This window comes from Martes martes (genome assembly GCF_963455335.1).
Source record: "Martes martes genome assembly, chromosome: 9".
In the NCBI taxonomy this organism is placed as follows: Eukaryota; Metazoa; Chordata; class Mammalia; order Carnivora; family Mustelidae; genus Martes; species Martes martes.
Window position 1 is genome coordinate 34,064,546 of NC_137896.1, and position 144,179 is coordinate 34,208,724.

General features: G+C 42.7%; 1 protein-coding gene across 1 annotated transcript; it reads right to left on the bottom strand.

Moving 5' to 3' along the window:
• Positions 1–673: 673 nt before the first annotated feature.
• PAK5 (p21 (RAC1) activated kinase 5) lies at positions 674–99,683 on the bottom strand (the record flags this gene model as incomplete). The annotated part of the gene is made up of 8 exons (XM_080814377.1): positions 674–829; positions 2,685–2,819; positions 4,476–4,601; positions 16,528–16,654; positions 20,586–20,719; positions 22,847–23,338; positions 39,353–40,138; positions 99,480–99,683. The coding sequence occupies 8 exons, from the start codon at positions 99,681–99,683 to the stop codon at positions 674–676; spliced, it is 2,160 nt and encodes a 719-aa protein (XP_080670503.1).
• Positions 99,684–144,179: the final 44,496 nt, after the last annotated feature.

Here is a 144,179-nt window from a genome sequence, read left to right on the forward strand (position 1 = left end):
TCCATCACATAAGACACTTGTTAAGGTAAGAAAGATATTCTACTAAAGCTGACGGTGATTGAGAATCATTCAGTATTCAAAGTTCCTAAAGAATCGTTGGTTCTCTGAAAGGGATAAAAAAGTAGGAAAGGCTTTGTTCAAACTCTTGCTAGTAAACAGGTATTACTTCAACTGATACTATGGCTACGTGACATCAAAGTACTATAAATTATCAAAACTATCGTACAGAAAAATTACAAATTCATTGCAAAATACATTACACTGCTACCATTAAGAAAAAAGTGCTTTTTGTTTTCCTTTCTTTTTTTTTTTTTTGCCAGAAAATTATTCTTTCAATATAGAAAATCCTATGCGTTACCCTGCATGTGGCTAGGATATGTCGTAACGGAGTTTGTACTGAGTCCTTCTGATTTGCTGGATGAAGGGCTGAAAAATATAATAATGACTATTAAAGCCGTGTTCCAAATGACCATGCCAGCTGTCAGTGGAGAGATGCCTGTTTTAAGACACAAGAAGATGCCCTGGTCTGTTGAACCCTGCCTGTCATCACATTGTCCCACCGATCAGCTGGTTAGAGTACACAGGCCTTTTTCATGTTCCTCATGTTCTCCTGAATTATTGTCATGTCCTCATCTAGCTCTTCCACCTTGATTCCACCAGTAGAATCCTCTACTCAGTGATGTCTGTATTGTCTCATAAGGGGAACGATGCAAGATGGCGGACCTGCCAGTTTCAAGAATGGATGTCCAAGGAGTTCCTGGGCTGTGGCCCTTTGGGAGGGTTCCCTCACCAGCATCAGGTCTAGGAATCCCCGGAGCACTGAAGACACCTGTGAGAATACAAGATCCCATCCTGAGGACTAACACAGAAACCCAACCCAGTTCCCCAAAGTGGTTTTTCAGCCACTTCCCAGTTAAGTCATCCTATCAAACAACATCAAATTCTAGAAAGTCAGCTTGAGAAGAAAGAAGTTATGGAAACAGTAAGTATATCTTATAAACATTCAAATTAAATGTATGTCTTACAGTGGTGTGTGTGTGTGTGTGTGTGTGTGTGTACACACATATATACATATACCTACTTATTCTCCAGTCCCACCACAACACAGAACATTTCTACCACTCCAGGGGGCTACTTTGGGTCTCCTTCCTGTTAATACTCATCTCCCTCCAAAGGCTCACCACTGTCCTATGCTTCTCATAGCATAATTTTGCCTCTTTTGTCCTTTCTAGAGATGGAATTATATACTGTCAGCTCTTCTCTGTCTGGCTTCTTTTACTCAATGTTGTGTCTGTGGGATTCATCCCTGAGGTCTGCAGTAAAAGCTTTAACCTTCTCACTGCTGTATAGTATTCACTGTTAAATTACACCACATATTATTTATCCATTTGGAAAACAACCTTGGGTGGTGTTTAGTTTCTGACCATTAGGATTAAGGCTGCTCTTGTATGTGACTTGGAAGAACACCATGCCATTTCCATTGGGTGTGGGACTATTTTGATACCATGCTATTTTAGCCACTTTTGATTATTTAAACTTAGTCCAATGCAGTAAAACTCTTAATCTCCTGTTCAATTCAAGCAGTTTCCTGTTTTCCTGAAAGTTTACACAACTATAGGGGTGATTCTATAGGGGCTCTTCCCTAAGCTTTAGGGGTAAGGGGAGAGGGTAATTCTCCCCTAAAAGGCAGACTCAATTCCTCGCAGTGCCATGAGGCAGAGGGGAGGGGAGGAGTGGTGTGTGTGCGATCATTTTTTATAAGACCTTGTGGAAATGGCCACTCCCTCCCAGCAAGCTTTTCCCTCCACCCCTACCAGCAGTTCCCAGACTGCTATTTCTTTGACTCAGCATCATTATTTTCTGAGCTTGAACCTACTTGGCAATCCTTGGAAAACATGAAAGACCCTACTTGGTCCCTTAACCATGTTCTTCATTGCCCTGTATGATCTGGCCCCTGCTCCCCTCCCTGACATGCCTTACCCTTTCCCCTGGCTCACTTTGTTCAGCCACAGAAGATTTCCTTCTTGGCATAGGGCCTTTGCGCCTGTTGTTCCCTCTGCCTCAGACATTTTTCTCCTGGATCTTTCCATATCTTGCTCCTTCCTTCTTCTATTCATATTCCAGTTCAGATGATCTGTCCCCAGAAAGGGCTTCTTTTACCCTTCAACCTAAACAAGTTCCCAATCCCCTCTCCTGCATACTTCATTGCATTACAGTGTTTGCTTTGCTTCATAGCATATATCAGTCTCTGAAATTATTTTGTTCATCTGTTTGTGGTTTACCATAAGTCTCCCCAACTAGAACACAAGCTCTATAAGAGTCAGAAATATGAGGTCTTGTGCTGCAAAATTCCCAGTAATTAGAACAGTCCCCAGTATGTCACAGGCGCTCAGGAAGGGAATTCTCGTGGAGTGCCTGATTTATTCTTCTGGCCAACCCTACAACAGACAAGCCAGTTGTAACCCATTTTACAGACAAACTTCAGAGATGGAGAGGCTGACTCCCTTGACCATTGAGTGAACAGGAAGAGCAGAGATCTGAATCCAGGTGATTCTAATTCCAAAATCCAGATCCATCAACCAGGATCTACTCCTAGGTATGAAATGCCAGTCTTTGAAGCTACAGAGAGACTAAAAATGTCTAAGAATGATCTTTGAGCTTCAGCAACAGATGGTGCTTCTTACCTTGTGTAGGTCCTTCACTCTTGGAGGTAAACTGTCCCGAATCCTCCGCATGGCCTGGAGGGGAGGCTCATTGAAGTAGGGCGGTTCGCCATCAATCATTTCTATCACCATGATCCCGAGGGACCAGATATCTACCTGTTAGGCACAATCCAATGGTTAACTCAGGCAAGGAGAACCTTCTGAAATGTTGGATGTTTCCAGGGGACCCAACAGATTCATACCTATTTATAAATTAAGGTGGTATTTGTAAACTTCCAAAACTTAGAGCCCAGATTTACAGACTGAAGTGCCGAGTTACCCAGTTTTTGCTAATGGTCTTCATTCGCTTTATTTTTATTTTATTTAAATTCAGTTTAACTAACATACAGTGTATTCATTTGCTTTTAAAAGACAACTTCAGTGAAGATTCTGCCTTTTAGGTACACCTGAATATCTTAACATGCTCAAGTTCAGAACTTTTTTTTTTTTTTTAACTGCTAAATTGGGTGGTTACCTATCTGGGCAGATAAGAAAAACACTCAAATTTTATGTTATGAACACAGAGAAGACAGTTGCATTTAAATCATAAAAAAAGGCGTCTGACACATTCAGAAAAAACTGCAAAAAGCTACATTGCCCAACAACACGATATATGCTGATCCTTTCATTAATTTGATTTTTAAAAATAGCTCTTCCTTCCCTACGTCGGGGTTCTTTCCTTTACATTTTATCATTTTGAAGTAGTGTGCACAAAACCCTGCTTTACAAAACCATTTTCAGGGAACAGGGAAAAGAAAAGGAAGAGCCGACAAGCAATTCTTTCTGAGTGCGGAATGGGAAGTCAGGACAATGAGAAGCCGTAGCTGGGCTATTGGTTCCCAGTTACAGCCACCTCCCAGTCCCAGGCTCATTACACCTCTTATCAGTGAGCTGCATTCCTGTTATAACCCTTGCTGTGATCTTCACTGAGAATTTATGCTCTCGGGACCACAGTGAGACAAACAAGTCGAGTACTCATTCAAGGGCAAGCAAACAAGGGAAAGAGAGTGGAGTCTGCCTTCATTTATGCTGATATCCTTAGTTCACTGGTCCATGCCACCTCTTCATGCTCCCCTCTCTTAGATTTGCCTCCTGCACCAGAATGTGTGGAAACGCTGTGTGCCCGGCTGGAACGAGCTCTTTACTGCTGTGTGCGTGGAGACTTGCATGCCTCAGGGCTTTGCTCACAGTGCTCCCTCTCTAGAACACTTTTCCTCCACTCCTTCTGGCCCCTCATTTTCACATACCCAAACCTTATCCCTTAACAGATTATGAGCAATTGCTTCTTTTCCAAGGGAAGCAGAAATTGTGCCCTATTTTAAAATGCATTATAATATTTGTATATAATTTTTTTCTAGGGGAAAAACATTACTGCTCAGCCCGAAATATTACCTCTATTCTGCAGAGCTGTCTCTGACCCTTTATCCTTTGAGTCATGACACCTGCTCATGTGTACATTTCTGGCCACGTTTCAAGTTGTGTTGCCCTGTTTGGGGTATGCCTGCCACTGAGGGTGGGGTCAGAGTTTGCGTGATTCCCCCTACCCCAGTGTCTGCTTAGGACCTCGATAAATGCCTCTGGATCAACGTTGTGCCAATTTCCTCAATGGTGGCCAGTCCCCTTCCTGCCACAAGCTACTCTATGACAAGTCCAGTGAATGGGGGTCAAATATGGAGTCAAACATCATTGCTCTGATCTGTGGTCATTAACTCTCTCAGAACCACTGCATCCTTGAGCCTGTCCAGCCACCGCCAATGACTGCCACCCCCTTACCTCTGTCCCATAAGGTAGCCTAGAAATCACCTCGGGTGCCATCCAGTAGGGAGTGCCAACCAGTGATTTCCTCTTGGGCACCTCTTTAGAAACTTGAGCACAAAAACCAAAGTCCGATAACTTTATCTGAAAAGGAAAGGAATGCAACGAAGTTAACAATCTAAAAATACCAGCTTCCAGATGGAGAAATACGGTTTCAAATTTAAAACAAAAGTCTCATGAATAGGTCTTGGAAAAATTGGTGGTTGTCAGACCATTTTATTGGAAAGGCATGATCCATTTTTTAAAAAAGATTTTATTTATTTATTTGACACAGAGAGAGAGAGATCACAAGCAGGCAGAGAGGCAGGCAGAGAGAGAAGGGGAAGCAGGCTCCCTGCCAAACAGAGAGCCTGATGCAGGACTCGATCCCAGGACCCTGAGATCATAACCTGAGCTGAAGGCAGAGGCTTTAACCCACTGAGCCACCCAGGCACCCCAGGCATGATCCATTTTAGTGGAGAAATCTCCCATGCTCCACCAGGGTTCACTTGCAATTAGAAAACCAAAAAAAAAAAAAAAAAAAAAAAAAAAAAGTACAAATTACACTCCAAATGACAAATTTGTTAAAATTCAAACCCACAACTTTAATTTAATGTACAGATGATGGTTTAGTGTAAGTAAATTGCTAGGTTTTTTTTGTTTGTTTGTTTGTTTGTTTTTTAAGTAGGCTCCATGCCTAGCATGGAACCCAACACATGGCTTGAGCTCACGACCCTGAGATCTAAGAGGCAGAAGATCTGAGCTGAGATCAAGAGATGGGTGCTTAATGATTGAGGCCCCCAGACACCCCAGTAAATTGTTATTCTTAAGGTGAGTTTTATACATATTGCTGCTGTTTAGGTGGTTTTGCTTTGAACATATTCAGATTTCCAAGTACCATGAGAGGATTAAAATGATCAACCCCATCTGTATTTGAATTAATGCAAGGCCCTATTATGTGGAACGCTGAGATATCATTTTGAAGTATTGGCTCTTCTTTTTGTCTTCCTCCTTTGCTTACAACAAACTGAATTTGCCAATGTAAACGTCAGTGTGGGCAGAAATATGGGTGTAGAAACTAGGTGTTAGCACTTGGTCACTAGGGGTTTAAGTGGTCATCCTAATGACCCCATGTATATATATGTTATTTATCCTAGATGTCATCAGAGAGAAAAAAAAAAACAAGACAAAACTGAAAATCCTTGCACAGAATTTTTAAGATTATCCTTAAGAACCACTAGGCTCCCTGCAGGTTTATATACTCTGGAAAACCAGGATTCCGTTTATTTCTGGGGGCTGTGACTCCTGTTCATGATGGCTTGTCTGAACTTCAGATGGCCTCACTGAAGAGGACTGGGGCTCCAGGTTCCTGGTGATGATAGAAAACATGCAATGAAAACGATGCTTCAGAATGGGTGTTTGAAGGTTAATTTCCATGGATTAAACGTATGGTCTCTATGGCACAAGTTCTCCCTTAATTCTCTTCAGAACTCCCTGAACTTTTTCAACATTTTTCTCTGGCTCTTTCTCTGCTGCCTGTACCTTAAAGACTGGGCTTCTGAGGTTTTGTGTCTTAACCCTCACCTCTTGTCTTTATATGCTCTTGCTGGATAGTCTTTCTCCTCCCATGGTTAATGCAGACCTCTCTCCTCCCTTCTCAGCCAATATTTCCGTTGAGCCTGTGTTTCCACATAGAGTTAATTTTTATGAAAGGTATAAAGTCTGTGTCTGGATTATTTTTTTGGATGTGGATGTCCACTTGTTCCAGCACTATTTGTTGAAAAGACCATCTTTGCTCCATTGTATTGCCTTTGCTCCCTTGTCAGAAATCAGTTGACTATATTTATGTGGGTCTATTTCTGGGTTACTTGGTGCCACTGGCCCACTGTCTTTCTTTTTGCCAATACCACACTGTCTCAATGACTATAGCTTTCTAATAAGTCCTAAATTCAGGAAGTGGTAGTCTTGGATAACTTTGTTCTTCTTTACTATGTTTTGGCTATTGTGTTGGTCTTTTGCCTCTCCACATACACTTTAGAATCAGTTTGTCAATTTCTACAAAATAATTTGCCTGGTTGTTGACTGAGATTGCACTGAATCTATAGACTGAGTTTGGGAGAAACGACATTTTGGGAATACTGAGTCTTTCTAGCCAAAAATATTGAGTATCTCTCCATTTATTTAGTCCTTTGATTTCATTCATCACTTCTGTAGTTTCCCTCAAATAAATCTAGTATATGACTTATTAGATTTATGCCTAAATATTTTAGGGTATTCGTGTAAGTGGCACTGTGTTTATAATTTCAAATTCATTTTCATTGCTAGCATATAGCAAAATGGCGAACTTTGGTCTAAAACCATACATCCTTCAACCTTGCTATAATTGTCATTAGTTTTAGTTTTTCTTGTCAATTCTTCTGAATTTTCTACATGATGATCATATCATCTGTGAACAAAGACAGCTTTATTTCTTCCTTCCCAATAGTTTACCTTTTATTATTCCTTTTCTTGAATTACTGCATATGCTACTACTTGGAGGAACATCTCTGTCTACTTCCTAGTCCTAGAGGGAAAGTATATTCAACTCTTAATTTAAGAATATGAAATTCATATTTCAAGGCCCTTGTCACTTCTCACTTACTCCAGAATTTTTCTCAGGAACCCATATTGATCTCTCCTCTTCAAATGTGAGAGAATTTAATGTTCATTCAATCTGGAACTATTTTCTGATGCTGATTTTGTCCCTGCAGCTAGAAATGATAGTCCTCAGAGGCAGAAGCTCTGCCTCCTAATTGTGAAGCCTCACTGTATTCCTTAAAATCCGGGAAAACAGTAGATACCCAAAAAACACATATTACTAGATTGATTTTATTTTATAATGACACATACATATATGATAGCAAATTGTGTGGTAGAAGACACACTGGTACTCTTTCTGAAACCATTATTGACTTTCTGAAGACAGCTGCTTCTAGACTCAAAGTTGGAACACAGATGAAATGGGGGTAATGTCTTAGAAATTGTGTCTCTTTCTATTTCCTTGTTCATGATCTCCTTTCTAATCAGGTCAAGGTTAGTAGTGGTGTGGGCTGGGGTGGGAAGAGATTGGATTGTTCCAGATGAAATGCTAGAGAAAACTGGCTTAATGGAGAGATACTTTACTCAATTGTTTTGGTATATCAAGAATCAAACCCTAATGTGTCAGATCATAGATTTCCTATGTGGTACAAAGAAGAGAGCCCTGTGGCCTTGGTAGCTGGTCCATAATCCTTGTTGCTCTACTGTCAAAGGAGTCTATAATTCAGAAGAAAAAAGCCTATGGTCCATTCCTTTCAGCCTGCGATTGTTTGCAGGAGAAGACAAAGAGAAGTCATTTGATTTAGGTCCCAACACTTTATTATACTTCACTTCCAGTACCCCAAGCAGATGGCAGTGACCTTCAGAAATATCTGAGTAGCATACAACCCCAAACAAACAAGGGAGAAGAACAGCCACATGCATCTATGTTCAGAGGTAATATTCAAAATATTTAATAACTGGAATCATCTAGATCAATCAGAGTCTAGAAATGAAGTTGAGCTGTGTCCTGGAATTATCCTAGGGGCTTTACCATCTTTAATGAGGAAAGGGCATCCCAGTAAAGAGCTGTTGTAATGGGGGATACTCCAATGACTTGAAACAGTGGCTATTAACCAACAAGCATGAAAATATTGCAATATTTTCATAATGGGTATAGACATACTAATGAATGCTGGCTGAATATTAGCTGCAGCTATGCCCAATGTGGCCTCTGGGAGAGATGGCACAACAGAGTGGGTGGCAGTGAACTTGAGGCAGTGCTATTGGCTTCCATGGTCTCTGTCTGTTGTGCAGGGTTCCAGAAGATCCTCCAGATCTCAATGAAGGGATGGAAAAATGCCTGGCACAGGCCTGTGGTTGACATAAGGAGCCTCAGGATGGCTTTCAAGACTTGAAACAAGAGGCTGGAGTTGTGACATGCAGCAGAGGCACTCTTCTGAAAAGCCCAGAGCTGTGGGACCAGTGGTCACCAGTCCTGGTAGCAGAAGAGGCCAGTTATGCCAAGGCAGGGACCAAAGAGGAACAAGAAGATGGGTCTTACATCTATCACCTTGAGTTCTCAGAAGCCACATTTGTCCCTTATTCTCCCAGACTCCTTGAGAAAGAGAGGGGTGGGAAGTGAGAAGAGGAAGTGGATGGTGGCCAAATCTGAAAGTTTGAGGTCCTAAAGCTATCAGTCAAGGCTTACCATAATGTGGTTGAACTTTAATAGACAATGTTTATTTAAGTAGACTGAATTTAATAGATTAAATTAAGAGTTGCCTTTGTTTGTTTGTTTTAGTGAGTAGAGCTTTGTGAAGAAGTCTAGATCAGTTTTAAGAAACAGATAAACTATAATTGTGTATGCATGTGTGGGGTTATTTCCAAAGCTCTAATGTGAGTAAATTCGTAACCCTACAATGCAGACAGTGGGGGAGGAACAAATTTGCTAAAACATTTTTTTGGCCTGTAAATTTTAAAAAACCTGAACTAAGCAGGTAAATGTATCAGCATTTTGACGTTGGCAGTTTTTAATTACAATACCTCTAGTGTGGCTTTCTTTTTCCAGACAGAAAAAAAGACCCCAAATCTGCCAGACTAATAATTATCTCCCTGACAATATGTAAGCTGAGAAACTGAAACTCAACACAGGAAGCTAGGCCTGTTCCTCCGCTGTAGACGTGAAAGCACTTTTACATGAATTTTTTACTCATCCAAGTACATAAAAGAGACAATTCTCTAGAAGAACATAATTGCACACAATACTCATCCAAACCAATCTGCAAGTAGATAATGAGAACTCAAATAATGAGTACAATAAAGCACCATAGGCAGATCTTCAAAGCAAATCACAGAGACTCTAAGCTGAGCCTTATTTCACGTAGAATGGTACAACATGGCAGATTAAGAAATGCTTTGTCTCACTAATGCAGCTAAGCTAAGAGAATTGCAGCTAGCACACCGCTAGGCCCTTAAAAGGTGATGCAGCTTCTTCCTTAGGGGCCAGAGGAGAAACTAGAGCTTAGGGCTCAAAGCTGCTCTTTAAAGCTGAAATCCTAGTCATCTCAGCCGGTCCTGGCTAGGAATCAGGGGCTGCACAAAACCGTGGCTGGAGGAGGAGAAGGCGGGGAGAGTCTATCCACAAGATAGCTACAGGTTATAGAGAGAAGGTAAAACCCTCATTTTGTAAACTGCCTACCCTCTGAAGAATTCATGCATCTGCTCCAGGTTTTTGCTAAGGCAAAAAGATGGATCCTTTTGTGCCTGGTTTCTGGGTGTTTCTTATAAGGCAATGATACTCAAAGTGGGTCGCATTGGCATTCCCTGGGAACTTAAGAGGGATGCAGGCTTTTGGGTATCACCCAGGCTGCTGGAATCAGAATCTCTGGGGAGTGGACTCAGGAAAGACTCCATTGGTTTTCATGCTTGCTATAGTTCTTAAATTTGTTTTAAGAAGAGCAATGATCCAGGACAAAGGAGTGGAGAGAGGTACTAGAAGGGGCCAGACTGATGAAGGGGTCTCCAGTTTTGGACCCACTTCTTCAACTGCTAAACTGAAGAGGAGAGGGAGGGCATCAGAGCACCTAAACTGGATCAATATGGAGGCCTCAGGTAGTTCTCTGCCATTTGACAGAGTGGGACAGGGTGGGAACTTGCCCAAGACTGTACAACAGTAGGAAGACAGTAGAGAGGAAGACTCAGACCCAGTCTCTTGACTTCTCAGTCTGTGCTTCTTGCAGGGAAAGGAGGAGGCCTAGAGTCTGGGAATATCTCAGATGGTGTGGTAAAGGAATGAATTTACACATGCTGTGTAACGTGCTCATGTTTCTCTTCATTTATGAACAGCTTCTGGGAGATAATCTTCAGGTCTTCTAACTGTAGAACTCTATGTATTTGAGACACAAAAACACTCAAATGCCTAAAGGTTCCAAAAGACAAATTTAACAGGCCAGGTGGAGACAATGAAAAACTAGGGGTACATGTCTTTGGTGAAGAGACACTGTCCTGGCTGTCGGGGCCCAGTAAAGGGGGTGTGGAACAGTCTCAAGGCCCTAGTTGCCTTCTATGGCCCCATAGCGATCCTTTACCTTGGTTTGCAATCTTGTGAAAGAAGAGGGCGCACACACATTACACTGCGCCTGCGCAGTACGTTGGTTTCCTCCCCTCTCTCTCTGAGCACATCGCAAGACAAGGAATCAGCCCAAGTCATTTATTGGGGAGATACATGAAACACTGGTAGTGAAGTGGGCAGGGAAGGCAGCCAGTCTCCAGCAATGTGGAAACTAGAGCTTACTCCTGATGAGGAAGTCCGGGAGACTGGGTAGAACATGTCCATCCAAGGGCAAGGGAGCTGGGGTGTTTATACCCCAGCTTCCATCACATGATCCTGGGTTGCCCCAAGGGAGGGTGAACGTTAATTCCCTGGAATTTCTAGCCTGTTCTGGACTGGGAGATCAGACCACAGAGGCTGGAGAAAATCTCCAGGAAAAGAGATGCCGGGGGTGGCACTGGGAGGGGGAGCGAGTGAGCACTGGAGGAGGAAGCCTGCTGAAGATGTGGCAGCAGCAGCATCGGCTTAAACGCCAGTCACCCTAAGCACACCACCGCCAGGACTGCCATGTGTGAAGGCAGGCACAGCGTTGTCAGATACTTTGATTTTTTTTTTTTTTTTTTTTAAGGAAGATGGGAATCTGAAATTTTCTGTGACATCTCCTGATTCTTAAATCAATTTTTGGTTAAAAAAAGGTGGGGGGGGGGACTATAAAAATCACTGTGTATGTCCCTTTTCAAAATAGGCGCTGGGCTTAATAGATCAGGGGTTTGAATTCCATTCTAGCAGGTGAATTTGATAAAAGTTAAATCACTCCCTGTCTATTGGCTCCTAAGTATCATATCTCAAATGTAAGCCTCAGGCTGAAAAACAATTGTAAATGATTTTATTCCACCCTTAAGTTCCAGGGTGGGGGGAATCACCCTTTTTGAGCTTCTATGTTGGACCCGGTTTACTTCTGATGGTTTTACACAACTTATTTCATGTAATTCTTGCAACCACCTGTGATATGCTATTTATTTTCCCTTTCAAACTCAAAATACCATACCCCCCCCCCCCCCGCTTAACACAAATTAGTGACTCATTAGCTATCATTTATATCATAGACAAAAGTGAACAATTTACTCTGATCACAATTTCCCTTCTAGTCTTTTTTAGAGGCCACAAAGGATGTATCTTTTTTTTTTTTCTTTTTAAAGTAGGGTCCACCCCCAGCATGGAGTCCAATGTTGGGCTCAAACTAACTCATGGCCCTGAGATCGAGAGTCAGATGCTTAACCGCCTAAGCTACCCAGGCATCCCAGAGGTTTATCCTTTGGAAAAAACTTAAGCAATTCGCTGTCCCTTTTACTTTTTTATTTTAAAATAACTGTAGATTCATAGAAAGTTGCAAAGAAATGTGTACCCAGTCCTTCCTAATGTTGGCATCTTGTAAAACTATAGTACAATATCAACACCAAGAAACCGATGTTGGTACAGCCCATAGGCATTGTTCAGGTTTAATCATTTGTACATGAACTCATTTATGTATGTAGTGTTTAAGTGTGTATATATACTTTGCAATTGCAATTAGCCGTGAGTAACCACCAACACCATCAAGGTACCCAGTTGCCCCTGGGGCATATGGGTGTCTCAGTTGGTTAAGCATCCAACTCTCGATTTCAACTCAGGTCATGATCTTAGGGTTGTGAAATCGAGCTGTGTATCTGGCTTTGCACTCAGTGGGGAGTCTGCTTGAGATTCTCTCTCTCTCCTTCTGCCTCTCCCCTTGCTTTCACATGCTCTCTAAAATAAATAAATTAATTTAAAAAATGGTACCCAATTGTCCCATCACCATAAGGCTCCTTGGGCTACCCCTTTACAGTCACCCTGCAGTCCTTCACCCCTGCAACCACTAATCTTCCCTGCATTTCTATAATTATGTTATTTCACAAATATTATATAAATGGAAGAATGTGGCATGTATCTTTTTGAGACTGTCTTTTTCCCACTTGGCACAATTTCCTTGAGGTTCATCTAAGTGCTTACATGTATCACTGGTTTGTTCCTCTTTTTTTTTTTTTTTCCTGCCAAGTGGTGTTCCATGGTATAAACACATCACAGATGACAGTTTGTGTAACCACTTACCCTTGGAAGGACACTCAGGTAGTTTCTAGGTCCAGGCTATAATAAATGAAACTGCTATAAACATATGTGTGCAAGTTTGTGTGTGAAAATAAGTTTCCATGTTTCTGGAATATATGCCTAAGAATGCAATTACTGGTCACCTGCAATTTCTAGTTCTGAAAGGACTCATGTTTCAGAGGGGCTGTACTATTCTGCACTCCCACCAGCAGTGTATGGATAAGTGGTATTATTGCTGCTTTTCACTTTAGCCATTCAGATAGATGTGAAGTGATCTCTGCTAGTTTCAATTTGTATTTCTCTAAGAGTTAACGAGGCTGCACATCTCCCAACAACAAGAAAACTCATTATAGCTTGTGTGACAGATAATATTTTCCAGAAAAATCCAGCAATATTATGCCCCAGCCCATGAGCTCCTTTGACGACATGAGTCAATCCTCTTCCCACCGAGGAGGGTTTTACATTCCCTCCTCCTGAACTGGAAGAACTGAAAGTACAGTGGATGTGGCATTATGGGACTTCAAGGTTAGGTCATAAACCTTGTTTTCTTGGGACCCTTGCTCTTGGAATCCAGTGTCCATGCTGAGAAGAAGGCCATACGGAGAGGTCACATCATGGGTGTTCTGGTTGACAGCTCAGCTGAGTGCCCAGCCCCCAGCCAGCACGTGTAAGTGAGGAAGACTTCCAGATGCATCGTCTAACTACAAGTCAGAGTGGTCCTGGCTAGCTGAGCCCAGCCAGTCTTCAGAGCCATGTAAAAATCCTAAATGACTTTTGATTTAAAACCCCAAGTGTTGGAGTGATTTGTTACAATGACAATAAAAAAATGAGGGTGCTTTCTCTAATATAAAACTTCAGGCTCTAATAAGTTGGTACAAAATAAATTAGTACAAATCTTGAAGTGGTCACACTGTCTTCACTCGCATTCTCCAAAAAAAAAAAAAAAAAAGGTTCCTTTCTCTATAGAAACTGAAGAAGTCTAATGGAATCAACATGGCATGTTGTTCTGAAATGTGAAAGAGCATACTCCGGGCCACATATCTGAGAGCCATAGGATCTACTCAATATGCTGCTTGCTCCCTCTTCTGGAACATTCTCAACCCTGACAGCCACAGGACCCACTCACTCAGTCTCTGCTGTAGCATCACCATCTCCGAGGGGCCTTCTCTAATCCCATCCTCTATCATTTTCTACCATATTCTTATTCTGCCTAAATTAATTATGGAAAACTTAGTGCTTATCACCACCTGTCTAGAGTGATTTTGTGTATTTATCCCACCTCCATGCCCCAAATAAGCTTAATGAAAGTAGTGGTTTTGCTGTAATTATTCCTAGGACCTACAACTGTCCCTGGAAAGCAGTAGACATTCAGGGAATATTTATGGAAGGAGTGAGTGAACAAACCAGTAAGGCTAAGAGCACTCACCATGTGCCAGTCCTTGGGAGCTCTTTGCTGGGTACATGGAAATTCAGGAAATGTGTGGAGCATAGGTTCTGCCCTCGAGAATGACACTGAATGATTTAATAAGCTTCTGTACACTGTGGGAAGGGGAGATCTTTGAGCTGATTAAACAACGAATTATCTTAGTCTCATGTCTGATATTGCCATCTGACATGCGCTTGTAGCAAGAAAGCTTTTGTCATCAATCTCTAGGAAGGGGAAAAGCCTGCCTTGAAACTACTCTGCTTTTTTCTTTTTCTTTTTTTTCCTGTAAGCATCAGTCCCCAGGACTCTTTTGTGGACCAGTTCAGTGCTTTGTGACTTATGTTCCAAAGTCATGGAACCTTGCTTAAGTACTCTCTTGACTCAGGCCAGGGGAAGGTCCCAGACCTTTTCTCACAGCTCCCCCACCCTTTAGGAAATTGTGCAACATGGCCACATATCCTTCCCCTCCCTGTACCTACATCGCTTTGGAATGTGACTCTGCATCTTCTCTCATCAAGAGGTGGAATCTATTTTCCCATCCCTTGCATCAAGGCTTGGTTGTGTGACTCACTTTGGCCAAAAGGGACATTAGCAAACAAGATATAAGGATAGGGTTCAAAAGTGTGCCATGGAGCTTGCCTCTCTTGCTGATCTGAGGAACCTTGCCATAGGCACCATGGGAATAAGCCTGGGAGAATCTGCTGGGAGATGTGGGACCCATGACAAAGTGCTGGGCAAATGAATAAGGCCATCAACAGCAGGCTGACCACAAATGCAAAAGTGAGCTCAGCTGATGGCCATGGAGCAGAGACAAGCTGTTCCAGCAGAGGTCAGCCCAAATGCTGACTCATAGAACTGTGAGCAAATATGTGATTGTTCTTTTAAGCCACTGAGTGTAGAGTAGTTTGTTACGTAGCAAGAACTGACTAATGCACCCTCCCATCCCCTCTTTCTTTAAAAAAAAAAAAAATCAGCCTGAGTAATGCAAAAAGCAGGACTTAAACTACCCATTAAAAATAATCCAAAGTTTGCAGTAAACGTACAGGGAAATATGGGGAGAATGGGAAATGCATTAAGGGCGATCTTTATTTTGTCCTTTATACTTTTCTGAATTTCCCAAATTTTCCACAGTAGAATTGACAATCTCTTTAAAACACAAGAAAAGCTGAAGTGTTGGGAAGAATTTCTTTTAGCTGCCCTCGGATCATTCCTGGGCAATTCTGCTGTGATGTGAACATTTCCCAGATGGCTGAGGTTGCTGGGTTATAAAAGACAGGTGTACCAATGGGACAACTGGCTCCCTGCATGCCAGTGCCATTACCTGTGGTGGGAGTTTCTAGGAGATTAAAAGGGCCTAGATGATAAAAATCTATGCTTCAAAACTCTACCATCTAACTAAGACTGCTTTGAAATGCCAACTCATTCTTTCCGTGGCTACTGTAGTCTATATTCTTTGTAACCTGGTGTGGCTGATGAGTTTCTGCAGACTCTATTGAGCTGGCTGTGGGGATGGGAAATGCAGCAGTCTGGGCCTAGGGATAAGCTGTGGTGATGGATATCTTTTGTTTGCCTTCCCAGATCTATTCTCTTCCCCTTTGAGCCCTGGGACGCCAACCTGTGTTGACTGCACTGATGGCTTCTGATTGGGTTTGACCAATGGGAAGCACCAAGAGGAGACTGGAAGGAAAGAACGGAGGGAGGTTCAGATATTGATCCTCCCAGCTCCCATCATACAGCTCCACTGTGGCCTGTCTTCCACTGAAGATCAGAGTTCCAGCCAGGCATCCCTCTTCATAGAATAATCTCTGTTTTCAGATTCCAGTAGCCAGTTCCTGGCCTCCCCTCCTCAGGCATGAGGCAGTAAGAGTGGCACACTATTCTAGAATGCCACATGATTCATCATGTACTTCTCCTTATGACTTGTCTACATCTGCCCACACCTTTATTAAACTCTCCTCAAGCTGTCCACTGGAGTTTGCCTTCTCTTTCCTGCAGGAACTCTGAGAGATACTGCAGGCATGCACAACTCCACAGACAGGGTGGACAAAACCCCAGAAGAAAAGTCATCTCTTTTCCTCCAACAAAAATAAGAACATAGAAGAAAATGGAAAGAAATTTCCATAGTTTCTATCCCTTCCTACACTGGTTGTTAAAGTGGGAAGTCATCCATCAAATTCAGATCACAGATAATCCTGACTAATAGGATGACACAGAGGATGGTAATTTCCTTTTTGGTAAGCTTTCTGGGAAGGCCAGTGGGTGACTGTGACCAGGGAGACTTAGAATTATGAGAAAGGGTTCTTAGGAGGATAATGCCCATGACAGACAAAGTGGCAAGCTAAACTATGGAGAGGCCAAACAGGAAATCTTACCCGGCCATCACTTGTCAGGAGGATGGAGTCACTTTTTATGTCCCTGTGAATCACTCCTTGATTGTGAAGGTAGGAGAGAGCTCTTAGAACCGACAGACAGACGGTAGCTATCTGTTCTTCATTCATTCTGGAAAAGGAAATAACATTTAAGGAACAAAGACAGGTTTGAGAACATCTTTGAAATGATCAAGAGAGGCAGCTCCCTTGGGGTCTGGTGAACCAGTCCATGCTCTCCAGCCCATGTCTAGAAAATCTACAGGCAAGCACAAAGAAGTCTTGGGATCTGACTCCTAGAACCTAAGCTTTGGCAATGAGGATGACAGAGGCCAAATATAAGCCAAAGGAAATGGTTTATTTGCTGGCTTTTGGGTCATTAATGCAAATGTACTTCCTTAGACTCTCATGCGTAATTTCTTAGGTATTGATAAACCTCCAGGGTTCTACAGAGAGACTGCACTGCATAGAGCCAAGGTTCCAAGTATGCCTGGTAGGTGACCTTGAGCAAGGCTTTTTAACTTCCTCAGGTCTCTTTTTTCCTCATGAAATGAGGATACCTACAGTTCCCTTTAAAGCTGGACTTGGACAACATGGTCTTTGGATCTCCCTGCTGAAGATTCCTGTTGCCCTAGGTCCATTAAGAAGGAAACTGGACTTAGTTACTAATAACTAAGCGTGACTGGATGATTCTTGAAGAAATTGACCTTAGGAATGAGAAAGGCTAGCACAGTGTTGGATATGCACTTCCACATTTCACGGCTGCACCCTTCTGAAGAAGGGTTCTGGCTTCAGAAGAGACTGAGGTCAAGTGACCTGCCCAAGTTAACCCAGCTAAGCAAGTGACCAGATTATGAATGCAACCCCACCTCCTCTTGAGTTCAGACCCATGCTTTTCCAATGTCCCCACTGTATCACACTGCCATTGCAACTCATATGAATGGCTTTTCAACCATGAAGAACCTAGGTGGGAAGAATTACTTGGACATCAGTACCATCAAAATAACCCCCAGAGGCCTAACTCATCTGGGTATGAAACTTCCTTCTCACAGAGACAGTGTGAGGCTCAAGCCAGACAGTAAATGTGAAAGAGCTGCTTAAATAGTCATGCCAACAGAGGAGACTGTCAGGAGAGACAGAGGGTATAACTGACGAGAGCCCAAATTCAAGGACAACCTTGGAAAATCACCCTGGGGAACTCATAGCTCAGCAGGACAAGGAAATGGATGGCCCCGAATATGTGTCAGTCTTGTTGATACCAGCAAACCATGTCTGAGTAAAATTAGGAGTCCAAAGTGAAATCCAAGGAAGTGGCCAATTAGGAGAAGGTCAAAGGTATAAAGAGAATGGGATTTCTCTTCTCTCAAAGATGCTTCTTCCAGCAATACCTCACTCTCCTACTAAGGCAGGCAAGAAGAAAATGTTCTTGTCTGAGAGACTTCTGTGCTCTTGGTTTTGTGTGAATGGGTTGGTCATTGTGCTGGATTGTGAAAACAATGGCTAACAACTCCCACATCTGCCCACCGCAGAGCCCTCGGAGACATCAGCAGGGATAAGCTCAAATATACCTTAAAAATAATTCAGAAGCAGGAATCAACTTTTTTAATAAAATTCATTTTTCCAGGATTCCATGGGATTCCAGTTATTTGAAGCAAGCATTAAGATAGTTTACAGGTCAACGACAACAAAAGTTAATGGAATCTGAGCCCCTATCAGTAACTGGGAAAATCACTTTTAATTGGCATATGTGATAAATTGTACCGATTCTGAATTCAGTGGCTTTGAAATGTATAGGACCCACTGTAGAAAGACTGCGTTTTCCTACTTCTGCAGAGAGGAAGCCTGAATTGGGATTAAAGATGCCTCAGTTCTGGAATCAAATCCAAACTCAAATCCTGGCTCTGTTTCTTAGAGGTTACAGGAGTTAATGTTTGATGTGTTCGGCACTTTTCTTTGCCTTCTAGAACCCTCTGTTCCTGGAAATCAGTAGGAGGTAATTTAACAAGATGATAGGTAGGGCTAAAACTTTGGTATCCATAGGAAATACCCGAGTACCTGGCTACCTTGTGTATGGTCAGTCCGGGTAGAGCCTGAGATTCTGCATTGCTAACAAGCTTCTAGGTGATGCTGATACTGCTATTCTCCAGACCACACTTTGAGTAGTAAGGGGTCATTTTATTAATCAATCAATCATTCAGTAAAGCCTTTATTGAATATCTACTATAGGAAAATCTCTCCAAACAACTCAAGAATTAAATTCTAAACATAAGATTCAATATTTTAAAATATTTTAAAGTATTCAAGAGTTCCTTGACATACAACTTCTCTCCACTCCCTGGAGCTCTCTGCCTTCAACAGGAAATTATTGACAAAACTGGATGGAGAGGATTAGAGAACACAGTGGATTCCAGATAGGCTAATTCTTAAGTGGATCCCACTGACACACAATAAAAACCAAAAAAAACTGTGACAAAAGGGAGAGCTCTGGAGAGACATGTGTAGTTATCTGAAGTTTTTTGGGGCAGGAAAAAAAAAATCCTCTCCTCTGGACATATTTTTATTAATTGTTTTAGATACAAGTCACCTTTGTCTTAAGCTTAGGTTTCTTCAGTATATTTGTTCCTATAAGTTAAGATGATCTTATGTACTTTGGGGAGGGTTGGGTCCTATGGGTTTACCAACAGGGATCTGCCATCTGAAATGCTGGTGATAAACCTTCAGTGTCTTCCCTTATGTTGTTTTTAGGTGGTCTACTGAGACTGAGAGCTGTAGAAGATAATGAGAAACAGCATATTCTATCCCTCACAGTGTCCCTCAATACCTTCCTGCTACCTTGCTTCCCCCTGTTTTTCACCTAGATTCACTTACAATTTAGGCACCATTTCAGTGATATCAGCTAAAATCCAGTGCCTTTCCTTCTTGACAATCATCTCTTATCCCTTTGGAGCATTATTTACTACCAAGAGCAAATTTATAAAGTTTCCCAAATGTAACATTTGTTTGTTTGTTTGTTTGTTTTTTACTATGTCTGTTCCTTAGAACCTTGCTTCTCCAATGTGGTCAGTGAACATGGAGGATTGGCGTCATCTGGGAGCTTGTTAGAGTGGAATTTCACGCCCCCTTCTATTGAATCAGGATTTGCATTTTACTAAGACCCACAGGTAATTTGTATGCATATTAAAATCTGAAGAACACTGTCTTAGCACATATTTTGTCTGCCTTCAATGCCCGTTTCCTCCCACTTGCCTTCTTAGCAAACTCCTATGCAACTCTCAAAACTCATCTTGGTTATCCCCTTATATTGGAAATCTTTCTTTATTTTCCCTGTTAGAGATACTCGGGTATTCTTTGCTGCTTCAATATCTCTTTCTACTACTGCACAGGTATTATAATATATTTATTTCTAACCTGTGACATCCTTGAGGGAATATATTTGAGACTTTAATTGTTTGTATCTTTTATGTCCCCAGCACTCAGGAAAGAGCCTGGCACATAAAAGGTGATCAAGACACACTTAATCCAATGACCACAACTGACACATCAGGGAAGCAAGTAGCAGAGGTAATAATGATAATTAACCATCATTACTTGCAAGACTATTTAAAAACAGAATTGGAGAACTTAAATTATGTTGGTTTCTCATTAGAACATAAAACTTTGACTCATCTTCCATCTGCCTCTTCCTCAGTCAGGTACCCTTGGTGGTATTACTACAGAGCAATAGTATAGCAACTCAGAATAAAATTCAGTTTTAGAAAAATACCTAAGAATGGGAAATTCTATTGTTTGGCACCAAAAGTCCTTTGTCTTTTGCTTGCTGACTTAAAATGATTAGATATTAATGAACTTCTGGAGGACAAGGAGAATGTTAACTGAATGAATGAACTAAACATACAAATTACAATAGGCACTTAGGGAATTTAAAGAAAAAGGGTCGTCATACTCCCTGAGTTCAAAGGGGTTCCACTTAATAAAGAGTTTGTAAAAATAGTCATTGAGGGCTTACCCTGGATAAGAAATAATAAGCACTTGGAATTATTTGTCTGGAGAATGAAGAGACATACCTGGTATGAGTGACAATGTCTGTCAAGGCACCGCCTTCTAGAAATTCCATGACCACCCAGAGCTCATCACCGACAAGGTAGCTGTTGTACATGTCAACCACGTTGTCATGGTGGTAATCCCGCATTATCACAACCTGGGCAAATGGAAAGATGTTTTTTGACTTGTGATGGTGAGATTTGGCTTTCTGTTCTCTTGTGGCCACAACTGTGCTGTGAGTATAACTGATTAAGAAATACTGATGGGGGGATTTATTCAGGAGTCTACAATAGACAAAAAGACAGGATTGAGGGTAGCTAGCAACAATGAAAGAAATCCAGTTAGTCAATTCAGAGAAAATGATAGTGCAACCAGACACTAGGTTTGGGGATAATGAGAGTGAAAACAGGGAGAACCCTGGCAAAGTTTGTACTTACAAGAGGGAGTTTTGTTGACTGTTTGCGTTGGGTGGGGGGAGGGTATGAACAGATATCCCTAAGGGTCACCTTTAGAATGCACTGTTCATACTCTACTATTGTTTAACCTGGCAAAAGTCACCAACTCTAAATGGCAAATGAAGAGTAGGTCTCACAAGTGAATGAAATGAACAGTAGGAGTGGGGCCACACGAGGCTAACTTAACATCTTGGGAGGAGGTCTGGGTTGAGTGTGAGAGAGGTTTGGGCTGAATACAAAGGATAGGTCTTGAAGGTAAAATCAAACATGACTCAGGCGTATACAAGGTTAACTTGAACTTACCAGAGAGAGCTTTCAAGAATTGTTGCCCCGCGGCTGCTTCTGGTGACATTTTCAGATTTAACGTTAATTAATAAATTACAAAATTATCTACATTATGTTGTCCTGGCTGTTCTGGCACTGTGATTTGGAAATAAGTTCCAGAAATCAGTGTTGTGGAAGTGACAAGCTGAAGCCCACTCACCTGGGGCTCTCTCTGCGATGTGGAACACAGCAAGAAAATGAACACCCATGGGGGTTGAAGCCATATGTGGCTTCATGTGAGCCTCCATAGAAGAGGAATCCAAAGTCATTCTTGATTGCATTTTTATAATGTCTGTTAGGAGATGTGTGTGATCCATCCTTTGCTAGAGACTGACATATTATCTAACATTGGAATCCTGACTTGCTATCTTTAAGACCTAGATTTTCCATCCACGGAAGCTCATCTCTCTTCCCTAAATGCTCGTAAAATCAATAGAGGAATATTACTCCAAAATATTTTATGTCCCTAGACATAGGTATTCATGTTTTTCCTCCTATGTGCATTTTAGAACTTTCAAGTAATAAGTGTAAAAGGCAAATGAACTGGAAAAATATGTTCAACAAACACATAGAAAAGGGTTAATTCCTTAATACATCAAGAGCTCTCATTTATCAGTAAGACAAATGTTACCACCCTAATTGGAAAGCATGCAAAGGGCATATGGTCTAATAAAATAAAAATGGCCTAAAAACATATACAAGTAATTTTACCCTCACTAGTAATAATAGTGTTAATTAGAGCAGGAAGATTTACTCATGTCTATCAGATTAACAGAGATAATTTGACAAGTATCCAGTGCTAAGGAGAATGAGACAGGACCATCAGTGAGCATCCTCATTGTTAAAAACTTTCTGGAAGTCGGTATTGTATATTACTTTCTCTAAAGAGAAAAAAATACAGAAAGGAAATCCTGAAATATTAATGTAGGCTATTTCTTGGTTGTGAGATTATGGGACATTTTCTGTATTTTCGCTATTTTCCACAAGAAGAATTCATTATTGCACATATCTTAAAGTTCCGAAAGAGTGGTAATCCACTGGTAAACTGACCTCTGTTTACTGAGATTTAAAAAAAAAAATGGCTACAAAGGGCAAACATGGTATCACAACCATGTATATACACCCGTGTGGATAGTGTAACACGAGTCTTTGGAATCTGCTAGAATTCAAATCCCAGCTATGCCATTGATCTGCTGTGTGACCCTGGGCTAGTCACTTCACCTATCTGAGTCCAGATTTCATCGTGGCCATGGTGGTAGCATCTTTCTGTCTCACAGGTTGGTTGTGTGAATCAAGCCAAGGTCAGTGCTTAGCATGGTGGCTGATCCACACGAAGCACTTTAGAGAACCATACCCGCAGAGACAAAGACCAGAAGGAAGGATTATGGGAGCTGGATCTTTGTATTTCAGTGCTTTCTAAGGTCCTGAACCCTACAGGTAATATTTTTGAAATGGGAAGTAAACGTTACACAGGAGAGAAAGAGTGATCTGAACACACCATCTACCTCATTAAAAAGCAGTTCTCGCCTCTGTTGCTTTCGGAGGTCCATCTTCTTCACAGCGACTTGTTTCCCTGTATGTTTCTCGGTTGCGATGCACACGATGCCGGTTGACCCTTCTCCGATCTTGATAAAGTTGTCCAAATATTCCCTGGGGTCTCCTGGGCTGACCACCAGCTGTAGAGCAGCCCGAAACTGTTCGTGGGACACCCTGGAGGGCTGCTGGTCTGAAGAGGAGCCCCAGCTGGGTGGGGGGTAGGTGCTGGATGAGATACTCAGGGAGCTCAGGTAAGAAGCCGTGGAGATGTACTGGGAACTGGTCTGCAGGGAGGGGTGGTGGTACAGGGTGGCCTTGTGGTACCCAGATGGGTACTGGTGGCTGCTTGAGGAATAGCCTGCTTTGCTTTGACTTTGAGGTAGTTTGGCGGGGCCCCTGGGGTAGGTGTCAGACCCTGACAGCAGAGGGCTGAGGACCATCTGTGCTCGATCGTAATCCACCTGGGAAGACAGACACAGATGGAGAGGATTCACATGCTAGATCTGAATGCTGCATTGAGCCAAGCCACAGCTGGCCTGACTGAAGAGCACCGTACACGAGATGGTTGTGGGTGATGCTTGCCTTGTGAGGTCCGAGCTTGCTCTTGCTTCTAGACCCTTCACCTACCCTACAACCTCCCCATCCAGCTGCTCTTTTCCCCTTTCCCTACTAAAACCCCAGAAGCATGGATGCCTGGATAGCTCAGTCGGTTAAGTGATCAAGCATCCGGCCTTCGGCTCAGGTCATGATCCCAAGGTCCTAGAATTGAGTCCTGCTCAGCAGGGAGCTGGCTTCTCCCTCTACTGTTCCCTCTGCTTGTACTCTCTCTGTCAAATAAATAAAATAATAAATAAAATAAAATCTTTTAAAAAATAAGAAAAATCCCCAGAAGCAGACTATGAGGCCTGAATTTAAATGCAAGCAGTGGAAGGTGATTCCAGGAGTTATGAAGTGAAGACAAAGAAGGGGAAAACCGATGAAGGGTGAGTCATTGAGTACGATGGCTAATTTTTATGTGTTACCTTGGCTAGGCTATGGCATCTGGTTATTTGGTCAAAAACTAGTCTAGATACTACAGTGAAGTTATTTATTTACCTTTTAAAGATGTACTTAACATTTACATCAGTAGATCTTGAGCAAAGCAGATTGTCCTCCATAATGTGGGTAGGCTGCATCCCATCAGTTGAAGGCTTTAAGTGGAAGGATTGATGTCATCCCCAGAGGAGAGACTCTGTGTACCCATACACATCCCCTTACTGGTTATCTCTCTGGTGAACCCTAACACACACAGCACGTCACCAGTCAAGCAACTGGAACCTAATTCCACCAGGTAAGTGTCCACTCTGGGAGACAATGTTAAGCATGTACCTTGGAGCTATCCCATCTGAGGGGCCAAGAGCTGGGGTATTTATGCACTGCCTCCCTTCAAAACATTGTTTAACACCTACTTCCATGAATATTAATTTCCTGGCACTTCTGACTTCCCATGTCTTGGGCTGAGCAGGCTCCAGTGGGTAGAGACAGCTCTTAGACCAGAATTTCTCAATCTTGGTACCATTAATTCTGGGGTCCAGATAATTCTCTGATGTGGGTGACTGCCCTGTGTGTTCAGGATGTTCAGCATCATCCCTGGACTCTACCCACTAGATGCCAGAAGCAGCCACTTCTGCCAGTTAGGACCAAAAACATTGCTTGAGATGTTGCCAAATGTCCCCAGAATATGGGAAAAATTGCTCTTGGCAGAGAACTACCACCTTAGACAAAGAAAAGCAGTGTTGGCAGACAGAAACAATAGGTGGATGAAGGGAAGAGCTTGGGGCACCAACTGTACCCACTGCTCCTAGGAAAGGACCTTCTCCATTCAGGTGAAGCATAGGGAAAGTTTTAGTTAAAATGTGCCTTAACCAAGGTTATTTGGTGTTTAGACCATATTTTCTTTTTTAGGAATAAAATATCCCATCTGTCATTAAAGGATGTTAGTCTTCAGTGAGAAATCTCAGGGGTAGAAATGCTTTCTCCATGCCTTTGAACTCATATACTAGAGGGGAGTATGGGCCATACACATCACCTAGCAGGTATAGGTAAAAGGGAAAATATGACTCCCTGTGCTAAGCAGCTTTTCAGTATGGACCATATGGTAAACACACACAATGTCCTCATCAAATACGTGGAAATATAATTGAGACTAGCCAAAATTTGCAGGAGCATGTGTGTGAAAGCCAATTTGGTCATCCCTCGAAAGGATTCCGGCAGAAAACATTCTACTCTAGTTATGAAGACTGGATTGAGGGAACTCAGTGGAGAATAGGGAGGGCAGGCAAAGCAGGGATGGGAGGAGTCAGTGAGGGGTTTATAGGACACCAGGTGTACATTCCAGCAATCACTCCCTCGGAGGGATCAAGAAGGACCTCTGACTAGCTCTGAAAAAACTAAGGTCACATATGGTAAATATACCACATCATAACACATTCACCTCTTTGCCCAGGACAGAAGGCACTAATCAATCACTACACTCTTGTGTGATATCCTGATGACAACACAGTGCCGGGTACATAGAAGGTGCTCAAAAAGATTTTTGACTGGACTTCAGGCTCCTTATTAACACAGCACCCTAGGAAGTCTCTACTGCTCTACTGGGATGTACATGAAATGACATGGACATGTCTCCATGCCCCATCCACCCCAAGGATCTAGATCTACTCTAATATGGTAGCTACTGGCCACATGTAGCTACTTATATTAAATAAATAAAAAAATAAAACTAAAATAAAAATTTGGGTCCTCAGTCATATTAATCACATTTTATATCTAATAGGCATCACATTGGACAGCATAGATACACAACACTTCCACCATTGCAGAAAGTTCTATTGGGTGGTATCTTTCCAAATAAGCCCATTGTTCCCATGTAGTACATTCATTAATTCATTTAGTTCACAAATTAATCCTTGAGCTACTATTATGTGCTAGGCATCATTTCAGGTTCCACGGGAAGGTCCAGCAATAATAAAGATGGATGGTATTTGTGCCCTCGTGGGGTTTATATTCTTGAGAAGGAGACAGATAATAAACAAGAAAACCAGTAAGTGTATAGTATGCAGTCCAGTAGTAATAGAGACATGAAGAGAAATAGAGGAAAGGATTTAAGATGAATGAGTAGAAATCTGGCTGTCATGAGGGAATAGGCCCAATGTCTATGTAGAGAGGGGTCATATGGGCAGAGGGCACACACAGGATTCTAGGCAAATATAGGCTTCACAAACAGCACAGGGACTCTTCTGGTATGAATGATGTCCAGAAAAGAAGCCGGAAGGATGATCATGTAGGTCATAGCAAGGGCACTGGTAGTCACTCTGATTGATGTGGGAACCACTAGAGTTTGCTGAGGAGAGAGGAGAGATATGAGCTTGATATTGATCTCTGGGTGTTAGAAGAGAAGAGACCTTTGGAGCAAAGGTGGAAACAGGGATGCCAGTTGGCTTATTGTGGTCAATGTGAGTTGATATTAGAGAGGGTGCTATAGTTGGGATAAGAAATGCTGGGGCCTATGGTAGGATCTGAAGAAAGAGCTGGCATGATTTCTGATGGATTGGATTAAAATGTGAAAGGAAAGAATCAAAGATGACTCCCAGGATTTTGGCCTGAGCAACAGGCCATTTAATGGTCTGAGGAGTAGCAGGGCTGGGGTAGGCTCGTGAAGTATGGCCATCAGCCTCCAACCAAGATGGGGTCTGAGGATCCTTGTGTAGTCTCCTCCTACACCATATCAGGCTCCTCTGTGGGATCAAAAGAATATAGTGGAAGTGACAGCCAGTGCCTTCTGGGACCAAGAAAGATATCGTGGCTCCACTGCCTTCTCTCTTGGATCACTTGCTTTGACTCTCTCCTGCTGTCACGTCATGAGGACACTCAAGAATCCTATAGAGAGGCTGAAGGGCAAAACCTCCTGCCAAGAGTCAGAAACTGAGGCCTTCCTCCAACAGCCATGTGGACCATCCTAGAAGTGATCGTCTGGCCCCAGTCAAGCGTTCAGAGGACTAGCCCCAGCAGACATCTTGACTGCCACCTCTTGAGAGTCTCAAGGCCAGAATCATGCAGCTAGTTTAGTCACAGAAAACTGACCCAAAGAAACTATGTGAATGTTTATTATTGTTTTAAGTCATTAAGTTTTGTGATAATTTGTTTCAGAGCAAGAGGTAACTATTGCATGGTAAAGCCAAGAATTCTGGCATGGCCGTGTTCAGATTGGGAGAACTATCAAGCATTCATGCGGAGATGTTGCTGAGGGGACTTAGACATGCTTTGAGTCCAGGAAAGAGCTGAAACTAATGCCATGAACCTGGGAGTCATTGGTGAGAATCACACCATTAGTTGGTATTAAAAGCCAAGATGTTGCATGTGTGAAAGAAGGTCCAAGGACCCCAACATTCAGAAACCAGAAAAAGCAGAAGGATGTTGCATAAAGGAGCAGAGAACTGGCCAGTGATATAGGAAAGAAACGAAGGGTCTGGGGGTCCTGAAACCAAGGGAGGAATACATTTCAAGAAGGAAGGAGTAATGAAGCAATCTGGATGCCAGAGAGAAGTGAAGTAGGATGGGGTATATCGGTCATTGGACCTGGCAATATGGCGGCTGGCTAGAAGAAGGCAGGTGTCTCAAGCTCCTGCTCTAACAGACAGCATGAACAAATGTCTGTTCCATGATCTGGCAGCAAGAGCTGTACACAGTGGGCTCCTTAACATGGTTGCCATGGCACCGTTCTCACTTCTGTCCCATTCACTGGCTCCCAAGTGATAGTGCAGCCCTTCCCAGTCTGGAGAACACCATCATCTACTCAGGTGAGCTCACCAGTTAGACAGCCTTGCACCAACCAGCAGAAACCAGCAGGAATCAGGCTACTGCAAAGCCAGTGCCCTGTCCTGATTGTTTAACAGAGAACACATGCTTTTGAGGGACATACATAGGGTTTAGTTCTGACTCTGACAGCTTTGTCAAATTACCGAGCTGCTCTGACCCTCAGTTTCCTTATCTGTAAAATGGGAATCACAAATACCTCCCTCATAGGGCTTTAAGGAGGCTAAACTGTGGCAACCCAGAGCAACCTGGTGTCTAAGAAAACAAGCTCTTGGTTCAAAATCCCTGCTGGCGGTTTACCAGTTGCATGACATCAGGCAAGTTATTTCAACTCCCGTGCTTCAGTTTTCTCACCTGTAAAATGGGAGTCATCACAATAATAATGACTTCTTTAGTCACTTTGAGCTCTAAAGGACAGTACACACATCAAAAGATTTGCATAATGACTGACCAATACATTCAAGGCTCTGGTATCGTTATAGAAAGTCCTTAGCAGAGTGGGAACGTCAGAGAAAATAAAGAGTAAAATATTAAAAAAACAAACCCAACCAGCCAGCATTTATTGAAGATAATGTACCGGTAGCATATGTATTCTTAAACACTAGTCTTCAAAACAATCAGAAAAGGTGCTTTGAATTATAATATATTGAACACCGCATTATAATTAAGATGCTGTATTTGGAATGACGCTGATGTTTTGCTAAGCCCCTGGATCTGGGCTACACACAGGAAAAACGGCGGGGGGGGCGGTTTATGTGAGGTGGGGAGGGGGAAGAAGATGTCAGTGTAAATTAAACAACTGGGTTCTTCCCTTAAATTAAGTTTGAGATTAGCCAGGCCCAGGCTAATTACAAGGCCAGCATGTGAGACAAGTGGGGGCCATGACTTTTATTTCTGAAAGTATGTCCTGGGAGCTATCACACGCCAGCATCCCCCAGTGTCTTCCGTGGAGGATTGGCGCCTGTACGTTAAGTGAAATTGAATTCATTCCCCACAAGCATATATAACTGATCTCCGAAGATGTATTAAAAATAAGGAAGCTGTATCCAGGAGGAGTTGCAGACATCGCTCCACACTGCCTCAGGCCACTTTTCTTCTTTATCAACTGTCAGCAGCATTATCAGCGTCTGCTCTTGGCAGCCAGTGTGTGGCATAAAGAAAAGGAGGCTTGCCTGCATGAATGGGACCATTTCCAGTCAGAGAGGAAAGGCTGAGTTGTTCACTGGGAGCTAAAGGTCTTGGAAAGTAGGTCTTCGAGACAAAACCGTGCTATTGTTTTTCATGGCTGCCAGTAAGAGGCACAGACTCAAAGAAATAATGATGGATGAGGAGGAACCACTCTCATGAGGGATCATTTTTGGAACCAAGCTTGAGGTGTACCTACGGAAGGAGAATTGACTGCCTCCCCATTGAGAGAACATGTGGTCCCCTCTCCGGGCTTCCATCCACTCAAGGAGAAGATGGCAGAGAGATAGCTGACTTTGGGAAGGTGAAGGGGATGAGTGACCCTGTTCAGGCCCACCATGTTGCTGACTTACAGCCCTCAGTTGGGTCTTAGTGACCCAACTGTGGGTTCCATGATGGTATTGCTAGCCTGCATATTTGTGGCACCCTCATTCTTTTTCTGAGAGCTAAGAAGGGGGCAATTTGTCCCATTTAATTGTTGATAAAATGGAGGTTCAGGGAGGTGAAATTGCCACCTACCAGCAATCCAAGGCGAATGGCCCCATAACCCTAAGAAGATTGTGCAACCTAGGTCTTCCGCTCTGGTCTGTCCTTCACTCTCAGGGAGGGTGTTTATATGTCCCAGGTGCAAGGCACACTGGCATCGCAGGCCTGGTTTCCTGCCTGCTTTGGCATTTCTACCATTAGCTGTCACCTCCTCAGTCCGTATTATCAAGGCTGGGGCACTCACTCCCGGAGAAAATGCAGGAGCATGTCACTGGGAGCCCAAGGACGGCCCCTTCCATTCACCAACTGCTCTGTTAGGAGTCTATCCTTGTAGGAGTGATCCATAGGAGTGTTAATTCTATTTGACATTCGTTGAGTGCTTTCCACGTGTGTGGGAGACTGTTCTCAGCACTTTATATATGTGAATGCATTTAAACATCAAGTTAAATGAGACAAGCCTCATAATTGTCCCATTTTACAGATAAGGAGACGGAGGCAGAGAGAGTTTAAGCAGCTCATGCATAGGTCTCAAAGCTATTAAGAGGCACAGCTGGGATTAAATCCAGATAACGTCACTTCAGAACTTGGGCCTTTGATATGTTCTCAGACTTATCCTTCAGTGATAAGAAGGTAGACATGGTCAGGACAGAGGTGGGCATGGTGTGGAAAGACAACTACAGAGCAAAAGTCTGGTTAGGGTGTTTCCCTGGGGGCTCAACTGTCTTCTGGGGGCAGCTGGGAGCAAGATATAAGAAATGCAAGGGCCAGAAAATGATGAATGATAATGCCTGGCTGGGGGAGCAGGGTGGTAAAGGAAAATTAAGTTGTTTTGTTTGAACAGTCTTGCTTTAGAGGAATCAGCTCCAAATACACAACCAAGAACAGCAAAATGAGCTGATCGTCTATGTACAGAATTTATCGCTTTCATTTTCGTGTTGGCCAGACCAGAACTTTGTGTTCAGATATAATAATGCCCTTTCTTCTGCTAAGAAGCAAGCAAGCCCAAGCTTTCTTCCATAACAAGGCCTCCTGGCCCTCTTACATGGCTCTTAAACAATTCTAATTATTTCATTGTCTTACTCTAAATCATCATGATATCCTATATTTGGAAGTAGGTGAAAAAATCTGATGTATTCATATATGTTGTTTTGCACAGACATGCACCAGAGTTCATGCATGTAAACACAGGAGTAAAGCCTGACCTGTGTGATTGTTTTTACAACCTGACTTTCAAATATATTCTAAAAAAAAAAAAAGAAAGAGAGAGAGAACATTTGGAATATAGTTTCTTGAGACAGAGGTAGGGTTTAATCGTTGAGTGAAACCATAATAGAGTGGAGTTGGCGCCAGCGAGAAGTACAGATATTTAATGAGCAAATCTCCAATGTATCTCCCACCACCCACACCATTTCCAAAATATCGATGGACCGACACGGTTCACCTTTGAGGACTTTATCACAAGGGCATGGGATGGGGACCGGGAGCAGGGGTAGGAAAGTCACTAGGCAGGAGGGAAGACAATAAACACCAAAAAGGTGTTCTTCCCACTCTGCCCAAGAGAATGGCCCGGCGGGATTTTTTGAAAGAGTAACGTCATGGAAATGGGACCAGGGCCTTTCAGGAGATTTCCATATGGCAAGATGTAAGCAGAGAAGACTGGTCCTTCTGCAGTTTATCCCCCATCCTGCCCAACGACATAGTGGCAGTGCTCGAGGGCCACTCATAGTCACCGAAAATCAAATGCGGTCTGAAAAGGACTTCTCTCTGCAGGAATCTTTAAACATACGAAAAGGACATCTACGCAGTCTTGGTTTCTGTTCCTCCCTGAAACGGTTAATCACATACATTGGTAGTTTCGTTTCCATTTTCATTGCCTTTTAGCATACCATACCAAGGAGTTCTTTAAGAATGTGCTTTTTCAAGTCGAGTCAAGCCCCATCAAAAAATAATGGCACAAAACAAACAAAAGGCTCTATGATCTGGGAATAAATAATCTGGGGCTAACGAGTCAGCTGGACTACCCTTCCACAATGGGCACCAACTCCCCGAGGACAGGGTCAGACACAGGCTTGCGATGTATCAAAATTATAAATAATTATAGCAATGAATTCATTTAATCAATCAATTTCACCAGTGGTGCGCAGGGGTGGACGGGGCATAAAACTCCACATAGCTATCAATTGCTCCGATTACAGCTGGCTGTCAGCCAGAATTCCCCTGATCCATGTTCGTTAAATGCACATTAATCTGAATTTGGCAGTGTAATCAAGGACCTAACTGAACTGTGAAATTGAATTCTGCAGTAGAACATCATTTGACCATTTTATGCCAAGGCTGGGGGAAAAAAAAGGTTTGGTCGGGGGGAGGGCGAGAGAAAAAGAGAAAAAAAAAAGATCCTGCCGCAACGTCTATTTGTCACAGTGGCCTTCCGTACTGGTGACAGGGAGGCTGTGGCGAGATCACGCTGGGCTGGTGGGGGTGGGGTGGGGTGGGGTGGAGTGGAGTGGAGGGGCACGGTGAGCATGTGTCTGTGCCGGAAGGATGGGGGCCGCAGAATGCTCCGTGAAAGATGGCGAGTCTCTCTTTCCACTGCCCACAGAGCTACAAGGGATGGGAGGCGGCGGCTGGCAGCTGCTTGAGCGTGGTGCTCCAATCCACCTTTTCTGAGTACAATAAAGCAGAGACTGCTCAGCGCAAAGGGGAAAAAAGCCAGACCGCGTGTTGTTCGCTGTACATAAATCAAACGTGGGATAAACGTGAATCACAGACCCCTATTATCTGAACAGGGAAAGGACATCTTAAATTGTCCTTACTTGACTCAAAGGGAAATATATGAGGACCAGCCTCGGCTTTGGGAAAGGAAAAGGACGGCCCATAAGACTTCCATAGAGAATCGGTAACTAGCTTTCTCGGCAGGGACGTTTTAGAGGCCGGCCATTAGGGGAAAGGGAGTCATTCAGTCCTGTGTCTTGAATATGTATTTACTCTCCTGCATCCCTCTGGCTGTGTCTTGCTGGGCCAATTCTCCCTGCCGTGGGCAGGACTGCCACCGATGGGGGCTGTTCCCCGCCTGCCCTCAGGTGGGGGCACGCTGCCGCATCCTCGTGGAACAGTGGCTGCTACTCCTGCTGGAGGCAAGGCTTCAACGCGTGCCCGTCTGTCCACGGTCTCCTCCGAATTACTTATTTTCATTTACACAATGGAGTGGCCCTGTTTCACCGATGACAAAGGGACACAACGCACGCTATGAGCTGCCATTTGATTTTGGTTAAGAAAGGCAAGCAGCACACGCTGTCATTGCCAGGGAACAGTGGTCATGAGCCGGACCTCTGGGGACCTAAAGAATCAGGGGTCTGCTTAAGGTTCTAATGCAGGGGGCTTGAGCAGGACCTCTGGGGACCTAAAGAAGCAGGTGTCTGCTTAAGATTCCAATGCGGGGGACTTGAAAGTAGCTTAAGTTCTGGATAGTCAGACGCTGGCTGGATTTCCAAATTGCATGTAGCAGACAGCCATTCACCATGTTTAGTGTTCGGCAAGGAACTCTCCCAAACCGTGACACTGGATTCCTAGTTAGGCATGTAGGAACTTACACCCTGTGACGTGAAGTTGGAAGAGTTGTGCCTTTCTTTGCCTTACAGAATATATGGCAAAAGGATGCTGAGAGAGTCTGGACACGTGGCTTATGACCTGTACATGTAGGCAAAGCCCAGTTAAAGAAATGAATAGGTCTGTGCTCAGTCAGCAGGCTCAAGCGTACAGGTCTCTTCCTCCACCCCTGGACTGGTATGTCCAATTAACGCCCCCACACTTGCTGCTCCAAACTCAAAGAACACATCTTCTGTTCAAGAGCAGACGACTCAGACCTGAGATCTGTCCCAGCCTGCAGCAGCGGGGGTGGGGAGCGGCGGTGTCTGTACCTCTGGGGACCGGCTGCCTGCTGCAGAATATGGTTCAAGTACATCAGGGCCTCTAAGACAGCTGGGACAGATATTGCCAGGTCAGATTAATTTTATTTTAATTTGGTAATGGAAAACTCACTCACAGTGACTAAAACACAATTTACTTTGAGCCACGAGAATATTCGCGGGAAGATTTGTCCATTCATACGCAAAGGCCCCGTGAAGCCTGGTGGATGGACAAGTCTTCGAGATATTCTGAATCACCTCATTGGATGTTTTCAGGTTTTATGAACCTTAATGAATATCCTGTAAGAGCCTATATGTAAAGAAAAAAATCGAAATAATACCCATAGTTCTATTAAGTGATTAGCACTTCTCTCTCGCTCTCTCTCTCTTCCCCAGACCTCTGATTTTTGCTGCAGCCCGTAAGATTTCACAAGCATTGCCATCTTGTGACCCATCGAGCCCTAACAGGATCTCAGCAAGAGTTCAGCTGGGATAAGGAGCTGCAGTTTTGTCCCTGGACCTTGGCTGAATCTGGGTGCGCAAGTGCCACAGAGAACAGTGAGTCCTTCAATTACTGGTGCAGGAAGACTGAGCACACCGCCTCAGCTGCGTTTTCCTTCCAGGGAAAGCAGAGGGACAGCTAAGCAGTGGAAAGAACCATTGCACTGGTGACCCCAGAAGAAAGATCTGGGGAATCATGCCAGTTTTTCTTACACCCTCTATCTTTGCTCAGACCCCTTTAATATGTCATCTGTTTGGGCTGTGCTGGGATGCAGCACTGGTCACTTGGCTGCCTGGGACACAGGAGATGGTAGGGATAACACGGAGGCATTGGTTGGCAAGAACCTTCATCGTAATGACAGATGTAGAGCTATGGACGGCACTTCTTGCTTGAATGCTGCTGGATACTCTGCTCTCTCTTAACATCCGGGAAGTCTGAGAATTTCATGCTCATTCTAGAGGGTAGAGCAAGCAGTAGGGTGGTGGGATTGGGGTCCTCAGGCTAGCTCAGTCACTGAGGCATGGTGGGGCCTTGAGGAAGTCACACAGCTACACCGGCCTTCTGTGACCCGCATCTCTGAGGTGAGGACAGCAGAACTTATTAGTCTACACAGAATGGCTGTGAGGTCAAAGTCACATGGAACTTGTTCTCATATGTTGAGAATATGTAAAAGGTTCCACGGCTGGTGTTAGCAGATATGGGGACATGTTTTCCAACCAGAAATATGTCGGGGAATCGGGGCTAACACTGAGCGTCTGCTGTGTGAGGACTCCTTTACATTTACTCATCTTTTTTCATCTGTACAAGAAGGTCAAAGTAGTTATGGAAACACTCTACAGAGGAGGGAACTGAGGCACACACAAGATCCTACAGCCAGTAAGTGTGAGAATCCAGGGAACTGGATTCTAGAACTTGTGCTCTTAATATCTTCTGTAATGGGTGAGAACATCTGGTTGTCATTCAGAAAAAAGAGTAAGATTGGAGCACCTGGGTGGCTCAGTGGGTTAAAGCCTCTGCCTTTGGCTCGGGTCATGATCCCAGGGTCCTGGGATCGAGCCCTGCATTGGGCTCTCTGCTCAGTGGAGAGCCTGCTTCCTTCTCTCTCTCTCTGCCTGCCTTTCTGCCTACTTGTGATTTCTGCCTGTCCAATAAATAAATAAAATCTTTAAAAAAAAAAAAGAAAAAAAGAAAAAAGAGTAAGACTATCAGTTAAGGTAGAGTGAATGCGTATGAGTGTCTCAGGGATCTTCACTCTTAATGCCTCCTTTTGGCCTGTGGTCCTAGCTTTTCACACGGTCTGGGTGAGGCTAAGGAGCTTCTCAGAGGATTCCCCCTCACTGAGAACAGAGAGAATCAAGCACATTCCCTGTGTGCCCCAAATCTGTCTTTGACTCATTACCCATTCCTCACCAGCGAGATGAGGGCTGCCTGTGGTGTGCACATCTGGGCCCCGAGGCCTCAGACACATCTTTCTGGTCCTCAGTTTTCTTCTGGGGAAATAGGAATGTTCTGGAATATATAGACTGTGTAGTCAGATGGACCTAATTGTGGGTCCTGACTCAGCTGTCTGCCTGTAAAGAGCTAGCCTCTGAGTCTCAGCTTTCTCACTGTAAAAGGGAGATGCTCTTGAAGTCTTCCAGCATTGCCATGAGGGCTAAATCGTGTAGTGTTTACAAAATGCTTAGCTCGGTGCCTGGAGCACAGTAACCCTCAGCTTCATGTCACAGCTGTCCCCTGTCCACACGCTAGACCTACGGATCCATGTGTCGACTGTGTGTATTCATAATTAGACTACTGCTAATTATTAACTTATTTAACCCTCACACAACGTGATTATTCCCATTTTATAGACAGAGGAGTGGAGTTTAAGCCATTTACTCACCCAGGTTTAAGCCGGGGGTAGTTTATCTCTAGGACCTACACCCTTGAATGCCCAAAAGTACTTGCAAAATGGTTAGCTATGGAACAGTGATTCTCAGCTGGGGCCAGCTTTGCTCCCTGCTGCCCCATAGGTCATTTGACAGTGTCTGGAAATAGTCTGGATGTCACAGGAAGGGATGCTACTGGCACGCACTGACAGAAGTCAGGGGCGCTGCTTACCCTCCTCCAGTGCACAGGGCGGCCACCTACAAGACAGAACCATCAGGCCCAGCATGTCCACAGTATGGAGGCCGAGAAATCCTGCTATTGAGTGAGACAGGACCACACTCCCCAAGGGAGCTTCATGGCCGCAGGTATTTAAAGGAGTTTGCAAGGTGAGGTGAATGCAAAGGGTATTCCTTGGCCACTGGGGATGTGTCCAATGTCTGGCGAAGGGGTTGAGCCTGGAGAGCTGGATTCCAGCTCAGCAATGAGCTTGGATGACTGACTGGGCTGCTTCTGAGCCCCTCCGAGCCCCCAGATTCCTCAGAGGTGCAAAGCAGGCAAGATTTCCTGCCTTCCAGGACCGTGAGGCTCAACAAGGTAACACGTATGTCTGGCACGCAGGGAGTGCTTAGTGAGCTGGCAGAACTGTGATTACCCAGGGGTGGGGGTGGGGGGGGGCTTCTCAGGGCTGGAGCCAGAGCAAGGGATGGATTGCTGGGTCAGAACCAACACACGAGAGCTGGCGGCTGCCCGCTCCCTGGAGAACAGTGGAATGAGCAAAATCAGATGCCCAGTGACACTGTCTCTAGCCAGTTTCCCTCCCTGTGAAGCAGACTTGTCTGCAGGGGACGGTGGAAAGCATCCTCTCTCCACATCAGGCTGCTTTTAAAGTTGTGTGGTGTGGATAGATTTTGTTTGGCTTCATTTGTCGCCCCTAGCCCCAGACATTCAGAAGGAGGGAGATAGACGATACCTACAGGTTTATGACATCCTTGATTCCTGTCTTGTTAACGGAAAATCAGGTAGGTCGACAGCACTGGAGGAGTTTTTTCTATGGGTTAACGGTATTTTCTTCTCCATTAGGCCAAAATATAAAACTGGTGTCTGTCTGTCTGTCTGTCTCTTTCTCACTTACGCATACCCCTCCCTCCTCATTTTTGATCTGTCTGGAGACCCACACAAACTGCATGCTTTCATATATTATCTGAGATGTGAACATGAGCCACCAGCCTCTAGGACTTTCTATGAGGCACAGCCAAACTGAGTCGTGATCTCTATTTCTTCCCTCAACAGAAAATCCAAATGTGATTGGTAGATTTTTCAGAGTACAGCTCTAAAGTCACAGGCACCTAAGTCTTTTTAGAGAGATGTTATATTTTTAATCAAGTAAACATTCTAATTACCAACATGCCTCCCACCTCCTACCCTCCCACTAACTCTGCTTGTGATTTTCTCATGGGTCTCCTGTGAAATGGAACAGCAGCTTATATCTTTGGAGCCCTTGATTATGAGGGCTGAAAAACTCTTGGTAGAAGTTCCCAAGGGCTAGTATGTTATTTTTTTTTTCCTGAGCCACAACAGTCTGCATTGTTTCTGCTTTACGTATTTCTTTTCTGAGCCATGATAGTTTTCTGCATTGTTTCTGGGATTAACAAAACTAGATTTCAGAGCAGATCTGCTTTGCCTTATATTTGGAAGTCTGTAGGAAGAGGGATCTAGCAAGGAATGAATCAAATTATCCCCTCCCTCCATCCTCTTCCTTTACTTAGCCTAGAGTTCTGGTGGTCACTAGGGCCTCTCATGGGTTTTACTGGCAAATGCAATTGAGCCCCTTAAATAACACATGCTCACATAAAGGGAAGAATGCAGGACTAGGGGAAAGACCAGACCTGGATTTCATCCTTGTTTTGCAACCAACTAACTATGAAAACTTAAGCATGCTACATGACTTCCCTGTCTTTGTTTCTCCTTGTGTGAGATGTGTGGTCAGGGGTTGTGGGAGGGGTGGTGGTGGTGGTGGTCCTATTAAATCCCAAATGCCTTTAGGGATTAGGCTAATGGGGAAAATGAATGAAGTGGGCTGGACGGGGCCTGTCCCCTCTAATGGGGAGTCTTTTTCTCTAGCCAATTCCATTCCCAGTGCTAGGTGAAAGTGTGGGCCCAGGGGTATCAGATCATCTCCCCACCTTTTTTTAAAGAGAAGCCTAAAACCCAGAAGTTGAAGATTTTAAGCGAAATATCTTGATTTATCAGACATTGGGAATGACTATTTGGTGGATGAAATAGATCAATGGACCAAATATGGCCCCAGGGCTGAAACATTATTTCCTCTGAACAGAACTTCCTCTATGATCTTGACCTAAACAGCTTCCTACCATGAGTGCTCAAATAGGTCACACACACAAAAAAGTCATATTTGATCCTAACTAGCCATAGCAATCCTGATAAAGGAGAACAAAGCTTCCTGATTTCAAACTATATTACAGAGCTATAGAGATCAAAATAGGATGGTACTGGCAAAAAAGCAGACTCATAGATCAAGAGAACAAATTAGAGTCCAGAAATAAACCTATATATACATAGTCAATTTTTGACAAAGGAGCTGAGAACATACAAATGCAGAAAGGATAGTCTTTTCAGTATACGGTGCTGTGAAAATTGGACAGCTACAGGTAAAAGAAGGGAACTGGACCCCTGTCTTACACACATACAAAAATTAACTCAAAATGCATTGAAGAGCAGACTGTAAGACCTGAAACCATAAATTCTTAGAAGAAAAATAGGATGTAAATTCCTTGGCATTGGTCTTGGCAATGATTTTTCATCTTTGACACCAAAACGCAATAATAGCAAAAGAAAACAAGTGGGACTACATCAAAATAAAAAGCTTCTGCCCAGCAAAGGGCAAGATCAGCAAAATGAAAAGGCACCGATGGGATGGGAGACAGTATCTGCAAACCACATGTCTGATAAGGGGTTAAAAAATACATAAGGAACTCATACAACTCAATAGCAAAAACAAGAAACAAAAAACAAACCAAATAACCCAATCAAAAAATGGACAAAGAACCTAAAAACACATTTTTCTAGGGATGATATACAAATGGTCAACAGGTACATGGAAAGGTTCTAGACATGACTCACCATCAGAGAAAACTCAAAACCACAATGAGCTGTCACCCCATACCAGTTCGAACGGTTAGTATATTAAAATTTAACTTTAAAATGAACTTTATTAAAAACTTACCATGTAATCCTGACTTTTTTTTTTCCTTTTCAACAGATTCTTATAAACTTTGCCAGAATGCAGGAACCACTGTTTTCCTCCATCTAACGGCTTACAATCATATGCTCCTTAAGAAAGGACTTTGTATAATATGAGCACCCAATATTTAATAGTAGTGTATCAGGATAGCTTTCAAATAAAGATTTTTTTTTTTTTTTGCCTTTTAATCAGAACCTTGTAGGAGATCTCCAAAGACTTTGATTTTAATGAATAAACGTGCCTTGCCTTATATCCTCTGCCCTTGGGGCTTGCGGATGGAAATCAGGTAGGGTTCTAATATGGATTCTCACTTAAAAGGCAAACCATCACATTAGAATCTGACTATGTGAGAAGGTCATGGTAGCACCGCATATGTGGGGTGCCTGCACATGGGAGGGAAGAAGAACTTTACCTTTGGAATGCACATTGTGGGCTCGGACAAGCGAGGGTAGGTGTAGGAGTTGTATGAGTGTCCTTGGGGGTGGGTTTTAAATGCACTTCCTCCGAAGGGCATCATGGGTTCCTGGAGCCCTGAGCCTGACCTGGACCTCTGCCGCATGGTGGGCTGAGGGCTGGTCTGACGCAGGTAGGACGACTTTGGCCTCCTATCATAGTCATCCAGGCTGGGTCCCCACTCGCTTTCGCTGAACACCAGGCTCTCCTTGGAGCACCCACTGGTCCCCGCAGTTCTAGAAGGCGTGAACTGGAATGGGTAATCTAGAGGGGAACTGCTTGAGGCTCTCTGGTATTCCCACTTGAGGTCGCCGTATTCACTTGGTTTGCTCAGTGAGTCCAAGTGTGCGTGATAATCAAGTGGAAATCTGGCGAGATCAGATTTCCAAGGCTTCATCTCAGGATAGTGGGCCTCCCCATGTTTGGTCTTGGTCACATGCCCGTTTTGCTTGGCCACATGGCTGCTCTTGTAAAATGGATCCAGGTCGTCGCCATAAAGACTCTTTTCTCGATACTTCTCGGTCGTGTAGTCAGCGGTGGTATCAGATTCGCTGGAATATTGTGAGAAGGTGATGAAGCCATTTTCTTCCCGATGGCCTTGACCATGGCTGGAGGCTCCCTGGTCTGGGGTAGGTGGGCTTTCCTTCCTTAGGGAGTTGGAGCGAGTCACGGAGATGTTGTCAAAGTCCTCTAGCAGGCCGTTGATAGAGGTTTCTTTGCACGGTTTAGTTCCTCTAACGATTGTCTGGGAACAGTAAAGGGAATGCCATTTAAAGAAAACATTTCATGCTTTCAAATTGATGCTGGAATCCCGCCCCTACTCCATCTAATTTAAACCACAGAGGAAAAAAGACACCAGGGAATCCCCTAAAAAGTGATAATAAACAAAAATTGTTGACTAATTTCAGTGGTAAAATAAGTCACATATTCTTAAATTGCAAATAATCTTAAGCTGCAAGTTTTCTTTTACCTCACTTGATTGAGAGATTAAACATCAAAAAGCCATTTAGAATACTATATAAGACTATATAAGCAATTATTGTCTTATTTACCAGTTTAGGGGAAACCTCCTCCCCACCCCATCCCATCCTTAAATAATAAACCCTAACCACCTAACAATAAGCTGATTATAATTCTAAGTCTATAACTCGTAAGAAAAATCATATTTAATATTTTTTACATTCATTGTTCAGATTATTTGCAAAACCAGCAAACACTGTCATGTGAGTATTAATATACCCAGAAATGGGCACACTTTCTTTTTTTTAAGCTTTTTATGGAAGACATATGAAAATTGAAGTTACCAGATTTTAAGGAGGAGGAAGGCCCTTTCTGAACTGTAAGTAAGGAACAGCATGAAGATTTCTTGTGAGATTACATTTGTGATCACATGTGATAGTCTCATTAATCATCTAACTGTAATGCCTCCTAGAGCCACACTTTGGTATCATCATCACTGACGTCCAGACGGCTTAGTAATTGACACAGTCATACTTGAAATCTTAGTGACAAACTGCCAGGCCCAAATGTTCCCTTTAACGAACCTAAATAACACCGGAATACCAGGAACAGAAAGAAATCACAAACCATTTACAAAGCCAGTCAGCTGTGCCTTCACAATGACAAGGTTTGCTGCAAAAGATGACGGGGGTGGATCAAAGAACAAAGAACAAAGTGTTGTGACTTCAGTCTTCCAGGATTTTAAGAGAAAAATACCTTTGAGCATGTAGCAAAGGAGTTCAAAAATCATCTCAGTAGAAGAGAGGGTTTCAAACTAGAGGGAAAAGTCAAAGTTATAAAGCATACGCTTTATAAGATCAGTGCTTCTCAAAGTCTCCAGGATGAAAGCCAAGGTTTTGTTTTTTTCTAACCAATCACTCCGGGACTAAGACTTTTGATTTATACTCCTCTTTTAAATAAACTTTTATTTTTTTTTTAAATATTTTATTTATTTTTTTGACAGAGAGAGACACAGTGAGAGAGGGAATACAGCAGAGGGAGTGGGAGAGGGAGAAGCAGGCTTTCCACGGAGCAGGGATCCCGATGTGGGACTCGATCCCAGGACTCTGGGATCATGACCTGAGTCACCCAGGTGCCCCCTAAATAAACTTTTAATTCTGGAATGGTTTTAGATTAACAGAGAGGTTGCAAAGAGAATATACAGAATATACTCATATATCCCTTACTGTACTTTTAACATCTTACACTGTTATTAACTAAACATGAGCTCCTTTCCTAGTGTTCCAGGGTCCCATCCAGGATATGATGTGTCATGTCTCCTTAGTCTTCTCTGGCCTGTGATAGTTTCTCAGATTTTCCTTGTTTCTGATGACCTTGCCAGGTTCGAGGAAGAGTGGTCAGGGGCTCCACAGAATATCCCTCAACCAGGAATGTCTGATATTTTTCCCATGGTTAAACTGAGTTTATTGGTTGGGGGGTGTGCGGGGAGATCATGGAGTGAGGTACCAATTTTATCACATCATATCCAGCGTGCCTATGATCAACGTGGCTTATCACTGATGATGGTGGCCTTGGTCATCTGGCCCAGGTAGTGTTCACCAGGTTTCCACATGTAGAGTTACAGTCCCCTCCCTTCCCTGCTTTCCAAACCATACCATTGGAAGTAAACCACTCTCCCTCCTTGAGTTGGGTATCTACATAACATGTGGAATTCTTCTGCACAGGAGACTTGCAAATTCTACTTATTTATTCAATTATTCAGTTGTGTCAGTATGGATAGAAATCATGGATATTTGCTTTATTCTTTGGATTATAACCCTAAACTATGTTTTGTTCTGTTGCTCTAATTGTTCCAGCTTTATTTATTACGAGTTATTTCAGACTGGCTGCTCTGTCCCTTTCACAAACCCCATCTTCTTATTTTTTGAGCCCTACCTTACCTTTTGGCTCTACAAGATGCCCTGGGTTCATCTTGTCAGTTCCCTGCCCTTGCCCTCGAATCCACCATTTATCCAAGAGGCCTGGTTCCTTGAACTGGATAATGACACTAGAAACTAGGATCTGGCTGCTGGGTGTGCTCACTGCTACTGGGCTGACACTGGTTTCAGGCCGTCTCCGTGAACACAGCCAGGCAATCCATGGATATACACACTTCCCCCAGTAGGCACAGAAATTTCTAAATATATCTGTCCATCTGTAACTATATTAAGCTAAACATGAATTCTTTCTGTTGTCTCTGAATCTCATCTAGGACCACATGGTTCATTCCAGCTTTCTCTCTTATTTGTTGGTGAAAAACCTGGATCTTTATCTGCCATTCTTTTGGATATTCAATCCCAGTGTATAGATGTAGCCATTTCAGAAGTATGACCCCACACCACCATGGGAAACACTGTTGACCGCGAGAGTATAGTGTTTAGTATGGGCTTTGGGCTTAAAGCTTCCATTCAAAGAAAGCCTTGTTCTCCAAAGTTACTTAGGTAACACCCTCTTCAGTGACATTGTAACAGGTACATTCTTCTTCCACAGTTTGCATTCCATCCTGGGATCCTCTTGATCTCCTGGTTGGCTTAAAAAATTACTCTTTGTGCTGGAAAGTTCTGTGGGTATTGATCAATGGGAAGCATCATGTATCACCATTACAAGGTCATACGGATTAGTTCTACACCTGCCCCCTCAAATTCTCCTAAGCTTCCCCTGGTGAGACACGACTTCCTCCCCAAACCTTTGGTATACGGCTGATCTGTCTTCCACCGTTATAGTTCTGCCTTTCCTGAGTATCCTGTGAAGGGAATCAAACAGCCTGGAGCCTTTTGGTCTGGCTTCTTTCATTTACTATAATGCATTTAAGGTCAACCCATGTTGTTCTGTGAATTAATAGTCAATTTTTCCCTATTCATCTTTAAAATCACTGAATAGTATTCCATTATATGGAATGTTATGATTGCTTGTGGGGGTGGCATATAAATGGATTGTCCAAAGAGGTGATGTTTTGTGTGAGCATCCCCCGGAGAGAAAAAGAACCAGGTATCATATATCTATCAGGACCTCTTCTCAGAGCAACATCTATGCCCACCACAACAGATGAACTTGGGAGAAGCAATACCTTGCACAGGGAAGGGTGAGCATTGAGGAGAGGAAAGGAAGAAATGGACATCTTTTGATGCACTGAGTACGAATGCTAGAAACTCACCCTCAAAACTCTCAAGTTTATCTGAGCAGCTTCCAACTGCATCTCACGTGTATCTTACCTGCTTATCATTTCTCTTTCTATTTGCTCAAGGGGTTCTTCAAACTCTCCTAGACATAGGTACTGTTACTTTCTGTGGATTTAACAACTGGCCTCCTCTCTTCTTCAATAATGCTTTATACAAATTTTTAAAAAAGACTTATTTATTTATTTGAGAGAGGGTGAGTGAGCAGGTGCATGAGGGAGGTTAGGGGCAAAGGGAAAGGGACAGAGAGAACCCTAAGCAGAGTTCCTGCTGAGCAAGAAGTCCAACGCGGGGCTCGATCCCATGACCTCTACATCATGACCTCAGCCAAAATCAAGTCAGATGCTCACCTGACTGAGCTACCCAGGCACCCCATGTTTCTTACACATTTTTAAGAAAATGGTATTAATTGGTTTATATCACAGTGGACCAACTAAAAGTCTTTTTAGCCAACATTCTGGACAGAGATTGTACTCTTGCACATTCCTATTCTCTCTAACAACACCTGGCAGATTACTCAATGAAATGTTCTCAGGGATTCATGGTCTTCCCCGGTATTTCTAATCCCGGGCATTCATACTGACTGATACGCTATGTGAATAATGACTATAAGGTAGGCCAAGGCCTTTAAGTACCTTCTCAATTATTGGACCTGCTTGGATAATTCTTTAACCAAAATATTATCCAGACTTTCTCTGAACTTGATGAATAATCATTAACTATATTGCAATTTTTCATGTTCAATGTAATCTTTGGGTCTATATCCCAGAAAAAAAATCATTTCTCTAAATTCTATCCATTTTAAACAATATTAATCTTTCTTGTCTGTTTCCATCCTTCCTATCTCTGAATACATGAAATATTCAGCTCTTGGACGACAGAATCACTTCTAGCATCTTAGTGCTGGAAAAAATCTAGAGATCATTGAGGCCTCTTCCTTTCTTTCCTGAATAACACTAAAACTCAGAGCTGACTTTGCCCACTGACATATAACAGACCTGGGATTCAAACCCAAATCCTCTCTTTTCCAGTTTAGTGTCCTCTCTCTCTCTCAAAGTACAGCTGACACACGATGAATGTTGCATTACTTCGTTAGTCTAACTCTCATTCTGAGATACTCTTCTGACTCTTTTGAGCTAAACAAAATAGCACCTGTTGGCAATGTAAACACTTAGTGTGTGACATCATAATCCATCAAAAATGGGTCAATAAAATACATATTTTCTACTGTTCACTCCATTCCCTAACGATGAGTTATTGAATTTATACCATATGGGCAATTCTAGGTTCTGGTCTTAATTTCAGCCACATTTGCTTTGTGATTTAGTTTCATCCTTTTTTCATGACCTAGTCTCCAATTTATAAAAAGGACACTATCACTTGATAGCTAGTGATAGCCTTCCCAGCTACCTCCAGGAATTGTAGAGGTTGATGGAGGGAGGGATATATAACAGTTTTGAAACATGCCAATGTACATGTGTACTGCCTTCCAGAGGACACAGATTTGTAAATCTGAAATGAGTAAAGAACATTAAACACAACTCGTCAATGAAGGCTAGTTAAACTATGGAAATTAAGGAGTAAAGAAAAGATCAGAGATGAACGAACTAAAAATCCTAAAAAGTTTTTAGAAAGAAAGAGTTACGAGCTAGGTCCAAGAGGAAATAATGGATACAGAAGGCCAAAAAAAAAAAAAAAAAAAGGTGATTACCAGCTCATCACTTACTCCATGATGGAGGCACAGGGATGATCAGAGTCTGTTAAGATGCCACCATTTTTAGGGCTATGTGGATAATTATGGTAACAGAAGAAAATGTTCTCCACTCATACCAAATTAGCATTTCAGTCACTTGTCCTGAGGAATTTGTATCCAGAGAACCTGTTAGTTCTTCTTCAGCAAATTAACAAATGGCGATGATAGAACTGCACTATTAGTCTTAGAAATTCATTACCAGGATACAGATATTCAGAAGGAAAAAAACCCTCCCGGTGTGATTTCTTTGTGATCAGAACATTATTGAATACTTCCTTTGAAACTGCCGAGTCCTTTAAATTTTCCTGTTTTCCCACTAAAATACTCTTCTGATTTCATTAATAAGCTGAATGTGCAGGTTGGAACTCAGTCACTTTTTTCTGGGGAATACTGTGAGAAAGGAATTTAGATTTCTATCATCTATCAATATATCCATCCAACCACCTATCCATCCACCCACACATCCATATAGTAACTGCTAAAGCTGTAACAGGGATTTAGAATGTGCCTAGACCCATACTATCTGTAAGTATTTTTGAAATGACTAAGTGATAACATCATGAAGTTCTGTTTGGAAGAGTCCCTTTTTTCTCTCATTAATTGTGCTTTAAATATCTTACATTTAGAAAATGGAAAACCCAAGTAAGTTCATTTAGATTCTTCTGGGAGATGAGAGGGTCACTGTTTCAATACACGAATTAGTCTGTAACCTCAGAGTTGGGGGGGGGTCTGCTGTTTCCATGCACTTATCATTGCATACCTAGAGATGTATGTTCAGTTTACACACAAAATCATAGCAGTAAACTCAAGAAACAGAATTCTATATATTTGTAAATGTGGAGGGAGAAAAATTAATATTGCTATGAGCTAAATGCTGCTGAGAAGAAAAAAAGACTCTCACTGAATAAGAAACACTTTTAAAAAACAATGTAGTACTTTTTATTCTTGTTTCGAATCAGGCTCACAGCTCTTACCAGCTATGTGACAGTGGGCAAGTTACCTAAGCTTTTAAAACTATGGTTTCTAATCCATAAAATGGCAAGAATAAATCTTTTCCTCATCGGGTTAATGTGATTCAATAATATGGGTAAAACAGTTGGCATAATTTCTAGAATACAATAAGTACTAATAAATGGTAGATATTTCACTATTTTATAAGTTAAAATTTACTTTTAAATCAGATTGATAATAATTTAGGGGGAAAAGCTTCAAATAACAGAATAAATAAATAGCTTTATACAATGGAAGAATTGATCTTTTAGACTTTTAAAAACTATTATTTATAACTTGAGATACAAAATACAAACTTCCTCAGTTTAAAGATGTATCATTAACTACAATTGTTATATATATCAAATAGGTATTCCTTATAGATCTAAAAAAAATGGGATGGTTTCAAGTCATGGTTAGCACTCCATTGGTACATTTCTTACAAAGGTAGTGTGTGAGTTATAAAAATTAATAAAATTAGACTTTCAACCATTTAAACTGAAAGATATATATAGAATAATAAAATTAATAGAAATACAATAAAGTATTGACAGTGGTCATCTCTAGGTGGGGAGATTAAGGGTGTTATATATTTTAGACCCGTGCTCCTCAAGTCTTAATGTGCATACAAATCATGGGCAGATCCTATTAAAGGGAGATTCTCATGCATTAGGTCTGAGGAAGGGGCTGAGATACTGCATCTTGAATGAGCTCCCACGCAGAGATAACGCTGGTATTTTGCTCTTCACACTGTACTCAATGGGGTTTGTATATTTTCCAGATTTTCCACAACTAAGGTAACTTTTTTTTTTTAAAGATTTTATTCATTTTTTTGACAGACAGAGATCACAAGTAGGCAGAGAGGCAGGCAGAGGGGGGGTGGGAAGCAGGCTTCTCGCTAAGCAGAGAGCCTGATGCGGGGCTCGATCCCAGGACCTTCAGATCATGACCCGAGCCGAAGGCAGAGGCTTTAACCCACTGAGCCACCCAGGCGCTCCTCACAACTAGGGTACTTTTAAAATAAAATAAAAAAAAAAAAAAACAGGCTGGCATATACTTTTCAGTTTAATAGGATTCAGGATTATGTATATGTGTGTGTGTATTAAATATATCTATTTTATTAAGTATATAGTTAAATATATTTTATATCTAGATAACATTATATATGCACATACACCCATATGCAGTATTACATATATATATATATATAGTGTTAAAATTATTTGATGTTATAGTTGGCTGCTAGGAGCTACACTCTTCAACATTTTGCTGTTTCCCATAGGGGTGAAATATTTCTAATAGTTAACTAAAATGAATACTTTAATAGATTTCACTATTTTGGCACACCTGCCTCTATAACATCATGATCTTAGTATGAAGCTATAAATCTTGGTTATTGATGAAAAAAACCCGAGTGCCACGGAAGTAAAGGTGTGGTTGTGGATATTGGAAAATTTCAGAAAGAAATTTTATCTATAGCAAAAACAAACAAAACCAAAGACCAAAAAAACAAAGAAACACCCCCCAAACACTGTAACAAGCCATATAAGGCATGGTCTTTTCTTGGATCCCCTTTTTAGCATTTGGAGATGTTTACAGATGGTATAAGTGTATTACTCTTAAAGGAAGCACACGCTTTTTTCTCTTTCCATGAAAACTATTACATCAGTGTTAACAAGCAGGAGCTTGCAAAAAATATATATCTATTAAAAATAAATTGTTGACCTGCCTAAAAGGAAGACAAAAAAAGAAGTGTCAAATAAGCTTATTTAATCAGGAAGACCAGTGCAACTAGAAGGTTTCACTCTAAGGAATCCTAAACAGCCAAGCAATGATAATACAATCCAAACGTGCAGAATTTTACAACATGGTTTAACCAGGCTTCAAAATGTAAGAACCACTATTTACGGCTGCCGGTGTCTGATGTTTATGAAAGCAAGATTGTGCAGTTTTAGAGATCAATAATGTAATAACTACAAGAGTATCGGTGAATTTCATGCTGCGGAACAGCCAGGCATTAAAAATCAATGCAACCCAATCTATTTGAGCTTGACACCCCGGTTCTTATTGTCTTTCCATTGTGCCTGGACCAGCTCAGCGTCTGCTCTCTCGGTGACAGCGGCCATATTTCATGGCGCTCCTTCCCCAGGCTGCCAGCCAGTGATAAGCTATAATGGATCTGTCCGTAAGAACAGCTGTCTCCCCGTGTTGCGAGGAAGAGATGAAAAAGGGCCTCTGCTCTCACAGACTGTATTAACCTTGACAATAATGAAGTGTGTAATTAACAGCTTTGCCCTAATAAGACCTTGCATTTCTTTTTAAAAAAACAATGTCTTCCATCGTCTTCGAGAATGGGTTCCATTTTGTCGTTCTGGGTAAACGCTTTTCTGGAGGTCAATAAGCTAAATATTCCCATGACTCAAGAACAAACCAGGGGTCTCTCACAGAAAGTATCCACTTTTAACAATTTATCTGAATTCTCACCCTGTTTGCAGAGAACCAGTTCCCTTGTTTCATTAGGGAATGTGGCCGGAAAGAGCTGTGTACATAACAGACAGATTTGACATACTTGAATCCTTATGGCAAGAAATGCTAATTCTCAGCTGTGTTTTTCTAACACCAGGAGACTATTTCTATTCTATTCTATTTTCTTTCATCTTTCTACATACATCTTTTTTGGTAACCACGGGGGTGGGGCTAATTGGGTGAAAAGCCGGAATCGCATATTCCTGGAAAACAGAAGCATCAGGACAGCACATCTCAAAGTGGCAGCAGTGGTGAAGACTTCTAGTCATTAAGATCTCAGTAAATATGTAATGATCCTACAGTATCCAAATAAGCTAATTCCTTGATTAACTAAAATTACTGTTACGTTCTGCACAAACTATCAGGAGTTACAATGTATCTAAGAATGATTTTGGGAATTCAGTAAACAGCAAGACTCCTCATGAACTGGAAAATGATCTTTTGTTCCCGCCTGTCTCTTTAAAGACAGGGAATCCAACACATTTAGTGACCAGTTGCATATAAGGATAATCCCTAAAGGTGACTTTCTGTTTATTCTTAATCTGGCAAAGCAAAGGCAGTTTACAGCCCTGGTTCTTGCTTAGAATGTGAGGCAGTCGGGGGGGTTGAAATCAATGGAAGTCAGTTTGACTGGGGGTAATGGTCAGAAATGTTTCATGGATGTGTTTAAAGTTGGTTTTCGACTATGAGTATTCTAGTTGGGAACTTAACTAGTATTTGTTTGCTGTTTCCTGCTTCAGGGTCTAGGTAGCAATGAGGTCTAAGTATCTCTGTTCATGAACTTACACATTTGCTGCAACAAGAAATCATTTCTAAGGGCAAGGAGTACTTGGAGATGAGACAAGGGTCCACCCTCTACTTCTTAATGTGGGTAGTGTGTATGAGAATTTACTATTACTCTTTAACCTTCTCATGCTATATTCATACCCGAGCCTGTGTTCCTCAAAAGCAGAGCTGAGGCAAAGGCTTGTTTGCACGTGAGCAGTCTATTTTGGAAAATGAGGTTAGGAACAGTTAGGAGGTGACACAGAGACGGGGAACTCAATTCAAGGGTGTGTTATTATCAAGCTAGCTATCTGTGGACCATGGGACTCGGTTTTCCTGAGGAGCTGTGAAGCCCGTCTCAGAACTGATCAATCATAGGAATGAAGATGGAAGGATTCATCAACCTGCTCCCAACTTCTGTGTCAGAAAGGTTGAGGGGACTCCCACGTGTGCCCCACGAGGTGGCAGTGAGGAAACCGCCATGTCTGGTAGAAAAGTAAGTGGTATAATGGAGGGGAGCAGTAGGTTGCTTCAGCAATTTCCGGAGGGAAAAAGGCTGGCCTGAAAGACAAGAGATGGGACACAAGAGGCAACCAGCACACCATTTTTAGACATAGATATCACAGTTTAAAAAAATTAAAAATGAAGACAGGACGCCCTTCTCGAAAACCCATGGGCATGGATATCAGTATGCTTGACTGATGCAGCAGATAGGCTCGGTGGCTACCACAGAGATGTACTCCCCTTCCATTGTATAAAGGTATTGCTGCAAAGCTGTTCCCAGCCAGGACCACATTTTCCAGCACCCTTTGCACCTGGACAGACCGCGGGACCAATTCTCACTCACAGAATGAGAGCCGGGTATAATACATATCCCGTCCAGGCCAGAGCCACAGACAAATGCCTTTTCTTCTCTTTATTCTCCTGCCTGCCAGCTGAATGGAGAAGACCTGGCAGGCTCCCCTTGGTGGAGAAGGGGTGCCGGAGCCACGTGGTAGAAGGGGCGTTGCCAAATGACCACAGGGAATATCTACCACACTCTCGGTAGGGAAATCCACACTGGATATTAAGTGAGGCATAAACTTCTATTTTGTTGAGCTTATTTCCTAAAATGTAAGGGTTAATAAGTTACAGAAGCTAGAGTTAGCTTAACTAATATAATAATGATTAGAGCAAGCCCAGGATTAGAGAACAGATCAGGAATTAAAGAGCGTAGGTAGGAACAGACTTGACCTTAGTGTTCTGGTCACACGTGCCCACGCTGACTGTAACTGGCCACACCAGCTGCAGGGTTACCCAGGAAAGCACTGTGACTTATGACCCTTAAGCTCACTTTCAGAATAAATTCACCCACGAGCCTTTGTTTCAGCTCTACTTTTGAGGAGCCCAGTCTAAGATGTGACTAGAGCACATGGAAAGTTTAGGGAACATGATATAAGAAGTTAAAAGAGAGGACACTGAGCGCCTGAACCCGAGTAGAGCACTGAGAGCTGTGCACAGAAGTGCTTATCTCAGCTGGATTCGAGGGTTTCAGTAAGACGGGGACCACATCTGAACAAACGTTTTATTTTTCAGTATTTCAGGATGAGTTATAAACTCACTCAGGGGAGACGAAGAAGGCACCCTCCTTAGAGCCTATCACACTGGCCAACCCTAGAGTTTGATACCAGTCTCTGTGATGGATTGCTTCTACAATGGGCACAAGTATCCCCCCTTTCTACGTAATGTGGATTTATAGTCCTTCAGACCAGGAGGTGGTGAAGTCTATGTTCCCACCCTTGAATCTGAGCTGGCCATATGGCTGGCTTAGACAGAAGGGAGTGGACAGAAGTGGCATTATACCAATTCTTAGCTTGGGCTGCACGGAGTCTTGGCAGCTGCTGCCCTCCCTGTCCCCTGCCTCTCCTGGCCAAGCTTGGACCAGGCTTGGGCTGGCCTGTTGGAATATCAGAGATGAGTCACCCGAGATCAGCCAGCCCCAATTCAATTCATTCATATGCCCCATCCCTCCATGCTGTCCAGAGCAGGGCGACGCAGAAGGGGAGTCAGAAAAGCTGGGAGTGGGGCCCATTCTACTAGGGCAGGTGAACCAGACTGCCAGCGGAGGACAGGCTTGTGTGCCTATGGGTAGGGATGGTAATCCTTAACGTGGCCAGAGAACAAGTATGTATATGAGGAGAAATTCATTAGAGATGACTCCTGGGGTAGCGGCCTTCTCTTAAGCCTCACTGAGCCACTCAACACCTGCTTTTGCTCATAAAGGATGAGTCAGCATGGAGTTCCAACAAGGTCTGGCCAAGGCTTATCTCTGAGTTGCTTTTCGGTTTTTTATGGCTAAAATTACTTGTAATTGGCATAACTTCCTGGTTAGAATTTTGGTTCTGTTTATAGAGACCATAAAAAAAAATCAAGGGGGGCACCTGGGTGGCTCAGTGGGTTAAGCCTCTGCCTTCGGCTCAGGTCATGATCTCAGGGTCCTGGGATCGAGTCCCGCAACGGGCTTTCTGCTCAGCGGAGAGCCTGCTTCCTCCTCTCTCTCTCTCTGCCTGCCTCTCTGCCTACTTGTGATCTCTCTCTGTCAAATAAAATCTTAAAAAAAAAAAAAAATCAAGGGCACTTTGGTGGCTCAGTTGGTTAAGCAACTGCCTTTGGCTTAAGTTATGATCCTGGAGTCCCGGGATCGAGTTTCGCATCAGGTTCCTGGCTCAGCAGGGAATCTGCTTCACTGCCTCTGACCCTCTCCTCTCATGCTCTCTCTCTCTCTCAAATAAATAAATAAAATTAAAAAAAAAAATCAGCCCCAAATGGGCATTTTGGCAATTGTGCAGTTTCCTATTACCACTTAAAAACTCTTAAGCCATTAGACGGCAGGCTACTTGGGCAATTTTTAGTTATCTGTCCCTTACTATTCCAAGATTTGTTTTATTCTATCTTTTCAGAGTCTAAAACTTCATATATTAACACATATATATATAACACATACATTACGAACTTTAAAAATGTGGCTACCAGATAGAACACACGAAATTAAATATGGCTTCACATTATATTTCTAGGGGACAGCATTGATCTAAAGGGGGAGATGTCAGGCTACTGTCTGTAGGCCCAATCCAGCCTGTTTTCGTAAAGACGTCTTTATTGGAACACAGCTACGTGCATTTATGCATCATCTGTGGCTGCTTCTGGACCACAACAGGCAGAGTGGAGCAGCCACGACAGAAACCACGTGGCCCGTGGCCCTCCACAGAAAAAGTCTGTTGACTCTTGAACTAGATTGTTAGCAGTTGTCCCTGTCTTTTTTTTTTTTTGGTGGGGGGTGGGGGGATGGGGTGGGGGCACTGTTCTAGTCATTGATTTGTGGGCTGCACCAAAAACAAAAACAAAAAAAAGCCTCCTGGTGAGTTGGGTGTGCCGAGTGTCAGTGGGATAGTGTCCCTCGGCACCAAAAAAGGGCTTGGCTCATTTATACTCTGCACTTCTATGGCAAAAGGGGACATGAAACACAGGTCATCCACTTCTGAAGCAGTTATGTTTGTGGGCCAAGTTAATCGACTAGAATAAGAGATCCTATCCCTTGTCAAAAGAATTTTCAAGCCACAGCGATCAGAGACGCAAGCTGGCTGGGTTCTTGTTCAGTGTTGGGCATCACAGATACAATGACAGAGACAAGTGTTGAGCACACTCCATGCAGGATCTGAGCTTTAAATAATTTGTGAGATCAATGAAATGACTGCCAATATTCCATGAACCGGCTTCAAAGATCTTCTAGTTGCTCACATTGACCTAAGTACTGTGTGCCGAGACAATTAGAAGTGGTTTCCCATATTCAACCTTCACAAGACCCTGAGATAGATGGCATTATTACCCCTGGGTACACAGGAGGGAAATGAGGCTTAGAGAGACCAAGCAATTTGCCCAGTGTCACTCAGTTGGTAGAGTACTGTCTCTCAATATATATGAAAATCATAGTGGAGACCATCAGCATCCTCAACTTTAACCTCTCAGGGTGTGGGAGAGGAAGCAAAGCATACAGGGACAAGCTTGACCCCCTCTGGGAGATAAGGAGAGGAAAGTAAGCGCACCCAAGGCAAGGTAATAGAAAATATTTCCAGAAACAAACGTCCTTGGGACACCTGGGTTCCTCAATCGGTTAAGGGTCTGACTCTTGATTTCAAATCCGGTTGTGATCTCAGGGTTATGAGATCAAGCCCTGTGTCGGACTCCGTGTGGGGTGTGGAGCCTGCTTAAGATGCTCTCTCTCCCTTCTCTTCTGCCCCTTCTATAAAAAGAAAAAATATTTTTTAAAGAAGATTTTATTTATTTATTTGACAGAGATCACAAGTAGACAGAGAGGCAGGCAGAGAGAGTGAGAGGAGGAAGCAGGCTCCCCGCCAAGCAGAGAGCCAGATGCAGAGAGCCCGATGTAGGGCTCGATCCCAGGACCCTGAGATCATGACTTGAGCTGAAGGCAGAGGCTTAACCCACTAAGCCACCCAGGCACCCCCCGAAAAACCTTTTTAAAATTAAAAATAAAGAAATAAAATTTCTTATGGAAAGAAGTTTAAATCTCAGAATTATGGGAACTGGGGGAAAAACAAGGTGATTGCTCTTTGAAATAATTAGCCTTTACAGCAACTTCAAAATTCTGTCACCACAACAAAGGAAACATCTTGTTACATCGCATTTGCTCAAGATTCTGACATTTGAAAATTTAATAGCGAACAAAATGTGTAGTCTACACATCAGTTGCTATCCTCCCCCTGTAAAAACAAACCAACTAATTACACAATTCTTGAAATACGGCTACTCTGCAAAGCCAAATGTCAAAAGTTTTTCTTTCTTATAGACTATATAAAGATGCACAAGGCATATTTATTTTTAATTTGGTAAACAAAATTTTACCTTTGAGTGTCCAAAGCTTCCATTTTTTTCCACCTGACATTTTAAGCAATTTTAACAAACATGAAAAGGATCTCTTCGAGGCATAATAAATGTTAAGAAACCTGTTAATCTGGAAGTAAAACTGCTAGGCACTTAAATAACATTTTAGGGTATAAAGTTGGTACTGTCATTATGCACTTAATATTTCAGAGATGGACTGGGTCTTCGATGGCAAGAAAAAATTGTTTCCCCATGGAAAAAAAAAAAAGTAGAGAAAACCTGGGCTCTAAGTAGTCCAAAAGTTTCAGAAACATTAAACTTCAAGTCCACTAAATATTAAGGTCAGCTTTACCAAACATTCCTAGCTGTTAGTCACTCATTTCTCTTTAGTGATGGAAGTCAGACAGATGATGGTTACCTCCAGGGGAAGGATGGTCACTGGAAAGAGGCCCAAGTGAATTTTCTGGGTGATGAAATGTTCTCTATCTTGATCTGGGTCATGGTCATCCCATGAATGCATACATATGTAAAAATATAGCAAGCTGCACATTGATGATCTGTCTTTTATGTAAGTTATTCTTTTGTTAAAATACATTGGGGTGACACCCAACCAAGTGGTTGCTTGTCTTTTTCAGCATATATGTGGTACCCTGAGGGTGGCCTCTGCAAAGGGGGATGGGGACACTGGATATATCCCAGAATCAGTGTTTGCCAGGTGTTGGCAGGTAGGGTCAGTATATGGTACGGTGTGGATGAACTGTGGAGTTTAATCTGGAAGGCAATTCATAAAGAAGGGGCTGAGAGGTAAGCGTAAGGCAACAGCACTGGAAGACTGGACGGCCAAGAACAAACCTTATGGGGTATGGTTTCGAGTGAGTGCCCAAGTCAGAGAGAAGGCAAATCTGATCAAAGATACAAGACTGCACATTGAATATTCTAGTAACTTAGCAAGTGCCAAGGAAAGAATGCTCTTACAAGTGGTGAGGCCATTTTCATCCTTAATTCCTTCACCTTTCCCATTGGTGGAGCCTACTGCGTCTCTCCCTGCTAACTTGGCTTCGCCCAGAGAAACCTGGAAGTCTGTGAGTTCTGTCCAGGGGAGGTACTAATTCCTCACTTCTTTGGTTTCTACAAGCCATTTACGGAATAGGATCAAGTGGTTTCTCGTTCCTTTTGCAACATGAGATCTCTTTTCCCTCAAAGATCTCTCTCTATCTCCATCCGGCCATCTTTCCATCTATTCAAGATATAAGACTATCCACATTTCAAAGCTTTTATCTCTTTGAAACTCAACGAAAGGTTTAAGAATGCACCGTGGGGTTTTCTAACAGCCCAGGCAGTAGGAGGCTCTGTTCTACCCAGTGGCTTCAAAGGCAGTGGCTCTCAGCCATGGCCACATGCCGGAGTCACCTGGGGGAGTTTAGGAACATTCGTGAAGTCAAGGTCTCTCCCCACACCAATTACATCTCTGGAGGTGACTCCAGGTGACATTAATTTCTCAAGCTCCCCAGGTGAGTCCCACATGCAGCCAAGTCTGGGAATCACACTCTAGGAGAGCTTCTCCCCTTGCTTCTCAAAGTGTGTTTGCAGAGCAGCCCCCTGGGACTCCCCAGGAAGCTTGTTAGGGCTGCAGATTCTCAGCCCCTTCCTCCAGAGCTACTAAGTCAGGATTTGCATTTCAACGAAACTTCCAGTGAAGCCTAAGCTGCACTGGTAGACCATTTGCCCGAGGTCCCCTTTTCACAACTGAAATGATTTCACTTCAATAGAGAGTTTGAACAGTCAGTCAATTCTCCATGAGACCTACACTCATAGATGCACACAGACACAGAGCTATATCGTTTGCACATTTAGATGTGTTATATATATCTATAGATCTGTATTATCAAAGACAAAAATATTCCTTAACCCTTGATTTCCAGATTAATAGGGTCATTTCTTTGTTCTATATATTTAAAAAAAAAAAAAAAAAAAAAAAAGGAACTGTTCCCAAACAGAAAGGGAAAGACGACTGGGGTAAACATAAAGGGGAGCTCTGGGCACATTTAAGGCTAGAATGCCGCAGTGTGAGAAGAGTTTACTGGATAATTTTGTTCCCTCACTCAAGGATATTAACAGAACAGCAAGAGTCCTTACACCAGCACAGAGAGATAATAATCCACTTCTCTCCTCTAAGTGGGATGCCAGCTCCCTGGACAGATGTAGAGGGATTTTACAACTCCCCTTCCCTGAATTATAGCTTAGATGAAGCTGGACACACACACACACACACACACACACACACACACACACACGCACACATCCCAGAAGAGGCTCAGACAACATCCTTCCTTTTCCTATCCATTCTGTCACATTATGAACAGATTTAACAAAAAGACACTACAAGAAGCATAAAATCCACTCCTGCTTTTGCCCTGGGAACCTTCTTGAAGACACAGTTCACTCATGTCATTCCCTGTCCCTACAGAAAGACCTTGTGGAACTTTTCTTTACAAATTAGAGTTAGAAAAGCTTTGCTTTCTTGCAGGAAGGACTTTCTCCCACTCCCCTTTCCTATAGATAAGAACTTTGTAACTATTGCATTCCTAGGAGGGGAGACTTGAAAAAAAAATCAAATTCATTGCTTAACTATTATGTTCATGTGGGAAGTTAGCACATTTGTGTTTTTTATGGTCTTTTCTCTCTTCCATGATTTATATTTTTCTGGTCCTTCATCTTTGATTGTATTTATAATTTGCCACATTTCTTTTTAATCATTTGGGATTTCCCTGTATATTACTGCCAAACCTTTTTTGGGAACAAAGTTGTTTTTTTTTTTTAAATGCCTCACAATTACCAGTTCCCGTGTTTAACCACCCTTCCTTATAAAAACACCTTTAAATAATTGTCAGCAATTTGCAAATCCCTTAATCCTACAGGAGCAAGGTCATCAGTCAGGGTCTTCTGGTGGTGGTTTTCACTCATTCGGAAAATACTAGCCTATTGCACAGAAGGAAAATGTAATAAAAAGCAGTCAATATGGGCGCCTGATGGTTCAGTCAGTGAAGCATCTGCCCAGGCTCAGGTCCTGGGATCAAGCCCCACACTGGGCTCTCTTGCTCAGCAGGGAGCCTGCTTCTTCCTCTCCCTCTACATGCCGCTCCTCCTATTTGTGCTTGCTTTCTCTGTGTCAAATAAAGAAAATCTTTAAAAAGAAAAAAAGCCGCCAGTATCTTCAGCATATTAGAGGTGGGCTATGGAGAAGTAGTGGCTCAAGGAGCTGTCAGAAATATGCCAAGACTGTACCCACGAACACATAAATAAGAATCTTTGAGATGGAGCCCAGGCAGGAGTATGTTTAAACCTCTCCCAGCTAATTCCAATGAATAGCCAACGTTGAAAACCAGTGTCCCGGGACAGTGCATCTTCCTGGCTTCCATGAATGCAAATGCCCTGGGCATCTTATCAATTTGCAGACTCTCATTCAGCAGGTCTGGCTCGGGGCACAAGATTCTGAATTTCTTTCTTTCTTTTTTTTTTTTTTTTTTTTAAAGGTTTTATTTATTTATTTGACAGAGAGATAGAGAGGCACAAGTAAGCAGAGTGGCAGGCAGAAGGAGAGAGAGAGAAGCAGGCTCTCTGCTGAGCAGGGAGCCTGATGCTGGACTCGATCCCAGGACCCCGGAATCATGACCTGAGCTGAAGGCAGCTGCTTAACCCACTGAGCCACCCAGGCGCCCCAGATTCTGAATTTCTAACAAGCTCTCAGGCGAGGCCGATGCTGCTGGTCTGCAGAGCACACTCCAAGTTGCAAGGTCCCCAAGAAGAGAATCAAGTTCCTCTTCCGCGGGCTGAGCTGGGACTTACATACCGCAAGGAAAAGACCACCATCGTGTCGTAGAGAGAACACTGGACTGTGAGCTCAGCAATCTGGGGTCTAGTCCAAGTTCCACAGTTGGCGGCTCGGAAGCCATCGTCAAGTGCCTTTACCTTGCTAGGTCTATGGTTCCCTTCTCTGCTGAGATGATCTGCTTGGCTCCCTTCAGGCTCCCAGATTCTGCTGTAATGAAGACTCTCTCCATGTCTCAGCTTCTCCAAAAAATTACACCTCCTACAAAGCACTAAATCTGCAAAGGAGCTGGCTTGATTGCAAACAATAATCGGAGAGATACTTAATGTCTGGGAGAGAATGGTATGGGCACTAAGTGCTGTCTGTGTATACTTTCCTACACTTTGAAATTCTGAGAATAAGCACTGCTCCTGTACTCTAAACAACTCTTAGATTCATGAGCCTATCCTGTCACAAACCATTTGGTGTCGTGACACCAAATTCTCTACTAACACTGTCAAAGTGCAGGACATCGCTGCAAAAAAGTTGCCAGCTCTCCTCTCCTGTCTGTATCTGGGTCCTTTGCATGCAGTCCCTACAGCTCCTCCCATTAGGAGGTGGGGTCTGTTTCCCTTCCCTCTGAGGCTGGCCTTGACCACGTGACTTGCTCTGGCCAACAGAGCACAGACAAAGCGATGCTGTGCTTCTTCGAGCCTCCATTTCTGGAGACTGGGCAGTTGTGGGCCCTGCCCAGCTGCCTGTGCTAGCCTAGGGAAATGATGAGACTTGAGAAGCAGAGAGAGGGGATCCCAGCTGAAGACACCGGAGCCCAGGCAGCCCCCAGCTCCCTCAGCAGCTGACTACAGACCCATGAGTGAGCCCAGATGAGACCAGGAGAGCTGCCAGGTGAGCGACGCCAAACTGACACCTTGCAGAACTGTGAAGGACAAGTGCTTATTGTTGAAAGCTCTTTAAAAAACTATGGCGATAAAACAGGTTTTAAATTTACCTTTGTAACTCTGTTTAAATGTGTATAATCCAGTGGCATTAGGTACATACTGTTGTTCGACCACCACCACTATGCATTTCCAGAACTTTTTTCATCATCCTGAACAGAAACTGTACCTGTTCAAAAATAACTCCCCCTCCCCCTCTAATCTATTTTCTGTCTCTATGAATTTGCCTATTCTTGGTCCCCCATATAAGTGGAATTATACGATATGTGGCCTTTGTGTCTGGCTTTTTTCACTTAGCATGGTTTCGGAGTTCATCCATGTTGTAGCAGGTGTCAGAATTTCCTTCCTTTTTAAGGCTGAATAATAGTCTAACATACGTATGGACCACATTTTGTTTATCTATTCATCTGTTGAAGGATCGCCTTTTGGCCATTGTGAATAATGCTGTTAACACTGGTGTACAAGCATCTATTTGAGCCCCTGCTTTCAGTTCTCCTGGTATAGAGTGATAAGCAGAATTGTTAGGAGTGTGTGGTCAGTCTCATGTGTAACTTTTGAGAAACCACCAAATTGTTTTCCACAGTAGTTGTACCATTTTATATTCCCAAGAGCAATGCATGAAGGTTCCAATTTCTCCATATCCTTGAAACACTTATTTTCCATTAAAACATATTTATCTAGCTATCTATGGCTCTCTTTATTTAAGAGCTATCCTAATAGTTATGAAGTGGTATCTCATTATGATTTTGATTTGTATTTCCCCAGTGACTAGTGATGTTGAACTGTTTTTTCAAGTGCTTATTGGCCATTTGTTTACCTTCTTTGGAGAAATGTCCACTCTAGTCTTTTGCCCACTATTCAACTGAGTTGTTTGTTGTTGAGCTGTGGAAGTTCTTTATATATTCTGGATGTTAATGCTATATCAGATATTTGATTTGCAAATATTTTCCCCCATTCTGTGGCTTGTATTTTCATTTTCTTGATAGTGTCTTTTGATATACAAAGTTTTAAATTGTGACAAAGTCCATTTTTTTTTTCTTTTGATGCCTGTGCTTTCGGTGTCCTATCCAAGAAATCATGACTAAACCCATGTCATGAAACTTTTCTCCTATCTTTTCTTCTGAGAGTTTTATAGTTATTTGTTTGCGCTTCTGTTTCAGTATTTGATTCATTTGGAGTTAACTTCTATATGTAGGGTAAGGTAAAGATCCAACTTCAGTCTTTTGTATGCAGATATCCAGTTTTCCCAACCATTTGTTTAAAAATATTGTCCTTTCTCTGATACATGGTCTCGGCACACTATCAAAAATCATTTGACTCGGGGCGCCTGGGTGGCTCAGTGGGTTAAAGCCACTGCCTTCAGCTCGGGTCATGATCCCAGGGTCCTGGGATCGACTCCCGCATCGGGCTCTCTGCTCAGCAGGGAACCTGCTTCCTCCTCTGCCTGCTTCTCTGCCTACTTGTGATCTCTGTCAAATAAATAAATAAAATCTTTAAGAAAAAAAAATCATTTGACTAGGGGCGCCTGGGTGGCTCAGTGGGTTAAAGCCTCTGCCTTCCGCTCAGGTCATGATCCCGGGGTCTTGGGACTGGGCTCCCTGGGAGCCTGCTTCCTCCTCTCTCTCTGCCTGCCTCTCTGCCTGCTTGTGATCTCTGTCAAATAAATAAATAAAATCTTAAAAAATCATTTGACTGTAATACATGTAAGGGCATGTTTCTGGGCTCCATATTCTGTTCCATTGGTCTAGATGCTTATCATTATGCCAGCACTATACTGCTTTGGATTTTATTGTTCTTTTATAGTAAGTTTTGAGATCAGAACATATGAGTCCTCCAACTTTGTTCTTTGGAAGAATATTTTGGCTATTTAGGGTCCTTGAGACTCCATAGGAATATATGGCTGCATTTCCTTTTTGTTTGTTTGTTCGTTTTAGAGAGAGAGAGAGAGTGTATATGATGGCGGGAGGGGCAGAGGGAGACAGAGAATCTTAAGCAGGCTCCACAGCCCAGCAAGGAGCTCAGTCTCACCACCCTGAGATCATGACCTGAGCTGAAGTCAAGAGTCTGATGCTTAACCAACTGAGCCACCCAGGGGCCCCTAGGATGTGTTCTTTTTTTTTTTTTTTTTTTTTCCCTACTTCTACAAAAAAGTGCTGTAGAGATTTTAATGGGGAGTGCACGGGTTCTGAGGATGGCTTGGAGAAGCACTGCCATCTTAATAGTCTTCCAATCCATCAACACAGGATGTCTTTCCACTTATTTATGTCTTTCATTTCTTTCAGCAATTGCTTTGTAGTTTTGAGTGTGTTGGAAGCTCTTTAGCTTCAGGGGGCCTTGTTAGCCATCCTTATTTATGATAAGAGCTGACTGATCCTTTGTTTATATTAGACCATGACAGTGACTCTAACCCCACAGATTTCTCCACTGGCTAGAAAGCTCCCAGCAAGGAAGTAGCTGTCCTCATTTGCAAAACGGGTTGGAGGGGGTTGCTCCTGGGTGGCTCAGTTGGTTGAGGGTCTGACTCCTGATTTTGGCCCAGGTCCTAATCCCAGGGTCATGAGATTGAGCCCTGTCTGGGGTTCCACGATGGGTGTGGAGCCTTCTTGAGATTTTCTCTCTCTCTCTGCTCACACACTCTCTTGCACACATGTGCTCTTTCTCTTAAAAACAACCAGGTTCTGAGGGCAACAGCTTCTTCCATGTCCTCATGTTTCAGGTTTCCATGGAGGGTCTTCCACTGATGTGATGCTTTTGTTCTCTCTTACCTTCCCCACTCGCTTGTCTGGATATGACTTATCTGATGGGGTGATGGAGAAGGGCTAGGGCACATGCATGGCTCCAGGGCCTATCTTCTCCTTTCTCTGGACAGTCTTCCCATCTGCATGGCTTGTGTATTCTGCTACTTTCATGGGGCAAGGACACAGAAACTTCTCTCCTAGAATTTGGCAGTTTCACTGACCCAGCGCTGACCAATGAGGACTGTGCCAGAGTGATTCCCCCTGCGGCAGGCTGGGTCAGTATCAGCTCTGCAGAGCTCTCTCTCATATGTAAGCTGCAAGGTAAGGTGGTGGTGTGTACTCTCAGAGGCCTCATTAGTAAAGGGGATTTCATAATCACAAAGCTAATATCTGCATCATAATCTATCTTTCCTGCAGGCTAAATACAAGGGAGAGTCTGCAAAGATATGCACACTCCCTTAACCTCATGTGCAAGTATAGTAATTTGAATCAGTCCTGGAAGTGAGAAAAGCATTTAGGAACTGGGGGAAGGAGGAGCTGCTGGTGGGATGGCAAAGGGAGGACATCAGGAGGGAAAAAGTGTCCAGGGGTGCCTGGGTGGCTCAGAGGGTTAAAGCCTCTGCCTTCAGCTCAGGTCATGGTCTCAGGGTCCTGGGACTGAGCCCCGCATTGGGCTCTCTGCTCAGTGGGGAGCCTGCTTCCCCCTCTCTCTCTCTCTGCCTGTCTCTCTGCCTACTTGTGATCTCTGTCAAATAAATAAATAAATCTTTAAAAAAATAAAAAAAAGTGTCCAAATTGGAATGTGTGGATTAGTGACTTTGTCACCCTTTATGGCTCTCTATGTGCTACCTCTCTCTTGCTTTTAAATTTCCCAGCCGCCCTAGGGGGCAAGTATTATTAAACATCATGTTACAAATGGAAAAGAAAAGTTACAAGATTATCCAAGATTCTATAGCTTGCTAAGGGTTGTCAAAGACTGAAATATTATGCAATTCTTCACTCCCTCCCTATAACGATTAGATACTCCACTCTTTGCATGTGCCTTTTTAGTTCCTCCCAGTAGAGCATGTGCAATATATATCTCTGCTCCATTGACTCTGAGCTGGGCCACATGTCTTGCTTTGGCCATTGGAAGGTTGGTGAATGACACAAGCAGAGGCGTCTAGTGCTTGTCTGGTTTGGCTTGGTTCTTTGAGTTCTTGCCATCTTCCATGAAAAGAATGTGATCTGGGCAGTTGCTTACCCAAGAATCATGCCAAGAAGCATCCAGAGCAAACTTGAACCCTAAACTAAACCCTGTAGTCGGTTTCAGCTGTCCTGAAGCTTGAGGTAGAGTGGCCCCACCAACCTGCAGACCTGTGAGCAAGAAGACTATTTGTTGTTCTAAATCATTACCTGCTGGGGGCTGTTATACAGCATTTTTACCACCAGAGTTGACTAGTAAAGTAGTGAAGTCAGGATTAAAATCCAGGAATGTCTGAATTCATAGCCCTTGCCTGGAACTTCTCCAATATCCAATGGCTGCACGGCTACCCCTGGCTAGCTCACTTGTACTCAGGGGAAACTGAGCCTTCTGGTGTCTGGGATGTGACTAGCACAGATGCTCACCTGCCATGCATTCGTCCCCTTTATGGACAGCTTCAGGCTGATTTAGCACTCAGGTCCCAAGAATCTGAAGGTTTCTTTTGTGGTTCATCCTATTCTCACTGTTATGTATTGCAGGACTTTCCATGCTAGATTGGTAGCTGGTAAAAACCTTGGTTTACATGCAACATTTGACAGAGCTGCTCCAAATCAGTCAAACGTGACCACAGCATCTGAGCAAAATGCAGGAAGGACCCTCTATCAAGCGAAGTCGGGTTTCCTTTTAAGGAATAATTTGAACTTAATCCAAGACTCCAACTCTTCATCTTGCCTGAATGTCTATGTCATAAGGTGTTTGCAGGCAAAAATACCCACTTGCTTACTCTGGTTTCTAATCAGAGAGCAACACAAAACAGAAAACAAAGCAAGCAACAAACAAAACAAAAATAACACACATTATTGTATTGGTCTGGCGTTTTGGTTCCTATTCCTCTGAGTCACAGATGGTTGAGACAGAGGTGGCTTTCATGGGAAAGACAACTTGATTTATTTGGCCCCATTTTTGTCTTGGCACAAAACCCAGGAAGCTGGGTGGGACCCCTTTTGACACAGAAGCATCGCAGACCATAGCAAGCTGGTAGGTACCGTGGCCTGGAGAGCAAAGGTCATAGATGCCTCTAGACAGAGAAGCAGCCAAATTGCCTACAAGCTACCTGCCCAAGGACACAATGGCTTTCTGGGTAAATGGAGCTCTCGGGGAAACATGCAACCTTTGGCCTCTCCTAGGAAGTGCCTCGTGCTGGGGAGGGAGGACACGTAAGCAGCAGGCAGCTTTACATGGTGGGGAAGAGGTAGTGGTCCATCTTCCAAATCTCTGTCAACTCCACCTCCTCCATCTTCTTCCCCTATTTCTAAGAATCGCTTCTTGGGCCACCTCGTTCTCCGAAGGCTTCAAGCTCTGCTCTCCTTTCATTGGAGAATCAGCACATCCTGGCACCGCCGGGTTTCAGCCTTTCCCTGGCCAGTGTCCAGCTCACACAGGGCTTCTGCCCCCAGGGACAATTCAGGACTGTTTTTCGACATTGTTCTTCTTGACCAGCTAACGTGTCTCCTGCAGACTGGTCAGCCCAAACCAGCTGGAATCCAACTTTCTGTTTCCAAACAGCTTTTGGATGCAGGTTGTTTTTCTAGAGCGATGGATAACGTTAGAGTGCTTTTGATGTGCTGTGCACTGTTTGAAGTTTTATCTCTCGGTTTTTCTATTTAATCTTCCAAACAAGTCCACGAGTTCTGTCCTAGCATTAATCCCCACTTTACAGATGTGGAAACTGAGACGTGGGCCAGTAAATAGAAAAGCTGGGTAGCTGAACATAGTCCATCTGGCTACAGAGTCCACATGTTAGCCCACACAGTCCCACTGCTAATATTAAACAAAAACAAAAACAAAAACAAAACCACAAAATTGTATCTCCTAGGAGCTGTGTTAAGGGCTCTACATACACCATCAAATCGAATCCACTCCCTAACCCTATAAGATATCCACATCGGACATAAGGAAACGGAAGTATGGAGAAGGTTAAGAGACCCAGTCCAACCCACACGACCAGTTTCAGTGGTGGGATCGAGCGAGGCGTGAAGCTCATAGGACAGCTGGGCGGTCCCAGAACACGAGGTGGAAAGGCTCCTTCCTGGCATGGGTCTGAACCAATCATTGAGCCTCAAGGTTTTCTTTCTGTTTGATTTTCAATATCCTTTTCAAAATCAGAAGAAAAATACTTTAAATATCAAATCTCTTCTCTACAAAACCTGACAAGGTATTTTTGAAAGAGAAATGTGTACGTAATGTGTGCATATTCTCAAGTTAAAACAAGATGAATAGGGTGAGGTCTGAAATGAATTAATTTATAGGAAACTGCTGAAACACTATTTGAATCATTTAGATTAAATCTGCTTTGCTGGACGAGTCCACTTCCACCATGTTCTATTATCGGTGGTAGATTGGTCCTGACAACTCTAATAAATTAAACTGTCCAGCTTCTGCTCCTTCATCTGATGCCACTGGTAACAGACACAAGAATGAAGGAGGAGGAAGGAAAGCTCTGGTAACGGAAGATATTCAGGACGGTGACGGAAAAAGCAAAACACTTGCAAATCCAGCGAATGACGGATACCTCGTCACCAAGTTATGTCCATTATCTGAAAGTATGAACTCAACGCCCCTACCCAGGATGGGAGAAAGGGTTCTTTCTGCAGCCAGACACCAGGCTCCTGTGACAGGGTACTGGGGACCTCATGACGATGGGGGTGGGGGTGAGGGGCGGGTGGGGGAGTGGTGCATGGAAGGTGGTGAATTACACTCTGTCGTCTCTCCAGGAATGAAAAGTTACCTGCCTCTGCTTCCCCTGGCCCAGACCTGTGGCTCTCATTTGCCAGCTGACTTGTTGGTCTTTGGGCTGAGCCACAAGAATGAGTCTAATGAAAAGGTGACTAGCAGGTGAAGTCCTTTTGCACCACCTTAAACAACTGAGCTAGGATGTCACCTAACAGATTGACAAGAATCAGAGATGCGGGGCACTGGGTGGCTCAGTTGGTTAAGCAGCTGCCTTCAGCTCAGGTCATGATCTCAAGAATCTTGGGATCAAGCCCTGCATCGGGCTCCCTGCTCAGAGGGGAATCGGCTTCTCCTTCTCCCTCTGCCTCTCCCCCTCTCCTTCTCTCTCTCTCTCTCTCTCAAATAAATTAAAAAAAAAAAAACACAAAAGAATCAGAGACACCACAGTTTAATCCTGCACAGGTGCCCACATATCCGAGCTGTGAGCAAAGCACAGGCGTAAAAACACTGATGTTTTCCAGACAAGACACCAACAGGGACGGAGAAGGCAAACCATTCCTTTCCCCCTGTGAGGCAGGTGTTTACGGTGAGGGACTGCACTGGTCAACTGAACCCATCAAGCTTGAGCTCTGGGACCAACCACCAGCCACCAGCAGTGAAAGCCATTAGGGGTAAGGACATCAGGGCTCTTCATGTGGCCACTGTGCATGCATTACGGAAAGGTTTTATACTGGCAAAACAAGAACACATTAAAAATGACCAGTTTGGGCAGATTTTCTATTCTAGGAATTTGGGAACCATGGCCCATATTAACTGGTTGGTCTTTAACACAGGTAGTTATATCTTCATGTTCAAAATTCAAACGAATCCTCAAAAACTGTCCCAAATAAAGTAGAAAGAAACCCAGACAGGACAGATGGACAGTAACACTTTTAAAGCCAAGCCAGCCCGGAAAAGGTTTGTAATCAGCAAGTGACGGTAGAAGAAGTAAAATGCAGAATGGTAATTTTCTTGAGGTAGCTAAGTGTAGCAGGTTTGTTTTGGTTTGGTTTGGTTTGGTTTTTTAAATTAGACCCAGTTATCGTCTTTTAAGAACCACAGAGGACGGATTTCAAAGACTCAAGTCTGCTCCCTGGTGTTGAAAGTGGATAAAAGCAACTGGAGTTGTTTAAGATGTTTTTTAAAAGGCATCTTATTAAAGTCTCTTGCTAATAAAGCTGAAATTACTTTACCCAAAACTCATTGTGTATAGTGGGCCAATAAAGCCCACCACTGTTTTTGGGCTCAATGTATTCAGAACCAGACTACCCACTCTGGAGGTTTAACAGAGGACTGGAAGAATTAGCCTGTGCCTTCCAGATAATCAAACTCTTATTAAATCCCACCCTTATATGCTGTCCCAGGTAGACTCTGAACTCGGCTTAGCACACAGGGCCTGCACTATCGGCTATCTCTGCTGTATTTTTTTTTTTTTTTTGTCTTTCTCAAACAAAATCACTGGCCCACTCCCTGACCAGAGAGTCAGCTCCATAGTCCAGTGTGTTTGCAGCATGCAGAATATTATGTTTCATATCTTTAACTGAATATAATCCAGGAGATGTACCTGACATTTCAATTACAAATAGGCACATATAAGGTGCTGACATATTTACAGGACTCTAAGGTATTTCCTCTTTCATTTTGTAAATTCCCCATTTGGTCTTTGTAGCAGACGCTGTGGGTAATCTGCTGGGATCCACGAGGATCTCTTTTACCGTTCCCGTGGGTCCCCTCCCCAGCTCCTATGTGCTTTGCTTGCTGCTAACAGCCGGTTTCTGCAAGTGATCTTTGAAGGGCTGCCCAGGACTGTTGGGGCCGCTCTGCCTGCACAGACGGACAGCAGCGGTTCTTGCTGGAGTTCCTATCCCACCCTGTTCATTCCTGGCACCGTCCTCAGCCCACCTGCTCTGCTCCCTGGTGGGAGTGTGGAGCCCAGCCCTTGCCCCAAGTGGGAATCAACGCTGAGGAATGATCTATGCTCCAGAGCCCCCCGTGGGACTGGGATGAGGCTGGAAATCTGCCACAAGCTGCCTGTTGCTTAGCTCCTTTCTTCCTTCTCTCTACCTGTTTCTTACACCCTCTTGCCAGTCTTTCCTGGGAGCACTTCCTTGGAAAATCCGTTGCTTAAGAAAGAAATCTTCACCTTAAGGTCTCCTTCCAGGCAATGCCATTGGAGACAGCCCGGTTCTTTTCAAATTCTTTAAACGAGTATGAACAATGTCATTCTGCCACCACGACCCCCCACCCCCACCCCTACTAACCCCTCAGGCAAAAGCTGTCTGGTCCTTTAAGGAAAATGCCTCATTGGAATGCCTAATTTAAACTCTGAAGCACAGTGGACAGCGGTCATCCAAATCCAAAGTTCCCAGCGAGGCCTGCCCTCAGCTCCTACCTGGGGCTCCTGGCTCTCACTTCACAGGCCAGCTGCCTCTCTGAGCACACCCCAACTTAACAGCTGTCATCCCTGTCTGGAAGCACATTGCCCCACTCCGCCTGACTTGGGCCCTCAACCCGTTCCCGTCTCTGCAGAAATGTCACCTTATCTTCCCCTACCACCCTGCCGATTACTCTCCTGGTCCCTTGTCCCATTCTTTATTCTTTCTCCTGGCACTTACCATCTCTCCCTCACTAAAATATAAACTCCACAAAACCAGGACCTTTATTTTACATATTATCTGATCCCTGTCATCTAGAAGAGGGGTCAGCAAGGTCTTTCTATAAAGGTCTGCACAGTCAGTACCTGGGCCACTATGGGCCAGACGGTCTTTGTGGTGTGTACTGAAGGAGCCATAGAAAGTATGGAACTGAAAGGGTGTGGTTCCACTCCAGTAAAACCGTATCTATAAAAACTAGACTTCTGGTTTCTGGTCCAGTGTCCAAGAAGTTTAGAAGCTGCCCCTCAGTCCGAACAACAGGTGAACAAGATGCACATACTGAAAAATCGACAAGTCTCCCGAGCTCTGTCAGAGAAGCGAGGTCACAGGGTGGACTGCTGCCCCAAAGTTGGAGACACAGGCAGATCCAGAGAACTGCAACCGACCAGAGCAGAAACTCTTTCTGAAACAAGTACCAGGATGGGAAAACCTGACCTGCAATTGACCAGTTCTTGAAGGCTCAGTCTAGATACGTCTCAGAGTTAAAAACTTTGTAAGGTCGGGGGGGGGGTCCCCACTTTTGTGTGTTTTACCTCCAGGTGGTTCTCACTGTGAGTATGGGAAGTATGGCCCCATGCTTCCAGCAGGGGGAGGAGGAAAAGGAGCCACTTCAGAATATGCTGAGCACTCTTCTTAACAAGTCTTGCCTTCAAGAGAAAGGATTTTAGCAGAGACCAAATGATTTCTTTTTCCCTTCCAGAGACTAATATTTAAGGAAGGAATTATATCAATCCTTTTTTTTTTTTAAAGATTTTATTTATTTGACACACATACACCGAGATCACAACTAGGCAGAGAGGCAGGCAGAGAGGAGGAAGCAGGCTCGCAGAGAGCCAATGTGGGGCTTGATCCCAGGACCCTGAGATCATGACCTGAGCCGAAGACAGAGGCTTAACCCACTGAGCCACCCAGGTGCCCCTATATCAATTCTCTACAATCTTTTCTAGATGATAGAAGCAAAAGGACTACTTCCTGATCCATTCTATGAGGCTGGCATTGTTCTAATACCAAGATCAGACAATGACGGGATCTGGAAAGAAAAACATAGACCGGTATCTCCCATGAACATAGATGCAAAAATCCTTAAGAAAATATTAGCAAATTGAATCCAACAATGTATGAAGGGAATTAAATACCATGGCTACAAGTTTATCCCAGGCATGGAAGGCTGGTTCAACATTCAACAACTACTGTAATCCACCGCATCAACAGGCTAAAGAAGAAAAATCCCACGATCACATCAACAGATGCAGAAAAAGTATTTGGTAAGATCCAACTCCCATCCATAATAAAAACTCAGCAAACTACGAATAGGAAGAACTTCCTCAAGTTGGTAAAGAATGTCTACAGAAAATCTAAAGCTAACTTCCTACTTAATGGTGAGAAGATAAAAGCTTTCCTGCTGGGATCAGAAACAAGGCAAGGATTTCCTGGATATCTTACTGGAAGTCCTAGTTAATGCAATAAGCTAAGAAAAGGAAATAAAAGATAAACTGTTTGGGAAGAAAGAGATAAAACCGTCTTCGTTCGCAGATGACATGATTGTCTATGCAGAAGATCCCAAAGAATCAACAACAATAAAAAAAATTCCTGGAATAAAGGATTACAGTAAGGTTTCAGGGTGCAACATTATTAAACAAATTTGATCACTTTCCTATATACCTGCAATAAATAAATGGAATTTACGATTAAAAATACAATACCGCTTACACTGCCATCTCCTAAAATGAAAGTTTGTATAAAGGTCAGCAGGCATAGGTTAGGTATAAATCTAACAAAATATTTACTAAACCTATTTGAGGAAATGTCTGATGAAAAAAACCCAGAAGGATAAATAGAGAAATATTCCATGTTCATGGATGGGAAAACTCAATATTGTTAAGATGTCTGTTCTTCTCAACTTAATCTATAGATTCAGTGCCACCACAATCAAAATTATCCCAGAAAGTTGTTTTGTGGATATTGCCAAACTGCTTCTGAAGTTTACATGGAGAGTCAAAAAAGCAAAAAATAGAACAGTCAACTGCAGGAGGAGAACAGAGTTGGAGATTTAGCACTGCCTGAGTTCAAGGCTTACCATAATGCTATAGCAATCAAGACACAAGACAGTGTGGTATTGCCAATAAATAAATAAATAAATAAATAAATCAGTGGAATAGAAGAGAAAGCACAGAAATAGACACCCCTCTCCCCCAAATATAGTCAACTGATCTTTGACAAAAGGCAATAAAAGGAAGCAAAGGTAGTCACTTCAACAAATGGTGCTCAGACAATTGGATATCTGTATGCCAAAAAAAAAAAAAAAAAAAAGAGAGAGAGAGAGAGAGAAGAATCTAGATACAGACTTATACTCTTCATAAAAATTAATTCAGAAGGTACATAGACCTAAACATAAAAATGCAAATCTATGAGATTCCTAGAAGATAACAAAGGAAACCCTACACCACCTTGAGTATGATGATGGCTTTTTAGACACACCACCAATGGCACTTTTATGAAAGAAATAATTGATAAGCTGGACGTCCCTATAATGAAAAACTTCTGCTCTGTGAAAGACACTGTCAAGAGAATGGGAAGGCAAGCCACAGAATGGGAGAAAAAGCGGCAAAAGACACATCTGATTAAGAACTTTTGGCTAGAACATAAAACATAAAACAAAAAACAAAAACAAAAACCACTTAAAATTCAACAAGAAAACAACCCAATTAAAAAATGGGCCACAGATCTTAACACACACCTCAGCACAGAAGATACTTATACACAGATGGGAAAGAAGAATATAAAAAAATGCTCAGCATGGGGCACCTGAGTGGCTCAGTGGGTTAAAGCCTCTGCCTTCAGCTCAGGTCATGATCTCAGGGTCCTGGGGTCAAGCCCCACATCGGGCTCACTGTTCAGCAGGGAGCCTGCTGCCCTCCCCCACCCCCCGTCGCCCTGCCTTTCTGCCTATTGTGATCTCTGTCAAATAAATAAATAAATGCTTAAAAAACAAATGCTCGGCATCATGTGCCATTAGGGAATTGAGAATTAAAGCAACGAGATACCACTCTATACCTATTAGAAGGAGAAAAATCCAAAATACCGACACCACCAATTGCCGACAGGGATGTGGAGTGACAGGAACCCTCTCATTCATTGCTGGTGGGAATGCTACACAGTATAACCACGTTGGAAGACAATTTGGTAGTTTCCTATAAAACTAAACTTACTTTTACATGATCCAGGAATTGTGCTCTTTCATATTTACCCAAATGAGTTGAAAACATATGTCTACATAAAAACCTGCACAGGAATATTCATGGAAGCTTTGATTTTAATAATTACCAAAACTTGTGGCAAGTGGATAAACTGGTACAGTCCAGCAACAGAGTATTATTTAGTACTAAAAAGAAGTGAGCTATCAAACCATGAGAAACATGGAGGAACCTTAAATGCACGTTACTAATGAAAGAAGGCAGCCTGAAAAGGCTACACAGGATTCCAACTATATGACATTCTGGCAAAGGCCAGACTATGGGGATGATAGAAGGATCAGTGGTTGCCAGAGGTTGGGGAAGTAGAGGGAATTAGAGGGAATGAATGGATGGAATGGAGAGGAGTTTGGGGCAGTGAAATTATTCTATATGATACAATAATGATGGATACACGTCAGTGGACGTTTGTCAAGATCCATAGAATCTGCAACACTGAGCGTGAACCCTAATGTAAACTATGGATTTGCGGTGGCAGGAGCCTGCCAGTGCTGGTTCGTGGACTGGACCAAAACTACCCCTCTGGTGGGGGGATGCTGATCGTTGGGGGAGGCTGTGTGTACGTGCGGGGAATGGGATGTAAGAGAATTCTCTGTTCCTTCAGCTCAGTTTTGCTGTCAACCTAAACATGCTAGAATAATAAGGTCTGTTAAACAATAACAACAACAACCAGTCCTGCCCCGCACCCCCCCCCCCAAAAAAACAGATGGCAGGCTAGATTTGGCCAGTAAGTCATACTTTTTGGACTCCTAGCAGGAGTCCTTTGTTCAAGGAATGAAGAAATTCTAAAGTGTGTTCTAATTACTGTTGCTACATCAAAACAACTGTTTTATTTTGCTTGCAATTGTGTGAGTGAGGAATTTAGGGAGGACGTGGGCTGGAGAGTAGTCTGGAATCTGGGACCTGGTTGCAAGGCTGGGGGAGACATCCACAATGCTCACTCATGTGGCTGGCTCACTCGCCACACAAAGCAGTGCTGAGACTAGCCTCAAGGACACGTTCAACTGAAGCCAGGCTGGGTAAGTAGAGAAAGAAAGCAATATTTATCAAGGACAGACAATGAGACAAGCATTAGATCAGCACTTCCCACAGGTCAGTCCTTCCCACCTCTTGCAGTATGTATCAGAGCTCCCACGTTTCCATGAGGGAACGAGAGGCAGAGAGAGATCAAGGGGCTTCCCCACGTCATATGGACAGGAAGCGGTGGATTCTGATGCCAAATCCAGATCAGCTGGGTGCTCATCCTTCCAGACTAGTTTATGTTCCTCGAACACGGCAAGGGAAGCAGCTCATTGGAAAGGGAATCCGTGAGCTCTCTCTGGCTAAAACCTTTATGTCCGCCAAGATGGTGCTTAAGGTTTATCCTACCCACGCCTCCCCTGGAAGTCTTGTTCAAATGCAGATTCTGATTCAGTAGGTCTAGGGTGGGCCTGAGGTCTGCATCTAACAAGTTGCCAGGGATGGGGAAGCTGCTGGCCCATGACCAGCACTGTGGGAAGCAAGGTTCTGGGGCACAATAGGTCGAGAGGCAGGGGCGTGTGAAAGCTTGTCTCCTTCCCTAGGAACCGGATAGCGTGCATTTTCTGGGGGCAGTCAGGACCCAAGGATAGAAAATATAGGGTGGGTGGTGGGTGGAGCAAAACACTATGAAATTCCGTAGTGGTCTCAGTAAGAATGGGTAGTTAGAAACTGTCATTTTCCTCTGCACAAGTCCTGCCTTTTCAGTCCTTCACGCTGGTCTTCCCAGAGTTGTGTGCAAAGATAGGTAAGAGCAGAAAGCTAGACTCGGGCTGCTGTGTATGATTTCAGGCACACTTTCAGAAAAAGGCCAACTCGTAGATCAAAAGAGAGATCACACCAATTATTCCAAGTGAATTGATGGGACAGTGTTTGCTTACCTCATTATAGCATTGACTTTCCTAATTAAATGCAAAATCGGTTTGTCTTTATAAATGGAGATGCTGACAAGTGAAAGTTTCAATATGTCCATGTTGGAGGTAGCAACATAAAAAGCACAAAGTGTCAGCCACTGCTGTATCCAGTTCATTCTGGGAGTAAGACTGTATTGACTCCTCGCGGACACTAGGTGGCACCCTTTGCTTTTTTTCTTTTTTTAAATTCCCCCACGTTGACCAAGTCCCCTTTTTAAAGCTAGAATCCAGGGAAAGAAACCTGTTAGTTCCGTGATTCTTTAAGAAATCCTGGGACTGGGCCCAGGGAATTTGTATTTTAAGTATTTCTTCCCAGATGAGTTTTCTATACAGCTCGTTGATGGGCTGCCCTGGGCTGCCTTAAGAAACGACAGACACAGTTAAACCCTTTAGTGAAAAAAATGAAGAAACAGAGGGTGGGATTTACTCAGTTTGTAGGGATGAGACTAGGACCCAAGAATTCCGACTCTTGTTGCAGTGGCTTTTCCACCAGATCAGGGAAAACAGGAAGCAAAAAATTTAAACGAGTTTTGCTGTCGAGCCTCCAAAATCATTAAGCCCTAAATTGTTGTCCTGAAATTGAAGACACACCATGGAATAAAATGCTGAAGCTATCAGAGGAGTTATACAACCGTTTCAACCTACAATTAGACTAATATTAATGTAACAAACAAAACCCCACCAAAACCCCTTCCGTTAAGTACATGAAAGATGGGAAGCCTTAGAAAGTGGCCCTGAGTCCAGTAGGTGGCAGCCTACTCTAAGGAAAATACTATATGAGGCGACACACAGAGAGGAGTTAAGTGCCTAATGCATAAAGTCTAATGTTACTTTATGTATATATACAAAACACATCAGGAACCTCCCAAATTTTATCGGCCAACTACATTGTAATCTGACTGAAGAGACGCGGTTCTATGCCATGTGGCTTCAGTGTTTCCTCTGTTGAGATCCCCTGCCCAGTGTTACTGCTCAGACATATGTTAATACATATGACAAACTATTATGGGCTGGAACGTACCAATTCAATCATCAAATATTTATTGAGCACCTGCTTGGTGACAGGCATGTTTCTAAAAGAAGAATGTACAAGCAAATTAAACAAAGCTTAGACAAATGAATGTATTTGTAACATAGCGTGTGCTTCAGCACTGAAGGTTTTGAGTAGAGATAAGGAAGGGAAAGCTCTCTTTTTTATTGTTGCTTTACTGTTGGCAGACCAGAGAGGAAATCAGAAGAAAGAGAAATTTGGAAGGAAAAAAAAATCATGGCTGTATTCAATCTTAGGAAACCAGAGATGTCATCTAGGACTTGAGAGAGAAGTGAACAAAGAACTCCATTCTTTGCTGACTTCTCCTAGAAGGAGACACAGCTGCCAAACCATGGCCTCACTTCTTACATCTCCCACCTGTTTTTCCCTCCTCCCAATGCTCCTTCCTCTCAGACACTAAATTCCCAGGTGGAATTCTCCACCCCAGTCCCACCTGGCTTTATCCCTACCCCATCTGCTGTTTGAGGTGCCTCTTGTCTGCACAGGTGGGTCAGTACTGGAACCTTTCTAATGATGAGGGTCTCTCTACTTTCCCAGATGGCCCCTTCCATTGCTAGAGCACACACACCATTCCTGAGTCCTGTTCTGCTGAGGGTCTGTGCAGTACTGACCCCTCTCTGTGCTTTCTTCATTTAGCTCTTCTGGTTTTTCCTCTCAGGGGATTCCTAGAGGATCCTGAATTCCCCTCCCATAGGCAGCCACTTGGTGACTGAGGAAAGCCATCTTGTACCTCCCTCCCTGGAGTCTGCAACTGGGAGTTACCAGTGATCTCAATGGCCTCCCTCTAGATTCTCCATCATCCTGGCCACCTTTCTTCAGATCCACTTGTTATGCACTGTCCAAGGATGAAATAGAAGGACACGGACACCTTTATGGTACAACTAACATAGCAGGTTCTGTTGTGACAACTATGTGGGTATCAAGGGCAGACATGTGGGCTAGGATTCACCACCATTCCACTGTACCCTTTATATACCCCTTCACAACACTCTACAGTTATGTCTCTGGGTCACGTCAATAAATCATTTCCCCTTTGGAGTACATGTTTCTGGAAGGATAGATTCATGCCTGAGTTATTCACTGTTGTGTCCTCAACTTGCAGCACTGGGTCTCATCCTTGGCAGCATTTTGTGAAACAAAGTGACTTGAAAAAGAAGAATGTTAATTTGAGTACAGGTCTCTTCAGAAGGATCGCAGACGGTATAAGGAGTATTCTGGAACCAAGATGATCCAAACATCATTCCCTTCCTCTCCAAGTTCAATTTCAGTATGTCTGCTTCTCTCCATGGGACTATAGGCAAGTGAACATTAGCCAGGCTTAGGTGATGAGGACATCTGAACAGAGAAAACTGATGGGCTTGTTTCCCCCAGGCTGGGAGAGAGCCAGAGGTCTGGCTGTGTGCAAGTGGAGAGCAGGGGCAGACCTCGAGAAGAGCATGGCCCACAGAAATGTGTGGACCTAGAGGGAGGTGGACTTTGTCAGGATAGTCCTCCCTGCTCTAAGGAGCTGATATAAAACTGAGATATTCAGTCTCTGCCTCGTGGCGGGGGGGGGGGGGGTGTTGCAAAGAGACTGTGGGAGAAGCGAGGGCTTTCCCTGGGGGTCTCAGTGGAGCTCTGTCAGCAGCCCTGCATCTGACCATTAGTCCCAAAGGACAGTCCACTTTGCTCGCCTCTAAGAGTGGGACTACTGCCACTTGGAAAGAAAATAGCCAGACCTGGGCATCACCAAACTGGCATATGATTATGAATGTGTGTGTATAAAATATATATATTCCTCACAGTCAGAGAGAGAATATGTTCACTCACAGAAAATTAAACTCATACCCAGCAAAAGAGAGCAACTGTGAGAGACAGAGGATGACGTCCTGAGCACCCCTGAAGTGAGCCTGAGCACCCCTGAAGACCCAAGCATGGCATCAAGAGTGCACCTGGAAGCAGGCAGTCCAATGTGCAGACTGAAGGAGAGGATGCTCGGCTACTGTCACAAAAAACAGAGACTGACACGTGGAAGAAAGTGCACAGAAACACAAAGAGATGAAAATCGTGATGAGAAAAAAAGAGTCAACATGCAAAATAATAGCAGCGCGGATGGAGTAAAAGGGAACTGATGGAGGATGGAACTGACAAATAATAGATGGACATTTCCCTAAGCTGAAGAAAGACCTAAGTAAACAGGTTAAAAGGGTTCACTGAGTTCCAGGTAGTACTGATTTAAAAAAAAAAAAAAAAAAGAGCCACCTCAGCATATGTTTGAAGTTTCTTAACTCTAGGAATAACTTATATACTTCTAGGAAAGGAAAAATAATGAGAATGTCAATGGGATTATTTGTTTAAGTTTAAAGCGCATGGAGTAGGTACTGGGTACCTGACCATATCCATCCCCTTTACCGGGGGCTGAGTAATGGTGGCTAATAGCTCATCACTGCCCACTTTTTCTGGGAACTGCTCTCGAAAGGTGCTCTCGAAAGGGGCTCATAGCCTGACCCAGCAGGGCCCAGGAAGTTGTTCCCTTCTTTGGGGTGACCTATAGCCAACTACTGATTAACAAGTGGGAATAAAGGTCACAGATGTTACGTTGCTGTGAGATGAGCCCTGTGGCCCTGAGCTCTCTGTGGGACTGAGGCCCGACCCCTGCAGATGGCATCTCTTCCCAGCTCTTTCTTCTGTCCTGCCCACCTTCCTTTATTGTCACAGGTTTCTCCTGAGAGCTGTTAATTCACTTGCACATGAATCCTGTCTCAGGTTTTAGAGAACTCAACCTGACAGAGAAGGCCTGAGAGGCCTATACCTCAGGAAAACCAAAACCAAATTTACACATGACCCTATGTTAGAATTAAGAAAGAGAGAAACAGGGGCGTGTGGCTGGCTTGGTTGGAAGAACATGTGACTCTTAATCACAGGATCATGAGTTTGAGCCCAAGGATGGGTGTAGAGATTACTTAAATAAATGAACAAGGTAAAAACAAAAAACAACCATTCACATACTCATCTTAGAGATAACACAAAAGTCAAGATTCTAACCAAACAATAAATTATCTAGGTCTGTCTTACCTGATTTGGTAGCCACTAGCCATATATGGCTATTTAATTATAAATTTAAACTAAATAAACTTGAATTTAAATTAAAATTTTAATTCCTGAGTTATACTTGCCACATTTTCACAGCTCATTATCTCCAGGTTGCTGGTGCTTAGCCTACTGGAAAGTACATATATAGAGCATTTCCATCATCACAGAAATTTCTCTTGGATAGCATTAACCCAGAGCACTGACCTCAACATGAGATAAACAGAAGGAGAGGAAGAGCTTGAGCAACATACCCAGTGTATTGTCTGTCTCTATCTCTGTCTCTGTATGTCTCTTTAGGTATTAATTCTGGCAGATAATAAAGGCAACTGTCTAGGCATGGTGTATAGCAAAATTACTAAATAAGGAATCTTGAAATAATGTAAGTGAAATCCTAATTTATGCTAGAAATATCAAATAATTCTGTCAAAATTTAAGAGTTTGGGAGGTATCAGAGAAATAAAGGTATCCATAAAGAGTAGATAAGGGGAACAAAAGGAATGGAAGTTTTTACTGGATTGTGAGACAAGGAGGAAATACAGCACCTTCTGGAGGGGAACACAGTGCATCTCATTGGGGGAATTAATCAGTGTTTTGTTTAGAAAATATATATAGTGAGGAAGGAGGTATGTGATCCCATGAGCAGAGAAATGGGGAAAATCCATGAATGAAATTGAAAAATAGGGAGGGGCGTGTGGGATGTTCAATTAGTTAAGCAGAGGACTCTTGGTTTCTGCTCAGGTCATGATCTCAGGGTCCTGGGACTGAGCTTCACATGGGGTTCCACGTTCAGCACACAGTCTGCTTGTCCTTCTCCCTCCCTCTCTGCTTCTCTATGTACACCAAATAAAACACTAATATGGAAGAAAAAAAATCAAATCTATGACTGTAATACTAAACATAAATGTACCCAATTCTTCTGATAAATGACAGATTTCATGAAGACAAAATGACATACAACCAAATAACATCATGCGGTTTGCAAGAAAATGCTTACACACACACACACAAAGGAAAATATAGTATTAGAAAAGATACATCATACAGAAATGGGGGAGGGTATGTGCTATGGTGAGTGCTCTGAAGTGTGTAAACCTGGCAATTCACAGACCTGTACCCCTGGGGCTAATAATACATTATATGTTTATAAAAAATTAAAAAATAAAAAAAAGATGTATCAGGTAAACATAAACAAAAAGTAATCTGTTTTGGAAAGACAGGCAAGAGGTCACTTCAAGTTAAATGCACCAAGTGAACTTACTAATGCAGAAAGAAGTCTTGCTAACAGACACCACAGGAACGATAGGCAACCAATAGAAAAGTTGGCCAAGGATTTGGACAGACAGACTGAGTGGCCCAAAGGTCAACAGTGACATGAAGAGATGATCAAACATATTAGCAATCAGCAAAGAGAACTAAAAACCACAATGATACTCTCCTCAGAGCAGCAAATACTAGAATGGCTTATAATGCCAAAGCTTGGTCAGACTTTAGGGAGATGTCTGGGTGCCTGGGTGGCTCAGTTGGTTAAGAGACTAACTCTTGTGGGTCATGGGATGAAGTTCCAGGTGGGGCTCCCTGCTCAGTGGGGGGGTCTGCTTGAGATCCTCTTCCTCTCCCTCTGCTCCTACCCCAACCCCGTGCACATGCACTCTCCGTCCTTCCCTCTCTCTCTCTCAAATAAAATAAATATATATTAAAAAAAAAAAACTGTAGAGAGTTGTGTAGTCCTGTCTTTACCAGTGGTGTGTCCATCCTGGAAAGCTTATTAGGCAGTACTCATTCAATTTAAGGGTATAAATACCTATAACCCAGCAGTCCCACTCTAGGATGGTAATATGCCCTACAGACAAGGAAACTGTTACTTATTTTTTATAGTTTCATGTTTTTATTTGAATTCTGGTTAATGTATTGTGTAGAATTTAGTGATTCATCATGTGCTAATAACATACACGTGCTCATCACAAATGCCCTCCTTAGTGCCCATCACCCATTTAACCCATCCCCGCCTCCCACCTCCCCTCCGAGTCAAGGAAAATTTTAATTCAAAGCTGCATCTGGAGTCCAACATTAGAGAATGAAAGATTACAAGGAAAACTTACTAAAAATCACAATCTTGGAGAGGGACTTACATCTCTTTCAGAATTTGGCAGAGATAGGGAGTTTTTGCTATAAAAATAAATAAAGCCTAGGAGAATCGTATCAGGAAATTCAAATTTGGTCCAATCCTGTAAACATTTTAGCTCTGCTGGTTATCAATATCTCAGTTACGGACATATACATCTCACCTCTCAGCAAGGGCCAGCACAGAGCCAAGCTTGCAGAACAAAGAAATGCTGAAGGCCTGGAAAAGGTATTGCTGTGGCGAATAAATTGGAACACAATGGAATCTGAACGCTTAGAAGGTGTTTACAGGGAGGTTTTCCCTGCAGTGCTCAGGGTGGGATGGATATATCAGAGAGGTAAAGCAAATAGAGTTTCTTCCAAGTTATCTGTTTTCCTGAAATTAAGGTTGATTTTCTCTGCACATCCCCTGTAATATGCTGTTAAGTCTGCTCTACCCTCAGCAAGTAGCATCCTTCTTAAACACAGACTGGCTGCCTGGAAAGGCCGTGGCATCTCGGGAACTGGGTGGGACGTGTTTCAGCTCTGCCATTTGATGGCTGTGTCACCTTCGGCAAGTCTCCTGTGTGCTCTGAGCCCCAGATAACAGGTCTATGGTACAAGGATAACAATAACATACCTAACTCTCCATAGTAAGGCCCAGATAAGGTCATGTCCATTCAAATAATGAGTACTATTAGCCCCAGCCCTGCACCCTAGAATTCATATCCTACAGAGAAAACTGAACTCTGAACCTATTATCTGCAAATTCGGGAGGAGAACCCACATTGGTTTGTGGACAACAGAACTTTCTAACTGGGCATAAAATAATTGTGGGCCTTTCACATCTACCAGTAGCCTTTCTTGAAGGTTAAAAAAAAGGATTATTTCTATTGCCTTCTCCCACCCCTACTACCACCAGTCACCTCTATTATCACCTTCAGTTTACAGAGAACTCTTATTCTTATTCTTTCTTGTTTGACTCGATCTACATAACAACCTTCCAAGGCAGGAAGATGCCGTTTAGAGCCAAGGGTACGTTAACCCAGCACAGGGAAGGGATGTCTTCTTAAGAGCTAATTCCCAACCTGAATCCTTGTCTAAAAACACTACTCCAAGGCAAAAGGCTGAGAAGTACCCTGATGTATCTCCTTGCTGAGCCAAACTCACCAAGGGGGTAGGAGACCATTCTAAGCTCAGGTTTTGGGTGTGAAATTATCAAAAGTCAGAGTTTGGGGTTTTATAATCATTTTTACTTGTCTACATTTTTCTCCCCTGGGTTCTAGGCTACGTTCTCTCTAGTTGTTGCTTATTTATAAAGTCTTATCAAATCCTGGCTTTATTTTTACTCATTAACTTGAAAATTGAAAGCATAGCTGATGGGTTTAAAAAAAAAAAAAAAAGCTTCCTGTTATAAGCTCATTGTTCCTGAAGCTGAACCACTGACAAAACCAAGAAGATCATAGGAGTTGGTGGAAAATCAAAGCATTCAAGATGGCAGGTGCCATCAGGTAATTGGGCTAATTGGGCTCTGATTCCGCAAGGTGAGAATATAACAGAATATAGCTATGGGTATATTCACCCATAGCTCAGAAATTCCACCTCTACATGAAAGAATGGAACTTCTTTGCCTTTTGAGGGCAATGAACATATCGATAGCAGACAAACTAGCAGTCAACATAAATTCCTAACAACAGAAAATCATAGTATGCCCATCCTAATGTCGCCGCTAAAAATAATGTTGCAGACAATATAACACTATGATTCATGGTTCCCAAAATGTATGCTGATCTCCCTCCAGAAGATTGTCATGAACTCACAGGGAGTGACAGGATATTTTAAACTTTTGAAGGAAACAGCAATATCTAACCTGTCAGAAGCCTTGTAAATCACCAGCTCCAGGTCATTCGTTTCTGCACTGGATTCCCCTCTATGCTTTTTGATGACATCATTGAATGCTAAGTTGTGTATTTGGCAGCTGCCATGAGGAAAAAAAGCAAGTTCTGGGTGAAAATCAATGTGGAACAGGAAATGAGGCTGCCGTATCCAACCTGGCCCCAAGGTCCCCAAGAAGTCACATGTGCCCAACAGATGTGCACATTTCATTAGTGTTTTAAGAATTACATCCATTTATTTTCATTTGTAGATGTATTTGAGAGAGAGTCCATCTGCGAGCAGGAGTGGGGGAGGGGCAGAGGGAAAAGCAGACTCCGTCCTGAGCCTGATGCAGGGTTTGCTCCCAGGACCCTGAGATCATGAGCCGAAGGCAGATGCTCAACCGACTGAGCCATCCAGCTGCCCCAAGAATTACAGGAATTTTTAAAAATCTCAATTTAAATGTGTTATTTTTACTTACTAAGCTGTTGGTTGAAGTTACTTAATAAATGGAATGGATACTTCTTTTTACCTAGGGGGTGCTGTAACAAAACTGATGACCCCTGAGGGGTGCTGTGAACAAAGTTTGGGAACTGCTGCAGTAGGTGAAAAAGTGAAATAAAATCTGAAAAATCACTGTAATCAGTCCTGTTCTCCCTAGAAAGAAGGTGTGTGTGTGTGGGGGGGGGGGTGTGCGGGTGTGAAAATGGAACAAAATACATCAAGATTAAATAGTGGGCAGTGGAGATATACTAGGTCTTCCTTCTCCATGGTTTTCTATATTTACTAATGTAAACAGCTATTACTCTCATATGCTGAAAAAACCTAAAGGTTATTAAAAATGACCCCCCCACCCCAAGCAGCACATTTGCTTCTAGGAATAAAAATATCTGTTAAATATACCAGAGAATTTCATTTTGGGAGAAGGTTTGATTGCACTCCGCTCAACTTCTCCAGCTTCCTGCTCTACATGTTTGGGATCTGGCTTTAGGGCACTGAGATTTTGAAGAAACCTGTTTCTGAATGCATCTCTCCCTGGCGCTTTTAGAAAATGCCCGTTTCCCACCCCTGCAGCCTTCAAGAAGTGAGCTTGGCTTGGGGTTTCAGCCGATCTGGCCTCTCAGCCTGAGGGGAGGCAGGTCTAACCAAGATGGCATGAGAGAGAGACGGGGTGTTTTGCTGTTAAAACTGACCAACAGCGTTTCAGCTCAGGTTATGATCTCATGGATCGTGGGATGGAGCCCCACATCAGGCTCTGCCCTCCGTGGGAAGTCTGCTTGAGAATTCTCTTCCTCCCTCTGCCTCTTCTTCCCACCCCAAATTAATGAATATATCTTGAAAAAAAAAAACAACTGACCAACACCTGAGAACTTTTATATACCTTAGAGAGTTATCTATAAAACTGAGACATATATATGTCTTTATGAACTGTGAGGGAAAACAAACTTAAACTGGTGTTGTCCTCAGGAAAAAAAGGGCAATTTTCATTCTACTCTATACTTGTGATAACTGGGTTTGTTTCACTTTATTGACTACTAATATTTTAAATCTATTTAACTGTTAAATCCACACACTAGACCTATGAGGTAGTGCTGTTTTATCTACTAGGAACAGATGAGGAAATGGAAGTTCACAGAGCTGGGGAACTTGCACAGGGTCAACTAGGTGAAATTGGTAGAACCAAGCTTTTGGAATTATTTTGGATAGTCTGGCTCCAGAGGGCTCTTAACAAGACACTGTCATTTCTTCTTTGTAACAATTTCCTTACTTAGGGGTATCCTTCCATTAGGCACCAATATATGACTATACACTTTCAAAATCCAAGCTCATACCTTTCTGGGAAGTACAGCCATTTCGTTCTCAAAGCTTTCATAAAAGCTTTTATATGTTCTATTGTGTTATATATTAAGTGTCCTATATCCTTTTGTGACATTATATTTTGTCTTTACTAATGTGATTCCCCACTAGATTAGGTAGTCTGTAGAGAGGGGGACCAAATATTGTTTTCTTCTAGAGCTTCAGTTTTTGGAACAAAGTCAGTACACAATAAATATCTGACTAGAAATGAAAGCTGATGTTTGACAGCAGTTACAATTGGTGACATGCCTTTATGCCCTTTGCCCACCTCAAAAGTCACCTGCAGACATTTCCCATCCATGCTGAATGTTTCCTAAGTCGTTTCTACCTAAAGGCATTCTCTGGCTACTGAGAAATGCCTAACCAAATGTGGGAAAGGCTGGAGTTTGCCTGGGAATTAACTCCCAGGAGGAACCCACAATCACTGAGGGGTTAAAGTTAGAAGACAGTTGCTTCAGCTTCCTCACAGGGGCAACTCTGAGCTGTGTTCTAACAAAGTCTCTCAGGCCATTCCTGGAGGACTGAGTCCCTGGTGCCCACAGCAGTTACCTGTTCCTTAACACCCCCGCCACACCCTTTTTTTTTTTTTTTTTTTTTACTTTTCTTCCTTAGTGGTCTGAGTACTTCATTCCCCCAGAGCCACAAGGAAATGAATTCTGCCAACAACCTACACGAGCTTTGAAGCAGACCCAACCCCAGTTGGGCCCCTGGATGAGATGGCTGCCCAGCTGACACCTTGATCTCAGTCCTATGAGATCCTGAGCAGAGGATCCAGCTAAGCTGTGCCCAGCTCCTAACCTATGAAAACTGGGAGGGTATTAATAAATCTGTGTTATTTTAAGCTGTTGAGTTTATGGTCATTTGTTAAGCAGCAATACAAAACTAATGCAGATTTGGGTCCCTGGAAGTGGGGTGCCACTGTAACAAATTTTTAAGAACATGTGTGTTGGTTTCCTTGGGGTGCCATGACCAGTACCACAGATGAGGTGGCTTAACTAGCAGAAATTTATTTCTCACAGTTCTGGAGACTGGAAATCAGAAATCAGGGTATTGGCAGGGTTATTTCTTGCTGAAGCCTCTGACTTGCAGATGGCCTCCTTCTGTGTCCTCACCTGGTCTTCCTTCTGTGTCTGCTTGCCCCTGGGGTCTCTTCCTCTCCTTACAAGGATACCAGTCCTACTAGATTAGGGCCCACCCTTATGGCCTCATTTATCCTTAAAGGTCCCATCTCCAAATGCAGTCACAGTGGCAGTTAAGGCTACAATATATGGATTTTGGAAGGACACAATTCAGTCCATAGCAACACATGGGTTTTATAACCAGAAAATGAGTAGAGGTTGGAGGAACTTTGAGGAACATGGTAGGGAAAGTCTCGGCTGCCGTTTCTTAGTAGAAATCTGGACTTTGAGGATGCTGACTATGAGGGCTCAGAGGCAAGTTAAACATATTCCTGGAAACCAGAGAAAGGGGGATCCTTGCTCTGCATTGGCAGAAAGTTTGGGAAAATCATCTTCTGGAGTTATGTGGAAAGCTGAAGCTCGAAGTGATAAACTTGGTGACAGATCAAAGATTTCCAAGGAAAGTGTAAAAGGTGCTGCCTGATGTCTTCTTTCTGCTTACAGTAAAATGCAAGAAGAAAGAACTTTAAAAAAAGGAACCAGAATCTCAGGACTTAACAATTCTGAGCCTCTCTAAATGGCCAGAGTTGGGCTCTTGGAAGAGCACGCTCCAGAGAAAAGGCTGAGATGCGACCGTACAACTCTGTTAAAAACTCAGAAAAACCACAGGTCAGAATATGTAATTATACAAAGGGCTTTTTAGAGAAATTAAGGGTATGGCCCACAGATCTTCTCAATCAAACCAGAGAACTTCTAGGAAGCTTAAGGGCACTGTCCCTCAGCCATCTTAGCAAGAGGCCAAACAAAGTACAGAAGGGTTTATCTTAGAAAAATATCTATGGAGATACTTTGGAGATAAATGGAGTGAACCACAGTGAAATCTATATAAGGTCTATAAGTTCTTGAGAAACTGTTTCTATAGAAATACTGCTAGAGGGGCGCCTGGTGACTCAGTCATTAAGCATCTGTCTTCAGCTCAGGTCATGATCCCAGAATCCTGGGATCAAGTCCTGCATCGGGCTTCCTGCTCAGTGGGGAGCCTGCTTCACCCTCTCCCACTCCCCCTAATGTGTTCCCTCTTTCACTGTCTCTCTCTCTGTCAAATAAATAAAGTCTTTAAAAAGAAAAGAAATACTGCTTGCTTGGACCAAGGGACAGAGAGATGACAGAAAAGAAAGGGAGGCTTTCAGACTCCCCAAGTTCTACTGGCAGGAGAACGCAGGTTGATAAAAACTGTTCTGAAACACAGGGTTTCATGCTGAGTAAGGGCAGAGCCAGTGAGTGGAGTCCAAGCCACATAGGATTATTCCAAAGCCTTAAAACCTAATCAAGGAAATCCCAACGCTTGCCAGGCTGGATTTCAGAACAGCTTTGGACCAGGGATTCGGTCTTATCTTCCATTTCCCCTGTTTTGAACTGGAATGTCTACATCTATTACCCTATACCACCATCATAAGCTGGGAGGAGGGGTGGAGGGAGAATGTGGATAGATATCTGTTTAGTTTCACAAGTCTACATCTGGAGAGGACTCCAGCCCCAGCAGCTGCACTTAATAGATTACACCCCAGTGCTTTATCCACACCTGATCCCATGCTAACTTGAAGATGACACTTTAATGGGAAGGTACTTTGAGAAAGAGCTGGGGTGAATGCATGTGGGAGGGATATCAGGGACCAAAGAGGGTGACCCCTACCACCACCAGTGATTCCAGGCCCTTCGTGTTCATGCCTTTGTGTAATTCCTTTTCCCTGAGTGTGGGCAGGACCTGTGGTTTGCTTCAAACCAAAGGAACATGGCAAAGGTGGTGGGATGTCACTTCCACAGCTGTGCTATATTATATGGCAAAGAGTGCCTCCAATGGTGATGGTATATGATATGGCAATAGTGACGGGATATAGCCTATGATTATGTTATGATGTATACATAAGACTGCAAGTGGAGTAGATCTGCCCTCCTGCTGGCCTTGAAGAAACAAACTGCCATGAGTTACATAAACACAAGGAGATGACTTTTGCCAACAGCCTCAATGAGCTTGGAGGTAGATTCTTCCCTAGCTAGGGATGGCAACGAAGTCCTGCTGACCTCCTTATGGCGGCCTTGTTAAAGCTTGAGCAGGGAACCCAGTTCAGAAATGACCTGGACTCCAGACATTGAAATGGAGGAAAAAAATGTCTGTTCTTTTAAGCCATTATATTTGTGGTAATTTGTTACACAGCAATACAAGCTAGCTGATACAAAGATTCCCCACAGGTGATGGATTGTGCCATCACAGAAAATACTTAGACTAGTGCCATCTTGGCAGAGCTGTCTTCATTGAAATCTTAACCTTCTAGCTAACAGAAGAGTCAGTCAGTGGGATAGTGGCGTGCTGCTTAGACATGATCAAAGCATTGGTAAACTGCTTTATTGTTGGCTTAAATAGAGTCAGCAATGTAACTGTTCTATTTAAAATGACTCAGCAGACTGATAACAACGATAGGATTTGCCAGTGTCCCCAAAGAAGCCTGTGGCTGTCATTTTAGTGCCCCAATTTCTATAAGATGCTAAATGAGAGATAAAATTAAATCTTTCAAGTTCCAAGCATGTGTGGGAGTCACAGAGAGCCACATGCTTTTTTTTCTTTTGATTTAGAAGGAATATTTTCAGTTAGGTCACCTCTGCCAGGAGAGAAGAGCTGAGGCAAAGAAGGCATTCCCGAGAACATCATCTCCCTTTATATAGAATCTGCCAGTTATCAAAGCACAACCATCCGCATTTGATGAGTTCAGCTGTCAGGAGTGGAGAGCAGGTCACTCAGTGGGAAAGGAACCCAAGTCTGGAGAGAAGCTTGTGATCAGTGGGTTCATGGTTTGACCTTAGGCATGATCAGCCCATGGAGCAGCCAGGCCACCCTGGAGAGAGTGAGCCACACGTGTCCGGATGCGTATTCTTTGCTTTTTGGTGCACACTTGCACAGACATTTCCTGTTTAAATATTCTGCCTTATTCATAGGAGAAGACTTGCAGATTATACGCAAAGTAGAAGATGCTGCAAAGGACGTGGAGCACTCTGCAAGTAGAAAGTAAAATCATGGGGCAGTAATGAGAAATCACAAGGAGGCAGGCATTTAAGGGACAGTCTTTCAGATTCTCAAGAGAGTGCCAGTTTGTGGGCCACATCTGAGCTTTCTAAATGCTTGAATCAGAAGAATTTTATTTAAAGATTTTATTTATTTGACAGAGAGAGTGAGAGAGCACAATCAAGAGGAGCAGCAGAGGGAGAGGAAGCAGGCTCCCCACTGAGCAGGGACCCCCCAATGTAAGTCTTGATCCCAGGACCCTGGGATCATGACCTGAGCTGAAGGCAGATGCTTAACCATCTGAGCCCCCCAGGCACCCCAGAAGCACCCCTTTTACTCAGAGACAATATCTGACATCTAGCACTAACCTGCCCGATGACTTTGGGAAAAATCACTCTACCTACATGGGTCTCAGTGGCCTCATCTGTTCGATGAGAAGGCCAGACTGGGTAAGAAGGAAGTAATTTTTTGACTTAGCATCATTTATACATGCAAGACCTGTTCACGCCCAGATGTACCCTTATCATCAGGAGACAGGGTGATGTGGTGGTCACAGCCTGAGTTTTGAGTCAGACAGGTTTAGGGTTTGAAGCTGGGACTCTTTCATTTGCTAGCTCATGGGACCCTCAGCAAGTTCTTTAGCCTGGATGAGCCTTGCTTTCCTCCCCTGACAGAGTCAATACCGCCCACTTGAAAATTTGAGATGAAGGCTAAGGGAGACAGTGTTATCAGTCAGTCATCCAATAATGCTGTGTAACAAACTGCACCATGCTTGGGCTCACACAGTGTGGCTGGCGCTGGAGCAGCTGCTTCAAGCTGTAGAGGTGCAAGTGGGCCAGGGTGATATTGCTGTGTGTGTTGCTAACTCTTCTAGATTCCCCCAGGTACCCAAGTCATGTTCTTCTTACAGTGATGGCAAAAGCCCAAAGGTAAAGCTCAGCTGTATTTTTGAGCCTTTGTTCATGTTCCTGGATTGGCCAAAGCAAGTCACATGGGCAAATCCAAAATCAAGGCACGGGGAAGTCCTTAGTCCTCCATGAGGCTGTGGCAAGAGGAATGAAGAACTGAGTTTAATAACTCAGTCTGCCACAGATGGTCTATGTGAAGCACCCCTGCAACACAGGCTGTGCTTGGCCACAGACATCTCTGATGATGCTCGTTTTGTTTTGTTTTGTGCCCACCTACCCTAGGCCAGTCGATCTTTCATGTGCTACTTGAAGCAAACTAGAAAATTTCTCTGGCTCACTACTCTACTCACCCGATACAACAATATAAGGTCCTCTCCTTGGAATGATTGTCTTTTTTCCTATGGTCCTCTTATGAAAAGCAAATACTTTGGAGGTGAGGGGTATACAAAGTCATCTTTAGCCCGTTGGGAAAGAAGGGCAGAGAAGGAGGAGAGAAAGGGTATGGGAGTGCGGGGCAACCAAATGCAATTGCCTCTCTGACATTAGATCTACATTCAACTTAGAAATTGGGTGGATTTCAACAAATGATCAACCATGGCTCTCCATGGAAGAGGTAATTTCCCCCCACCTCTTGGGGAGTATACAACTTTGGCCTAAATTCTAGAGCATTGGTTTTAGGAATGAACTCAGCATCTCCACATTAACACCCCCACTCTGGCTTCCCAAGTGAAGGAGAAGGAAATGCTCACCTCTCACACTGCATGTGTGTGGGACTCTCTAACACTTCAGAAGGGGCCTGAAGGGTTTGGAGCACCCCCATCCCTCAGGTCTCCCTGATGTCACCCCTGGCCCTTCCTGTCTTCCCATGACCTCTAGCTCTGTCCGCTCTGCCCCTGAATCCAGACTCTCCCCAGTTCCTCTCATCCAGGAGAAGTAATGGCCCACCCATCCCATGCCTACAGTCTTGGCCCTCTCTTTGTCTTTCTCCCTAAACCTTTTTCAACCTGGACTCCCGAGCTGGGAGGCTTCACCCACCAACCACCCACAAATCTTCTTGTTAACAAGGACAGGGATTGGGACCCACTTAGAGTAGAGCATGAGTTTCTTCATCTATACAACTGTTTACTTCATCGACACAACTGGATTCAAACTAGTCAATGGTTCTTATGAGAACACCACAAGATAATATTAAAGATGTACTCTGTACAAACATCTCCAGTGTTTAGTAACAGGTCAGGCCTGTTTCCTAGGGTATTCCTACAAAATCCACAGATTATTAGAAGTTTGATGCCTGCCTTGCCTCCCACCAGCATCTGCTCTGGCATCAGTCCTGGGATCAATCACAATGAGGTGGACGCAGAGCCCCTGCACGCATCCTGTCACTGTGTGGGAGCTGCCCCTCCTCCTCTCCGGAGTCAGAGGAGACCACAGTCACAGCAGGGATGCTGGCAAAGGCAGAAACCATAGACCTAACAGTCAATTAGTCCTACATTACTTTCCAGTACAATCCACTACTGACAATTACTTGATACGTGGTGCATTCTATTTATGTCTACCTTGGTCTTGAGGGTGACTGCCGATACTCAGCTCTTGAGAGGGTGTGACTATGACCATTCATTTATGAGGTCTTGGTGGTCCAATCCTTTTTTTTTTTTTTTAAGATTTTATTTATTTGACAGACAGAGATCACAAGTAGGCAGAGAGGCAAGCAGAGAGAGAGAGGAGGAAGCAGGCTCCCCGCTGAGCAGACAGCCCGATGTGGGGCTCAATCCCAGGATCCTAGGATCGTGACCTGAGCGGAAGGCAGAGGCTGCGTCACCCAGGCGCCCCGGTCTTGGTGGTCCAATCTTAACTGGAAGCCTAGAATCCACCTCTTAAGTTCCAGGATCATGGACTAGGAACATCCAATTATTTGGGGCTTGTTTCAGTGAGGCGAAGGTGTGGGCTCCTCTCGGTATGGTTACAGAGCTGCCTGAGTGTTAAGATGAACAACCTGGAGGCCCAGAAGAGGAGTGAGGCTTACATCCTTCCTCCTGGAAAGGGAAGAAGGGGTGAGGATCCACAGTGATCACTTTCCTGCGATGGATCCCTCTCCCCTGAAGCCATTAGCTGCTTCTGGAGGAACAACATCTGAGTTTAAAGCTGCTCCACCTTGGAAAGGAAATGCTAAGGTAGAAGTAGCTTAAGTAAAACCCTGCAGTAAAAAAAGAAAGATGGTACTTACAAGAGGTTGATGATGATTTTATATTTTTAACTTTCAGAGGGGTCTGTGGGCATGCATGTGCATGTGGTGGGGGGTGGGCATGGGGCACCTCAAATCCTAATCTCACTGATACAAGGCAAAACTGCTCTCAGAAGCTTTCAGATATGACTGGATCATAGAAATGAAGGTATACAATACATCTGGCTTTGGTCTTGGCCTTGTCTACTCCTTTGGAAAAAGAGTACATCATGTCCAAATCTCCTGACTTTAGGCAAGTGAGAGAATTTAAAGCCACTATGATGGGTTTCTTCCACATTCTCTCTGGCTGTGGGAAGGTTCAGAAGGCATACTGAAAATGGAAGGAGAGATTCTAGGACATAATGGGCACTGAAAGAATTATTATCCCCAGCGGTTTTGCAAGTGTGGATGGAAATATTAGCAATAACCTCAGCAAAGGATTAACAACCCATTCTCCTATGGAATGTCTTGCTTTCAGTCAACAGACCCTGCTGTAGGTTTTTGCAGTTGGTTGGTTTGGATGAGAGGCTTTAAAATACGGGTAATGTGCCCAACAGATTTCATGATTACATTTTCCTTTCCAAAAAAATTAAGTCTTTAAAACAAACACACTATTTTTTTTTGTAAGAAGATTTATCAAAATCATATAGTCAGAAGGATTCCTTGAATCTCAACTCTTATACCCATTTAATTAATAATGTCCCTAAAAGCTGCTGGATGGCATATCAAATCAATATAGTTGGGACACTTTAAATTGGATCGTGTTTTTATTCTTTTTAAAGATTTTATTTATCCATATGAGAGAGAGAGTGCACACAAGCAGGGGGAGCGGTAGGCAGAAGGCAGAAGAAGGCTCCACCCTGAGAGGCTCAATCTCAGGACTTCAGGATCATGACCGGAGCTGAAGGCAGACACTTAACCACCTGAGCCTCCCAGGTGCCCTGGATCTGACTTTTAAATGAATCAATTCATTTCATAATAGAACAATTTCTTGATCTGAGACTGGAGTCCCTCATGCACTGGGGTTTAACCAATGGCAAACTCCTGACTGTGACTTCTGAAAGCCCCAACACCAGCCAGACTCTCTTACCTACCTGACCATTATCTCCCACTCCTCTTCCCCATCCACTGTGCTCCAGCCCCATGAGGATCTGTTTGTCCTTTAAAGTCTCCATATTTGTTCCCACCACAGGGCCTTTGCACTGGTTTTTCCTCCCATCTGTGAATTTCTATCCTCCTGGGCTTCTACTGGTTCCCTTATCACCTTCCCAGGAGGACTCTACTCAAGGACTCCAAATAACTTCCCCACGCCCTCAGTTCCTTTATATTTTATGTTTGATATTCTTCATCTCATTTAATGCTACTGAAGCTGTGTTGTTTACTTATTTACATGATCATTATCTGTTTCCTATGAGGATTCAGGCTCCCCAGAATAGGCACCTGGCACTTCTTATTCAAATAGGAAGTTCCTCACCCAGAACTACCCCTGGGACAGAGTGAGCACTCAATAAATGAATGAATGAAATTAATGTAAAATTTTCTGCATCCTGTGGGTTTTAAAGATACAGATCTCAGAACTGGCTCTGAGTTAATAAACAAGGATTGGCAACCCTTGGTACACGCTTAACAATGACATTATCAATATTTTTATAGGAGGCTAGGTGTTGGTGTAACAATACATTTCATGGCCTTATGATAATTTATGTCTTTTCTCTCTTTTGAAATTCTATTTAAATTCAAGTTAGTTAACATACAGTGTAATATTAGTTGCAAGAGTAGGATTTAGTGATTCATCCCTTGCATATAACACTCAGTGTTCAACAAAACAAGTGCCCTCGTGAATGCCCTTCACCTATTTACCCCATCCCCCTACCCACCTCCCTTCCAGCAACCCTCAGTTTTTTTACCTATAGCTAAGAGTCTCTTATGGTTTATCTCCCTCTATGTTTTTATCTTATTTTGTTTACTGTTTTTGTTGGTTTATGGGCACTTACTCTTTTTCTAAAAATGTTTATGGTTGAAGCCACCAAGAAAACTTGATTTTCTTGAAATGCTTGGGAGGCTCTGATGAATTAATATCTAAATATATAATTTGATCAACAGAATTAATTGACTCATAAGGGATATTTTTCTTAAGAACTGCTTACCAGATCTGTAATTTTATCACATTATTAAACTGAAGTACAAACTGCAGAATGCATTCTTCTCCACACACTAAAGCTCCTAGACAGTTCGGATCCTGGCCACATAAGCGGATCCTCACTTTATGGATAAGGAGACATCTGTTCAAAGAAGTCGGTAGGCTACTTACCTAAAGAGACACAGAACTGGCAGATCTTAGACCTCTGCTACAGTGTTGGACTCCCTGAACCCTCCCTCCTTTTTCCAATCCTATGTGCCTAGCAGGGTGAGCATCTGGGCACTGGATTTCAGCTTGTAAGGAAGGTGCTTCTATGTTCAGTAGGATATTTTAGTGGGAACAGACCTGAAAGGAGGAAGATGTACAGCCACACGGACTTAAAAAGAAAATCATGGGGGGATCCATCAGCTGTAAGAGGGTACCCGGTGGAAAACATTGGGATGAAAATAAGAGACTAGGAACCACTCAGTGCAGCTAATGGTGTAGGAGGCTTTCAGATTATAAGACATGAAACAGGCACAGGGGTCCCCAAAGTCATGAAAGGGCAGCCTTCAACTCTCACAGTTGCCGTGAGTGTCATTCGGCTACGAGCACGACAACCATCTGATGCCCAATTTGAACCCCCTGGTGACAGCTCTCGGAAGGTGAAGGTAGCACTAGAAGAAATGATCCCTCCACACTTAAGTCTGAGCAGCAAGGAAGAGCCCCTCCTGACACGGAAATGAGAAGGATCCTTGGGAGACCCTGTTCCCTTGGGTCAAAAGCAAATCAATGCCAGAAATGTCAGATAGTTGCTTTGTAGTTCAAAAAAGTGGATGGCAAAACTTTCCAAGCAAATGGTGAGTCCCTTAGAAACAGAACTAAATTAAGGATGACGTGGCTCTGAAGACATAAATCCTGAATGTGAAATTGTGAATCATGAAAAGAGACAGAGGGTGGAGAATTAGAGAGTAATTATGATGGGAGCGTTCTGTGATGAGCTTTCTACATAGGCTCTGCTAGGGGAGAATACGAAACAGCGGCACAAACCCTCAAGAAGGATGGCATGGCCAGAACTGAGCGTTTCCCACTCTTGATTTTCCCTGTTTCTGAGAGTAGGATGCTTTTTGACGTGATGGCCAAGGGTGGGGGGTAAAGGAGGAAGGAGAACCTCACTTTAAAGGACGATAAAACACCAAAGATGACAAAGACGAAACAAACCCAGGCAGAGCTGGTTTTGCTCTGGCATTCTTTGGGCATCTTCAACCTTGAAAAGATAAAGAGAAGACTGTCAGTAAGGATTTGAAAGATAAATTAGAGAAGGGATGGTGAGCAAGGATGTAGCGATTTTCAATGATGTCAAAACTCTTGGTTTAGGCAAATTATATTCCGTGACACTGAAAAGGATGGAATATTACATTCAAGAATCTCAGAGAGTTGGAGAGACTTGAAGATTACCAGCCAACTAGAGAAGACAAACATCTCTATTAAAAAAGAAAAACCACCCAAAACCATCAGTAGAGTGTGAGGAGCAAATTGTTGAAGCCACATATAATAAAATTTGATGTCAGCCTAAACACAGTGGCTCTCAAATTTTTGATCTCCAGAACTTCTTATAATTATTGAGGACAGACTCCGAAATAATTTGGTTTATGTTTTATCTATCAACATTTACTGTATTTGAAATCAAAACTGAGAAACATTTAGAACATAAGAATACCAAGCACTGCTCCATTGGGTATCAGACCAATGATGTCAAGACACGTCATGTAGCTCCTAGGAAACTCCACTATACACTTAGGAGAGAGTGAGAGTGTAAAATGCAGATGCAAATGACCCCATGGTATTATTAAAATGAGTTTGATCATGCAGACTCCTCAAAGAGTTCAGACCACACTTTGAGAACTGCTATAAGAAAACTTCTCACCATGTGCCCAAGGAGACACAAACATGGACGTTCATGACAATATTACTCACAAATAGCAAATACTTGTCAATATCCTTTAGTAGAGAAATGGATAAACTGTAAAAATAAAAACCTCTAATTCCTAAATAAACTCATTTTCTACACATATATATGATTTATCTCAAAACAATGTTAAGCAAAAAAGCAAGTAGGAGAATATTAGATATAGGATGACATCATTTAATAAAATTTCAGTATACCAAATAATACTGTTATTTCTATAGCTCTATACTCGAAACTGAAAACCGAATATGAAGCAAATATTAAAATATGCTATCTGTTCACGTTAGGTAGAAGCTACAAAGGCTTTTTAATATCATCCTTTATATTTATTTTTAGCATCTTTTTAAGTGATTTCTAGGCTGTTCCAGAGAGTGATCATCAAGTTCTAACTTCAGTCAGCTAAAACAGTGGTTCTTAAAATGTGCCCCTCCCCTCAACCATCAGCAGCATGAGCAGCAAATGAGGGCTTGTTAAACATGCAAATCACCAAGAGCCCCCAGATCTACTGAATCTGAATCTCTAGGTTGGGGCAGGGGAATCTGGGTTGTAATAAACTCCTCAGGAGATTCTGATAAAAGTCCAAGTTTAAGAAGCAAGGGACAAGAACAATGTGACCACTCAACCTGCCATTTATATAAATGCATCTCATTCGAAAGTAATTTTGGTAATATTGTTTACGATGTTCCGTGGACAAAATGATGTTGGACAAGAAAAGGAGTTTCCCAAAGGTACTTGCCAAATGTCTTAAAGGGATCTCCCCCAAACCCCTCCACCACCTCTGAGGGCTCAGATTTTCTGTTTGCCTACATGCCTTTGGCTGAGTACATGCATTTTAACTTCTGATGCAAGTCTGAGCTAACCTGTGCTTTTGGTTACATTTCTGAGCATTTGGAAATCCTGACCAGCATAAACTTGTATTGATTATACCTTATGAGGATAAATTCCTTTATAATTACCTAAATCAAAGATCTTTAAGTGTGGTTTCCAGACCAGCAGCATCAGCATCACCTGAAAACTTATTAGGAATGCAAATTTCTGACCCCAACAGAGTCCTGCTGAATCAGAAACTCTGGGGATGAGCCCAGCAATCTGTGTTTTATCAAGCCCTCCAGGGGACTCGGACGGACTATAGTTTGAGAAACACTGACCAAAATCAATCTACATGTCCTGGCAAGGGACACAAGCAATTTAAAGAAGATTCTGAATTGGAACAGCTGAAACTTTAATCAGAGAAGAGTTCATTGTAATGGTGAATTTCCCTTCAGAACCAGCCTGCCCAGAGCTTACTGACACATACCCAGGAACCGGCAATTTGCCACAGTGCAAGGCGCTATGCATTTCTTCCATTTACCGCTTTCACGTCGCGATCTCTCATTGTTCTTTGCCCCCATTACAGGACAACCTGAGCAAATTAGAATTGTTGCTTCTACTTAAAGAACTTTGCCAAAAAAGCTTTAAATCTGCACAACTCTTCTCACTCCTTTCTGTCAATTCCTTCATAGCTGTTTCAAGGATTGTTCGGACTTCTGAAATAGATTCTGCATGATTTATTATGTTTAAAATAGGGACGATTTCTCCAGAGAAGGCATTTCCAAAGAGTGGGATCATCCGAACCACATGACATACTTTGGCCCCCTGAGCCTTTGATTTTCTTTATTCTAGAGGGGCTGGTGGAGTCTGCAGGACTCTCTCAGACCACCAGTACTGCCCAACAGCATTAACTGCACGCAGGACCAGGAGGAGAGTATCAAGTACGGATTTATTGGGCATCCTTCAGTTGAAAGCATTTGATTAACTTTACTCCTTCTGGGGAAAATTCAGCCTAGCTGAGTACTGTTTTTTCACTCCCCATCTGTATTTACTTTCTTTCTCACAGGCAAAATTGTGCCTGAAGTCCCATTTGCAAAATTCAGGCCTGGGTCTACGCTGGAGATGTATTTTCCAGTCATCCTGTGGTTTGCGTCTAAGTGTCTCTAACAAATATTTTCATTTCATACAGACTGGAGGCTCAGTCTTGGGGCATCAGGGCAAGAAGGCCCCTACCATGAGTAAGAGAATCCTGCGGCTCAAGAGCTCGGCAGGTAGGAAACTTGCTCTGACTCTCTGTGGGGCTGGCAAATTCTGTCAGAGAGGGTATGGGCCAGCCCACCTGAGAGATGGAAGAAATGAACTAGAAGAATGAACTAGAAGTCCTGTTAAGTCCACCATTCACCAAGCACAGTGGATTATCACTGAGACAGGAGTGTCCTCCTCTACCACCAGCCAGGACCTGCTAGGACTCAGATGAGTAAAAAAACCACAGTGAATAAATTATGCTCTCTAATAAGACAGCGCACATCCTGGGCCTTTAGCTAGGATGTTACACTAGGACTGCCTCCTTCTAGAATGTTCCTCATCATCTGATAACCACACTCAATAACTGTATTTCACTTGGGCATTTTACCTTCTCTGTGACGATCAATGGCAGAGAATTTTCTGGGCACAATGCATATTCCAATGCCTGAGTTTTAGAAAAACTTGGGATATGAGAAAAAATAAAAATAAATAAAAAGCAAATTCTTTCTAATCCCAATTTCGTATCAGATATGCCCCCACCCCACATTATTTAGTCATTCTGAAGCATTAGCCTTCCCTTAGGGAGAAAATCCTATTCAATAAAAGGATACTGCCTAATATCAACCAGTAGAGTTGGTTAATTGGTCAGTTTCTATTAAATATCATTACCCTTTTTGTCCCTAAAGATGTATCTTCTCAAATATCCATCTTTTGAGTATTTTACATTTTAGCTGCCTGAAAAATTTCAAAATCTTATCAGAAAATCAAACTCACAAAATGCACGATTAGAAGACTCTGTATTTATCTTTGGGTTGAACAGACCCACCCATTTCAATAACAGAATAGAAAACAAAACAAAACAATACCAAAGAGAATGACAAAGACTATGCTTGAATGATGGAATCACAGTGCTAATTTACTCAGCCCCGGTGATCTAAGAATTTCCAGTAACTCACCAGGTAGGCTTCTTTCTTTGCATCCTCTAAAAATACAAACATTCCTGTTTTGCCTAAACACTTAAACACAATGTATTCAATATTCAAGTTTACTCAGAAGATGGTATTCATAGCTCAGATGTCTGCTAATGTCATGAGCAAGAGACTCAGAATAGAACCTAATCTTTTAAATAACAGGACAATAAACTTCAACGACATTTAACCCCCATAGATAGCTTTTGGGCAATTGCTTGTTGGTCTACAGAATTCATACCATTCTGAGACGCATAAAGAAACAGCAATGAGGGGCGCCTGGGTGGCTCAGTGGGTTAAAGCCTCTGTCTTCGGCTCAGGTCATGATCCCAGGGATCATGGGATCAAGCCCCGCATCAGGCTCTCTGCTCAGTGGGGAGCCTGCTTCCTCCTCTCTCTCTGCCTGCCTTTCTGCCTACTTGTGACCTCTGTCTGCCAAATAAATAAAAAAAAATCTTAAAAAAAAAAAAAAGAAACAGCAATGACTGGATTTTCTCTGTAGTCACTTGACATACCTGAAATTCCCAGTGATGGGTGTTATATGTAAACAATGAATCATGGAACACTACATCAAAAACTAATGACATACTGTATGGTGACTAACATAACATAATAACTAATAATAATACTAATAAATTTATTGGAACTAATTTCTGCTTTAATGCAGTTACTCTCACAAACATCCCTTGCCAAAAATCTACTAGCCCTTTCTTTAAGGTAAATTATATCCTAAGACTCAAGTGACTCATTTTTATTTGAAATAGCTAGACCATGAAGACAAATATGAATATATATGTATTTAAACATGATTACATATAAAACACGCACACTATTTTGGGTATGTAGGTATATGTGCATGTATATACATACATATGAATTATTATTCTTAAAAATGTGTTAGTATTAAGTTTTATATACAAGTTTAAACATTCTGAGGGCAAATGCAAAACACCTAAAGGTTGCCTATTTAATCAGAAGTCACTGCCAACACCTACCAGAGAAGGTCAATAATATTCTTCCGTGTGAAGACTAGCAAACACCATTTTAAAGTAGAAATAGGGCTTCTCTATTTTGTGATTGCATTTTATGTGTTTTATGTGTTTGATTTAAAAAAAATCTCACATCTGAAAGCTGAGGTTCCTTTTCATGTGCTGCAATTGACAATAAGTGGGGAACATTATACTCATTGGAGAATAAGTATGGATCATCAGCAGAGATTTGAAAACAAGTGCATGATTTAGGCACTTTTCTAGCTTGCCTGTAAAGATGGTGCCCTACTTCAAATGAGAACATGCCTCTTGAGCCGACTAAAATACAGAATCCCTGCCATACCTTCATGGGCGCCAGCTGGATGGGTGTGATGCAGGAAGGGTCCACCATGGGCTTCGGCCTGTTGGCCGTGTCCGCTAAGAGGCTGTGCCACTGCTGGGGGAGGCCCGTGAACTTCTGTTCTTGTGGATCAAACCCGGTGTGCACCCTGTGTTCAAAGTTGGAGGGACCAGATATTTCAATCTTTTTCTTTTTCTTTCCGAACATGATGCAAACCTGGGAAATGCAAACAGAACAAGAGATCGCTGGTTAGATCTTGCTGGCATAAGACGACAGGAAAAATGATTCCGTTGCAGTTCTAGCTTTTCAATGATTCCTCTTTGTCTCAGCTGCAAAAGATGAAAGTTGGATTTTCAGGGTGCATACAGGAGGTATTTCGTTCCTAATCTGTTTTCTCCTTGCCTCTGCCATGTGGAAAATAGTTCCCTGTCCCACTGATCTTGGATTTGGCCATGGGACTGCTGTGCAGTCCAGGGTGGAGGGTTTTGAAGGCATTGTGTGTCTCCACTTTCCTCCTTGTGCTTTTGCCATCTGGCAAGAAAACCTGTCTTGTGCATGATACTCCCTCAGCCTGGATCCTGGAAGGAGAGATGCGTGAAACCGACCCAAATCCAACCTCCAGTCTGGATCCAGGCGCAGATGAGTCACAGGTGACTCGGGGGTAAGAAAGCAATGTTTATATTTATGCTACTAATATTCTGGCCTTGTTATGTGGTATTAGCAAAGCAAAAGCTGACCGGTACACAGGGAGAAGCATCTCAAAGTTTGGTGGGCACTTAACATCTGAACACCTTTGGACAAATAGGGGTATAGATGAAAAATGGGGTTAATAATCATAATCACCAATAAGTCAATCAGAGAAAGACAATTATATGATCTCTCTGATATGAGGGATTTCAGAGTCAGGGCGGGGGGTCATGGGGAGTAGGGAGGGAAAAAATGAAACGATATGGGATTGGGAGGGAGACAAACCATAAGAGACTCTTAATCTCACAAAACAAACCGAGGGTTGCTGGGGGGTGGGATGGGATGGTTGGGTGATAGACACTGGGGAGGGTATGTGCTGTGGTGAGTGCTATGAATTGTGTAAGACTGATGATTCACAGACCTGTACCCCTGAAACAAGTAATATGTTATATGTTAAAAAAAATAACATTCACCAGACACAATTATTATGAAGCTGAAACAATTAAACATTTGTAAAACACTCTGAAAAGCACCCAGCACAAAGTAAGTGCTGCAAATATTAAATAGACCTCTGAACAAATATGCAAGAAACCTAAGTGGCATTGCCTGCAGAGAAGGACAGAAGCGAGCCTTGGGGACAAGGCAGGGAGGAAGACCCCTTTTCAGTGGCTTTATATTTAGAATGTTGCAGTGTATTTTGTCTATTTGAAACAATGTAGTTTACCTAATTGAAACATTCTGTGACCAGGATACCTTCAGGATACCTGTTAAACAGTCACTATGTGCTTTATGGTACTGAAAACATCCAAGACATCCTGGGTTTGAATGCCAGGCTGGTTCACCTACCCACTATGATCTTGGGTATAACTGCTTTTCCATCGCTCAGTTTATTGTGAATAGGACAATCATGATCATTTGGGGGAATCCTGAAAACCCTGCTACAGGCTCTTTATATAAACGGAGACGGTTTGGTTTCCCTGTAGCTTTGCTGGGGAAGCCTTATCTCAGCACTTAGGCTTAAATAGGCGTCTTGTACACTCATACAGCTCCATGTACCTATTCTTCAAAGCCTACATCCACTTGCTGTCAATTAATTAGGGATAATGGTGTGCCTGGTGTCTGTATTCCCTACTAGAATAGAAGATCCACCAGAGAAGGGATACTGTTAGCTTGTTCATTGCAATGTGCCAGTGCCTGGCATACAGAAGGACTCAACAAGTATTTGCTGATGGACTAAAATCACAAGCATGGTACATTTATTCAGTGACTAGCACCTAGGGTAAGAGCTCCACAGATGTTAGCATCTTCCCCTGCTCTCCCTCTCTTCCCGAGCCTCTCTCTCCCTTGCCTTCATCTTCCATTCCAATTTGTTTCTTCTTGTAACCAGTTACCCTGCTGGGCAAACAGGGTCTTCCTGCTGCCTTCAAGCTTTCTCACGGTCCCATTCCATCCTCTACCAATATCTACTAGGTCTGTTGAGCTGCAATAGCAAAATACCCCAAACTGGGTGGTTTATAAACAATAGCTCGTTCTTTCTCATGGGTCTGGAGTCTGGAATCCAAGATCAAGGCTCTGGCAGATTCGGTGTCTAGCGAGAACCTACTTCTCAGATGGCTGTCTTTTCCCTAAAACCATGTTGGAAGGGAAGAGGGCGCTCTCGCTGGCCTCTTCTAATAATGGCACTAATTCCATTCACGAGATTCTACCCTCACGAGCTGGTCATCTCTCAAAGGCCCTACTTCCTAACGCTATCTCTTTGAAGATTAGGAGTTCAACATATGGGTTTTGGAGGGAGACATTTAGCCCACAACACTGGATGGATATGTATTCTCTTGACCAGATTCCTCACAGCTTTAACTCCCCCAGACTCTATCATAACCCATTTACCCATCCGTCCTGGTTGTTACTTTGGACTAATTTGGAAAACACATAAAGTGATTAAGAAAAATCAATGGAAGATAAGGGCTCAAAACATCTTGATGTGTTGTCTCTTTTGGAGAGCATAACATAATTTTTAAAAACTCTTTAAGTACCTTACAAAAGTGGATTAATAAGTATAAGTCAGCTGATTTTAAACTTTTGAGGACACCCCAAGCTAAAAATGTAAAGAACTAAAGGAATCCAGCTGTGGCTGACGACCCCTGGAATGGCCTCCCAATGTTTCATGCCTCCCAGTGCCCATGCCCCTGGGTGGGTCTCTCCCACATCACTCTGGAACTGGATATGTAATTTGCTGTGGCCAACGGGACAAAAGAAGCCATGACACAAGCATGAAATGATCTTGCACGTTGGGGCTTGCCCACCTGCTGCTCTTGGAACCAGCAGCCAGCTTGGGAACAAGGCCAGTCCATCCTGCTGAGGATGACACACTTTGATCCAGCCACCCATCAGCCCAACCAGCAATTGGTCCAGGTAGCAGAGCCACATTGCTGACCAGCAGCTATTTACTAGGTGAGCCCAGTCAAAATCAACAGAAGAACCATGCAGGTGAGCTAGGTCCAAAGTGCTGGCCTGCAGAATCAGGACACACTAAATGTCTGTTGCTTTAAGTCATTACATAGTGGAGTACATTTTGGCACAGAAATGCTAAGAGCAAAGACTTGCTTATCATCCCATATCCTGTACCTTCAGATGCCCATCATTTTTCTTCTACTTTAGCTGCTTCAAAGTCACAAGTAATAATGTTCAATCTGGGTCACTACATTAGGTGCTATATAATTCTATTAACTCAGAGGAATCTTAATTGTGATACTACTCTCTGGTTGGATATGGGCCTGTAATATGGCCAGGATATTATGCCAAGTAAGTAAGTGAGTCTACATACCATCTTTTGGTGTTATTTAGTGAAAACAAAAATAATTTGAAAATATAATTTGGTCATATGTTGGCTGAGTCCACCTGATGTTTTAATAAACTTTATGACCACTTTTTAAAAACAAGATAGCAATTATCTTAGAAAAAGCACATGAGATGAAGTGGAGTTTTTTGGTTTTGTTTTGTTACATGAATTCACACATGAACAAGCACTGAAAATGCTAGGTCAAATATTTTTAGAACCAGAATAGAAATGTTTTACTATTCCCTTCCTGACGGTGAATGTCCCAGTGGTTGCCATGCCATTCAAATGAGAATGTAAAAAAGAAAATATCAATGAACGAATACTGTTCTTGTTCTAAAATAAGGCAGTTGTGGAGAGGAAATCTGTGGCTGAATTAATTTTCCTACACTGTACCCTGCGATACAACTGTAATATAAATGGTTATAAATACAGCGATATATATCTAGTAAGTTTGAGTTGAAGAGTTCCAGAGGAAGAAACCAGAAAGGAAAATTAAGAAGTCCTACATTTTCAAGCAATGTTCCTGTGAAGCTCACAATTGACTAAATAGAGAGAGGACTCTCCATGGTGGATGGAGATATTTCATTAGTGATGGCCATTACTGTGATAGCAATGAGGAATCTCACAGTCAGGTGAAAGAATCCTGATGCTTTTTACACCATGAAGCAGAGAGATACAAGGTAAGAGGCCTTCTTAAAACCCAAGATCTGCTTGATAAATGGTCTCTTCTCTCTGAGAGGTCCATGCTTAGTCTGTCCTTGGTATAGTGTTCAAGGTTCATTGTGTCCGCTCGCACTTAAAACTCACAATAACCCTACGCGGGCAGTGGGACCGGGAGGGGAATGTTTCAAGACCACTGTCAGGTTCGATCTGCTAGGAGAACTCACAGCAACTTAGCATACAGTCCCACTCCAGCTGTGATTCATTACGGTGTACGTAGGCAAAGCATAATCGGCAAAGGGAAAAGGCACATGGACAAAGTCTGGGGGAAACCAGGCGTAAGCTTCCAGGGGTCCTCTCCCAGCAGACTCACACAGGACCTGATTAATTCCTCTAGCAATGAATTGTGACTATACATGAAAAAAATGCTGTCTACCAAGGAAGTTTTTTATAGACTCAGTGCCTGAGGATTTTATTCAGTATTAGTCACATAGGCACCCTTTGCCTGGCCCATGACAAAATTTTAGCCTCCAGAAGAAAAGCAGGGGTTCAGCATAAACAGTATTGTTTGCATAAACAGTTCAGTCACAGTGAACCATTTTTATCAGGGAAAGGTGGGAACCCTCCTGGAATCCAAGCTCCCAGATGCCACCCAAGGGCCAACCTTGCAAATCGGCTTTTCTAAGACACACTCAGGCCTGCTATGTTAACTCTTCTCTGCACAGGAGGTGTGTTAGCATCATATCTCCATGGAGGAAATAAAATCTGAGAAGTTAAGAAATGACAAAGCTGGAGGCTCAGAACCTCCAAACACATGCTTTTAATTACTACACAATTCAATGTTGTCCTGCACTAGCCTTCTTTACCACATATCCCCACCCCTACCCTTCTTAGGAAACTTGGTCCCCTAGAGATATGCCTGGGTGGGGTTGGTGAGCTCGAATAAGGGAACTATGAGATTCTGGAAATCTGGGGATCCTCTTATGTCTCTCCAGAAAGACTCTTTTTCCTGACCGAGCAGGACTCTGTCACTGAGAAGGGGCCAAAGTGCTGCTGGGAGCCAGGACAACCCCTCACACAGGAATAAAGACCCTTGCTGCTCAGCCTCCACATAAAGTAAGGGCACAGAACTCCTCATACCGCTCCTGAGTTCCAACAGACCCACTTCCAGAACGTTCTGGTAGCCATCAGTCAGCACAGAAAATTTTGCTAACGGTGTTTATCTTTTAAAAAGATTTATTTATGTGAAAGGATGGGGGGCAGAAGAAGAGAGAGAATCTCAAGTAGATTCCCCTCTGAGCATGGAGCCTGATGCAGGGCTCAATCTCACGACCCTGAGATCATGAACTGGGCCCAAATCAGGAGTCAGAATCTTTTTTTTTTTTTTTAAAGATTTTTATTTATTTATTTGACAGGCAGAGATCACAAGCAGACAGAGAGGCAGGCAGAGAGAGAGGAGGAAGCAGGCTCCCTGCTGAGCAGAGAGCCCGATGTGGGGCTCGATCCCAGGATCCTAGGATCATGACCTGAGCTGAAAGCAGAGGCTTTAACCCACTGAGCCACCCAGGCGCCCCAGGAGTCAGAATCTTAACCAACTGAGCCACCCAGGCACCCCTGCTACGGGTTTTTAAATTAGGCATTTCAAGACTTTATATCTGCTATTTCCTAATTGCTTTGTTTCACTGTTAAACACACATGTGAACGCTTATCTGCTAGTTTGACTACGCATTAACCAAAGTGTGTTCCTGAGCACACCAGCTCTCTGAAAAGTGAAAACTGTGCAGGATGAAGGGTAGTTCCTTAGTGAAGTATATTTGGGAAACGATGGGTTATATATATTTTCTTTGTGGGACTTCTCTGCTACCATGTAGTTTCATTCTTAGAGGAAGACTAACCAGATCCCAGAATCCGTGTTTCCTAAAGTTTCTTGCAAAATTCAGAGCAAACCACACTGCTATGATGGACGGTTTTGGCCAGCATGTGTTCTTGCCTGGAAGCTGAGTCGTGGAAGAAACTGAAGGAAATCCAAACTCCCAGACTCCAACGCAACGCTCTGGCAGTTTCACTGTCATCTCAGCCCGTGAGCTGCTTTCAGCAACATCACAGCTCTCAGCCCCGCTCAGTGCTGCCTGAAGCACATGCCGGGGCTCAAAGCCCTTGTTACGTGGCATCTTGTACCTTACATTTGGGTTCATTAGCTGGGATCATGAGCAGAGATTCAAGGGACTGGTGAGCAAGAGAAGGGCACCTGGGATCCTTGGTGTCAGGCTGCCTGGTGTGGTAACACATCACCTCCCTGGGGACCAGAAAATGCTAAAATAGACTTAATATAGGACTAACTATTCCAGATGCTGTCCTGTCTATATAAACTCAGGTATCCTCTTCATGGTAATTTATGTCGTAAGGGCTATGGTTATTCTCACCATACAGATAAAGAAATGGAGTCTCAGTGGGGTTAAGAAGTGCCCAAGTTCACCCAGGTAGGAAGATGCTGAAATGGCATACAAGCCCAAGCAGTCCACGTGCTCAGACAGGCTCATCCACGCTGCTCTACACTTGCTGCCTTGAATACCAGACCGGCCCTCACTTCCACCACATGGCCTGTCCCGTGGCCCTGGCCGCCTGAGATGGAGCCCTCCTCTCTAAATGCACACTCCAGATTTGCTGAGCTTCTGGAATAAGTAGAATTACTAATTAAGGAGGCACTGGAAGAAGCCCTTTGAAAAATCAGTAGTCATAGTAGGTAACATGAAATGAGTATTTCCTGGAATCAGACATTGTCTAAGCTAAGTAGAATAGTCATTCTCTTATATTCTGACAACTCTGTGAGGTATTACTTTTATTTTATGAGGGCAGGGATCAAAACTTTGGGAGGTTAAATCACGGGGTTTCCCATGGTACCAAGATTAGCAGTGGCAGAAATGGAGAGAAATCCAAGTCTACCTAATTTCAAGACTTGGCCCTTAAGGGCCATGTCTGATTGTCTGATTGCAAGGTCCTTTTCCATTATCAATATGCAATTTACTGTCATTTAAAGTGAATTTTAGGCAAAACCAATAACTGAGTGTCTGGAACTAGCCTGGGGTGCATAGACAGGCTGGGAGACTCTCCCCAAACCCAGAGTGACATCACAAAGTAGCAGGGAATTTGGAGATAAACAATAAAAACGCATGCCACCTTACATTACAAGATGTAATAAGCAAAAATAAATGATTATTTACAAAGAAGCCATTATAAAAAGAAGAGAAAGACAACAGGAAATTTTGGGGAAACCCAAAACTGGAATGGAAACAAAAGATAAGCATAATGTAAGTCTTGGCTCATCAGTAAGCAAAGACAAAAATCACAAAATGTAAGGACCACTTAATATACAGCCAAAAATAGCTGAAAAAATTATACTGGGAAAGGGAGGGAGGCAGATTATGTAATAAAGCTAAATTCTATCTACACGGCAGAAAATATAAGGATGGAGATACCTAAAATTGTTACAGCTACATACATATATCTTTGGCTCCGTATAAAAAACTGAGGGGCACCTGGCTGGCTCAGTCTGTAGAGCACACAACTGGATCACGGGGCTGTGAGTTCAAATCCCACGTTGGGGATAAAGATTACTTAAAAATAAAATCTTAAAAAAGAAAAAAAAAAAGCCCAAACTGAAGAAATGTCATGGAGGCTTCTGGTAAGCAGAACTTGGAGTTATCATGGGGGGAGGGGCAGGCAATCATTAGATTTCTGGAGCTTTTCTGTAAACCATATGTGGTATATTTCTTTCCTAAAATATCTTTGAACCAACAGAAAACACACACTTGTCAAAATCAACATGTATCCAAATATACTCAAGTAAAATGTTAAAAATCCATCCTTTGGGTTAATGTTCAGAAAAAGAGATTGATCTACATGGGTAGCAGAGTACACAAGGTGCTCCTAACCATCATTTTGAAATATGGAGAGTAGCTACTCATGAATGACTGAAGAAGTTGCTGGCTCTTGACAAGTATCACAGATGACACCTTGGGTTTCCAAATGGCTCCAGTGTACTCAGATTCCCGTCTTGCCTGAGAAGTGGCAGGTCATACAGAAGGAGTGGTTTATTTATTTATTTATTTATTTATTTGACAGACAGTTCATAAGTAGGCAGAGAAGCAGGCAGAGAGAGAGGAGGAAGCAGGCTCCCTGCTGAGCAGAGAGCCCGATGTGGGACTCGATCCCAGGACCCTGGGATCATGACCTGAGCCGAAGGCAGAAGCTTTAACCCACTGAGCCACCCAGGTGCCCCAGAAGGAGTGTTTGTTAAGGTGTTTGAATTCCAGTTGATCTCTAATCCTGGGTCCTTTTGCCCTTGTTTCTATTGTTCTACATTACTTGCTAAGGCTTTTGAGTGCCAGAAAAGCCTATTTAATTTTGTGGTGGTCATGTTCACTGAAAGTGGTGTGTAGCTTGGGAAAGAAGTTTGTCTTCTGATTTTTGAACTGCACACTTAGATGACGAGCAGATGGAGACATAGAAAGAAGCCACATCTGACATAAACTGGTATTCCCCATTTCTTGCCTCTCTAGGAAGTCTCTTAGCTCATACTGCCTGTGGCTCATTGCATATGCCTTGTATTGGTCAGGGTTCTTCCAAGAAACAGAACCAACAGGATTGACATAGATGTACAGAAGAGGAAATATATTATAGGAATTGGCTAATGTGGTTAAGTTGGCCAAAATGTCCCATGATCTGCTGTCTACAAGCTGGAGAAAGCTAGTAGTGTCATTCTATCTCGGTCCATAGGTTTCAGAACCAGGGGCTTTTGTGATGGAAGTCCCAGTCTGAATCTGAAAACATAAGAACCAGTAGCACCAAGGCCCAAGGGCAGAAGATTGGATGTCTCAGCTCAAGTGGAGGCGGTGGGGGGGCGGGATTCACACTCTTCCTTTTGCTTTTCGTTCTGTTTGGGTTCTCAAGGAATTGGATGGTGCCCACCTACCTTGGGGAGGGTCATCTGATATATTTGGTTTGCCAATTCAAATGCTAATCTCTTCCAGAAACAGCCTCACACACACACACCCAGAAAGAGTTTACCAGCGATCTGGGCATCCCTTCCTCCAGTTAGGTTATCACGTAATATTAAATATCACCAGCATGAGGCAAGAATTTATAAGAACATTCTTGTTTAGGTGGGAAATGAAGTGACCTTACAGGTAGGTTTGAAAACTCTAGCTGACTCAAACACGCTTACTGGCCCTGAAAATTGCCACTAACACTTGATTCTCCTGAATCTTTTTAGAGCAAGAAGACAGTTTTGGGACCATGAATTCAATTTTCAACTTTCTTGCTCAAAGTTTAACTAGTTACATATATATTTGTACAGCTTGAAAATATATATATTTTTGAAATATATTTAAAAAATATATATATATTCAAGCTCTACAATTTAATAAAGAATGGTAGAAGCTATTAAAATTACCATGGCAATTTTATATTTTTTTAAAGCTTCTGCCATTCTTTATTAATTTGTAGAGCTTGAATATTCGGTAAGAATAGTGGTATACTGATGGAAAGCATCTGTAATTTCCAAAATGCTGGCATGCTTGTAAGGGTTTTGAATGGACTTTGGGCCAGAGGATATGAGTTCACAAGTTATTGCTTTTCTAGCTTATTCAAAATTATTGAAGATACTTGAGACACATTATACAACATGGACGAATCTTGAAGACATGCTAATAAAATAAGCCAGACACATAGGGACAAATACTGTAGGATTCCACTTACCTCAAGTACCTAAAGTAGTTAAATTGATGGGGACAGAAAGTAGAATGGTGGTTGCCAGGCACTGGGAGGACTTACAGTAAAGTGGCATACAGTTTCAGTTCAGGCAGATGGGAAGGTTCTGTAGATGGAGGGAGGTGATGGTTGACCAAGAATGTGCATAGGCTTAATGCTACTGAGCTGGATACTTAAAATGGCTAAAAGGGTGAATTTTTTTGTTACATATTTTATAACAAAGATAAAAATATACAAAAAATAATAGATAACAGTATGAATATGTTCCAGGAGCTTTGACTTGGGAAAGTAGTTAGCAGAGAAGGGTCACGGTGGAGAGGGGATAAGGTAGGGACAAGATGAGCAGAGTGGGAGCCAATCTATTGGATAATCTTCCATTCACATCTCCTCTCACCAACAAAATGGTATTGGTCTAACCTCTGGCATTGCCAGCTACTTGGAGGTATGCCTTCAAGCCCTACAGCTGAAGTGAGGAGTCAGTGGAATGACTGAACTCTTAAGGTTTTGAGCTAGACAGACAGCTGGCTCCTTAAAGACCACAGAATTAAGTATGGTGCCTTTAATGCACATCTCAAAAGTGTTCTTTCCTCGCTGTTTCCCTCATGAAGAGGATTTTCTTTTCTTAGCCTCAACGCTGTATTGAAGAGCTTGGTAAATGTAATAATGGGTACTTAAGGACTTCAGAAATACCTAGCTGGGTTCTGATAATTTTGGTTTAATGACTAGCCTGTCACTGGCAGAAGAAAGATGGCTGTTTGAGAAGCTGTACTGCAGAGGGGTTGGCACCAATCTTACTATCTCCCTGTTGAGATGCCATTGCTCAGACGCACCTCTGTCAGAGCCTCAGGATCAGGCTTTTGGTCATGTTGCTTTTAGGCAAAATATAACATGGATCTCAAATTTGTGATTCAGGGGAAAATAAAAACAAACTTGGGATGGGGTCAGTCTAAAAATAAAGTTATTCTCTCAGATGAATTATTATGGCATCTAAAAAGACATAAATGACGTGCTTTCCCTTCCTCAGATTCTTTTCTTACAGCATCTCCTGGACATCACCCATGGGACAGTCACTGTGTTCTGGCAGGGGCTTCCCCCTCCAGAAAATCTTCAGGACATGTTGGGTCGGTACAAAGATGATTCTTGTATCTGGTCCCCATTTTTATTGCACAGACACTTGTGATCCAGAGGCTCCACACTTCAAGCCTGCATTTCTGACCTCAGCCCTAAGCCAATGCATCTGCCTTCTCAACAGCTGGAGCCCCTTTCTTCTCTTGGGGATTGGACCCTGGATTCCAGTTTCTATCCTTTGCATTTGAACTCAGCCCCCATACTGGACTCCTTGCTTCTTATCTGTCCTTCTCCACTGTAGGACTCTCTTAGGCACATCCTACTGATTTGAGTTGTTTGAATTTCACCTATTTGCTGGCTCCTTCTCATTTAATCTTCCTAATTCCATCCTGATTCTGGATTTAGTTAGATTTATCACATCCATGCACCCAACTCCACACTGTCCAGACCATCAAAATCGTGAGACCACTCTGGTCCAACCCAGCTCCCCATCCTGGCTTCAATTCATCCGTCTCACATTTCTGCCACCCAACACACAGGACTGACAAAAGGAGTCCTTTGAGGAAAACATTAAATTCTAATCATTTTTACAGTGTCCAGAGTGATAACGTAATGTTAAAACAGTAGCAAGAAGACTACAATAGTTTATAGAATAGCATCAACAGAGTAGCCACTCAAAAATTGCAGAAAAATATGTAAATGTTATGGCCAGAAGCTACTTTTTCACCATGGTCTTATCTCATACCACAAGTTTACTTGTTCTTTATGCTGATGATCCCAAACATCAAGACATAGCCCCAGCTCCTCTCCTAAGTTCCTGACTTATGCATCCAAATGCCCTCTTGGATTCTTCCCACTTTTGACATCTCCAAAACTCAAGTCACAAACTTCCTATTTGTTGAACTGGTTCCTTCTCTAAATAACTCAATCCTAGTATACAGTACCACATGTATCAAATTGTTGAAGCTAATTCTGGGAATCTACTTTGACTTCCCCTACATCCTCTACAACCAGTCATCACCAATTCCTGCTCATTCTGCTCCCCAAATGTCCACTACATCTGTACATCTCTCTAAATGCTCATTGCATTAGTTTTCTACTGCAGCTGTTACAAAATACAAGAGCTTAGCAGCTTAGATAACACAAATTCATTATCTTACAATTCTTGATGTCAAAAAGTCTAAAATGAGTCCCAGTGGGTGAAAGTCAAAGCATCAGCAGAGCTGTATCCTCTTCTAGAGGCTCTAAGGGAGAATCCATTTCCTTGCCTTTTCCAGCTTCCAGACACCACCTGCAGCCCTTGGCTTTTAACTCTTTCCTCCATATTCAAAGCCAGCAATATTGCATCTCTCTGAGCGTTCTTTCCTCCACCTAACTCTCTTCTTCTGCTCTGTTCTGCCACTTTTAAGGACCCTTTTGAGTAACTGGGCCCATCTGGATAATCTCCCTATCTTAAGGTCATTTTTTTTTTTTTTAGCTTCCATAATTCCACCTATAGCCCTAATTCCTCTTTGCAATGTAACCTAACATATTCACAGGTTTCAGGAATTAGCCCTTGGACATTACTTTGAAATATTACATTCCCAGGAAATTGCAAAGCTGTACCCTTCACTCCATTTCTACCCATAGTCATATAATTATTGTATGATATCCAAACCAGGAATTTGTCATTGGTGCAATGTACACATAATAGAACATTGTATCACACATATAGATTCATGAAACCACTAGTACAATCAAGATACAGACCTGTTCCATCACTACAAAGATCTCCTTCTTGCTATCCCTTTTATAGTCACCTCTATCCCTTCACCTTTGTCAACCACTAATGTTTTCTTTGTCCATTAATTTGTAATGTTGAGGCTGTTCTATAAATGACATTCTAGAGTGTGTGGCCATTTGAGATGGGCTTTTTTGCTATCAGCCTAATGAGATCCATCCAAATTATTTTGAGAATCAATAGTTTCTCTTTATTTCTGAGTAGTATTCCATGATATGGCACACCCCAGTGTGTTCAGCCATTTACTATTAAGGGATAACTTGGTTGTTTCCAGTTTGGGGCTATCGTAAATAAGGCTGGTATAAACAATAATGCCCAGGTTTTTTGTGGTCTGAAGACTAATTTTTTGTATTAATCATTTGTTGAAATGACAATACTTTGGATTAATTAAAATATATCAAGATCACTTTTGTTTTATGTTTTAAAATAAGGCTACTAGAATATTTAAAATTAAATGTGGACCTTGCATCATATTTTCCTTTTCCTTTTTTTTTTTTTTTAAGTAGCTTCTGTGCCCAGGATAAGAGTCTAAATTGGGATTTGAACTCACAACTCTGAGATCAAGACCTGGGCTGAGATCAAGAGTCAGATGCTTAACTGACTGAGCCACCAGGTGCCCCTTGCATCATATTTCTACTGAATGGCACTGTGATAGAATAACTTTGAGGAGAGTAACTATGTGACTACTTGTGATATAGATACTGATGAAGAATGTTTAAGTAAGATAAAAATATGAATGAAGAAGAAAGTATAGGTCTTGCAAAGTTGAGACACAGCATTCCAGCAGAAGGAACACCAAGAATAATGGCCCCAAGAGAGAAAAGGACTTGCCTTTTCAAGAAATGGAAGCAGTCCATAGGGCCTAAGCTGTGCAGATCTAAGGGAGAATGGAACAGCTCACCATTTTTAGACAGAAAACTGAGGGCAACAGGTAAAAAGTATTACAAAGTGACTCTTTAGGCAGAGTTTCCCAAATAGATACTGGCCCATACATTAATCCTAGCAATACCACTGATGTCTGTTTGCTTAAAAATTACTGGGAATTATGAGTAGATTAGTTTACCAATTAGCTTTTATTGTAGTAACAAACCACCTAAAGGTTAGTGACTTAACCATTTATTTAGTTCCCGATATGGGGTTGGTAATTGGGGCTGAGCTCAGGTAGGTGGTTCTCTGGATCTTGGCTGTGCTGACTCAAGTGTTCTGTAGTCAGCTGTGGGTTGGCTAGAGATCAACTCACCTAGGATGGCCAAATGGACCCTAATTTGTCAGCAGGACAGCATGGGTATGCTGTGGTGATGTCAGAGTTAGAAGGGACAGAAGTGAAGCCTTTTGAGACCGAGGCAAGAAACAGGCACATGGCTCGTTCCACTATATTCTATAACCAATACAAGACCTGAGTCCAGCCCAGACTCAAGGCACTGGGAAACAGAGACCACCTCTTCAAGAAAGGAGTTGCAAAGTCACATCACAAAGGGTGTGTGGTCACAGGGAGAGGCAGTGAAAGAGGACCAGGTCTATAATCTATCACAATTAGTAACTGGGTGCTGGAAAATGTTTAACAGTTGGCTCTGGGAAGGGGGCAAACAATCCGTGATTGCAATGTTTTGTCAATTTTGGTGGTGCGAATATTCCCAACCGTGGTTGATTTCAATCTACCAACGTGACACCGCTGAATAAGGAATTTTTAAAAGAGGCACACGATTGGCATCTTTTATGAAAATAAGCCCATGTAAGCAAGCTCCAGCATAAATCTGGGAGTTGGCAGTGGAATGCTCCAATTTCTGGCACTGGCCTATTCAGGAGAGCACACCAAGATGCCTACCCTCTCTTACAGAGGCTGCTGCCGCAAGACACGTGTCCTGACAACAGATACAAAGGCCTCTACATTCCCATGTTGGGTATAAAGATTTTAGAAGTCTCTGCCACAAAAATGAGGAGATACACGGTAGCTGGTTCACCATCTAATTCTCAAACTTCCCAGGTGACCTAAAATAGGATTGTGTTTGCACATATACATGTGCTGGCTATCAAAATCAGATCTTCTATAAATCACACTTGGAAACACTGTCAAGTTTAACAACATTAAAGACTGCTTTCTTTCCTTCAGTCTCCAAGTTGATAAAATTTGATGCATTGGAATTTCACATTAAGCCAAAGAAACTTAATAACCTTAAGTAACCTTAATTATGCTTTATTTAGATTGGTCATATGGGTCACATCAACACTTCCCTAATTTTGCTTTTTCTCATCTGATGGTCATATGTTGACACCATCTCCTGGTGAGAATATGGGCTTCATCTAGGTGAAGCAACGGGTCTGGTCTTATTTCCAAAAGTTAGTTATTATTATTATTTTTTAAAGGTTTTATTTATTTATTTGACAGACAGGGATTACAAGTAGGCAAGAGAGGCAGGCAGGGAGAGAGAGGAGGAAGCAGGCTCTCCGCGGAGCAGAGAGCCTGATGTGGGGCTTGATCCCAGGACCCTGGGACCATGACCTGAGCCGAAAGCAGAGGCTTTAACCCACTGAGCCACCCAGGTGCCCCTAAAAGTTAGTTATTATTATTCTAATAATAATATTCAAGTATTTGTCGAGCTCCCTGCTCAGTGGGAGCCTGCTTCTCCCTCTTCCACTCCCCCTGCCTATGTTCCCTCTCTCGTTGTTTTCTCTCTGTCAGATAAATAAATAAAATCTTAAAAAAAATAATATTCAAATATTTGAAAACCTCACAGAGTACTTCCTTGAGGCTATGGGAAGCACAACTCGGCAAGTTGCCCGCTTCTAAAGCCTGGGATCATATAGATTTACAAATAGGGTACTGGATGTAAGAAACTCTTTCCTGTTGGAAAATATGGGTCAAAACATCAAGAGGGGTTTTTGCTGGTATGAGTAAAGAATAGAGCCTCCTTCGTAAACACTACAAACCTGTAGAATTTCAGACAGGCTTTTAAAAATTTAAGCAGTTGGGTGTTATTGGGAACAAATGAATCGAACAGTACATCAAAAACTAATGATGTACTATATGTTGGCTAACTGAACATACTAAAAAAATTTAAAAATTAAGCAACTGGAATTATTGACTATTGTTCTGTCTTCAAACCATCCAAAACTCGGAACATGAATTATATCTCTGATGCTGTGTCAGCTTTAAACTAAAGTTTCCATCCATAGAAACCCCTGCCCTGAGGTGTAACCTGTTAATTTCTGGCTCTCCTCCCCACATTTGCTTCTCCATGACAGCAAGCATGCCAAAGGGGAAGGGCCAGAATGGGCTTGGTGCGGGCAGCCCAAGTCAGACCAGCTGAGAGGTCCAATAATAGCAGCAAAAATAAGAACTAGCTTGTGAGAGCTTAACTCCCTTCCAAACCTAAAGATGCTCATTCCTACTATCAGACCATTCCAGAGTATCTCACGTAATGCCTGTCACCTGTGGCTCTCATACCCCAAAGAGGCCGAGGACAATGTTGGTAATGGGGATAAAGGTAACCAGTGTTCTAAAGACTTCCAGAATTATACAACGATGAGGCAAAAATGATGCAAGCAAACTGTACAGCAAACTGACTGTGTGTACATGAGATGTGATCGGCATTCCAAGCTGACTAAATTGGTTACAGAGCAAGATTTTCTTGCCTTTCCCCTTTCTTGCCACAGTCCTCACTCCCTCTTTTGACAACCACCTTACTGAGCACCTGCCAAAGATGAGGCACTGTTCTGGGTGCTGAAGACTCAACAGGGAGATGAAGATCTCTGCGACCCTAAGGGGCTCATCTCTCTCCCATCAGGAGAGAAAAACAAGGAACACATAGGTAACTTTCTTAGTGTCGCAGAGGGTGATAAGACCAGGAGAGGAGACAGAAAGGCAGGGAAGGGGAGAGAGTGAGTGGTGGAACAGGGGAGTAGAAATTTTCAATTGTGTGGTCAAGGAAGAGAAGGGCTCCCTAGGAAGGTGCTATTTGGGCAAATATCTGAAGGCAGTAGAGGATGTAAACCAGAGGAATATCTAGTATGAAGCAAAGCAAATAAATGCACAGGCCTGGGTAGATGGACGTGCCTGGTGTGATCCTGAAATAGCAAGGAGGCTAGTGAGTTGGAGAACAGTGACAAGGGGACAGAGAGACATGAGGACAGAGACGAAGGAGAAGTCAGAGAGCAGACGGCAGGTCTTCAGATGTGGTCCCCAGACCTGCAGCCTCAGCAACAATGGCTAGTTTGTCAAAAATGCAAATTTTGGCACCCCATGCCAGTCCCACCGGGCCAGCAACTCTGGAGGGGTGGGGTCCACAGGTCCGTGTTTGATCAAGCCCTCCAGACGATTTCTGAGGCACACTCAAGTTTGAGAAGCAGTGACATAAGGCATCAGCTTCCCCTGTAGGACTTTGGTTTGTGGTTGTGTGTGTGTGCATATGTTTTCTGCTGAGTGGGCTAGGAGGTGATCTGAATGTGGGGTGACTTGACTTGAAGAAGTATCTGATTTGGGTTATGATGTGATTATCTCATTGTAAGTTTTCCAGGCATATTCGTTTTCCTAGACCACGAATGACAGCGTGCTGGGGAGAGGGTCATGTAGGACCTGCCTCTGTAGCATGGCCTCCTTGGGCCTCCCTTTTGCCTCTGCGCACAGTGGCTGGTCCTGGAAAAGAGGATGCCCATCCTATACCAATACACTGCAACGAAAGCCTGGGTTTATCTGCAGATGTCCTTCCCTGTGACGGTTGAATCACTATAGCAGAGAAGTTTTACTTTCCACGGTAGTTTGAGATTTAGCATAGTTTGATTTCTGCCTGATGAGGAACAATTTGTTGATTTATAGCAAAATATTGGCAGTGGAGTTACCATGCTCTGGGTATTAACAGCAACTGTATTTCTTACTGTAATCACTCCTTGGTCATTCCTTTCTAAGATAACAAGGCGGTGATAGTCCATATGATTTTGGGGATGCTGGTATGGAATGACAGTACTATAGAGAAGAGCACCTAAAATGTTAAGAACCACCACCAAATGCCTTATAATGTGCATGGATGTCGCATGGTCCCCCTTCTGAAGCGTGGAGCTCACTCTAGAAAGTGCGCGCCCAGCTTGGGACTGCAGGCCCTCAACTCCCTTTGTAGTCAGGTACTGTCACGTGATTTGGCCCAGCCAACGGAATATGTGCAGAAGTCAAGTCAGTCAGTTCCGTTTCAGGGCTTTCAAGTTGGCTGGAAGCAGGGAGAGATGAAGTGCAAGGAGGTGGTAAATCTGAAGACGCATGGAGACCTGGGTCCCTGGACTGTTGCGTGGAAGAGACCCACCTGCTGACCAGAAGCACCTGCACTGCCCTTCAAGCCAGAAACAAAATTCTCACAGATGAGCTAAGCTTAACTGTTCTAACAGCAAGCATGACGCTAACATATGTGTCATTTTTTTTTCCCCTGATATCAACACTATGCTGTCAGGGAATAGCATTAGCCTCCTATCAAACAGGGAAGAGCTGAGAATTAGAACAAATTCACTGCCTCAGGTCACGGGGCTAGCTGGTGGCACGTATAGGGCCCATGTTAAACTCTTCTGGCTTTTAATGTATGGTTTTTACATTAAATTTAGTGAGTCAAAGAGGGACACACAAATACAAAGTAGTAGGGCCCCAGGATGGTTCAGTCCATTGAGCATCCAACTCTTAATTTCAGCTTGGGTCATGATCTCAGGGCTGTGGGATGGAGCCCTGCATCAGGCTCCATATTCAGTGTGGAGTCTGCTTGTCCCTCTGCCTGTGCTCCTCCTCTCTCTCCTAAATCAATGAATAAATAAAATTTTTCTAAAAAAATACAAAATAGCAGCAATGGTGATGATGGGCTACAGTGCCAAGTTTCAGTAGGAACAGCCCAAAGGAGATGACCATTGCCATTATTAATAAAATCATCATCTGTTTTAGAAGATGGACTCTTTTGTGATGTTTGACAGTGGATGGAAGTTTTGCTCCTTTAAACATATAAATTAATAAAGGCAAAACCACTGCACTGGTAAAATCCGTGGTGGTCTGGAGCAATGTTCTGTTTTCACCAAACCTTGACTTTAATCTAGACATTTTGTGTTCCTATGAAGCAATTCCACGAGGCAGTGGCTAGTAGCCCTGTAAAATAACCTCGAGGAAGGAAATACTGCCAGAATAGTAACTCCTAATTTCTGCATCTTGAAACTGTGTCTAAATGTACTTAATGTGAAGTTTCTAGAGAGGGTTATTTAAATGGCATTGTCACTTCCCTCTCTGTTATGCATAATAATAACCTTTTGAAATTCAGATCTTTGAAAAAATGCCAAAATGCATTTTCCTCTCAAACTGAATGCTACTGTTTAATTTGGGGAGGTTTGTTGCAGAGAATGGTGGGATTTCTGTCTCTTTTAAAATGGAAAACGGGTTTATCCGTTCCCACTTTCTATACTGTCAGAATCATGAAATACATAAACTCAGCCAAGATTGCCCTTCCCTTTGAAAAGATAAGGCAAAAGTGAAGGGAACTAAGAGGCATAAACTTCCAGTTATAAAACAAATAAGTCACAGGGACAAAAAGTACAGCAACGAGAACAGAGTAATATTGTAATAACGTCATGTGGTGACAGACTGACCATAGCAAGCTCTGAGTAATGTATAGACTTGTCAAATCACTATGTTGTGCACCTGGAACTAATAGAGCACTGTAGGTCAACTACACTTTAATAATAAATTTTTTAAAAAGATCCTATATCGGGGAGCCTGGGTGGCTCAGGTCACCAACTCCAGGTCCTGGGATCGAGCCCCACATCTGGCTCCCAGCTCAGTGGGGAGTCTGCTTCTCCCTCTCCCTCTGTCTCTCCCCCTGCATGTGCTCTCTCTGTCTCTGTCTCTCTCTCTCCCAAATGAATAAATAAAATCTTACCAAAAAAATGTTTCTTAAAAAAAAAAAAGATGCTATATAAACCCAAGTTCAACAACAACAACAAAAAGGGAAAGAAACAAAGAAAAGAAAACGTAAGGCAGGGTTTCACTTTGGAGCCCATGTCCAGGATTTTTATGAGCTCTGGAGTAGAGATAGGGAACTCAGATTACAACTGAGAGGAGAGGTTTTTTTTAAGATTTTATTTTTTTGAGAGGGAGGGAGGGAACATATGCGAGTGTGTACAAGCAGAGGATTGGAGCAAGTCACAGGGAGAAGCAGACTCCCCACTGAGCAGGGCATCCCAAGGATGCTGGGGCTCCATCCCAGGACCCTGGCATCATGACCTGAGCTGAAGACAGAAGCTTAACCAACTAAACCAGCCAGGTGCCCAACAGGGACAGTTTTAAATTAAGTTCCCTCCATATAAGAGGGGAGCTCTTTGAATGAAAAGAGCATGTAATGTTAGTGCTTTACACATCTACTTTTCCACACATAACTGGCTGTCATGACCTACTTGCTCAGGAGTCCCAAACTGGAAAGCACTCATGTAGCCATCAGCAGTAGCATGCATAAACTTTGCTGAACTCCTACAGAGGAATGCTATAGGCCAAGAGAAGGAACTATAGAGTCGTACTTAATGAATGTCACCAACATAATGCTTACTGAAAAAAGCCAGATACAAACGAATGCATACTTAATCCTATAATAGGAGGCTTTACAAGCAATAGGTGAGACACAGGCAGATAAGTCCCTGCCATCAATGGAAAGAGCCCCAGAAAACACGTCAGAACTCTGAGACTCAATGATCTCACATGAGCAAGGCTTGAAAACAAGAGCCTGTAGATCCTAACCAGGGCACAATGCTTTAATCCAAACAGAAAGCAACTAAGCATTTCCCCTTACCTCTCCAAAGGGTTCAGTGCACTGACACGCTCTTTTCTATGTGAACAAAGTGATCACAAGAGATTCCTCAACCTCCAATAGTTTCCCACAGTAGATCATACCTCCAATGATCTCATCCAGCTTTAAAATTCTACGATTCTTTGATGCTTTGGGAATTTGGACTTCAAAATTAACAAGGTGTATATAAAAACATGGTTATAAAATGGCAATATTACAGTATATGTCTATCCAGAAACCACCATTTTGGCCAGATAACGGAACTTTGCCGGGTATCCTTTAAATATCATGGACAATCATTTCATTTTTTCAAAAGAACCAAGGGAGTATTTGTTGTTGTTGTTGTTTTAAATTATTTTCCCACACTCTCCCATAGTTACCCTACTGTATCCTTGGCAGATGAAAGGCAATAGTCATGCATGGGTGATAGTTTATTATTTTCAAAAAATGGTTCATAGCCTACAGCTTCAAGTATGTGTCATAGCCTCATAAATACAAGGCCAAAGGATATTTAAAATCAGAAAAATATTCACTGAGACAAAGCCCTAACCCATAAATGTCAAATTATTTTCCTAAAAAGCAGTCTCAAAAAAATGGGCACAGGGAGGCATAGCTTGGCAGTTAACTTGTGGGGCGTAGAGGAACAATTGGGTAATCATCTTTGGGTTTCTGCTACTCAAAAGCCAAATTATTTTATAAGACAGCAAATGTGGCCCACAGTTAGCTGTGAGCACAACCACCTACCCAAGTAACCTCAATTTCTGCCTGAATGTAAATCCCCCATGGCTGGAAGAATAATACAATGTTGCATGAACAGACATGCCTTCAGCAAGATGGCATAGCTTGGGGGTTGAGGCATTTACTCTTTCTCCCTTGCCCTTGATTATGACCAGGAAAAATGGCCAGGATTAGGTGGGGAGTGAAAGGATAGATCAGCAAAAAGGCAACTGGCCCCTTGGAAGTGAACCCATGAACTTTACTACAGCATAACACTGAGAGTTAGAACATTTCGTACATTGTCATTAGTGTCTCCCTCCAACCAATAACCAAAACTACCTTTTAGAAGCTGCATTAGCTGTTTCTGGACATGAGGGCACCATTTCCCTGATGAAGTAATTATCTCCATCCTATTGGGAAAATTGATTAAGCTACTTTCAATTTGGTTAGTTCCATCTGGGGTTGCAGCATCCAAGGCACAGTTCCCTAAATGCAGAAATGAAAAGGAATGTGCATTTACATAATGGACACTGTACTAGAGGAGGACCTGGGTGGGGGGGGCTTCCTGCAGCCAGCAAAGACTCCTCCAGTGGTGTGTTTGTGCCCAACAGCCATAGCATACTCAAGAGAGTTCCTTTCTTTGGACTGCAGCATCATAAGAGAAAACTTTTAAAATTTCATTTATTTATTTTTCATGTAATCTCTACACCCAGCATGCAGCTCAAATTCATTACCCCGAGATCAAGAGCTGCACGCTCTTCTAACTGAGCCAGCCAGGTGCTCAAGAGATATTGTTAATGTATGACAGAATACAAAATCCAACTTGGTGCTCATGGTGGAAGTCAGTGGAAATTTCTATAAGAAAAGCCATTTGATATAAATATAGTTATAAATGTAATTATACATGTTGTAATACACGTAGAAAATACCTTTTAAGACATACACAGAAAATATTCAAATACAAGGTCATATCCATGTTTTTGAGGTAAAAAGTGATTTGGTTATTATATTTATTTAAGTATATTTAGGATGGTTTCTCCTGAACCCAGATTACTATTATATTTATACCCTATTTTAATTTTTTTATATATTTATCTCTATACATGGCATTGTTAAATATATAATTACTGTCCTTTTAGAAATATCTCAGAGAAACTGAGTTTTCTTTCTTTACTTCCATTTTTAGGTGGTTGTTTTACTTTTAAGAGGTTCACATATGCCTTTTCCTCTATATTTAGGTGTAATCATATTAAATGCCCTCCTTTCTCTAGTCTCCTCTTGGTTATAAACTGAATAAATCCCATATTGTGGGTTTGTAAGAAGATATGTCAAGGAAAGGATTTCATTTTTCTCAGAGAAAGGAAGACCTTCATGTATCACCCAAGCAACAACCAAGCTGCAGCATCTCTACCATGGTCTGAGAGGAGAATCAGCCATTTTGATTTGGTGCCAGAAGAGGACATACAGCTATTTTCAAGTTTTAAAATTTACCCTAAGATGGGTGCCTGGGTGGCTCAGTGGGTTAAGCCTCTGCCTTTGGCTTAGGTTATGATCTCAGGGTCCTGGAATCGAGCCCCACATCGGGCTCTCTGCTCAGCGGGGAGACTGCCTCTCTGCCTACTTGTGATCTCTGTCAAATAAATAAATAAAATCTTAAAAAAAAAATAAAAAGCTTTATTAAAAAAAAATTTACCCTAAGAGAGAAAAAACCCACACAAGAGTAAGTTCTTCTAAAGGTAGCTCTGAGTTTAAAATGGAGCCTGCTTTTACACCCTGTAGAAAGTTAGACTGGCGAGAGCTTTGTTCTTAGTCTTTGAATATAGAATTTGTTGAAGGAAGGAAAAACAAACAAAAGAAAAAAGGAAAAAGAATCAGAGAGTGAAGAAGAAAGAACCCTATGTTCTTATAGAATTAATGCCAGGAATGGTCATACATTATAGGTTATTCCATTTTTGAAGGCAGCCTTGAAACCAATGATTCAATTTTCAAAATGTGGACATGGACATTTTTTTACTCCAAAGCTTCCTTACCTAATGTCACTGGAAATGCAACCGATTTATACACTTAACATTTATTGAATGCCTCATATAGGTCAGAGCTTATGGCTATTTTATCTAAGATATGCAAAATCTGGACACATAATAGACACTCAGTAAATTCTAAAAGGCAAAAGTTAAAAATTTGTATCTTCTCTATTCCAAAGTTATAATAGTGAGTTTTGTTTCCTTTTTTTTTTTTTTCAACTCTGTGCACATAAATAGTAGGAGCATAAATACAAACAGAAGGCTCTTGAACCATGGTCTACCTTTCATAACTCTTGAGCAAAAACCTCACTCTAGAGGGTGCAGAAAGCACAGTTGCTGCATTAGACAGGGATGGTTATAAAAACACCCATGAGGTCCTTTCCACTAAGGAACAGAGACTCAAAGAGTAACGTCCACCTCGTCTTCTATCCATCCATCTCTGTGCAAAACTATTCCCCACACAAAAGAAAGAAGTACATGGGCAAGAAAGAAATCTTAGCATGGAGGGACACAGAATGTTTTTTAGTGTGTTTGACATACTATTGCATTTAAAATAACTACAAAATGCCAGTTGTCCTTCCTTTTATAACAGATGGAAGGAAACTGACACCTTGTCTTTAATGTTTCCACAAAAGGGACTCAAAATGTGTTTATTATCATATTTATTTGAAAAGAGAAAAAGAACTCAAAAGAAATGAACCTCTCAAATTTCTTCCCTTAAATAAAGGAAATAACTTTTTAAAAGGGCTGTTCAAGACCTTCTACAATGATGCATATGCCACTTGCAACTTTTGAGCACTGAAATAAGTTTGTGCAACCAAGGAAATGAGATTTTAATTATATTTGTTTTTTTTAAAGACTTATTTGGCTGGGGTGGGGGAGAAGGGTAGAGAGATAGAGAAAGAGAGAGAATCTTCAAGTATACTCCCTGCTGAGTGCAGGGCCCAAAGTGGGGCTTGATCCCAGGACTTGATAATGCCGTGATCGGAAACCCAGAGTCAGACACTTAACTGACTGAGCCATCCAGGCACACCTTAATTATATTTGATTCTAATTAATTCTATCACATTTCAAAAGTTACATGTGGCTGGTAATTACTATACTGGACACTGTATTTCTAAAGACGAGGACTTTATAGGTTATTTTAGGAGAAGTTAATAGTAGAAATAATTCCCTTATAATTTACCTGATTTAATTAGAGTTTATCTGCCTCCTAACTTCTCCAAGTATCTGCTTGTTAGAATAATCAAGTTGAAAATTCTTTCCTAGGGATGCTTGGGTTGCTCAGTCAGTTAAGTGTCTGCCTTCAGCTCAGGTCATGATCCCGGGGTCCAGGGATTGAGCCCCACATTGGGCTCTCTGCTCAGCAGGGAGCCTTCTTCTTCCTATTTAAAAAAATTAAATATATCTTCCTTTCCCTCTCCCTGCCACTCCCCCTGCTTGTGATCTCTTTCTCTGTGTCAAATAAATAAATAACAATCTTTAAAAAAAGAAAAGAAAATTCCTTTCTGGTTCCTACTTATCCATCAGTGTACTGTATTACTGATTTTATGGGACATTTCTGCCCGGGGACCCCTTCTGGGAAATTTGCCTCCACTCACAGTCCTACAGAATAGGAACCTAATTATGGACTACTACAGGACCTTCCCCAGCACTCCCAGGAGGGCTACTGACCCCAGCTCCATCCATTCATAAGCTGGCTAATTAGTAACTTAAAATCAGTGAGAAAAGTTAAACTGGGCTCATCAGAGGCATGGATTTGCCATCAGAACTCTGGGAGATTCCGTTAGTTAGCATGCAAATGGGACCAGAGTAATGTAGTATGATTTGTTGTGCTATAGAAGGATCCGTGCAGCATAATGGCACCATATAAACTGGAATTATGAGGGAAGAAAAGTTGCAAGGAAGCAGAAACAGAACGAGAATGGCACAGTCACACTAAAGGAAGGACAGAACTGCTTCAGCTCCTAACAGGTAAGATTAGCTCCAAAATCTGTTTTTACTGGGGTCACTGTTTTACATACTCCTGAGACCCACAATTCTAAGAACCACTCACCTTTTTTTTTTACCCCTGAGCTAAGCCAAACCTGTGAAATTCTCTGTTCACTAGGATACATAGATTGAACACACACAGATTGAACACCCCTCCTCCCCAACCAGAACAACAAGAACTCGAGACTTCATGGGTCCTACAGGTGATGAACCTGGATTAGTCCTAGAGGAAGAAGCCTTACAGAGTGGGCTGCCTTACATGTCTCTCTTGGAGGGTCTTCCCTCACCAGTATTGCTGCTGAGTAACCTCTGCCATTGGAATCTTAATTTGTATTAATGCTGGAAAGACTCTTCTTAATTTTTGTTAGTGCTTTCACTTTTTTAGGTTTTCATAGGACTTAATTCTTTTTTTTTAATTAATTGTTTTTATTAGCATATAATATATTATTTGCCCCAGGGGTACAGGTCTATCAACTGTCAGGATTACACAATTTATAGCACTCTTCATATCACTTATCCTCCCCAATGCCCATAACCCAACCACCCTCTCCACCGCCCCCACCAGCAACCCTCAGTCTGTTTTGTAAGATTAAGAGTCTCTTATGGTTTGTTTCCTTCCCGAGCCCATCTTCTTTCATTTTTTTCCTTCTCTATCCCCCAAACCCCCCACTCTGCCTCTCAAATTCTTCATATCAGTGAGATCACATGATAATTATCTTTCTCTGATTGACTTATCTCACTCAGCATAATACCCTCTAGTTCCAACCACGCTGTTGCAAATAGCAAGATTTCATTTCTTTTGATGGCTGCGTAGTATTCCAGAGTGTGTGTGTGTGTGTGTGTGTGTGTGTATCTATAGATAGATACACACCTCATATTCTTTATCCACTCATCTGTTGATGGACATCTAGGTTTTTCCATAGTTTGGCTATTGTGCACATCGCTGCTGTAAACATTGTGCCCCTTCAGATCACTACATTTGTATCTTTAGGGTCAATACCCAGTAGTGCGATTGCTGGGTTGTAGGGTAGCTCTATTTTCAACTTTTTGAGGAACCTCCATGCTGTTTTCCAGAGTGGCTGCACCAGCTTGCATTCCCACCAACAGTGTAGGAGGGTTCTCCTTTCTCTGCATCCTCGCCAACATCTGTCGCAAGATGGCGGAGGAATGGCTAAAATTAACAAGGACTTAATTCTTATAAAGTACCTCCTAGACTGTACCATCTGCAGGCAGATACTCCGTTCATTTTAAGAGAGGCAAAACAATTAGAGCCTGTATAACTGCTAAGTGACTAGAAACAATACTAAATACACAGACTAGGAAAATCGCAGAGGAGCTACATTTTTGAAAAAGCCCATCTGCCACTGGAATCTTAATTGAATCTGTTATTTGAATATGAGGAAGGTTATGTGGAAGAGGCTAGGAGACCCTGGTACGGCATAACCTGGCATGACTCTTGTCCTCTTAAGCTGGGTTCCTAGAAGCAGAGCCTGAAGGGGGGATTTGGACACTTGTGATTTACTTACTAAGGGAGTGATCTCAGGGAAGCATGGAGCTGAGCAAGATGTGTCTTAGCAGAGAGTCTGGTCTCAGCCTAATCCCAGGGGGAGCTCTGGAACACTAGCTGCCTCACAGCCAAGGGAATCAACATTTTGTACTCTTGTGTCAGTAGTCATTGCTTTGAGTGTAGCCTGTTGTGGGGAGAAGCTCCTCCTGGCCAAAGGCAATTCTGTATAAAGGGGACCAGCTGTGAGCTGTGGCAGCCAGCACTCACTACAGCTCAGGGATGGTACATGGGCTTGGTAAGAGGATGTGGGGATCCAGGTAGGGCACATACCACAACCACCACACGTCTCCTTAACCAGGAACTCCAGGCCACAGGAGAAAATGGTACGTCTGAAAATTTTAAGTATTGAACTGAGCAAAAGAGTTTCTTCAGACTGAGAATGATTGAGGATATGGAGATCCTGGGAGAATTTTTAAGTAGGCAGAACCGAATACAAATGACAAAAAAACAAAGAAATGCAGAGAGGGCAAGGTTCATAACAGTTCAGCAGAATGAAGCTGGAGAGTATTACGCTAAGCAAAATAAGTCAGTCAGAGAGTCAAATACCATATGATTTCACTCATATGTGGAATTGAATAAAACAAAACAAATGAACCAAAAAAAAAAAAAAAAGACAGAGAAAGACAAACCGAAACCAGACTTTTAGAGATCTGATGGTTACTGGAGGGAAGGTGGGAGGGGAGATGGGTGAACCAGGTGATGGGGACTACGACTAACCTTGCAGTGAGCACCAGGTGTTGTAAGTGATGAATCACTAAATCCTACTCCTGAAACTAATATTACACCATATGTTAACTGGAGTTTAAATAAAAACTTGGAAAAACAAAACGACGACAACAGAAACAGTCTGAGGGAACACCCACAGAAGCAGAAGGACATCTTTCTCTAATGCAAGAAAAAGAAAATGAGGGGTTATCACACTTGGCAGTGACGAAGATTCAATTTGGAATCAAGAGCAAATAGGACCAATGGCGCTTAGCACAAAGTAGGTTTTTAAAAGAGTAGGCACTTTGAAAGATTTGCTCAACATTTGATCATAATAATGAAGAAACGAATGGATAAAACTCTACACAGGTTAATGATCATCACCATCAATAATCATTTCTTTCCCATTATGTTTACATCATTCAGTTCACATTGTTTCAATTAAAATGTACCAGAGAAAGGAATGTTTTTAAAGAAGAAAAGGGAGCTATACAGTCATCCAAAATGTTTATGGATAACAAACCAATTAGTCAACTAATACCATGGGTCTTGCTGCTTATTTGGCCAGTCACAAGGCTGTTTGGTGACAACTTGTTAAGAGCAATTTTTATTTTCCAATTCTGTAACGCTTCCTTGCAGCATAGCTATAACTGAAAATCAGTAAAGCAAGGCAATGAAACAACTGCTTTAGGCAATATATGAATTACTGAATTTGGATCAATACACATTTTTGTGAATATATAAAATACCATACACAGTATTTTTTAAATTTTATAACTTACTTTGAAAGGCCTAATAAACTATGATTACTGTCCTCCTCCCCCAAATAAGAAAATCCAATAGGATCCTTATTCCTCAGAACGGCGTGCGTGTTACTGATGTCATTTTTTAACAAACATGAAAGAAAAGCAGGTGTTTTCCATTTCAGCTTTGCTGGAAAATGTGGTTGGGAAAGAGAGATAGAGGGAGAAAAAAATTGTTGTGAATTCTTACATTTCAGTTCAGTACAAAAATTCTTTCAAAAGCAACAAATAAAAATCTTTGGGAGAATGTGGAAAGGGTAGGTCAGTATACACACAGACATACAAATATGTACATATATATGAAACAGTCTTCTATTTGATATAAAATCATCCTGATTGGTGATGAATCATTTCCCAGAGGGCAAAAGAAGTTGTGTCAGTCAACTCTCATAATTTTGTTCACAGTTTTGCATATTGGGTGATGTTCAAAATGTTTTTATGTTTTTATATTTTATATGCTGAAGACATATTTACTTTCAGGTGGTAAATTTTAGGTATGACATATATAACCGATATTCTCACAATAAAATAAGGGAAGGATGGATCCAAATGGTTGTTGGCTAGTGTTTCAGGGGTTCTAACATTTACCACTTTAGAATATCTAAAGTGAGAGGAAAACAAATGTATCTTCCTAAAACAACTAAGCCACATCCCAAAGGGCACACCAAAAGGATGTGCCCCTTGGGATGTATTCTTTTTTCTACAGGAAGGGAAGAGGGGCACCTTCTCTTTCATTTTACAAAGTTAAGAGTGTTGCCTTTCACTTGGTGCCATATTCCATTAATATGAAGCTTGGGTTTTCCTCCACACTTGAACTCTCTCCTCTAACAAATCTCACCTGCTTGGCACGCTAATGAGATGTATCACATTTGCACCCTGACTTGGACACCCCAGCCCCAGCCCAGCACTCCGTACCTGCTGGAAGGAACAGCAGAGCGCCGGGGCCGAGGAGACCTTCAGCAGCATTCGCTGCCTCTTCCTAGTCCAGTTTGAATGACTGGGAGCTTGGGCCTGCACCCAGGCTGTAGCCGGCAGCCCTGCACATGAGTGTATCAGGAGAAGCCTGTATGACCACACTTATGTTTCTAAGACAATGTTGATTACCGCAATCCCACCTCTGCAAACATGCACTGGCTCCCATTTGCTTGTAGACTAAAAAGTCTAAACTCTTTTGAATAGCAGCCAATTTCTCACCCATAGGTGCTTAACCTAACCCTGGCTGAAGCTTGGATGGAAAAAGTTATAATTTTATCATTATTAACCATTAATTGCAATGGATAACATAGTAGTAACAGTACCTGTGATCCTTCCACTTGTTGGAATCACAGCTATTATTGTATAAGAGTTTTTTCAACATTTTGATAAGTGTAAGTTCAATATAATTGAAATTACTCCGAGAAGGGCCCACAGACCTCACCAGATTGTCACCCTGCAGCATAAACAAAAGTTAAAACCTCATTCCAGTCCAGCGGCTATGGATTCTCTCTGCCTACTTCATGCTTCTGCTATAACAAGATGCTTGTTCTTCCCTAAACACTCCCTGGTCTTTTCATGACCTCATGTCCTGATGTCCTAGCTCCTGGCTTGAGATCTTCATTCCTGCTGGAAAATGTATCCTTGAACAGTGGTTTGGGAAGAACAAGCTTGATGAAGTTTTCTCTTAAGTTACCAGGCAGAGTTTGAACCCCTCTCCCTTGGAGATCTCTTTCCTTATCTTCAGTCTTTAGCATTTTCTGAGTCTGTGTCTGTCTCTACCAGTTACACCTCTTCCCTAGATTTGGACTCAGACTCTTGCCTAAGTTCTGCTTCTGAGCCCCCAAAGATGCTATAGGAACAAAGGAAGGGCTATTTCCCCAGGGATGCCAGATTAAGAAAGCACTCTAAATAGGGCACAATGGTAGAACCCACTTGCTCTCAGTGACAGTTTCTGAGTAGAGGACAATGCTTTCATTTCCTGACTTCACAGTTCCTCTCATTTATTTTTTTATTGTTCTTTTGGTCACTGTTTCTCTTAAAATCAAATTACTGATTGATTGCAAATAAAATCCCAATACAACAAAGCATCTTCTCAAGCCTGGCTCCAGGCAAAATTGTGAGAGACAAAAGCCCATCGTGGAAACCTTGACATCTGTCATCAGCCTTGCCCGTCTTCCAGAAAGGTTCTAAGTGCGTCTCCCAAGCCCCTGGGGCTCTTCTGCCATCCCAGTACCTGGATGGAAGATATTCCTCGCAGCATGTAATCCAGGCCTGTCCTTCTAAGAGTTCAGAATTCTTTCTACTCTTTAAAAAACCCTGTCTGTGTGGTTTGTTCAGGCAGCCCTGCCTGGAGAGCATGGGGGATGGGTTTCAAATGAAGCTTCACTCATCAACGTTAAGACCAACGTCAAGATCGCTATTGAGCACTTGTGGAATATGGGGAATGCACCATGACCTGGGACGCAGAGGCAGAGTCCCTGCCGTCCAAGAGTTCCCACAGGGGATGGCCAATTGTAATGAAGTTGGTCACAACTATATTAGGAAGCACAGAGGGGCGCTGACCTAGTTTGGGTTCTCAGAAGCAGACCCTCAAACAAGAATCTGAGTCCAAGTCTTTTATTTGGGAGGTAATCTCAAGAGGCACGGAGAACGTGTGTGAGGGAATGAGACAAGAAGAAAAAAAGCCAGTAGAGGGCATGCTTTTTTTTTTTTTTTTTTTTTTAAATTTATTTGACAGAGATCACAAGTAGGCGGAGAGGCAGGCAGAGAGAGAGGGAGGGAAGCAGGCTCCCCACTGAGCAGAGAGCCTTATGCGGGGCTTGATCCCAGGACCCTGGTATCATGAGCTGAGCTGAAGGCAGAGGCTTTAACCCACTGAGCCACCCAGGAACCCCGAGGGTATGCTTTTAAGCAAGTTATCATGCCAGGAGCAACTGGGGTTCCATCCTGTTGAGGCTCCGTGGAGGTGTGGAGAGTGTACCCCAGAGCTGTCCTAGTTGAGAGGTAAAGGAGTCATATATTTATTCACTTTTCTGTATTTATTTTTCTGAGAAAGAGAGCACATGCACACATGCATGAGTGGGGAAAGGGGCAGCGCAGGGGGAGAGGGAAAGGGAGAACTTCAAGCAGGCTCCACGCCCAGTGAGGAGCCCGATACCGGGCTCAATCTCATGACTCTGAGACCATGACCTGAGGTGAAATCAAGAGTCAGATGCTTCACCGACTGAGCCACCCAGGTTCTCCAGGACGTCATATATTCACGCAGTGATCCCCACTGTTTGTTGGTTGGGAACTATAATGGGCACGTTAACTCCGTGGCATTTCCAGCCTGTGATTTTATGTTCTTTTCTATAGGTGTCAACCATTTTCATCTCTACACTTCAGTCTGGGTATTTTCTATTGACCTATGTTCTAGTTCATTAGTTCTACCTTCTATTTCATCTGTTACCTTAAACGTAAACCCAGTTGTCGAGTTGTTAATTTTAGTCATTCTTCCCGTCAGTCACACAATCTCCAGTTGAGTCTTCCGACAGATTTCCGTTTTCGGAAGGTGTTCTCCACTGGATTATCTCTGTTCTTGAACATATTTGACCGCTGTGTCAAAGTCCACATAAAACAGCCCCGATAACTGGGTGTTGTTTCTTTCGCCTGTTTTGTTTCTTATATTTCTTTTAGTCATTTGACCCCATTCTTAGCATTTCTGCTAAATTTTTATTAAATGCTCGACAACGGATAAGAAAATGGTAATAACTTGAAGCTCTGGTGGACCTTTTCTTCTTACACTGAAGTATACCTTTTTTTATGGCAGGCAGTTACAATAAGGTGAAAAAGCGAATTCTGACTGGCACCAAGCTTGTTCTAAGCTGCTTTCAGAGTGTGTGCTTGATGGCTAGTCTGTAACTGGTATACCTCCTTCTTGGGCTGGAGTGCTCCTGTTTACTGGGCCTTTTTCTCTGGTTGTATTTCCAGAACCGTTATTTCATCAGTCAGGTCCCCAAGAAACTGAGACTGCTGAAAGCTCCTGCTTTGTAAGCTCCTAGATATGCTTTCTCCTGGATTTCATCGTTTTTCAGCTCTGAGCCACTGATTTTAAATGCTGAGAGAACTATGAAGAGGAGAAATCCACACACATTTTATACTTACATTATTTGAGCTTCCTTCGAAAGATGGCACAGCATTACCCCATGCTCCAGATGAAAAGGATTTTTTGGTAAAGATTTATTTGAGAGAGAGTGAGAGAGCACAAGCAGGGGAGCAGCAGAAGGAGAGAGAGAAGCAGGCTCCCCACTGAGCAGGGAGCCTGATGTGGGGCTCCATCCCAGGACCCTGGGATCATGACCTGAGCCCAAGGCAGATGCTTAGCTACCTGAGCCACCCAGTTGCCCCGTAACTCATAGTTTTCTTAAAGACAATCCTCCTAGAACCTTCCATCTCTCCTCAACTGTGGACACACTGCACAGTAATCCTGATGCTCTGCTGTCTTATTGTTTCTTTACACCATCATCTTTGGACCCTCTTTCCTCTCCTTTCTGGGGGATGAAAAGGGTGAATGAAACACAGAGAAATGAAGTAACGGGACACCGTCACACAGCTGGTACGTTAGCAGGGTGTCGATTCCACCCCACTTGTGGCTACTAAAGCTTTATGCTTGGAAATGTCAAAGTGAAAAATTAACAGAATTTCCAGGATGAAAGAAAGCTGATGGTGTTCAATGTTAATAACCAATATGCATACAGTCTTTTGCCTGACATACCAATGGCACTTAGTAAATGATATAAAAGAAGTCACAGAGCATAGCATAGGATTATTTCATGGCCTTTTGTCTGTTTTTAGAGATTTACTACATGCATTTCTTTTAATGGTACATAAGCAAATCGGAGCCAGGATGTCTGGGCAGATTAATAGAATTCCTGGTCACTGACAGGTTGTGATTGAAAAATCTCAAGCAAGTTTCCCTTATTGTGAGCATTTTTACCACCGACCTTTTCCTGTGGCTAGAATTCCACTATTAAAACACACCTTAAATTTTTTTTTCATCTCTGAAAGGGTAGAGTACAAATTCTTCCACCTAAAACAACTAACAAAGCTTGACAATTTATAAAATTATGTTCACAGGCACCGGAAAGCGACTAAGGCAGCCAGAACTTGAGAGACCAGGCTGTTGAAGAGCAGAGAAGTGTACGAGGTGACATTCTGAGTTGCATTTCCTCTCTCTCAAGGCATTTACTGATGCAGAAAAATGACAGAACCAAAGCCTGAAAAGACAGGCACAAGGCAGTGGCCAAAAGGCCGAGACGCCAAACTGAGGGTACAGTAGTCTTATTGGTCTGGGAGATAAAAACTTCAACGTTAGGGAGATAAAAACTTGAGGACCCACGATCCTGAATAAATGGGAAAGATGAGGTGAGACACAGTCTGTGCCAACTTGTGCTCTTGAGGTTATGTTCTTTTATTTTTTTTTAATTTTTATTTATTTATTTGACAGAGAGAGATCACAAGCAGGCAGAGAGGCAGGCAGAGAGAGAGATGGGGAAGCAGGCTCCCCACCGAGCAGACAGCCCGATGCGGGGCTCGATCCCAGGACCCCAGGACCACGACTTGAGCCAAAGGCAGAGGCTTCAACCCACTGAGCCAACCAGGCACCCCTTGAGGATAGGTTCTTACACAGATTGAAGAAGGGAAGTCTATTGCTACAGACTGCTTTAGCAGAAGGAAAAGGGGGGGTTACCATCTTGAGAAGAGCGCCTCACCCACTGAAATGATAATGTTCCATACACGGAAGGATCCATGGATCAAAAATCCTAATTGTGTTCAAGCTCTAGAAAGGAGCATTGTGGATTCTGTGAAAGCAAATGCAGGATTCACATTTACTCTAACCCTTTCCAGACGTTAGGGTAATAGTGTTTAAAACTTCAGGCTTAAGGAAACTGCGATCTCACACCACTTGGGTACTAAGAGGCTGGCTGATACTCTTCTCTTGAGAGAGGGATGCGATCCCATATTGTTCATTAGAAACCTCTAGAGGAGATTTCACAAACCTGCAGAGGCATCCTGCTCAAACATTCACATATATTCTCTCTCTCTCTCTCTCCCTCTCAAACTTCTGCTTAACCAAAAATATCTCTTGCTGTAATTTAGACTACTGCCGCTGGTTCTGTTCTCAGAAGGAATGGAAAAATACATGTCTCACACTCTGAATAACTGTATTTTTACGCAGAGTGAGACCTCAGTCAGCCATTCTCTTGGGAACGAAGTTCCTATAAACTAACTCATCCATGCTGAAGATAATTTTTATTCCTTGGAAATCTTGGAAAGCAAAGTTGTCTACGTTTGCAGCTGCAATGCAGTTTCTATAAATGCAGGACCAATGAGGGTAAATAAGATTTTTACAAGATATAGGGGCACCTGGGTGGCTCAGTGGGTTAAGTTTCTGCCTTCGACTCAGGTCATGATCTCAGGGTCCTGGGGTCAAGGCCCCCATGGGGCTCTCTGCTCAGTGGGGAGCCTGTTTCCCCCTCCCCCTCTGCCTTCCCCTCTGCCTTCCCCTCTGCCTGCCACTCTGCCTACTTGTGATCTGTCAAATAAATAAACAAATATTTAAAAAAATATATTTTTACAAGACATCGTGGAACGGGGTGGGGGAGGTCCCTATCTCCACCCACCCCCCCTTTTTGATACACACACCTTGGTCTGAGATACAAAGTTGTGATGGAAACAGTTTCCTTTTTCTCCTGGGCACACAGTTAGATTGCCCATCCCAGCCATCCTTGCAGTTAGGGGCAGTCACGTGGTTAAGTTCAGCTCAGTGAAATCTGATGATTTATCTACTTCCAGGCATGACCCATAAAATTCCCCAGAGGGATTTTCAGCTCTTTTTCCTCATACACTCGTTGAATAGAGAAAGGAGTGGAACCTTAAGACAGAAACAGCCCGAGTCTCTCACTGTGCTAAGACACTGGGAATTAGAACGCTCTGTTACAGAAGTGAGCCAGTTATCACTCTAGAGAAGGCAGAGGCAGGACCCGGAGCTTGTTGGGAGCGCTGGCTCTCTCCGCAAACAGCCTGGGTTCAGAACCTGGTTCTGCCACTGGCACTAGTCATGCGACTCTGGGAAACTCCCTAAGGATTCTGGTTCCTGAAGGAGTCTGTGGAGGGCTGCTGGGCCAGAACCCCCGGGATGAGCCTGGAAATGAAGAATAAACACCTCTTGTGTTAAACCACGGAGTTTTGAACCTGTTTATTACAGTGACTTACTTAAAATCTGACTATATCAGAAGGCGCTGAAGATCTAAAAGTCATCAAGACAGGAAAGTCTGCAAGAAAGGGCAGTGTCCAAGTTTTGAAAATGTGCAGAAAGGAAGCTACTGATAACGTGCCAGTTTTCCTTTTCACGAATAATTTGGGCATACTGGTTTGTTGTAGTGGTGCGCTGACCTCCTTTCCCCCTCCCAGGGATATTCTTACCACCTCCTGAACGGCCTCTGTTGCTTTCTATAAATAAATCTCTCTTCTCTACCCCCATGAAACAACTAATGACCAAACTAATTAAACCCATTCATGCAAAGTGTTTCTTCAATCAGGCATTTGTATTTTTAAGCCTCTTTACTTGAAGTAGAGAGCTCCTCCTGTTCCAATAAATAGGGGGAAGATTTTCTTTCTTTTTTTTTTTTTTTAGAAAAGTACAGTTTTAATAACAGCTAACATTTTATAATGCCTATTCAGTGCCAGGCACTGTCCTGAGTCCCAAGGGGGAAGATTTTCTTAAGAGGCAGTGTGGGGCCTCTGGGGTGGGGGTGGAGCTTGCTTCCCATGGAAGATGCCCTTCACTCTTGGAAGGGCTGCTGTACAGAGGATCTACTCTGACTCTCTTCCTTCTTTTAAGACCCCCTGCCAGTCCCAACCTCTCAGGGTCTTCAGCCCCACATTTAACCTCTCCTTCTTGAACACAGCCTGGTCTAATATCTCTAGTCTCAATCCAACTCTGTCCTTACCTTCCCAGAATAATGGCCCCATGTTACTGACATTTTTTTCTTTTCTTTCTTTCTTTTTTTTTTTTTTTAAGGATACTGGATACCCTTAAGGAATTTTCTAGTTGGGTAAACTTTACGTTGCCTGAATTCTCATGGACCTATCTGACAATGATATGTGCTCAACTGTGACCCCTTCAGTTCTTATGTTTAAGTCCTAACCGCCCCCACCACCATGCCTCAGGGCAGGAACCTTCTTTGAATAAGGTTGTCATAGATATACTTAGTTAAAATGGGGTCACACTGGCATGAGCCAAATCCAATACAACTGGCATCTTTCTAGAAAGGGAATATATACACACACAATGGAAACACCAGTGAAATGAAGGAAGAGACCCACAAGCCATTGATGGCCAGCAAAGCACCAAAAACAATGGGAAAGTTGTGGGACAGCTTTTTCACTCAAAGCTTTCAGGAGGGAGCCAACCCTGCCGACACCTTGAACTTGGATGTTTCTAGCCTCCAGAACTAAAAGCCAATAAACGTCTCTTGTTTAAGCCAGCTAATCTGTGATACCTGTTCATAGAAGCCCTAGCAAACTAATTCGAAGGAGACGGCATCTACGTAATTGGGCAGTTTGACAGATTTCAAGAGGTCACACATAGGGTGCTTATAGCACAGTGTCCAGCCCATAGCAAGTACTCAGTAAATGTCAGCTATTGATGCTACTTCCGCTACCACTTATTTTCCTTATTCTCCTTATTCTTTCATTCTTATTCTCCTTTCATCTGTCAGTTGCATCATCCATGTTCTGAAGTGCAGCCCCATTCTGCCTGCATTGTTACCATCCCTGCCCTCGAAGCCTCTGATTAAAAAATCTATTATGTTGGAACCCATCTTCTTGATTAGCAAAGCATTGCTACATGCAATGAACAATATTAATTGATCCTTCAGACTTCTTTTCTTTAAGCTAAATGAGCCTTGATTTTTTTTTTCTTAATAGGTCTTAATGCTTTAACTTTTTAATCATCTCTATAGTGGCTAAGAAAGGCTCTCCAAGTTCCTTAGTAAAAGAATCTATAATCTGATATGATATCAGCAGGAGGCAAAACGCTAATGTGTTAAGGGGGAATACCATATGGGCAATTTATCTTTGGGTGCTCGGCCAAATCCAATTATCTGCCCTTCTCTGTGCCCTCGGAGGCTGACCCATGTGAACTACGTGGTCCAGCTTCCCCCGGTGACCGATGTCCAGATGGGTTTGGCCACTGGGGCGGCGCAGGCAGATGACATGAGGGTGGGAGGAAGTGCAGGTTGGGGTGTTTCTTTCCTTCTCCCCTCCTCCTTCGGGTCTTTGTCTCTGGAAGTAGCTGCATCCTTCCTGGGAAAACCCTTGCACTCCCTGTCTCTTTAGACCCAAGGACAGAAAAGGCTTCCTCTTTTTCTTAGTCCCTGGGGGATTTACAGTCTTTTGTTTGCTTCTTCAAACCTGTCCACACCTCTGTGGGCATCTCTGGCACTGAAGTCCCTTCCTTTGAACCACCTTGAGTGGAGATTCTTTCTTACCTGCACCCTGATGCATTTAGGAAGTGAGATCCTGAGGCAGATGCTGAGGCCAGGACTGAGTGCAAGTTAACTGGGGAAGTACAGGGGACCAGTTTTAGGGAAGTTACATAGGAAGAGGAAGATAGTTAATTAAGGCTGGACAGCTTCACCCAGGATGGAAGAGAGCCTTCAGCCTGAAAGCTACACAAACTGGCAGCTGGGAGCCAACGGGAAGGCTCGGAGTAGACGAGCAGTGCTCGGGGGCCAGCCATTACATGCAGCAAGTCTGCACACTGCTGTACACAGCTTCTCATTTTAGGGCTGCTTCAGTCACATCATCCCTGTTGGATATTATCAAATGACACTTGATCATTTTCCATCTCACTTGTAAACTCCCTCTCCTTACCAACCACGGTTCCCTGTGCTTTTCTGAAGTGGGTTTTATCTGACACTGGTGATTTTGCCATGGCACTGTGAGCTCTGATTTCCTCCAATGCATACTAAAAATATTATTTTACATGATTCTCACCATTGAAGGGCTACTCTGGATATTGATTGGGTCAGGGTTCCCATGGGTTTGGTGTTTTTCCAAAGCATGGGGCTAGACGTACAAATATAGGGTGATTAATTTCAAATGCCACCAACTCTGGCTCCAGATACGGCCACGTGCATTTCTGGGTACTAGGTGAGTTCACGTATCCATTCATCACTCCTGCTGTGTCCACTGTGTGCTCAATATATATATATATATATATATATATATATATATATATATATATATATATATATATCGAGTATACTGAAGCATGCCATAAGGTCTTTGTCCTCATGAATAGTCCAAACAAATAGATAACTGGAGTGGAGTGCGACAAGTACCTGCATGAAGAAAACACTGTGTGTGGGGGGTTGTGTTTGAGAAAGAAGGGATTATCTGTTCTGGAATTGAAAGTTGGTTCAAAGAACTCTTTGGGCTGAGATGGGGGATAAGTGGACTGAGGACACTGGGGGTACCAGGTGGGACAGGAACTGGGATAAAGATGCCCCAAACATTGAAACAGACACCAAGGTGAGAGAGGGGCTCATGCCTTTTGGGGAGGTGGAAGTAGTCTAAAACTGGCTAGAACACAGCCATGGTGGAAACCAAGGGGAAGGGTTGGGCAAAAACGCAGAGTTAGCAGATGGCAGACTCTGCTGCTTCTCTATTTCCAGACTAGATTTCTTCTGAGAACAAGTGAAAGGTCTTGCTCAGATTCTTTTAGTCTTCTGTGTGCACTGTGTGTCATTGAGGAGATGGCAGAGAGTTCTCTGTGAACTTGAGAGTTGAGATCGCCCAAGGCCTTTAAGAAACAGAGGGAAGATGCCTCTGTGTTCACTGGCCTGGTAATCAACCTTGACCAAGGTCATCTCCACTTTGTAGGCTGCCCATCTGTCCTGGGAGGGCACCGGGCTCTCCTGCATGAGGCTTCTTCTCCGGTGCTGATGGTCCCTTCCTCTTAGTCTCCCAGCAAAGTCAAGCACAGGCAGAGTCTGGGAAACATTGTTGCTTCCTTCCAATGCACAGGGAGGTGGAAGCTCACAGAGCTTGCAGACAAGATAGGAGTGAGGAGTGAGTTAGGGGCACTTAAACATTTCAACCTTAGATCTCTTTGCCTCCTTGCAAACCACCAGCCAGCATTGGTGTTCCATGTGTTATCATCTAAAAACAATTTGCCTGTCAAAAATGAGCACTCCATGAGTTTTTAACTCATCATCTTTCTTAAGCCCCTCCTACAAAAGTGATGATTGCCAAGTGATGAGAGTCTTTGGTGAGCTCTAAAGTCCAGGGGTGACAGTGAAGATACAGCCCCAGCACTTGGAGGGGCGGTGACAATGTGGGTTCAGTCCCATTACTGCAAATGTGCCTTCTGAATCATTAGAAAACAGTCCCCTCACACTAACAATTGCCTTTACATCAAAGTGATATTTCAAACTGTTCCCAAAGAACCATGAGCCTTTATTGCCTTTGTTTCTTATAATTAAGGTCTGTAGCTGAATATTTCTCTTCTCAGGTACTGCTTCCTTTGTCTCCTGTGTCAGGAGATGGCACTGCTCGGTAAACATCCTCCCTTCTGCAGAAGATGTGGGAGGTTGTCTGCCACGCTGCGCTCCCCAAACCCTGCTTCAGAATGAGAGGGGACCAGGATGCAGGATGAATTCAGCAGTGGGTTGCTTCTTTTCATTCTGCAGCCAGCCTAATTATCTACTCAGCCAAATACCAATTACCTGTAATCAGTGTTACCGTGAAGTTCAATGGCAGATGGGCACTCAATTGATTTCACACAGACTCTTAATTGTTTCTCCTTCTTTACCCCTCTTCTTCCTTTGTGTCTATATCTGGCAGTCGAACTCTCTTGGGTTCCCTAATCTCCCTTGCAACTTCACCAAACCAACAATTAGTCCCTTCCCCAGCCTTCACGCTTCAAGTGTTTAATGACTTGGAACATAGCAATGAAACTTCCGATAAGCAAGAGACAGCCTGCGAACTGGCTTGGAGAAAGCGATCTCTGGTAACTTGAATAAGATAAATGGATTACGGAGATTCTACGACATCATCCAAAATGACTTTGTGATCCCTTGTATGTCATACTTGTTATTGTGGGGTTTGAAGTATACTGGAAGTTAAGGTGAGAATAATTTAAGTGCCCAATCCCTCTTAGGTAATCTCTGAATTCACGGGTAGATACATATATGTCTTTATAGTCCTGTGTACTGATAACTAGAACACATCTGAGCTTCTAGGCCATTTCTATGGCTACACGATTAGTAAATTGAGCTATGGGCAGTAAGAGCTTTCAGCAAACTTCATGTACAGATGCTCACAGGTAAAATTCCTGAGGATAAGATGTTGTACTCGAGGTCTTTGAAAGAGCTCACTTGACACCACCCTCAAAAAATTGCCCCCTTTATCTCGTAAGTCAGTCAAAGTATCATATAAATAAGAGGGTATTTAGAAGTGACTCACTTAGGTCAGTTGATAGAAAAGTTGTCAATAGTCTGTCCCTGGTCAGAAAGACAAAGGACAGCTGTGGTCATGGGGTGAGGAATCAAAATGCAGCCAGAGTCCTGTGGAGGGCAGGCTGATAATGGCAAATCGAAACACACCCCTCACCTCGCCTACTGCTGGGAATCTGTGGCCACTGCTCAATACTGGGGAGTGCTAGTTCCCAAAGAGAAGTCCTTCTGACCACAACATTGTTATGACATATCATGGCATTTTTGAAAGGAAAGATAAGTTGTCCTTGGTTGGGTTTCCCGAGGACGCAGACCCTAGGGCAGGGGTTTAGGTGCAAGTAGTTGAGCTGTGAGGTAGTCCCAAGAAGCAATGGCAAGGGAGGAAGGACATGTTTCAGGGAAAGGAGGCACCGACACAAGCTCAGTTAATGAGCAAGTCACTGCTGTGTGCAACTGAGTCTCAGTCATGCTGGGCACCTCTGGGAGATAGGACAAAGGGGTTCAGAGTTGTCTACCGCCCCTGTCCCCTACAACCCAGCCAAGAGCTAGGAAGTTGCAATTTTTATACATAAACACTTGTCCACCACTGGCTGGACAAGATGGTAGAGAGAGGCTGCCCAGGAGAATTAGTTCTTCCCCATTTCAGTCTGCAGCCCACATCCAGGTTGGGCAGCCAGAGAAAGCCAAGAAGACAACAGCATCTGCGCCTCTTACAGCTGCCTCACAGAAACATATGCTCAGACATGCCTAAGAAGATATGCACTTGAAGAGGTTTCAAATGCATGGGACCCATGGGTTACCAAGAGAAGACCAGCAGGGTTACAATAAACAGGGTAATATTTGTACCAAAGAATGGCTGCACTTGGTTACTGAGAATGCTCAGATGTGGGTGGGAAAGGGTGAGGAAAGGGAGAGAGTAAAGAAGAAATGCTGTTTGGGGGAGTGAAAAGTCATCCCAAAGACTTCAGGCAACTCTGGCACCCAAATCGTAGTCTGTCTGGAAAGAAAAGGACCTATGCTCACTCTCTCAATCTCCCATCCAATCAGTAGCATGGCAATTGAATGGCCTGAATTTGGTAGAGTTTAAACAGAAAAAACAAATCACCTTATTTTCCTACGACCACTCTAATTAGGTTCTTTTGCATGGTCCTTGTCCTTTCTGTCCCTGCTCCAGACAAAATAAATAAATAAATAAATAAATAAACAAACAAATAAATAAATAAATAATGAGGAAACAGGGCATCTTTGTGGCTCAGTTAGGTGTCCAACTCTTGATTTGGGCTCAAGTCATGACCTCAGAGTGGTGAGATCAAGACCCACGTGGGTCTCCATGCTGAGTGTGGAGTCTGCTTAAGATTCTTCTTCCTCTGCCACTCCCCCACTGCTTGTCCCTTTGCATCCTGCCCCTCCTTCTAAAAAAGAAGTCTAAGAAGACTGCATAGATTTCTGGTCATTCTCAGATATAAGGATCATCGAATTTTAATAATTAAGATACACAGAAATTTAGTCACAAATCTTATTCTATGACTTAATATAGGGAAAAGAAATACAAAATCACAAGGACATGGCCCTCTAATATTCTTTATATTCATAGAATATTGTCCATTATTTCATCATGAAACAACACTTATTTCCTCTCAAGGGCATCTCATATTCAGTCTTCAATTTAAGATATTTTATTTTTTGTAAACACTTATTTGAATCATTTTGACCTTTGGCTTAAAAACAATTTGTTTCCAAAAGATCTGACAGGTGATCACAAGTCTCAATTGCGCCTTACCTTAAAACACCTGCCAATCCCTCCTTCATAATCTCCTAAAATGGCTATGCCTACCTTACTAGCAGGACCAAATTTAAATCCTTACGCAGAGATCACTGAACCTGCTCATGTACAGACATCACTCATTGTTCAAACTCTGATTATATACCCTCTCTTTCAAAGAATTAGTATTTAGTAATTGCTCCTTCTAATATAGTTCTTGGGCATTTTTTAAAAATTTCATGTAAATTTCACTCATTTGAGGAATTTAAGCATATGATCAGAGGGGAAAAAAGAGAGATGCAAACCAAGAAACAGATTCTTAACTATAGAGAACAAACTGATGGTCACCAGAGGGGTAGTGGTGGGGGGATGGGTTAAAGAGGTGATGGGATTAAGGGATACCCTTGCCATGAGCACCAGGTGTTGTGTGTAAGTGTTGAAACATTAAATTTTATACCAGAAACTAATATCACACAATGTTAACTGGAATTTAAATAAAAACTTTACAAAAATGAAAAAAAATAAATAAAAATTTCACATAAAATAGAAAGTCACAGCAGGAGCCGCTTTGCCAATATTGCTTCTAACTTGACTTTAATGTCAAGAAATACCAAAGCCACATCCATTGTGTGAAAGCAACAAGGAAGTTAAAGATCATTGCTGCATTCATCTTAAGTTACTTATCTGTATTACAGCTTCTATACTAAAATGTACATACTCTCCTGAAATAGAATCTACAAGTGTTAAGTCTCCCTTTTTGCCAGTTATATGTGTAGGAATTTATCTAATGGTCAACAGTGAGTTTATTTCAACTGGGAGCTAGCTAGGTTTTAGTCCATGGATAAAATTCCATAGGACTTAAATTAAGTTCTTGGATGCTAAAAATTCCAACTCAAGTGATTTTTTTGAAGTAGCAGATTCAACTTCATTCATTTAGCTATTTTAGAGATGGGGAGAACACTGGGAATTAATTGATCATTACTCACTGTCACACAGGCATGATGCCTTTTTACCTAGTTAGAAAAGAGACACTTAACACATTTTGGAAGTGCACAATTATGGAATTTAGAAGACTTAGGAGTGGTAATGACTAACTGGTAAACCTGGAAGACTGGATATTATCCTGGGAAGAGTGCGAGACTTATATGGGCCAATACCAACTTGCAAGCAATAAACCTCACATGCAAATCTTGGATCAGTTCTTCATTCCAACAAAATGAAGGAAACACTTCCTCCCTTTCCTGTCCAACACAAAAAACCCACAGCAACACAAATACCCATATTTTAGTTCCTAGCAGAACTAAATAAAATCAAGTATATAAAGCGACTACCACAGTAACAAGGCTAGTTACTCCCAACTAGCAAATCATAGATCAATATTATAACATATTCCTCCTTTATTCTGTGTACCACACAATCTGAGTGAATGAACGTCTGGTCCCATGAATGATAAAGAAGTCATTTATGATGAGAGGATGTAATTGACCATTTGTGAAGGTAATGGTATTCCTTTTTCAGGAAGGGGATAAAAGCCTCATTTTTTATAAATCTGACATTATTCTTGATAGCCTAAGAGCAGGATAAGCCCTTCATTTAGAGTGATGCTCTGAAGCACAATATGCCAACGAGAAATTGATTTGACTTTTTAATTCCACCAAATGAGGAGGTCAATGCAGCAGTGAGTTTGATTGAGTTTCTCTTCCTCTTCATCTCTACCTCCATTCTTTCCTTCCCAGTGTCTTACCCCTCTGTTTCCATCTTTCCCTCCTGCCTGTGTCTCTACCTTTCTCTCCCACACACACCCCAATGTGTAACCTTAATAAAGCCAAAGAACAGTAATTACAGTCATTTCTAACTCAAAGAGGCATATAACACATTAAATTAGGGGAAACTTATCAGTAATGTAGCATTTCAAAGTAGTTGTGCATAGATACTATTAACAAAGTATATTGCACTGCAATCATAAACTCATACACTAAAACTAAAAATGCATTTCATCAAATGAGTTTTGAGTCATACCCCTTTAGTTCATTAGTACTTTATAAAAAGATGCATTAA